The 102,648-nt window shown below is 38.9% G+C and overlaps 2 protein-coding genes across 2 annotated transcripts; both read left to right on the top strand.

Annotated features, from left to right (window-relative positions):
• Positions 1-12,904: 12,904 nt before the first annotated feature.
• ABCC8 (ATP binding cassette subfamily C member 8) lies at positions 12,905-83,897 on the top strand (the record flags this gene model as incomplete). The annotated part of the gene is made up of 37 exons (XM_083358473.1): positions 12,905-13,117; positions 19,478-19,619; positions 21,687-21,808; positions 28,399-28,565; positions 29,468-29,710; positions 30,315-30,500; positions 34,386-34,550; positions 36,548-36,703; positions 37,018-37,152; positions 38,635-38,797; positions 44,402-44,442; positions 45,485-45,630; positions 47,541-47,646; positions 48,425-48,535; positions 50,246-50,321; positions 50,580-50,685; positions 54,123-54,221; positions 55,217-55,301; positions 56,247-56,327; positions 57,868-58,005; positions 60,099-60,224; positions 61,383-61,479; positions 61,604-61,848; positions 62,406-62,572; positions 64,305-64,374; positions 66,923-67,080; positions 67,409-67,501; positions 69,631-69,733; positions 71,109-71,222; positions 71,542-71,662; positions 72,132-72,262; positions 75,096-75,174; positions 78,572-78,680; positions 79,295-79,398; positions 80,833-80,966; positions 81,120-81,182; positions 83,760-83,897. The coding sequence occupies exons 1-37, from the start codon at positions 12,970-12,972 to the stop codon at positions 83,895-83,897; spliced, it is 4,668 nt and encodes a 1,555-aa protein (XP_083214599.1). The 5' UTR covers positions 12,905-12,969.
• A 3,709-nt stretch (positions 83,898-87,606) lies between these two features.
• Positions 87,607-90,899, top strand: KCNJ11 (potassium inwardly rectifying channel subfamily J member 11). The gene has a single exon (XM_083357696.1). It carries the CDS (start codon positions 87,937-87,939, stop codon positions 89,134-89,136), a length of 1,200 nt encoding a protein of 399 aa, XP_083213822.1. The 5' UTR covers positions 87,607-87,936; the 3' UTR covers positions 89,137-90,899.
• The last annotated feature ends 11,749 nt before the right edge of the window (positions 90,900-102,648 follow it).

The following is a 102,648-nucleotide window of genomic DNA, read 5'->3' as shown; positions in this document are numbered from 1 at the left end:
AAACTTTTCTTGATATTATGGACATTCTAAAAGCAATTACCGTATATACTTGAGTATAAGCCGAATTTTTCAGCCCACTTTTTGGGCTGAAAAATTCCACTTCGGCTTATACTCCAGTCAACAAAAAAAACTTACCGAGGACTTGTGCGCGGCCGAGGCTTTGGTGCTTCCGGGATCGCCCGCACCTCTCCCAAGCCACCGCCGTCCGAGACCTGCCGAAGTTTGGGGAGGTTTGGGGAGGTGCGCGCGCACCTCCCCAAACTCCGCGCCTTGCCTGCCTGCTTCTTTCCGCAGCGGAAAGAAGCAGGCAGGCAGGGCGCGGAGGAACGGAGACTTGCCGACGTTTGGGGAGGTTTGGGCGTCTCCCCAAACCTCGGCAGGTCTCCGTTCCTCCGCGCAGACCTGCCGACGTTTGGGGAGGTTTGGGCGCCTCCCCAAACCTCCCCAAACCTCGGCAGGTCTCCGTTCCTCCTGCCGACCTTTGGGGAGGTTTGGGCGCCTCCCCAAACCTCCCCAAACCTCGGCAGGTCTCCGTTCCTCCTGCCGACCTTTGGGGAGGTTTGGGCGCCTCCCCAAACCTCCCCAAACCTCGGCAGGTCTCCGTTCCTCCTGCCGACCTTTGGGGAGGTTTGGGCGCCTCCCCAAACCTCGGCAGGTCTCCGTTCCTCCGCGTAGACCTGCCGACGTTTGGGAAGGTTTGGGCGCCTCCCCAAACCTCCCCAGGTCTCCGTTCCTGTTTGGGGAGGTTTGGGCGCCTCCCCAAACCTCCCCAAACCTCGGCAGGTCTCCGTTCCTGTTTGGGGAGGTTTGGGCGCCTCCCCAAACCTCCCCAAACCTCGGCAGGTCTCCGTTCCTCCGCGCAGACCTGCCGACGTTTGGGGAGGTTTGGGCGCCTCCCCAAACGTCCCCAAACCTCGGCAGGTCTCCGTTCCTGTTTGGGGAGGTTTGGGCGCCTCCCCAAACCTCCCCAAACCTCGGCAGGTCTCCGTTCCTCCGCGCAGACCTGCCGACGTTTGGGGAGGTTTGGGCGCCTCCCCAAACGTCCCCAAACCTCGGCAGGTCTCCGTTCCTCCGTGCAGACCTGCCGACCTTTGGGGAGGTTTGGGCGCCTCCCCAAACGTCCCCAAACCTCGGCAGGTCTCCGTTCCTGTTTGGGGAGGTTTGGGCGCCTCCCCAAACCTCCCCAAACCTCGGCAGGTCTCCGTTCCTCCGCGCAGACCTGCCGACGTTTGGGGAGGTTTGGGCGCCTCCCCAAACCTCCCCAAACCTCGGCAGGTCTCCGTTCCTGTTTGGGGAGGTTTGGGCGCCTCCCCAAACCTGCCCAAACCTCGGCAGGTCTCCGTTCCTCCGCGCAGACCTGCCGACGTTTGGGGAGGTTTGGGCGCCTCCCCAAACCTCCCCAAACCTCGGCAGGTCTCCGTTCCTGTTTGGGGAGGTTTGGGCGCCTCCCCAAACCTCCCCAAACCTCGGCAGGTCTCCGTTCCTCCGCGCAGACCTGCCGACCTTTGGGGAGGTTTGGGCGCCTCCCCAAACCTCCCCAAACCTCGGCAGGTCTCCGTTCTTCCTGCCGACCTTTGGGGAGGTTTGGGCGCCTCCCCAAACCTCCCCAAACCTCGGCAGGTCTGCGCGGAGGAACGGAGACCTGCCGAGGTTTGGGGAGGTTTGGGGAGGCGCCCAAACCTCCCCAAACAGGAACGGAGACCTGCCGAGGTTTGGGGACGTTTGGGGAGGCGCCCAAACCTCCCCAAAGGTCGGCAGGTCTGCGCGGAGGAACGGAGACCTGCCGAGGTTTGGGGAGGTTTGGGGAGGCGCCCAAACCTCCCCAAACAGGAACGGAGACCTGCCGAGGTTTGGGGAGGTTTGGGGAGGCGCCCAAACCTCCCCAAACAGGAACGGAGACCTGCCGAGGTTTGGGGACGTTTGGGGAGGCGCCCAAACCTCCCCAAAGGTCGGCAGGTCTGCACGGAGGAACGGAGACCTGCCGAGGTTTGGGGAGGTTTGGGGAGGCGCCCAAACCTCCCCAAACAGGAACGGAGACCTGCCGAGGTTTGGGGACGTTTGGGGAGGCGCCCAAACCTCCCCAAAGGTCGGCAGGTCTGCGCGGAGGAACGGAGACCTGCCGAGGTTTGGGGACATTTGGGGAGGCGCCCAAACCTCCCCAAACAGGAACGGAGACCTGCCGAGGTTTGGGGACGTTTGGGGAGGCGCCCAAACCTCCCCAAAGGTCGGCAGGTCTGCGCGGAGGAACGGAGACCTGCCGAGGTTTGGGGACGTTTGGGGAGGCGCCCAAACCTCCCCAAACAGGAACGGAGACCTGCCGAGGTTTGGGGACGTTTGGGGAGGCGCCCAAACCTCCCCAAAGGTCGGCAGGTCTGCGCGGAGGAACGGAGACCTGCCGAGGCTTGGGGAGGTTTGGGGAGGCGCCCAAACCTCCCCAAACAGGAACGGAGACCTGCCGAGGTTTGGGGAGGTTTGGGGAGGCGCCCAAACCTCCCCAAACAGGAACGGAGACCTGCCGAGGTTTGGGGACGTTTGGGGAGGCGCCCAAACCTCCCCAAAGGTCGGCAGGTCTGCACGGAGGAACGGAGACCTGCCGAGGTTTGGGGAGGTTTGGGGAGGCGCCCAAACCTCCCCAAACAGGAACGGAGACCTGCCGAGGTTTGGGGACGTTTGGGGAGGCGCCCAAACCTCCCCAAAGGTCGGCAGGTCTGCGCGGAGGAACGGAGACCTGCCGAGGTTTGGGGACATTTGGGGAGGCGCCCAAACCTCCCCAAACAGGAACGGAGACCTGCCGAGGTTTGGGGACGTTTGGGGAGGCGCCCAAACCTCCCCAAAGGTCGGCAGGTCTGCGCGGAGGAACGGAGACCTGCCGAGGTTTGGGGACGTTTGGGGAGGCGCCCAAACATCCCCAAACAGGAACGGAGACCTGCCGAGGTTTGGGGACGTTTGGGGAGGCGCCCAAACCTCCCCAAAGGTCGGCAGGTCTGCGCGGAGGAACGGAGACCTGCCGAGGCTTGGGGAGGTTTGGGGAGGCGCCCAAACCTCCCCAAACAGGAACGGAGACCTGCCGAGGTTTGGGGAGGTTTGGGGAGGCGCCCAAACCTCCCCAAACAGGAACAGAGACCTGCCGAGGTTTGGGGACGTTTGGGGAGGCGCCCAAACCTCCCCAAAGGTCGGCAGGTCTGCGCGGAGGAACGGAGACCTGCCGAGGTTTGGGGACGTTTGGGGAGGCGCCCAAACCTCCCCAAACAGGAACGGAGACCTGCCGAGGTTTGGGGACGTTTGGGGAGGCGCCCAAACCTCCCCAAAGGTCGGCAGGTCTGCGCGGAGGAACGGAGACCTGCCGAGGTTTGGGGACGTTTGGGGAGGCGCCCAAACCTCCCCAAACAGGAACGGAGACCTGCCGACGTTTGGGGACGTTTGGGGAGGCGCCCAAACCTCCCCAAAGGTCGGCAGGTCTGCGCGGAGGAACGGAGACCTGCCGAGGCTTGGGGAGGTTTGGGGAGGCGCCCAAACCTCCCCAAACAGGAACGGAGACCTGCCGAGGTTTGGGGAGGTTTGGGGAGGCGCCCAAACCTCCCCAAACAGGAACGGAGACCTGCCGAGGTTTGGGGACGTTTGGGGAGGCGCCCAAACCTCCCCAAAGGTCGGCAGGTCTGCGCGGAGGAACGGAGACCTGCCGAGGTTTGGGGACGTTTGGGGAGGCGCCCAAACCTCCCCAAACAGGAACGGAGACCTGCCGAGGTTTGGGGACGTTTGGGGAGGCGCCCAAACCTCCCCAAAGGTCGGCAGGTCTGCGCGGAGGAACGGAGACCTGCCGAGGTTTGGGGAGGTTTGGGGAGGCGCCCAAACCTCCCCAAAGGTCGGCAGGAGGAACGGAGACCTGCCGAGGTTTGGGGAGGTTTGGGGAGGCGCCCAAACCTCCCCAAAGGTCGGCAGGAGGAACGGAGACCTGCCGACGAGCCGCGGCTACACAGGGTATTCCTGTGTATTCAGGCTTGCAAAATGGCGGATCGAGCCTCTGCTGGCGGCAGAGGCTTGCAGAACGGCGGATCGGCTTATACTCGAGTCAATAACTTTTTCCAGTTTTTGGGGGTGAAATTGGGGGTCTCGGCTTATACTCGAGTCGGCTTATACTCAAGTATATACGGTACAGCATTTTACATTCACAGCATTACATTTATATAGGCTGTTCACATAAAGTAGTTAGCAAATTGCCATCATAGTCCTTGATCGTGTGCTGTTCCTTAGCTAATATAGTGGGTTTATTGATAATCCAAATCCAGAGCAGCTGCCAGTGGGTTAATAGAAACTGGAACATATAACTCATGAAGTTTAAATTGTGTTGTGCAAACCAAAATTTCAGACATCAGGTTTACATAACACAATAAACCCCACATCTGGATCTTTTTAAAAAAGCAAACTTTTTGCGTCATATAACCACTGTGCTGCTGTTCGTGTTAGATGTCAGACTAGCACAAGTTATTGCAATGTGAACTATTGTTGTGCAATCAGTCCCTGCCCTTTTTCAGAATATTCCAATTCAGCATTTGCACCTCCAAACCCTCAGAAGTTTGTTTCATGGCAATTTTGTTACTTCTACATATATTGGCCTTAGTTGTTTGATTTCTTAATTATTTTTCCCTGGAAGATTTTTTTCTGAAGTTTTTGAGATCGATTCTTTTCTATAAAAGTTGAATTCCTTATATGTTATTAACTAATTCTCTCTCTTCTGTAAACTAGTGGTATTGTTTTGGCTACGTAAAGAGATGTAGCCAAAACAGTACCACGCTTAGGGAAAAAGTTTGTTATTGGTCTATATAGGCTTATTTCCTTTGAAGCAATGTTTCAAGTTTCTCAGGATAGTTTATTTAATTTAACCTTTTATTTATTTATTTAAAAAAGCCTTGACATCTGTATTTGAGACAATAATCTAGAGAAAATTTTTCTCACAATAATTAAAAGTCAGTCATTGTCTCTTAGGAATTTCTTGGCCATGTTAGAAGCATTACACATTTTCCAAATGTCCTCACAAAACTCTGAAAGGAAATGGGAATTGCAGAAAACAGTCAAGAATTATATGTCACTGTAAATGCTAACCAACTTATTTAGACAAGAATTTGATAGACAAAAGGCTACCTTATTAGATTGAGGCAGAAATACAGAAATTGTAAACATGGACAGAGACATATTTGAGACTGAGTTTTTAAGTTTTCTGACACCATATTTGCACAGATGTAGGAAAATTTATTAAAACGATATTGAAATGTTGATTATAACACAGGGTTTAAAATACCACAGATATATCTGTAATAATAAACAATCCTAGAAATTCTGTTTGTTTTCCTGTATTATTTAGACAGCTGGACTGTACCACAGAAAAATAATGTTCACATATGTTATAAATTCTAATTATTCCCAATGAAATCATACTGTTATACAATAGAAAAGTGATATCCTTAATCACTTTAAAATATGGCTGCTTACCTGAGTAATCCCAGATGGCCTCACAACCATCAATAAAAATTATAGAATTAAAACAGATTACCTCGTTTGCCCCAGTGCCAGACTAGCCAAACTCCTAAAGTTGTATCCAAAGAGTCATCAATGGAAGGAGAATGCCTCTTGATGCTGCTTTTGCACAAGTTAACAAACTTCTCATTGTGTGAATGAGAAATATGATAAAAAATTAAGTTGTGAAAATTGGTGCAAAGCAATACACCATTGCTGTTCTACACCACTCCTGCATGAGCTGCATTGGCTTCCGGTTGCCCTCCGGGTGCTGGTAATTACCTTTAAAGCCCTACATGGCTTAGGCCCAGGGTACTTGTGAGACCACCTGCTGCCAATGTCAACCTCCCATCACCCGGTTCGCTCCCACAGAGTTGGCCTCCTCAGGGTGCCGTCGGCCAGGCAATGCTGGCTGGTGACCCCCAGGGGGAGAGCCTTCTCTGTGGGCGCGCCGACCCTCTGGAATCAGCTGCCTCCGGAGCTGCGGATGGCCCCTGACCTTCGATCCTTCCACCGCGACCTAAAGACATGGTTGTTCCAACAAGCTGGCCTGGACTGATCATGGTTTTTAAAATTTGGTTGTTATCGGCTTAAATTGTCCTTTATTTCTTTATCTATTGTTTAATTCTTTTTTAATCTTTGTATTCTATTTTTTTTAATTTTTTATTGCTGTGAGCCGCCCTGAGTCCTTAGGGAGAAGGGCGGCATATAAATATAAATTTTTATTATTATTATTATTATTATTATTATTATTATTATTATTGTTGTTGTTGTTGTTGTTGTTGTTGTTGTTGTTGTTAATAATAATAATAATGTGTGCTTATAGAGTCATTTTCCTTATGCAAAACCATTTTCATAAAATAATTTCAGTTCTCTAGCAGTTATGCAAACATGTCATGGGGAGAGGAGATGTGCTAAACCATGTTTGGATTTCAGACTTTTTTTTTAATTACTTTTCTAGTCTTGTCTCTTTTCCAGGATGCAGGTCACTGATCTCATCCTTTCTTAGCTTCAATATATTTTTGTTTACCCATTGCTTGGAGGAAACTGAAAAGTTTTTTTTCCAAGCTCAGAGAACACCAAGGACCACTCAAAGTTGTTGTTTTTTTCTATGTGAGACAGATCTGACAATTAAACTAACATGATTTGGGGTGAAACAATAAAATAATTTAAATACATAGAAAACTGAAATGTGTTGAGTTTTTATACTTATTATTATAATTATTATTATTATTATAATTATATTATAATGATTTATACTCATTATTATTATAATGACTTTCTTTCTTTCCCTCTTTGGGATTGGTTATGAGTGCTAAGAAAGTTACATAGCTGAGATAATAAGAGGGCAAAACTATCAGGCTGTTAGCCCCTATCTCTGCTCTGGCTGCATTAGAATGAAATTATTTTTAGGCCAGCAATTTTACGCAGAGAATACTTATAGGGCACACCAGTCCACCTTTTTTATTTGGACTGTGATTAAAAACTCTGGGCCTAAAAGTGTTAACTAAATTACAAAAGTCATATAAGAATTACTGGACATTTACCACTATTTGTTTCAAAGCTACCTTTAGAGGCCTTATTTAAGTATGCATATGTTTATAAGCTGGTCGTAGGAGTCAGGAATGTAAGTAAAACAAACTTACAAGAACTGCGCATTTTAAAAATAATTCAAAAATACTTTTTTACCTTTTCCAAGCAAGACATCTCTCTCAGTGCCACAACTATGCAGTACAAGCCCTGTCATAATGAAAATACAGAAGGGGTGGGGCTTTGATTACATGGTTGTGGCAACATCTTGACTTTTTTGCTCTCTCCTTGCAGACGTCCCTGATTTAGCTATTACTTATCAAAGTTGTCCCTTGTTTTTCAGTTCCACGTAAGCCTAAAAAAAGATGCCCTCCTTAAGAGCCCTGGTGGCACAGTGGTTAGAATGCAGTACTGCAGGCTAATTCTACTGACTGCCGACTGCCAGCAGTTTGGCAGTTTGAGTCTCACCAGCTCAAGGTTGACTCAGCCTTCCATCCTTCCAAGGTCGGTAAAATGAGGATCCAGTTTGTTGGGGGCCATAGGATGACTCTGTAAACCACTTAGGGAGGGCTGTAAAGTGCTTATTGCTATTGCTATTGCTATTAAAGTATGTATATATTTAATGCATTTTAAGATTGATAAGGCTTCTCAATTCATTGTGACTCTGATTTGTGTACATCATGAACACACAATAAATCTAAAACACTTTATGCATGCTCTCTTGCAGAGCAATTTTGGTGCCTCCAAATATGTATCAGAACCAAGTCAAAACAAGATTAAATATAAATTAGTGACCAAGCACACAACAAAACAACCACAAGGGAGTCCCATTCAAAGAGCCACGTTTTTAGTCAGTTCCTAAAGGTCTGTCATATATTTGGGGGGGGAGAAAAACTGCTCTAAAAACAGAGTAACCACAGAAAAGGTGCATTTCCTAAGTTCCATGACATTTAAAAGAAGGAACGTGGAGTATGTCTTCACTGTGGGAGAATGTGAAGTTGGCAGATGTTTTGGGGAGTAGATCAGATCCTATGCCATGGAGGGCTTCAAAGGTAATAAGCAGCACCTTGAATCACACCCAAAAGTTTACTGGGAGCCAGTGTAGGTCATGGAGTAGCAATATTACCCAAGTCTAAATCCTGAGTGGAAAACATCCAGATAATCTGCTTCCTTCAGGGTCCTCAGAAGCTGGAGGCCAACGACTTTCTTCACCACTTTCCCTTAAAGGGAAGAATAGACAGTGGACAAAAATAGATCTAAGAAATCTACTCTTAAGGGAGCTACATCTCCCCTTACCACCTCTTTTCTGGTTTCTGTGGACACCTGAAAAAAGTCAGTCTGCTTGAATGAGTAGTAAAGAGATGCATGTGAGGACCAAAACGGTTTCTCCTAATAATTTTTAAAACATACACAGTCCTAGAAATTGTAATCATACATCCAGAATGTATTCTGGAAGCCCATGTTTGAACCTGGAGGCAAAAAATATGCAGGAAGGAACAAAATACAAAAGAGGCAAAGAGTCTGGCTGGCAAAAAGCTCCAAGTACAGGAAAATATTTTGAAGCAACAGCAAGAGTGAAGGCATCAAGCCAGATTATTAAAAACCTGGATTTTAAGATTTTACTTGTCTTTTTTATAACCAAGCTAAATGCAAAAACACATGGTAGCAATGGGACCAAAGGAAAACAAAATAAGCTTAACTTATATTAAGAATGCTGTTGGCTCACATGCCATAAGGTAATCACACTGACATTGCTCCCATCTGGACACAATGTGATTCAGCTTATTTACACCTCCTTGAAATGACAGCAGAAATGAAAAGCAGACCAGAGTCAATATGCAAGCCAAGCTCACTCCCCAACAGACATGGCATCTTTTGTATACATATGTTTCTAAATAAGGTAGTGCAGAAAATTTCCACTGACCCTTAAGTTATCGCATTGCTATCAGAAATCCAGCTCTTTTGCAAGGTCAGTGCCTTTTAATAAGTGAAAACTCTATTCTGTCCAAGCTCTGGAACTTCCTAGAAATTTTCCGCAAGTAAAATGATTATAGTTTGTTCCAGATAATTATTTTCATGTATCCTAATTAAGACCATTAAGTATTTTGTTAGAAGAAAATTAGGCAATATTCTTGGCATGATAGGAATACCTTAAAATTACAGTATACTTGAAGAATCAGAATAATACTGAGAAAATAAAAATGGGAAAGTATTTAAGCTGTGTTCCAATATATGCTTTTTATAGCAAAAGCAATAGAACCTAAACTTATATAGTGCCCCATATAAGCAGTCTCTGGGCAATTTACTATGTCAGCATATTGCCTCCAACAATCTGGGCCCTCATTTTATTGACCTTGGAAGGATGGAAGGCTGAGTCAACCTTGAGTCCATCAGGATTGAACTCCAGGCTGTGCACAGAGTTTGCTTGCAATACTCCACTTTAACCACTGCATTACTAGGGCTCTTTATATAGGTTAATTATAATTTTTAAAATACACATACAAAATATTCAAAGCAGAAATGGTATTCTGGCTAAGAAAAATATATTTCAAAAATTTTAAACAGAAAAGGAAATTATTTTCAGAAACATTTTCATCAGCACTGAAAAGCAGTGGGGGCTGAGGGGAAATGGTTTAAAAAAAGTTTGCTTTTTTAGGAACCATCCTGCAGAATAAGGTAACATCAGCATGATGCCTCTGCGTTTACTAAATCAGATATCTCCCACTCCAGAAAAGATTGTCCTGTCTCCTGTTCAACTTGATTTATTCCCAGAGCCTTCAAATGAGGACCAAATCTGATCAGCAGTCTGATCCTTGGCATCACCTAATAAGTTCACTCTAAGACAGGTTTTTGAATTTCTTGTGCTTCAAACTAATAAGGTTTGTAAACAGTGACATTGTGACATCATGGAAGTAGTTGAAACCAAACAACTTGGATTTTATTTAGCAGACTTTCGGAGATGATGGCTATGCTTGTTATGTAGAGGGTGGGAAGATGCTTTCTTTTTTTTCTTTCAATTTTTTCTTCCTTTTTATCTTGCACCTTTTTTCCTTTCTTTTCTCATTTGTATTACCTTTCAGTACTATAATTAAAACTTTTAATAAAATTATCTTTTTAAACAGTTAGTTGGAGCAAGATTGCCATTAAAGTCAACTATGCCAAGTCTATTCATAAAATATTTTTGCTGTATTGGAAGTGATATAGCTTTATAATTTGATTTTTTCTTCTGTGAATAGCAGGCTTTCTGGAAGAAAGAGAAATGATTATGCTGCAACAATATCTGGTCTCCAAGCTCAGAAGCAGATTGTTAGAGCAAAAGGATGGAGAGATGTGATATAGTGTCATGATATAAAATCTTTTCCATTTCTTTCATATCTTCACTAGCATAAGCTATTTAATGAATATTGTTCTGCTTAAGGCAGACATGTCAAACTTGTGACGTCATGTGACATCGCGCAATGTATCAGGACAGTTTTGCCATTGCCGGCAATGGGGTGGGCGTGGCTTCCAGATGATGCATCCGGCCCGCGGGCCAGGAGTTTGACACCCCTGGCTTAAGGGAACTTAAGAATCTCATGTTTTACTCAGCAGAAATCCCACTTCCTTAAAAAAAACAATTATGATTTAGATATTTGTATTGGGTGAGAATTAAGATAATCCAAGAAATTAGAAAGTACAGTATGAAGATATTTGTAAAGAGCTGACCTTTGTGCTGAATTTTTCACCAGATATGCAATCAGATGAATTTGCTAAGATCCAAAACATTCAATCCAAACCTGTAAGGAAGTGGACTTTATTTTTTTAATTTTATTTTAATAGAATAGTATCATATTCTCATACATTCTGATTTGAAGAGGGCACTTAAAAGACTAAGAAAGTTGTAAAGCCTGTGCAATCTCAGTATCTTCATGTAACTGAAGTAGTGTTTCCCCATCTCAGCAACTTTAAGATGTGTGGACATCGATCCCCAGAACTCTCCAAAGAGAATCCAAGCTATCTGGGGAATTCTGGGAAAAGTCTATACATCTTGTTGAAGATGAGAAACACAGTTTCTCACAGTTGTTGAAGTTGAGAAACACTGAACTAAAGGAACAAGACTTCAGATATACAGCAGCTTGTTTAATTTCATCTTGCAAGCTAAGTCAATGCATACATTAGTTGTCCCTAAAAAAAACCCTTGCTGGGAAACATTTGATGACAACAGAGGTAGGAATATGCAGTGTCAGCTGTCAAGTTAAGCACTGCTAATCTTGGGAGACCAGGAACACTGAGGAGCTGCCATAACCCACTGAGGATCTTATCCATGCTTCCATGGCTTCTGAGTTTTCAGCTATCAATGACATCTCAGTTGTTAGAAAAAAAATCATTTGCAAAACAAAAACACAAGATGAAATTTTGAGAAAGGAAAATTACGTGACTTCTGTCACATTCTGCATTTTTTTCCTGGTTTTTGAAAGAGTGTACCACGTACCTATAGTCTGTATGTGTTCTCTAGCATTATTAGAATATTCAGGTGTAGCAATTTAGTGTGAATCTGGGACCTCTATCATCTTTTAACTATAACGTTATTTGTTTAATATCTTGCCTTTCATTCAGGTGCTCACGATGACAGACTGTGCCAAGTACTCCAACAATCCCTGTATAAGCTGGGCTGTGGGAAAGTGACTGACTCAAAGTAGCCCAATGAGCTTTCATGACTGAAGATGGACTAGAAGCTACTCCAACACAGAATTTTATCCATTCTGCCCGACTGGCTCTCTAAATAATCAATGTTCCAAAAGAGAACAGTTTACATTTAATATTAATAAGCTGCTTAAATCAGAAATCAGATTATTTCTGGCATTAAAATCAGCTATAGTTTCTTAAAGTAAATGTTCTTCAAACAACATTCAACCTGAGATTTAGTCCTAATTATGAGATTCCCTTTTGAAAACTTTTTTTTTTTTTGCAAAAGGCATCTATTGTTTTGGATAAAAGTACGCAGAATAATTAGTTTTTATTAGTACTTTTACGGGTAAGATAAATATCGCTACCCTCGTTCTCAAGAAAAAAAATTATCTTAAAAAACCCTGATTATGTAATAAATATGATGGCACTGGAATTTATTGTGCTGCCTCAGCTGAGGTGGTGAAAGTGCATGTGAGCGAGTGAATGAGTGAGCCGGTGAGTGGGTCTAGCTGGGCTTCAGTGACACCGGGCCAAATTCCGCCGAAATAGTAACAGTTAACACTTCACTACACTTTGCGCTGTCATTCCTATTTTACTACGCACGCCGCTTTTCCTCTCTGCAAAGCGCGATGTTTTCCCCCAGGCAACCGAGGCCAAGGGTCAAGTATTAATGCCCGCCTGCATTAAAACTATTTACAGAAAGAGGAAGCGGGCTTTCCCATGCACGGGCGCTTGACCCTAAGAAAGGAGGGGAGGCCGCTCTCGGGCCAACGTGAGGAAGCGGCTCCTTTAAGTACCGGGCTGCGCCTCCTCTTTCCCTCAGCTGCTCCCGGAGCTGCGGCGAGGCGAGACGAGAGCGCCCGGTCGGTCCATTGTTGGAGAAAGCGCAGGCGCGCGCCGCTTTTGCCATCTGGAGCCCTCGCCTCTCCCGAGCAGCGCATCTCTCCTTTTTGCAGCTCACCTGCTGGTCCCCGAAAGACAGGTCCGCGCGCGTCCCCGTAGCAAGTTACCCAGCGCGCGCGCGCGCACACACACACGTGCTCGCTCGTTCTCTCTCTCTCTCCCTCCCTCCCGAGGAAGCGCTTCTGGCCGCTTTCCGATGGCTTCCTCCACGCGCGAATGGGCCGCCGCGTCCCTCAAGTAAAGGCGCGAGAAGAGCGCCGCCAAGGCAGGAAAGCCGGAGCTCTTCAGCCGCGCCTCGGTGGCTGTCCGGTGCGGCTTCATCTTCATCCCGCCGCCGCCGCCGCCTCCTCTTCCACCATGCCCTTGGCTTTCTGTGGCAGCGGGCACAACTCGACTGCTTACAAGGTGACCGACGGGGTGCTCAACAACGGCTGTTTCGTGGACGCCCTGAACGTGGTCCCCCATGTTTTCCTGCTTTTCATCACGTTCCCCATTCTCTTTATAGGTGAGTGCAGCTCTGGGAGGGAGAGAGAGAGAGGGAGGGAGGGAGCGGGGCGGAGTGGGTGTGCGCGCAAATGCTTTCTTAGCGCTTGTCCTTCCCGCCGTTTGCAGCGCCCACCTTCCCCACTTCCACAGCAGATTCCCGGCCCTCTTGCTCTCCCCGCGGACCGTCCTCCGTGCTGGGCTGCGCTTCTGGGTCACCTTTCTTGGCGTCGCCCATCTCCAGCGGGGCTCAGGAAGCAGGAGGACCGGCTGCTTATTCGCAGAGCTCCAAGGCACGGGCGAACTGAAGTAAGCGAACTCCTGTGGGCTGAACGAAGCTGACCTGCTTTCTTGTCTCAAAAGCGAATTCTCTCTCTCTCTCTCTCTCTCTCTCTCTCTCTCTCTCTCCCTCTCTCTCTCTCTCTCTCCCTCCCTCTCCCTCTCTCCCTCTCCCTCTCTCTCTCCCTCTCCCTCTCCCTCTCTCCCTCCCTCTCCCTCCCTCCCTCCCTCCCTCCCTCCCTCCCTCCCTCCCTCCCTCTCTCTCTCTCTCTCTCTCTCTCTCTCTCTCTCTCTCTCTCTCTCTCTCTCTCTCTCTCAAAAGGCAACTGGGCTGTTTTTTCCCTGGAAGAAGAACAAAACGCTTCGTTTCTCATCCAAACGTTTTCTTCTTCCTCAAGGAAAAAAACAACAACAGCCCAGTTGCCTTTTGAGGAAGAAAAAAAGCCAACACTTTTGAGACAAGTATGACCTGGATTACTGTGAATTTCCATATCTTTCTTTTTTCACTTTTCTCCTCTTCACCAAGCAATTCTTCTTCGGCAGCCAATAGCATGGATAGGATGTGGGTTCCATATCCAGTCATTCCCTGGGTCTCCGATGGGCTTAGCGGAATCAAATGTTCTTCTTTGCAAATACTGCAAGCGTTGTCGGGTACCATAAATGGAACATTATGACTCGCAGTGTGAAATGAAATCGAGCACAAGGTTATGGTGACTTTTAAAGGAGAGTATGAATATATAAGAATATATTCCTCAGTATGTGAGAGATGGTAGGATCTTCATGTGATAATTTCTACTACTTGCCCTCCTATATTTTCCCACCTCTTCCAACTCTGTGTGTGTGTGTGTGTGTGTGTGTGTGTGTTTGTGTGTTTGTTTGTTTGTTTCTTTGTGTATTGTTGGGGGAGGAGCATATGGATAGCTTGTACAGTTTTAATTAGTAACAAGAGTTTTCTATTTGAAGACAGAGATTTTCCTTAGCATTTCTTAGTTTTAAACATTCGTACAGGTATCCGAAGTTTCTTTTGGTAGGTAGGCTGCTATATAAATTTGTTTAATAAATGCAATAAAATTAAACATCTTCACAATCAGTACAGTAATCATTTCTGCTGTGTAACAAATAATCTAGGGAAGTCCTTGAAGTGTTAGAACTTTTAATAAAATACTTTGAATTAGATCCTAAGCTAATGAATCCATAATCATTGACAAATTATTTTGACAAGAAGTATTTTTCAGTGTTTTTTCTAGACACAACAGAATCTGTATACCGGGGCTTTTCAGCCAGTAGTACGGGTACCACCTGTGGTACATTGGCACCTTGTAGGTGGTATGCAACCATCTTAGAAAAATGGTAGCAGGGGAGGGGAAGGAGCTGAACTGGCAGCACCGCACAAGCCTGAGCGAGAGATGGCTGGAGCTGCAGGGCTGTCAGGGCTCAGCAGAAGCGCCAGGATCACCACCAGGATCCAGCTGGAGCTTGGCACTGATCCTGGTGCTTCTGCTGAGCCCAAACAAGCGCCAATCAGCTGGAATGTTGCAGCATCCCCAGGGTCTTGTGATTTACATTTAGATGCTTAGCAACTGATTCATATTTATGACAGTCACAGTGTCCCAGGGTCATGTGAAGTGACCAAAACCTGCTGCAACCACCCAGCAGACAGGAATAAAAATCAGACACTCCCCATCCCACCCCACTACCAATCCTCAACAGAAATGCTCACAACAATGAAAACCTCAGACAGGAGGAAGAGCGCCACTGGGAGGGCAGGCAGATGTCTTGCTCTGCTGTGGCTTGGGAGGCACTTTTTTCAGTGCCATTGTAACTTTGAACAGTCACTAAGCGAACTGTTGTAAGTCGAGGACTACCTGTACTTCAACACTTTTTTCTTTTTCTTTCATATTTTTTTTTTGGTCATCAAGTTTTTGACACCTTGCTAGGCAACTGGTGGTACTCAGATGTTGCCATATCCTAAAAGTGGTAGAATGGGTGAAAAAGTTGAAAATCCCTGCTGTATACGAGACATATAAAAAGTACCACTGCTAACTTTTTGTGTGTTTTTCCCCCTTAGTGGTTCACAGATAGCAGTGTTTTCTTGTTTGCAAAGAAAGTGTCCTTGATAATCATGAAAATTTATCCAGAGCTTTCTGGATAAATTGCAAAACAATTAACAGTTTCAAAAGGAAATATGTATATAAAGAAACCCCTTCATGGATTACTGCCTTGTCGTGGCGAAGGGGCTTGCCTAATTCAATGAAGCTATGAGCTATGCCATGCAGGACCACCCAAGATGGAAAGGTCATAGCAGAGAGTTCTGACAAAACGTGATCTAAGGGAGAAGGAAATGGCAACCCACTCCAGTATCTTTGCCATGAAAACCCCATGGACAGTACCAAAAGGAAAAAAAGATATGACGATGGAAGATGAGCCCGTCAGGTCAGAAGGCGTCCAATATGCTATTGGGGAAGAGCAGAGGGCTAGAACTAGTAGCGCCAGAAAGGATGAAGTGACTGGGCCAAAGCCGAAAGGACGCTCAGCTGTGGATGTGTCTGGTGGTGAAAGGAAAGTCCGATGCTGTAAATATTTCTTCTCCATAGGAACCTGGAATGTAAGATCCATGAATCAAGGCAAGCTGGACATGGTCAAACAAGAGATGACAAGACTGAACATCAATATCTTAGAAATCAGAGAACTAAAATAGACAGGAATGGGTGAATTTAATTCAGAGGACCATCAGGTATACAACTGCTGGCAATAATCCCTCAGAAGAAATGGAGTAGCCTTCATAGTCAATAAAAGAGTAGGAAAAGCAATACTGGGATATAATCCTCAAAATGTCAGAATGATTTCAGTACGAATCCAAGGCAAACCATTCAGTATCACAGTAGTCCAAGTCTATGCCCCAACCACCAGTGCTGAAGAGGATGAAATTGACCGGTTCTATGAAGCCCTACAGCACCTTATAGAACTAACACCAAAAAATGATGTCCTTATCATCATGGGGGATTGGAATGCTAAATTAGGAAGCCAAAAGATAACCGGAATAACAGGCAAGTTTGGCCTTGGAGTACAAAATGAAGCAGGGCACAGGCTGATAGAATTTTGTCAGGAGAACACATTGGTCATAGCAAATACTCTTCTCCAGCAACCCAAGAGACAGCTCTACACATGGACATCACCAGACGGTCAAAACAGAAATCAGATTGACTATGTGCTCTGCAGCCAAAGATGGAGAAGCTCTATACAGTCAGTAAAAACAAGACCAGGAGCTGACTGTGGCTCAGAGCATAAATTTTCTCATTGCAAAATTTAGGCTTAAACTGAAGAAAGTAGGGAAAAGCACTAGGCCACTCAGGTATGAATTAAATCATATCCCTGTTGAATATACAGTAGAGGTGACAAATAGATATAAGGAATTAGATTTGATAGACAGAGTGCCTGAAGAACTATGGACAGAGGTTCGCAACATTGTACAAAAAGTAGCAACTAAAACCATCCCAAAGAAAAAGAAATGCAAGAAAGCAAAATGGCTGTCTGAGGAAGCTTTGCAAATAGCTGAGGACAGGAGGGAAGCAAAAGGCAAGGGAGAAAAAGAAAGATACACCCAATTGAATGCAGAATTCCAGAGAATAGCTAGAAGAGATAAGAATGCCTTTTTAAATGAACAGTGCAAAGAAATAGAAGAAAACAATAGAATAGGGTGGACTAGAGATCTCTTCAAGAAAATTGGAGAGATGAAGGGAACGTTTCATGCAAAAATGGGCATGATAAAGGATCAAAATGGCAGGGACCTAACAGAGGCAGAAGAGATTAAGAAGAAGTGGCAAAATTACACAGAAGAACTATACAAGAATGAGCTTAACGTCCCTGATAACCACGATGAGGTGGTCACTGACCTCGAGCCAGACACCCTAGAATGTGAAGTGAAATGGACCTTAGGAAAGCTGAGCAACAACAAAGCTAGCGGAGGTGACAGTATTCCAGCTGAGCTATTCAAAATGTTAAAAGATGATGCAGTAAAAGTGCTACACTCAATTTGCCAGCAAATTTGGAAAACTCAACAGTGGCCACAGGATTGGAAAAGATCAGTTTACATTCCAATTCCAAAGAAAGGCAGTGCCAAAGAATGTTCAAACTATTGCATCATTGCACTCATTTCACATGTTAGTAAAGTTATGCTTAAAATCCTACAAGCTAGACTCCAGCAATATGTGGATCGAGAACTACCAGAAGTACAGGGAGGATTTTGAAGAGGCAGAGGAACTAGAGATCAAATTGCCAACATATGCTGGATCATGGAGAAAGCTAGGGAGTTCCAAAAAAACATCTACTTCTGCTTCATTGACTATGCTAAAGCATTTGATTGTGTGCATCACAACAAACTGTGGCAAGTTCTTAAAGAGATGGGAGTACCAGATCATCTTATTTGTCTCTTGAGAAGCCTATATGCGGGTCAAGAAACAACAGTGAGAACTGGACACGGAACTACTGATTGGTTCAAAATTGGGAAAGGAGTCCAACCAAGAAATTAAAAGACGCTTGCTCCTGGGGAGGAAAGCAATGGCAAATCTAGACAGCACACTAAAAAGCAGAGACACCACCCTGCCAACAAAAGTGCGTACAGTCAAGGCTATGGTCTTCCTAGTTGCAATGTATGGCTGTGAAAGTTGGACCATAAGAAAGGTTGAGCGCCAAAGAATTGAGGCCTTTGAACTATGGTGCTGAAGAAGACTCCTGCGAGTCCCTTGGACTGCAATGCGATCAAACCGGTCAGTCCGATCAACCCTGACTGCTCTTTAGAAGGCCAGATCCTGAAGTTGAAACTCAAATACTTTGGCCACCTAATGAGGAGGAAGGACTCACTGGAGAAGAGCCTAATGCTGGGAAAGATTGAGGGCAAGAGAAGAAGGGGATGACAGAGAATGAGGTGGCTGGATGGAGTCACTGAAGCAGTAGGCGTGAGCCTAAATGGACTCCAGAAGATGGTAGAGGACAGGAAGGCCTGGAGGAATGTTGTCCATGGGGTCGCGATGGGTTGGACACGACTTCGCAACTAAGAACAACAATATAAAGAAATTCACAGTGATGCTGAACCTAGCCTTCCTGAACTTACTAGTGATTAAGGCACAAGGCTAGAAAGCAGGAGACCATGAGTTCAAATTCCACCTTATTAGCCATGAAAGCCAGCTGGGTCACTCTGGGCCAGCCACTCTCTCTCTCCACCCAACTCACCTCACAGGGTTGTTGTTGTAGAGAGTCTTGTATGTGTTCATTACCTTGAATTATTTGTAAAAATAATTTAGGGTATAAAGAAAATAAAGAAATAAAATTTAAAAATGTGCAGAAAACAGTGTAACCATTTCCCATGTATCCTTCATAGAGTTTATAATCACCACCACCTACGGTTTTATTCTCAGTTACTCTGTAAGAAATGAATATTTATTTATTTATTTTAGAACATTTATATAGCCGCCTACTCACAGCAACTCTAGATGGCTTACAGCTAAAAAGCACAAAATAGAAAAAAATAAAAGATTTTTTAAAAAACCAATGATCTCCACAACAGCACACAATTAAATAAGCCATTTGATGGGCTTCTTCACATTCTGGGTTCCCCAGGCCCACTGGAAAAACCAAGGAAGTCCAAACACTCTCACTACTATACTCACCATTGTTGCTGGTTGAATTCCTGACTATTAGGAACTTAAATATATTTTCTTTATTCTTATCAGAGAAACTAAATCCAAATGGTTAGTTTCTCAATCTATAGGATTAACTACTTTCAGAAGTTCTATGATTATTTTGAATCTCTAGCCTAACCACAGCCCAACAGAGATGGATCCTTGATTCCATCTGTGTCATACTACACTCTTAATACAATTAGGTGGGTTGTTGTTTTTTCAACAGTATCAGTGCCAAACCTTTCTTTAATAAAATATTTCTCATTTCTGTGTTTTTTTTAAATCTCTCTTAATTTGTTATCTTAAAAACTCCCAGAATTGATCAATATTTTCCTCCCCAGTTTAGGATAGTTAGGGCAGGAAATTAGATTTGTTATTTGCACAAAAATGTTAAGGTAATGGTGATTATTTGCTTTTTATATTAGGATGGGGAAGTCAAAGTTCCAAAGTTCATATCCATCATAGCACTTGGCTTCATTTTCCTGGTCATAATTTACGGTGGATTTTGACTTTTATCCTTTTGTTTGTGCTGGTCTGTGAAATAGCTGAAGGGATCGTGTCAGATGGGTAAGAATGCACAATATATATATATATATAAATACATATAAAAATATATTTATTCTAACATAACTTGCTGAACTGTTTTGTTTGTTAGGAATTGAATATTAAGTTCATGGTGATTAACTTGTGACATGTATTCAAAAAAAATAAATAATAATAACTAATATTGCATATATACATGCACAATTGTTTTTAACTAGCCAGATGATTCTATTTTGTTTGTCACATTGTTGTGAATATATTTTCTACACTATATTTTCTACACTCTATGATTCCCATACCTATAAAGGTTCAAAATATCCAAACAGGGGGGGAAATGCACTGTTCTCAAAATGTATAAATCTGAATCCAAACTATTTAAAAAAGAGTTTTTCCCCCAATAAGAATATTTAGGACCTTCAACCTACAATGCTGTTCACTTTAAAATGTATGATGAGACCACACTGTTAGAAAGGCAAAGGTTACCTACATTTTTTATTGTAATGCTGAAGAAACAGACACTTGTTTTTCTAAGAGTATATAAGTAACAGTTACTTGTTATTTTATTTAATAAATTGTGTTAATTTGCAAAGGTGCTACCAGACTCTGATTTTGGACTAACATATACTAACATGGCTCTCTTCTGGTAATTATTATTCATTGGTTAGTCTCCTAAAGAATCCTTCCCTCCATGTTGGGGGCAAGGGGATGTATTTTTACTAAATATTTCTTCCAATAGTAGTGTTTTCACACCGTATATCACACTATGCTGAAGGGATTCCACCTGAAGTGTTATCTAGCTAATTTGGTCTGGTTTGCATAAACTGATTTTATTGATTTTCTGAATTATAGTTTATCTGTTTGTAATTCTGCACTAAAACTGAATAAAACACCTTTTTATCTATTGTTGGTAAGATTATTTAATAATAGCAGAAAGATTTATTTAGAGTTACATCTGAACCCTTGTTTCCTAATTTCCCGCAATATCTAAGAGCAGTTTGGGAAAGCAGGACTTGCAGAAAAAAAAGGGGGAAGTCCCATTACATAAAAATCCATTCTTTCAACAGAATGAATGTTTAGTTAAGACTGAAGCCAAGATCTACAGTAATCCCAAATCCTTATCTTGTATTTAATACTACTTAGGAATAGTAATATGACATACATCTCAGGAGTGAAATGTAGAAAGGAGGACTATGATTTTTTTTAATAGTTCAAATATCTATCAGCCTTGAAAGATGAAGCATTTTCTCTTTGTAACTGTCTATTTGGCTATAGAAGCTTAAGACTTGTACAGCATGTGAGAAGATCGCATTCAAAAAGTGGGCAAGACCAATGGCCAATCTGGAATGAGTTTCAAAGGTTAGAAAGTGGGCTGAATTTCTTACGCTTATTGTGCTCCCAAAACTCAGAAAGGTACCCTAGCACTGATGATGTTACCTAGTTTGGGTAATAAAATATCTGCAAATAAACAAGCTCAGCGACACCAAGGACCCCTCAAACTCAGAAATATAACAAAAGAACTACATTTGGGTCTCAGTGGGAGATCTGAGGTTCACAAACAAGTCATTAATGGGCAATTTATGATCTCTAGACTAAAAATTTTTACCACCCACCCCTTCTTTTTTAAAATAGCCTTCTTGGAAGTGAGCTTAATTTCTGATGAATTAATCCCCATGGCCATGTAATTTTCTTGGTAGCAGTATGGAAATAGTACGTTCATCCACAGTTTTGAAATGTTGTTTCTTGGCAATCTTCCATTCAAATACTAATTGAGTAATCCCATTTAGCTTCTAAACCCAGATGAGGTCACCCAGATGCTCTCAGTTGCTGTATGTATTTACTATACTTCATAACAGTACAAATACAAGCACGTCATTTCCCCCTTTTTCTGTATCCTTGCCCTGAAAAATGAGTGGGCCTATATAATATTGCTTATCTTAGATTTACTATAACACTGATACACTTCCTTATGTCTGCATATGAAAATGCTCCATCTGGAGAGAGTTGGAAGTGCACATATTCTTTTACATATACATATTAATATTTCTCTTTGAAAGAATGAACCTACTTATTAATATGTTTCATTTTACTTAGGATTTCGAAATCTGGTCATTTACACCTATACATGCCACCAGGGATGGCATTTTTGGCAGCCATCACATCCATTGTTTATTATCACAACATTGAAACATCCAATTTTCCAAAATTATTAATAGGTATGTATCACCTATAAGGAATGTGGGTGGCAAGCTTGGGAGCATAATGCTTGATTACATAAGCTTTCAGATCTTCATATGTTCTTATGAAATTGCTTGTATTATAGATAAAAATGCGTAGGATTTTAGTTACTCCAAAACAGTTTTAGAGGAAATGTGACACTCCAATGCCATATTGCAAGAATTTAGAATAGTTTCCTAGTTTTCCTAGAAATGTTCTTCTCTCCCTAATTTAATCGAAAGTAAGAGTTTATTTCTACAAGACATCATTCCCTAACATGTCCAATATTTCCCATAGTTTTCCTGTAATATAGTTGTGATGTTAAAATATGAATTACTAAGTTTATGCATCTGCATTTTATGTTAATAGTGCTGTATGCTATTTATTTATTATTGCCATTTCAATGAATTCTAGGCAGTGTACGATAATTTCTAACAAAAACAATAGTTTATATATTTTCACTGTTACATAAATAGTTTATATCAGGGGTGTCCAAACTTTTTTCAAAGAGGGCCAGATTGGATGAAGTGAACATGCTGGAGGGCCGAACATTTTTCCGAACATTCTTTGAACAATTGCAATTAAATGCAAATGAATTATTTTATGCCAAGTTAATTGCAAATGGCATACTTTTCATTTTATAACATTAAGATCAACTGGCAGCTGAGTTTTCACTATGTCGGCAACCCGCGGCTCCGGAGCCACATGCGGCTCTTTGAGCCGTCTCCTGCGGCTCCCAACCGCCCGGTGCGCGCGCACCTCTTTGAACGGGCAGTGGTGCGTGCACACCTCTCCAAATGGAGAGTGGCACCACCCGTTCCGAGAGGTGCGCGCGCACCTTTCCGAAGGGCGGAGGTGCACGCGCACCTCTCCAAGCCGCCGCCGTCCGGAGACCTGCCGACGTTTGGGGAGGTTTGGGGAGGTGCGCGCCGGGGAAAAGGCCGCGAGACGAGGGGGGAGGAAGGATGGGGTGGGGGAGAAGGAGGCTTCCCGGGCTGGGGGGGGAAAGCAGAAGCGAGGGATCAGGACTCCTCCCGCTTGGCTGCTGCCGCCGCCGCCGCTCCTACGGCCGCCGCCGCCTGCTCTCTTGGCTGGTTGCTTTCCGCTTCTCTCCCCCCGCCTGCCCTCCTTCCTGCCTTCCTCCCCTCCGCCTCGCCTTCCCCGCTCCTGCGTTTTCCCTCTCCCCGCCTCGGATTCGGGGTGATTCCCCGGGAGAGGGCGATGGGATTCCGGTGAGCTTTAAAGCCTTCTCGGTGGTCTCCGGCACGGCTCAGGAAGCGTTTCTGCGCCGCCCGGTCGGAGCCTTTGCCTCCTTCCCTCCCCCAAGCAAGGCATCCTTTTTCAAGTTGCAAAACCAAGCGGGGTGAAGCGGGCTGTCGGGAAAGACATTCAGGAGGGTCCCCCTGGAGAGGAGCGGGAGAAGGAGGAGGAGGGAAAGGAGGAGGAGGAGGTGATCGACTCGCCCAACCCAGTCCGTGCCGGCCAGCCCCGTAACGTCCGAGCTCGCACCGCGGGCGGAGAGGCAGGAAGCCGAGAGGAAGAAGACTGCCAGGAAGCTGCCTCTGCAGCCGCCGCCTCCTCCTCCACAGCCGCCGCCTCTGTCGCCGCCGCTGCTAGGAAGGCTGCCGGTGCTGCGGCCGCCGCCGCCACTGCCTCCTCCGCCACTGGGGCCTGACCCGGGGTGTTGCTGCTGGATCGCGCTCGTCCCCGCCGCAAGTCTTCTTCCTCTCGGCTTCCTGCCTCTCCGCCCACGGTGCGAGTTCGGACGTTACGGGGCTGGCCGGCCCGGACTGGGTTGGGCGAGTCGATCACCTCCTCCTCCTCCTTTCCCTCCTCCTCCTCCTCCTTCTCCCGCTCCTCTCCAGGGGGACCCTCCTGAATGTCTTTCCCGACAGCCCGCTTCACCCCGCTTGGTTTTGCAACTTGAAAAAGGACGCCTTGCTTGGGGGAGGGAAGGAGGCAAAGGCTCCGGCCGGGCGGCGCAGAGACGCTTCCTGAGCCGTGCCGGAGACCGCCGAGAAGGCTTGAAAGCTCACCGGAATCCCATCGCCCTCTCCCGGGGAATCACCCTGAATCCGAGGCGGGGAGAGGGAAAACGCGGGAGCGGGGAAGGCGAGGCGGAGGGGAGGAAGGCAGGAAGGAGGGCAGGCGGGGGGGAGAGAAGCGGAAAGCAACCAGCCAAGAGAGCAGGCGGCGGCCGTAGGAGTGGTGGCGGCGGCGGCAGCAACCAAGCGGGAGGAGTCCTGATCCCTCGCTTCTGCTTTCCCCCCCCTAGCCCGGGAAGCCTCCTTCTCCCCCACCCCATCCCTCCCCCCAGCCCGGACCCCCTTCTCTCCCGGCCTTTTCCCCAGCGCGCACCTCCCCAAACCTCCCCAAACGTCGGCAGGTTTGGGGAGGTGCGCACGCACCTCTCGGAATGGGTAGCAGAGAGTCAATACGGCAGGAGGAGGAGCAGCAGCAGCAGCAGCAAGCAGCCGCAGTTGTTAGCTTTACCTCCGGGAAAGGAGGAGACGGAGGACGGCGAGAGCGCGAACTTAATGCACTTGTAGTAGGGCAGTGAGTCCCGCCAGGCCCGCCCCGCGCCTGCGCCGCTCGTCTTCCAAGTTTGGGCAGTGACGTCAGGATGCGGCCCTCTCACCGCCCTCCTGCGGCAGACAGTCTTCTGCTTGCCACCCTCAATCAGAAGGGAGGGCCGCATTTGCACAGGGCAGGGAGGGCTGTTAGAGGGCCGGATTAAACCGCCCCGCGGGCCGCAAATGGCCCGCGGGCCGGACTTTGGACATGCCTGGTTTATATATTTTTAAAAATATGTAGTTTATATATTTTCACTGTTACATAAAGCACTCTTTTCAACAGTGAGAGCATATAGTTATCTAAATTTCATGTGTTATTTGTTATATCTGGGAATAAAAAAGATAAAGATTTCATTAGCCATAAATGTATCAGGGAACCTCCTAACAACATTATGAACCTGTCAATGAAGTTCCTCAGATTATCTCAAAATCCCTGTTGTTTGTTTTAGGGCTTTTTTAAACATAAAATTATATTGCTGTTTGATTTTATCTTTTATCTTCTCAAAATGAGATTTTTTGAGACACTATTAAAACATTTTTTTAATAATGATAATATATTAAATCTACCTATATATTTAACAGAAGATTTTGATTATACAAATATGCAATATAAAATTCATTTGGATTAATAACCTGCTGTTTGTTTATTATAAATAAAATAATAAAAAAGAGTTAAGCAATACTCTGCTGTTAATTCACAGTCCAATTGTGATGAATAACACACATATTACACATGGACTATATTAAATGAAAACAAGTAAAAATGGATTATATCAAAATGTATTTGTGTAAATCTATGGTGATTCTACTTTCAGAAAACTGTACAGTTTTGTTCTGTCTCAAAAAAGATATACTATAGAAAAGGTGAAAGAGGTTACTAAATAATTAAAAAGCAGGACATACACATACACAAAAGACATACATCACATATACGGAGAAAGTAAATCCAAAAAGTAAAGTAAAGTCAGAATAAATGTCCTGTATCTTTTAATTTAGATGTACTTAGCAAAGCATATTGTAGCAGTGGATGGAATACACAAGATTTACCACTAGGTAGCTCTAAAAAGCTTTGAAAAATGCTTGACAAATTCAAAAGTGGATCGATCCCTTAAAGCTATCTCAACTATCTCACTGGCTTCTAGTCAAACTTCTGCCTCTTACAGTTTACTATTCTTTGGGAAAAGAGTTTAAAGATAGCACTATTAAGTTAAATATTCATGGAATAGAATTATTTTGGATTCAATCAAAACAGTCTGACTCAGTCTGCTGGATGTCATGGTTCCAACACATGAAATTCTTCAAAAGAACTTTGAGGCATTGCTTGCCTTAAAGAATCTTTTATTCAAGAAACAAAGTATCAGCACTACATAGTGGAAACCAAACACTAAATTCCCTTCCCCTGGATACAAAGTATCAAAGCACAATTCCCTCCTCCAATAAACAGTCATAAATCACATTCCCCAATTAGCTTGAAGCGTGGGCTTTCTCCCCCAGCTCTCCAGCCTGCCAAAACTCTTTATCAACTCTGGGCGCAATGACCTTGGATTCCCATGGCTGAGTTATTGTTATGACTAGCTGGACTCTCATCCACATTCCCCCCTCCCAGCATCAATTAACTCTAAAAGCAATAGAGAAAAATGGCTGCATTTCCATCTGTTGTCAAAGTAAGAACATCCGATGTTAGCAGTGTTGACACTAGATGTTATCAGTAATGACTATATGGTGGAACGAATTGAGAATTTGTTTACTATTTCAGTTTCTACGACTCTAGCTTACCATGATTAAAATCTACAATATAATAAATTAAAATGACAAAAGTAGTAAAGCCGTGGGAGGAACACAATTAAAGAACAAACTGTTACGTTACCAGGTCTGGAATACCTGTAGCTTCTGAGTGCCCTTTTCAAGGGAAACCCCATGTAGAATGCAATGAAGTGCTCTAACTAAGGTGTGAGTGGCTATGAGTAAGGTCTCTCACTCCAGAAAAGGACACAATTGGCAGACCAGATGATTCCGTACAAAGGCTTTTCTGACCATAACTACCACTGTGGACACTTTGAGGAGAGCTGTGAGTGCATGGGGGAAAAAATCCAGATTCTCTCTGGAGAAATATAATGTCTTATAGAGGTAAAGTTGGGATCTCCCCAGAACAGGATTATCAATGAATACACTTGCTAGAATTGAGCTTCCCTTTGTTTCTACATATCCAGCTGGAATTCAATTCCAAGTGGCTCCAAATGACTTTATCCAACAGATGCCTTGAATAGTCCTCACAGTTTTCACGGTGGTATTGTAGAGGTTCTTGAATAGCAATCAGCAAATACAATCAGAATAAAAAGTAGTTAAAAATAGGTACATTTTGTTGCTCTGGTGGAGAGGCTTGCTGTGCCTTTTTAGGATTGATCCTTCACCCTTGGTCTCACTTGGCTCTCAGCTGTCTCCAAATAGCTGTAACACATGCAGCCGTCATACCTTGGTAAACCATCTCAGCAGATGGGCCAAACCAGGGAGAATAGCCAACTTCAATTTGTCTATCCCAGTGAGCGTAGTCTGGCCTGGAAAATTGAGTAGACAAGGCTGATCAATGATCAAGATGACATGCCCAGCAGGTGTTGTAGAGCACTAGGAACACAAGAAGACACAGACATCTTGATCATCCACTGCAGCAGGAGAGATCATCAGCCCCTCCTGTTTGTCCCATTGGATTAAGGTCTCTTCTACTGAGAGAATGGGGCTGTCCCTGTACAAAGAAATTGACTTCAGAATCAGCAAGGACAGTTAGGCTATAGGGCCCCTGTGTGCTCAACCAACACAATGTCCATATTTCCACAAAGCTGAACATCTACAGAACTGTGGTTATCCATTCGCTTCTATATGGATGCGAATCCTGAACTCTGTATCAACGACACATCAAACAACTGGAGCAATTTCACATTCACACTCTCCTCTCCATCCTTCACATTCATTGGCAACACCATATCTCCAACATGAAGGTCTTGGATCATGTAAAGTCCAACAGTATTGATTCCCTGAGAGTTCAGAAGTGGTTGGTGGGACACATTATTAGAATGGATAACCACCATATGCTTTGCTAGCTGCTCTGTAGTATATTGGAGACTGGGGAAAGATCTAAAGGATGTCCATGCAAGCACAACAAAGATGCTGTGAAGGAAATGCTATGCCATTGTGACTCCAGCCAAGGAAACTAGAGCTGCAGTTGCTGAGAGAGCCCACTAGCGATCTCTGTACTAACGTGTTTCCCCAAAAGTAAGACCTACCCTGAAAATAAGCCCTAGCTTGACTTGGGGGGGGGCTAATATAAGCCTACCCCCAAAATAAGCCCTAATTTTCGGCACATGGCTAAAAATCAAGTTAGGGTAGGGGATGGGGGTTGGAGCTCACCATTACAGCCAGGCCTCCCATCAATTTACACTTGTTTTGCCAGCCCATAGCTTGTTTATCGGCTGCACAGGCCTTCTGGAAAGGCCTCTGACTGAAATGCAGGCCAGAGCTCCATTCTCAGCTGCAGAATGAAGTTGCTCCTTCGGCCACATATGCATATTTTATGCTGGTTTATAGAAGTTGAACCATGCCAAACCATGGTTGACTATGGGTTAAGCAGAAGAAAATAAAACTCATAAATATGCATTGTAATTAATCTGGTTTAATTAAACAATCTGGACTTAATTAATTTTATTTTTATTTTTTTTGCTTAATTGCTTAATTTGCTTAAAAATAATTATTTTTCTGGGCTCCTAACAAACAATAAAAATTCTGATATTCCAAACAACATATCTGAAAATTTCCAGAATAATTTGTATTCAGGTTCATTCTAAGAAAAGGGGTAGGGTTAGTTACACTTGGTTAACAATGCAGGTTTTCTAGTAACCATAGTAATCTAATTTAGTTATATTTATATCAATCTTTTTGGAGTGTAGATTCTTTTAAAAATAATATAATTGTGTTTGTCTTCAGTAATTATCAGCATCTCAAATAACATTCTTTATTTTCAACAGCCTTGTTATTCTATTGGACTTTGGCTTTTATAACCAAAACTATCAAGTTTGTCAAGTTTTGTGATAATAATATTGGACCACGCCAGCTTCGATTCTGCCTCACAGCACTCTTGGTTGTACTTTATGGAATGCTGCTAATTGTAGAAATTAACGTAATCCGAGTGAGGGTAAGATTTAATTGTATATGCATGATAACTCAGGGAAGAAGAACAGGAGAGAAAACTAAAGAGCTAGATTATTTCTACTTTGGCTCTCTGCTTGGCCAGAACTTTAGCCAGCTGAAATCATTTTAAAGCAAGATTTATAAAATTAGCTTGTTCCACAAGATGGTGCCAAACAGCCTGGCACACAAATATACATCTGGAATTAGATTAGATAATTGATTCATATTAGTGAGAATTAATGCTGTTCATCATCAGTTACTTCCAGAACAATTCCTTAGTTCAGAAGCTCTATGAATACTTTACTGAGATTTTCATATACCTATTTTCTTAAGTGGAAAAATTGAATGTCATGTAATATCCAACTATTTATAATTAAATTGTATCTTTTTATGCCTTCTGAAGATGTGTTTTGGGCTGGCAAGTTATTGTTGCAGGCTATGTAAGTCTAGCCTTAAATCAGTTTATTTATTATTCGTATTTCAGAATAGGAGGAAAAATGTTTACATTTCTGTCTTCCTCCACGTATTAATCTCACTACAATAGAAATTATAATTTAATACTCTGGAATTATTGGAATTTAAATATGTTTATCTATTAAAATTGAGCTAACTTTTGACTGCTAGGTTGAAAAGCATCTAACAGAAACATAGCACTAATCTGAGAAATATTTACTGTTTTCTAAGTTGTGAAACTATTGTAAATTAATTCTAGCTATTATGTTTTTGAAAAAGATTTTGTATTGTAAAAGTAGTTTATCTAAAGCATTCTTTTTTAATTTCATGTATGCAAACTCTAAAATTCATGATTATTTGGTCGTCTTGAGCAGGGAAATAATTACAGGATAATGGTAATTTTATCTGCCTTCATATTAATTTGCTGATTCTTTTTGACTTTACAAAACTTAGAGATATATTTTCTTCAAAAAACCCAAAGAAGTAAAACCTCCTGAGGATCTTCAGGACCTTGGAGTCAGATTCCTGCAACCTTTTGTGAATCTCCTATCCAAAGGAACATATTGGTGGATGAATACTTTTATTAAAACTGCCCACAAAAAACCCATAGATTTGAAAGCTATAGGCAAACTGCCTATTGCAATGAGAGCTGTCACCAACTACATGCACCTTAATAAGGCTTTTCAAGCACAAAAGGTATGACTGCAAAACAAACAGATTTCATATGGTATAAAGAGGATGTCCTCTTTTTAAAACTGACAAGACTTTTATACACCTGTGAATGTCATCTGAGAAAAAAAAACAGTTGGAAGATTTCTTTGTTGACAATTTAGTAGCATGTATGCCAATATTTAAAATCAAACTCCACCCACAGTCTGGAGTTCAATCCTGACGGGGCTCAAGGTTGACTTAGCCTTCCATCCTTCCAAGGTCGATAACATGAGGATCCAGATTGTTGGGGTCAATAGGCTGACACTGTAAACCACTTAGAGAGGGTTGTAAAAGCACTGTGGAGAGGTATACAAGGCTAAGTGCTATTGCTATAGTAATACAAAATAAAGTAATTATGAGTTAATTGTTAGACACAGCTAGATCTATAATTTAATGGTAACAGGGCTTGGGGATGGTAACTTTAACTTGCTCCCTTCTTCCATGGCCAAGAAATGAAAACAGTTATTATCTCTTCTAGTAAAGGTCAGGATTTATAAAACCTTATTTATGTATTATGTATTTTAGAACATAAAAATTTTAAAATGTCACCCCCTGCCTGAATTTAATAATTTGTATTATTACTGGACAGAACAAAGACACTCCATATCCACAAGGATCCAGAAGTATTTGGTGTGCCCTCTGCTATGGCTTTGGAAGACCTTTAGCTTTAAGCAGCACTTTCCGTATTCTGGCAGATTTGCTTGGATTTGCTGGTCCACTTTGCATCTCTGGGATTGTTCATGTAAGGAAAGGAAACAACACTTCGCATGTCCAGGTACTTCCTTTGAATCATTAACATAAAATGTCTGTTAACTTTTTCTTTGTTCTAAGCTTGCTAAACTCACTTTTTCTAAACTTCAAGCTGCAGAAATCATGGTCCCTGGCTTAATTATATGAGGGCATGTGGGTGTTTAAAATTCACTCTTGCTCTCTGGATGAGCCCTGTGAAAACTGATTCCTTTTCCTTTTTGTGTGCGTGAGTGAATGAGCGTGAGTGAATGAGTCACTCAGTTGTGGCCTTGACACTGTTCCAGCTGGCACCAAGCCACAAGAAATGACCAAAAGCCTGTCAAAAATAAAATACAGTATTTTCCCATTCCCAGGATTATCATCTTCCTGTAACAAAGAAGCTGCAGATCTCCCAGACAATTGTGGCGGCATTCTCTCTGTCTCTCTCTTTATACAGAAATTAAGAAAAAACAGATTTCTGTTGTGACAAAACAGTTCCATAGTCTTGAGGGCCATCGTATTGGAAAAGTCAATAAAGGGACCTGGTATTGCAAGGAAATTATATCCAAAGAAAAATATACTAAACACAAATATACCTTGCTTTTATATTCCCAGATTCCCCCCCCCCCAAAAAAAAAAGTTTTTATAAATGCAAGTCCAAACAAAAAACCTTTCAGGTTAAAAGGTGAGCAATTTTTTATCCATATTAATGAGCTTTGCTTTTTTTTAAGATTCCATAAACAGCTAATCAGTTTGACTGCAAATATGCAGTATAGTAAAAGATTGGCATTTGTATAATGGAATGGAAATAGAATAATTTCTATAATTGTAGCTTTTAAAATAATATATTTTCAAGTTTTCTCCATCAGTTCAGTATTTAGGAAGAGGAAACAATAATAGTGTTTTGGATTATAAATTATTAAAAAGAAAAAAGAAATAATATAATTTATTGTAGAAAAATGCAGCTTTAGCTCATGTAACATATTTAAAAGGTAACCACCTTAGTGATTTATAGAATGAGCCAGCAGTTCTTGTGGTAACACAAAACCTTTTAATGCTTTATCATTTATATACTTTTATTAATATACTGTGGCTAACTTCACCATTTAATAGAGGTAGCCTCTCTAAGAAAAAACAGAGAATGGCCTTATAAAGAATCACATCAAACTTTGAAAGTTAGAATGTTTTTATAAGATTATGCTTTACATTTTCAATGATATATTATTCAACCATATATTGTTTCAGTACTTATGTCATGCTAACAATACTATCTTCTTTAGTAACAGCTTTAGGAAGCATTAATCATTTATTTTTGTTCTAGTTTTAAACATATTTTGCTTCCAAAATTAGATGTAAGAATAAAATGAAGAGCAGATCTTCTAGTAAGAAATATATTAAGATATAAGTTTAAACAGCCTGATGTAGGAGATGACCAGGCGGAGCCTGAGAGCGGGGTCAAATACACCATCAATCTGGAGTCCCTATGCCACTGAAAGTGACCCAGGTCTAGCTCTCCTTGAAGTCTGTTGACTCTTGTCTGTTGCCAGTCCACATTGATAATTAGTAGATCCGATTCTTGTGTATAGGTTGCATGGAATAAACTCAGCTCTTGGTTTCTTGTGCCTGATACCCACATTTGTTTAAGTACAAGAATTCTAATTTAACTACTTTTGTATATGATAAAGACAAAATGATTTGTTTAAAGAGAAGCCCAAATTATAATAGAATAAGAGTATAATAAAATCGGAAGGGACCTTGGAGGTCTTTTAGTCCAACCCCTGCTCAAGCAGGAGACCCTATACTATTGCAGACAAATGGCCGTCAAATCTCTTCTTAAAAACTTCTAGTGATGGAGCACACACAACACTTGCAAAATATTGGAAAACAACTGAAAATATTACAAGTTAAAACATAAATTACACCATTAATGAGTTGAGTTCATTCAAACATCAGTCCAACAGAAGAGGTCACCATGAGTTTCATTTCCTAGAGCCTTCTACTTTCTCCTACTTTCTCCAGAATCTCCCTGAAGGAAATTAAAACATAATGAAATAAAGCTAGGGCGGTGAGGTTGAACAATTTATGCTTGTCATGTCAAAAATTCTTAAAATGTGTACCTTTGTTTAGTTGCTATGCCATACACAAATACCCTGGACAAGATCTTCTCTTTGGACTCTTCTCTCCTCTGGACTCTTCTCACCAGATAGTCTAGGTCAAGTGAGAAGGCCTTCCAGCTATTTTTCTATCTTGTATTTTATGCCATTGGTCATAAAATAGCCAATAAATCTTATTTGTAATAGATTTTGAACAAATATTTTCATATGTTTACGGTATTCAACTAGGAGCATGGAGGCCCAGGTTCAAGTCGGTATTTTGCTGTGAAGGCTTCCTGTGTGGTGCTGAGCTAAATGGCATCTTTCAGTCTTGTTATTTTAGGTTTCAAATGGAGAAAAAGAACAATATTAATCAGACTAGTATATACTACGCATTATGTTGGTTGAACACAATTGTATGATCCAGTCCTTGTAAACCTAGAGCCTATACATGGCAGGAATTCTATAGCACTCAACAGAATCTCCTCACCCCTCACCACAATATCATAATGTATAAATATTCAGCCTCCCTATCCACCTTTAGTGTAAGTTATTCAAAGTACCTAATTAGCCTATATCTAATAAAAAGGAGAGCTGATATTGGTAAGATAGCACAGATTCTTTAGGTTCCATTTAATGCCCCAGTTCAACATTTTACTGGCTCTTAAGAAGTACTTCCATTTCATCTTTCTTCTTCTCAAATGCATCCCTGAAGAGTCAGTTGAATGAAATTATCCTAATGCTTTTGCTTCCAAAGTTATTCTTGACCTACAATTGTAATACAAAACTAACACCAGATACATACGATCTCTTTAACCTAACCCAAGGGCGCTTGCATATTGTTGATAATATTGATGCTAAGTTTTAGTCACTGCTATTATCTCTTTGATTTTAACTTTGTTTTTTTAGTATTGAGAACAGACAAGTGATAATTTTCTATGCAAAATGAAGCACTTGAAGATACTATAATTTCTAATTGCCAGCATAATTCTGAAAATATCAAAATGGCATTTTCAGATATATGCCCAATATTACTAAAATGATAATGTAGAATATCATGCAAAATAATACATTCCATTAAAATTGTTTTCTGATCTAAATTGCCCAAATTATCCCCATCGTGTGCTAGTTGCAAAATTTACTTAGAAAAACTTCCATAAATTGATCAAGGAGGGATTTTTAATATTTCTTTGGTTATTTTCTGAATATATTTCTGCATCTGAAGAGACACATTGTATTCTCTGGATTCAAAATACATGCTTTAAAGCATAAGAATGTATATTTAAAAACTGACCTTATTTCATCACTTTGTTCTGCTTCTGATGTATAACATACCTGAATACATTCCCACATTAAAATTCTATGGACATAGATAGACAATAATGTATCAATAAAAAAATCAGTTTTCTTCCTGATGTGTTTGTTTTTTTATATATTCAATATGTCTTTGTTTTGCTTAGGGAAACTTTCAGTCCTATGAAGATTCAACAACAAAATCAGTGCTACACTTTAGAAAACAGAAATAATCCTTGCTTATTTTTTGACAGAAATAAGGCTGACTTCAATGTGAAAAATACAATGAATGTTACTTTTAACAATAAAAAATTGTTTTATTGGTGGTTACATTGGCATTCCAATGTAAATCAAAATTAGATTATATATTTGCCATCTTTGCAAGATCTTGTAAGCAATTTCAGCAATTGTTCCATGCCTTGTTGAAATATATTTCAGTATTTCTGCAGTTTTCATTGTGCATTTGTGTTCTGTTGCATTTATAGGAATTCTTTAAAACCAGAGGAGTTTTTTCATAGCCTTTTTGTTTTTGTTTTTTCCTTCAGACTGAAATAATGGGTGTTTTCTTCATCTCTTCTCAAGAATTCTTGGCTAATGTTTATGTTTTATCGGTCCTCCTTTTTTTTGCACTTCTGTTGCAAAGAACCTTTCTCCAGGCATCATACTATGTGGCCATTGAAACAGGAATTAACCTGAGAGGAGCAATACAGGTATTTCAAATATCCTCCAGATATTTCTATTTTATTGCTATTTTAATGGGGGGAAATTATTAATGAAGACCAGAATAACCCCACAGAGATGGTATGGATTTGTACAGATGGCATCAGGAAAGCTAAAACTCAGATTGAGCTAATATTAATGAGGCATCAGGAGAATGAGTAAAAAAAAAGCTTCCTTGAATATCTTCAAAATAAAAAGAACAGAATTAGAAAAGTTACTGTCAATGAAGATGACAATTGGCAGTGAAGGTGACAATATATCAAAAAAGAGGACAATATGTTGAGGAAAAGGCTATGCCCTAAATAAAACTCTTTGATTTTCATCTTAGCTTGGTACTCAAATGTGTAACGTCATTAAAATGCCTTTTACTGTGGTGGTGAGGACATTAAAAATGTGCAAGATTACAGATGCTCTTGAGTTAAGGGAAAAAGGGAAATCATTTATGCTTTCTCTTGTTTTATTGAATGTACTGTACACATTCATAGCCTAGAAGATTTTGAAAGTCATGTTTATATCCATCCATTTGCTTTCTTAAAATGCACGTCCTCTAGGCAGACCAGGCTTTCACTCAGCAGCCTCTTTCTACTGTGACAAACTTTCATGTCCTTCCTTGCCTTTTATTATATAAGCTGCAGCTGTCCTACATGGCTCCTGAAATTAATAGCTCATCTGATTTAAGCACAAATTGATCATAGCTTGGGTTTCTATATTAAGAAAGAAAAGGAAACAAGAAAAAATGAAGCAAATTGAACCTCTGATATCAGAAATAGCAGTAATTAATTATCAACAGTAACAGTTAAATTGAAAGTCAATTTGGTGTAGTCGCTAAGGCACCAGGCTAGAAACCAAGAGATTGTGAGTTCTAGTCCCACTTTAGGCACAAAGCCATCTGAGTGACCTTGGGCCAATCACTTTCTCTCAGCCCTAAGAAGAACATAATGGCAAACCACTTCCAAAAAACCTCCAGGGACTTGTCACCAGGAGTTGAAACTGATTCAAGGGCACATAAAAATTAAATTTTCTGCATCAACTTATATTCAACAACAGCCACCTCGATATGCAAACTTTCTTTGATTGCCTAATAGCACAGGACAATGGTTCCACTACCAACCTGAATATTAGAAGAGAAAAATTGTACTCTTACTGAATTATCTGATACCTTCTAATAGATGAAGAAATAATAACATTTATAATAATTCTGGCTGTGGAATTAAAGAACCAAACTCCATATAAATATATGTGTGTACCAATTAATAAAAACAGAGGATTTGTTTCTGAAACATATTCCAAAAAATTAATTTGTAGCATAAAAACAACTTTTTATACTACAGCCAACTCGAGTCTCTCAGCTTGAATTTCTAAAACATCTACTAATAATCAGAGAGCTTCTTTCCTTTTATAAAATCAAATTAGTGCAGCAGGAACTATAGAGGAGGTACGGTATATTCTGTAGTCTCCATGCTAATGTTACCGTTAAGCTATTAGTATCCACATTTTACATCCTTGCATCTAGGATATAAAACAGTAATTTGTAATCAGTAAATTTCACAATCTGTTGGAATCAGTTCTACTATTATGTAAGTCTCATAGCATGACCCAAAGATATTTTTTCAAGAGGAAACTGGACTTTTTTAGTTTTTTCTTGAAGATGTTTCACTTCTCATCCAAGAAGCTTCTTCAGAAAAACAAAGTAAGTCCAGTTGCCTCCTGAAAAAGCACCTTTGGGACAAACATGACCTGGATGACTGAGAATCTCAATAGTCATTCTCATAGCATGAGATAAGCTTAATTATATAAAAATGCTGCAATATATCTGTTTATGTTAGATATCCTGATGCTAGTATGTAATTTCAGAATTCTCAATATTCTTACAATCATAATGTTTTGGTATTGTCATGATTGGTTATCAATATGGAACAAGATATTATCAGTGTGAAAGTTTGCTTTTTCCCCCCGTTTCAAATAAAACTCAACATTTTTATTCTAGACGAAAATCTATAGTAAGATCATGAGACTATCAACCTCCAACATGTCCATGGGGGAAATGACCTCAGGTCAGATCTGTAATCTGGTTGCAATAGACACAAACCAGCTAATGTGGTTCTTCTTCCTGTGTCCTAATCTCTGGGCTATGCCTGTACAGGTAAGAAATTGAATGGATTATTAATTAAAGTTAACCCATGGGAAAAGAGGTCAATGTAAAATGTTTGCCTACTACTCTCCCATGGGATCATGAGATCTAAGTTATTTGAATCTTCATAGCTTTTATCTCTAATTTTGTAGTTATTCTGAGGTAGAGTATGCTTTCCTTTTTTGGAGGACAGACTATACCTTCTCCAAAAATAACAATTGATGACATGTCTAGAATCCTCCCATCCTGCTAAATGCCCGTACCATCCAGTTTTAGAATTGTATTGATTACGCAAATCAATGTCCCTTCTCTTTCCATCATTGCAGATTATTGTTGGAATTGTTCTGCTCTATTACCTGCTTGGAATCAGTGCCTTAATTGGAGCAGCTGTAATCATAGTGCTGGCCCCTGTGCAATACTTTGTAGCCACGAAACTTTCACAAGCTCAAAGAAGTACACTGGTAAGTTCAGTCAATATTATTATATCTACCCAATTTCTCAATTTTAGACTATTAATTTGTAATCTCATATCTATGACAGTGTCCTTGACATATTATATGCATTCTAAATATTTAGTCAACAATGGGTTCTGTTAAATATAAAAGGTAAAGGTTCCCCCGCACATGCGTGCTAGTCGTTTCCGACTCTAGGGGCCAGTGCTCATCTCCGTTTCAAAGCCGAAGAGCCAGCGCTTGTCCGAGGACGTCTCCGTGGTCATGTGGCCGGCATGACTAGATGCCAAAGGCGCACGGAACGCTGTTACCTTCCCACCGGAGTGGTCCCTATTTTTCTACTTGCATTTTTACGTGCTTTCGAACTGCTAGGTTGGCAGAAGCTGGGACGAGTAACAGGTGCTCACTCTGTTACGCGGCACTCGGGATTCGACCCGCCAAACTGCCGACCTTCTGATCGACAAGCTCAGCGTCCTAACCCACTGAGCCACCGCGTCCCTCTGTTAAATATAGTGAGACAAATTTACCAATAAGGGTAGAGGATTGTATTTTTAATAGTGTTTAATTTGCTTATAGTTTCAAAATAACTACCCACCAAATTGAAAAAAAGAGAGGAAGGGCATAGTTTTGTTTTTCATTTTTCTGACACAAAAACCTGGTACTGTTAAAGAAATAAATCTCTGTATTCCACACAAAACTTAACCAATAGAAAGCTGTGCAGATATGCCATATAAGCAGCTTAGTGACAATTGGTCTTGGATATATAATGCCCAGATTTAACATTCAGCTTCCAATTCTTTTTGGAACTGCTTTTAAAGAGTACTGTATTTGAGAATTTCAGTTGATCCCAAATGCAGTAGAACACTTTATTTTGGGCTCCCAGTATTAGGAGCACATTGCCCCCAGATTCGGCGTTAATTATTGCTTAGTTTCCATGTAAGGTGTAGGCAATGACATATAAAGCCCATTATACCTTGGCATTACACTCTCTTCAGAACTGCCTACTGCTCTCAATATCAGCCTGACCAGTTAGTTCCACCAGAGAGAAACTGCTGCAAATCCTTTATTTTCAAGAAATGCAGGCACTGTTGCTTCTTTGTAGGTATTTTAGAAGTTCTTAAAGACTGAATTGTTTTGGAGAACTTTCCCCAAATGTAAACATTGCCATCTTTATTTTATTTATTGTATCTCTAATTTATGTTGAATGGTTTTATTCTGACTGTTTTTGTTGTTTTTACTCCTGTTTTTACTCCTCCTAAAATACTGTGGGTATTTTAATATGGATTATTTTATGTAACCATCAAGAATCTCTCTTGAACACAGTGGCATAGAAATATCATAAATAAATAAATAAGAGAGAAAAAGTATTTAAATAAAAATTGAAGCATAGGGCCTTGTTGCAACCAATTTGCATTACCATGGATTGTTATCTATTACTGTATCTTATGATCTCGCTATAATCCCAAATTATTTTTTATGCCAATGTTCCAGGAATCTTCCAATGAGAGACTGAAGAAAACAAATGAAATGCTTCGAGGCATTAAACTACTCAAACTCTATGCCTGGGAACACATTTTTCACAGTAGTGTGGAAGAAACTCGGCAAAAGGAAATGACAAGTCTTAAGGCTTTTGCTCTTTATACCTCTATATCAAGTAAGAAATTCACTTCTTTTTTGTCCCCAATCTCAGTTTAAATGTTTGTATAAATTTAAATAGGTTTTCAGTTAGTTTACTGCATATTTAAAGGATTGAGTTCCATACCAAGAAAACTCCCAAGACATTAAAAAAATACTGCACTACAGTCGTTTAGAAAATTGGTTTTCAAAGGCAAGACCAATTGTGCATTTTTTTAAAAAAAAAATGTAAATGAAAACAGCCAATAGAATGAATTTCTCCTGCTTGTTCATCATCAAATAATTTGTTCCCTTCCACCTGGAATTCTCCATGAATCCTCAAAAATTCAGTCCAATGGACTGGTTGAATTTTCTTGAAGGTAAAAAGAGGTGAGAGAACAGAGCCCATCGCACAAGCATTATTTCTTCAATTATATGAAAAAAAGATTCCATAGCCTTTTGAGTTCTACTTGAGTTTATCTTTTCGATGTTAGAAATATATTTGTGCTACACCTTAATATTGAGATAAATATCAATTTTTCAATATTTTTAAAAATTGACAAAATGTGCACATCTCCTCAATGGACTTGACAATTTAAAATCCTTCTCAAGCAGTCAGATCATTATTAGTTAATGTGTTTGCATGAAGTAAAATCAAAGCAGTAATCTATATCTTCAGTAAATAGTTGGTTCACAGATCATTACTCTTTTCAGATTGATTGTTTTATATGAAAATCATGGTTTACATGATTTACACAGCATTCTTAATCCAAGTAAAGCAAACCCCAACATGGTGTAACATCATCTTATGTGTGGTCAAAGCAGAATAATCAAATGTACAATTGTAGGTATATGGATATTCTTTTGCATAACAGGGTAATGACTATCCTAAGATAAGGATAAAGTCCTGTGACATGAAATTACCAATTTCCCTTATTTTCCCATTGAGAATATTTCTAGCTTTTAGGCCAATAGCATGTTTAATCAATTTTACATCTGAATTGGGACTGTAACTGCAGAAAGCTGTTTTATACCAATAGTAGACAATATATGCAGCTCAGGATCAACAGAGTTTGCTAGTTATTTGTATACAGTAGCTTGTCCAGCCTGTGTTGTTTGGGGTATGGTTCTTTGATGGTTTCTTGATCAGGATGTTATTTTATTCCTTGACTGTTTATCTGATGCTGCTTTCTGTTTATTTGACTGTTGGTTGCTAGGATAGGAGTGCTCTGGGCTGTTTGTATCCTTTGTTAACTTTTGGTTATATATTTTGGTTGTATCAATTTTATATCATTTCAGAATTTGATACACTCATGATTTCCCCCATCTTTAAATATTATAAACAGACAAGAACTGTGTGCAGCTATAAAACATTTACAGTAGTTTTGCATTTTTAATCCACTTAACGAAGCCAAGACTGAAATAATTTTAGGTTTTTGACAAATGTGAAACATTTAATAATGCATAAAGAAGTAATTGACTTGCAATTTCCGATGACCCTCTGAGGAGAAATTTAAATGCTAGGAGCTGCCTATAACTGTATTTTTATCCCTGATATAGTAAATAATGTATTATATATGTCAGACATAAAAAATGTAGGTATACAAAGGAGACTTTTCTCCATGAGCTAATGACTGTTACTGTTTAACAGTTGTTTGGTATGAATAGTAAATTGAGTAATAGAAAAGGCAAAAGGAAGTATGTAGAAATGTTGCAGTAAAATTATAATCTTAATCTTTAATAAAGTAATAATTTCATTGTATGAAATTTATTATAAAATAACAAGTGGCTTGCTCAGGCTTGTGAGAGCCAATTGTTAAATTTTTTGGAATGTTCTGTTATATAATATCAGACTAATACTGATTTTATATGCTTATTTAGCAAGAATTAACTGACATTTTTTTGAATAGTACCTACTACTGGATATAAAATTGGGTATGTATATTAGAAATAAAATAAAAGAGTAGTTATACAACAATATCATGTAACTATACAGTTAATACCAGTGCAGCATTTCAAGTGTAAGTAAGTAGTAAGAAAGATGATTACTGTGACATCCGTAAATAAATGCAGTGGATTGAAATGGTTAAAACTGATTATAAGTGAAACATTTGATAGCAAATATGAATTCTTCACTAATTATCTCCAAAAGGATAAATAGTATGTCACCCAAATCTGTTTTTAAGCAGCTGAGAACAGTAAACGGGGGCAAGGAAAAAGGCCCTGGGAAAGTTTTCAAATTTGGCTGTACTTAAGGCATTAACTTTACCCTTTAGCACTAAAAAGCTGCTTATGTTTTCCTTAGTTCCTACGAGATCTTATTTATCATACTAAATGTTCATCATGAAAGAGGTCTCTTGAGATGGTGCTGCATTGGTCTGTGATAATAGGCAACCAAATGCACAAAACATATGGCATATTGGTAATATTTATTATCATAAGTACTTTAACTCATTTTCCTTTCTCTAGGGAATAAACAATCTTGATATTTTCCTTTAAAAATAATCTGCTTGAAGGACATTACTTCAGAACATAATTCACCCACTTGGTTCCCTCCAGATGTCTGTGAATTATCATGAATAAATTTTCTTATTTAGAGTAGGCTTTCATAAGAGATCACTATGGGAAATGAGGGAATAATATCCATCCACCCATCCTTCCATCCATAATCTCTTCTTTCTTTATCTACGATTAAACAGATGTGGAATGCAAAAGTCTCTCCAACCTCTCGGTGACAACAAAATAATACATAAGACTCTTTCCAGTGCCATCTTCTAATGATTGCCCTGATTTTTGTAGCTCAGATCTGTACATCTACTTAGTCAGACAAGTCATGATTCTTTTTCTCTAAACTGTGCTAGTTCATTCAGTTTACCTGCCAGCAGATACATCCTAAGAAATGGCTTTTGGCTAATGAGGGAAATTTGAAGAAAAGGAAGCCCATAAGTTGAGATCTTGAGACCACTATGCTAAGTCATAAGACATATAAAAAAAAATACCTAGAAACTAAACAAACCTTATGGCTTAACGTGATGTGGAAAGCCAGCCAGAAATTAAATTTGAAAATAGACTGTGATAATGAATTGTTTTAAATGTTAGAATTATAAATGCAAATAATGTTGTACTAGAAACTCCTATAATATATTTTAATGTATTCATAGAGATAATGAATTGTTGTTGATACATAGGATGTGGGACATTTAAACTTCCAGCTCTGAGCTTAATGAAAATAGCAATAGCACTTAGACTTATATACCACTTCATAGTGCATTACAGCATATTGCCCCCAACAATCTGGGTCCTCATTTTACCAGCCTCAGAAGGATAGAAAGCTGAATCAACCTTGAGCACATTAGGAATGAACTCTAGGCTGTGGGCAGAGTTTGCCTGCAATACTGCATTCTAACCACTGCACCACCAGAGTCTTTCTCTTTGCATTTATCTTAGAAAAAAGTTTACGTTGGTAAAAGTTCACGTTTTCTTACAAAAGCTAGTGAGGCACTGGAATATTCTGGCTGACATTTCATTGAAATTATTCTTATTTAATTTTCTAAGAACATTTCTGCAAGATAACTTTTTCTTTTTTCTAACTCCAAAAGTACTGTAAATCCCTCTTGGAATATATAAACTTTTTGATGCAATAAAATGATAGCATTTTATCATTTATTTTATTCAATTGATACCCTTTCAACAAATTTGTGGCATATTCGAATTGTCACTTTATACATTTAATGGTAAATATGAGTCCTTAGCAATATTCTGATTTGCAAAATTTATTAACAAATATATGCAAACATAAAAGCAAAGTGCCTGATAAAACCTGCTGCTGAACTGTACTTTGAATTGGCACTAGAAGCTAATGGGAAATTATAGATACAATTATCTGTATTATATACAGTACTGTAACATTCCAGAAAGCACCTTCTGCAATTAAAAAAAATGCTTTTCACATTTCACCATTTCCCAATGAAAAGCTGCTGAATGTATACAATATGTAAGTCTACTATGTGTTAGCATAATCACTAAATCTAGCCATTGTAGTCTTTAAATCACCTATAATGGCTTAGTGTTAACTTTTATAGTGTTGTCAACAAATAACGCTTAAACCTTAGTATGGTGCCTGAACTTAACTAAAGACATTTTTACATAGTTACCTAGCTGTAAAACTTAATCTACAAACCACAGTGGTTCAATTGGTGCAACCTATTAAGTCTCAGAGAGAGAGAGAAAAGAGACAGAGAGCTCCAAATATTAATTAAGGAACAGTGCTTTATGACTTTCCATGTATAAAGCTAGCCAATTCAGTTTATTGGGGAAAAAACATTGTTAAGCAAACCATAGTTTAGCAGAACATGTGAACTCTGCCAAAGAATATTGTACTTTTTACAGGCTTATGAAAACCCTACAAAATTACAAAGATTGGCGTCCATCACTACAGCATACATACTAAAGCTGCCTGAGATAGCACATTAATCCATGTAGTTCTGTATTGCTGATACTGGAAGCATCATTCCAGAAGTCAGGGGAGAAAGCACTCCTACGTATAGATGCCAAGAAATGAATTTTGGATTTTTGCCTTAAAACATGTATGAAATTTACAATGAAAATTCTTTGTCTTCCTTCCAAATATAGGTTTAATTGAGCCCAGAAAGCTTATCTATAGCTTATTTTATTAGATTTTTAAATATTTGAAATATTTCCTGTTTAACTGCTGCAATAAGCTTGCAGTGTGAAGCAGGAAACTGAATAGAATATAAATTTATGACCTAAATTGAACAATTTGTCAGTTATCACTTGTTCAAATTAGAAAGAAATGTTGGCAACATAAGTAATAGAATGGATAATTTATATTTTAATGGCCAGCTGCAAAGAAGACCCAGAACAATAGGGAACCCATTTCTATACCCAGCCATCTGTGATGAATAATCCCTACATTCTCCTATAATTGCCTAGACATAGAGAAGAAATCAGTACTGTACATCTAATCTACCCATAAAGTCCCCGGAAATTGCTAGTTATTATTTTATTGCTATTATTCATGGTACAGAAGCACTACCAGAACTGTGATGGAATGTAGTCTGGATTCCCAGGAGGGAGGGAATGCATTCCAGAGGAGTAAGAGAAAATTCAGTTCAGATGCTTTACATGACAGAAAGAGGGTGAAAATGGCTTCTCCATAAGAGTTTTCAGACTATATGCTTTATGGGGATGATAGTCTGCTTTAGTTAGGCAAGATATTTGTCTGTAGATGAGGATCAATAAAGAAATCTGCTTTGAACAATCGCAGTGTGTCTTTCCTTGTTTTTGAAACCTGATAAGAACAATATCGATGTATTGTAGCTATACTACCTGACTAATAAAACAAGCAATCTAAAAGAAAAAGGTGTTGTTGGAGTTGCAGATGCATATGTTGTTAAGCTAAACATCATTTATATTGGGTGGAATGTCTGTAATTATTGGCATTAATATAAATATATAAATAAAATTATTATTATTATTATTATTATTATTATTATTATTTTTCTTGTACTGCACTTTGTTATAGCAATTATTACAATTCTAAAGTAAATGAAATGTATGAGAACAAAAGAGATTTAGGTACAAAAGTGTGTAAATATAATAAGAAGAAACATTTTCCCCACAGTTTTCATGAATGCAGCAATACCAATTGCAGCTGTTCTTATAGTAAGTATAAATATTTATATTAAAATGTATTTTTTAAAAAATAGAGAAAGATACATCTTTTCAGTAATGAATTTGTTGATTGTGCTTTTGCTGATTTTAAATTACTATAAGGTGATCTGGATCCATAAAGTTCATTTATGCTATAGGAAGGAAGGCAGACACCAAATTTCAGCAATTGCTCTTCCCAATAGCTACTGGGAAAAAAGCTTTGCAGAGAGCTAGGAAACACAGGAACAGCATGAAAGTTGATACTAAGAACTGCAGGCAAACATGAAATATAAATAAAGGTCATTGTAAATCACTGGACTTTCCCATTGCGGATGCTGAACTTCAGGATTTCAAGTCGATGCTGAACTGAAACTCAGCATCATCCAAAAACAGAGTACTGTTTTGGGGCTAGGATGGATTATATTCTTGATGCATTAGCTGACAGAATGAGGAATGGGTAAAAAAAAGGAGTAGCAGCTACTTTATGTTATTTCAAAAGTTACAGAAAATCATCTCGTACAGTAAGTCTGGTTTTGTTATTCTTGAATCCTTTGACAGTAACTGATTCTGTCTGCAACATATAGGACAGAATTCAGCCCATTCCCATTGCCATCGTCCTTCAGGTAGAACTTTCATTTGGAATCAGTCCAGTAATAAAATTGGGAAATTTTATTATGAACCAGTCCAGTAATAAAAATGGGAAACTCAAGCACTTTTCAGGTCACAAGTCATGGACTTAATTCACATCCAGAGAAGCTTCTTTGATTTATTTATCTGCAAAAGGTTCTGGTCAACTAACACCGTCAAATGACAATGCACACAAAAGAATATGCAAACACACCCATAAAATAAATAAGAAAGAAAACACCTACGTACATGTTCTATTTATAGCTGTATATACTTAAGATGTTTGGTAATCATTCATAGTTCTATAAGAGTAGTAGTTCTGCTGATCTTTTGGATTTTTGAAGTTCAATAAAAATCTGACTGAAAATATGTCTTTAATATGTAAATGGTCTGAAGTAATGCGTTTTGTTTTTGTTTTTCTAATAAGACGTTTGTTGTCCATGCCCATCTCTTTGTCAATGCCGACTTTTCTCCTTCGGTGGCCTTTGCATCGCTCTCCCTCTTCCACATTCTTGTGACACCTCTGTTCCTACTGTCCAGTGTGGTTAGATCCACTGTTAAAGCTCTTGTAAGGTAAGGTTTCATGAGACTTTAAGAGACTTGGTTTAAAATATTCACCTCCATTGCTGCAGGAGTTAAAATTTGGTTTAGATTTATTTAGGATATCACTTTTGTGGGTTTTCCACCCTACCAAAGGTCCTTCATTGTTAGAAAATCATGGTCAATTTCCCTACATTATATTATTAGTTTCTCTACAGCTTCTATTGCCAATAATCACTGTAGTATGCCTTTGTGATTTTTGTGGGAAATGTATATTAGGATGTGAGAATCAGTTTGATGTTGTTATTAAGACATCAGTTAGAGACTGGGAAGCCATGAGTGGTAGTTCCACCTTAGGCACAAAGCTAGCTGGTCACTCCCTCTTGGCCTTAGGAAGCAGACAAGAGTGAACTATTTCTGAAAAACCTTGTCAAAAAACCTGCAAAGACTTGTTATCAATCTCTGAGAATCAGTCACAATCAAACAGAATATATAGATGTAGAGGTAGAGATAAAGAACATTTGTTAATTCTTTAGGGGGGGGAATAGCATTGATTCTGCTGAAATACTAAGGAAATATATCTTCTCAATCTTGCTAGTAGTATTAAACCTGGTGTCATGTGAGAATTAAATCTAAGCATAATTGCTGATGGGATTTATGATTAATCATATATTTGGGTGCTATGAAACTGTATCATCCTGTGAATATGATGATGGACTAAAAAACTATATATGGACTGAAGGAGTACAGAACTGTATACAAAACACAATAGGTTCATCCAACCCTAAAAGGGACACTACCAATTAAGAATATGCAATATTTGCTGAGTAAGGAATATAATGTTCCAAAGAACAGTGGAATGTTCCATGTCATTCTGTATTGTACCAAACCATAGCATGTCATATCCAGACCACATCATTTCAGGAAATGTTTAGCAGTTTTTGGAAGTAAGTACGGTACTCCATAATGAAAAGAATTCAAGGTTGCACTGGAGTAGTGTAACCCTGAAAAAGACTGTTTTCATCTGGAGCACTTTAAATTGCTTTTAGTTTAGAGGACTGTGTTACAGAAATCCTCAAACTAGCCTGTAATAACATGATACAGAGAGGAGCCTTGGTGGAGCAGTGGGCTAATGCGTCCTTAAGTAACACCAGCTGCCTGCAATTATTGCAGGTTCGCATCCCACCAGGCTCAAGGTTGACTCAGCCTTCCATCCTTCCGAGGTAGGTAAAATGAGGACCCAGATTGTTGGGGGCAATTAAGCTGACTTTGTAATAATGCCACTTGGGGGGTGTATGAAAGCCCTAATAAGCAGGCATATACATAGAATGAAGGCTACTGCTAAGCTTGTAAGCCGCCCTGAGTCTTCGGAGAAGGGCGGGATATAAATGGAATTAAAATAAAAAAAATTAAAAAATAATAATGTGTTATTGTTTATTGGAATATTCCTTTCCCAGATCAACACATTTTGCACATTCCTATTTTTTTTAGTGGTTGGGGTTTTTTACCTGAATTTAATGGAGCCTATTTAGGACAGAGGTGTGATATATAATGAGGAACAGCCAATGACAATGTTTTCTTCCATCCTTCCTACTATCAGAGGGCACAGTGTACTTTTCAGTACTTTTTTATTGTTATATGTAAGGTCCTTAGTGCTCTCTGAGGTTGGTGGTTGTCTTGTAGTCATTCCAATATAAATAAAGTCCTAATAGCAGGTTAGCTTAATATTCTTATTCAGATTCCTAAAAGGGCAGTATGTATTGTTAATCATTTCTGTGCACTATTATGCATCCTTACACAATCAAAATGGAATCCTTACCTGTCCAAAAGCTGAACATCAAAGTGGGATCAAGGGTTGCAGTTTGCTAAAATAATGAAAACTGCTGTTGTATGCAGCACAGATATGATTTGTTTAGCTTGCAACCATTCTTCTCTTTTCATAGTGTCCAAAAGCTAAGTGAATTTCTCTCCAGTGAAGAAATTGCAGAAGAGTATGATAAATGTCCTGAGCCAAGAAACCTAGACAACCACAGCAAATATCAACTTCTTGTAAGTGTCATTTTAATTTGATTGTGAAACTGGCAACATCTCATTCTTAAATCCTTGCTTGTTCAGTAATGCCAATAACTGTCACTTTCCTTGTAATTAATAGCTACAGTAGTAAAATTTAACATCTATTTATTGTAGATTATATTATGACTGTTCTTTGTTTAAAGCCAGCAATGGATGATGAGACAGTTTGCTGTAGGAACTGTCAGCTACTTTGTGAAACAATTGGAGGGGGTGGGGAAGATCCAATCCTTATCAGAATGGTTGGGATGCATCTCAGTCAACAGTACTATATAATGGTATGCAGTTTGCAGTACTATATAATGGTATGCAGTTTGCCCTGGAACAGGATTAAATACCCAACAGCAGTAAGAGATCCAAGGTAATCAACAACTGCACACTTACAAATTGATTTCATGCATCATGCTGCACCATAGTCTGAATTAAGCGGTGGGTTTTAGAAGCCAAAGTGTCTTGTTTCAGATATTCTGCTAAGTCATGAATCATGGTTTGCACCCAGAAAAACTTGAGATGATATTTTGCACTATGCCACCATAAACAAAACTTCATTATGGCTTACTACAGTATGTAAACCCTACCAAAACTGACAAAGTCCATGCATCTCTGCCTTTACTCAACCCAAATATTCGTGATAGAAACCACCTTTTATTCTCTTAGGGAAGGGGTGCATCTACTAGGAAACTAACTCATTGTCCATTGGTGACGTCTACATTCATGTCCCCACTCACCATGTTTCTGTCTTCCTGGTCTTGCACAGACCCTCAAAGTTGTTAACCGTAAGAGGCCTGCCAAAGAGGACTGGAACAATTACAGCTCTCCTATAAGAAGATCTGTTAGCAGCACAGAAGCAGATGATTTTTGTGTAAAGGTGATAATAAGGTCACTCTTTCTAATTATGTTGGTTCTAATAAGTATAAAAGTTCTAGTACTATAGTTCCAAGCTGAGAATACAAATCCATATTTATCTCCTGCAATAGCAGAGCACCAAGATTTTTCTCACTAACACAGAATATAGACAACAATTTTGGCAATATGATTATCAGATTGGAAAATAGGCCTCTTGAAGGAGCATGGATTAATTGCTAGGAGAGAGGAAATAGTAGTTTCCACATAGTTTTGTTAACCATAATTTGTTGTTCATGCCACAATTATCTACATTCACGTATCATACCATGCCATAAAATAGTGAGGCTCAATATGATGAGCCAAAATCAAGCAAATCACACTATAGCTTAGCATAATGTGCGAATCTAGCCATTTACTTTGTCCACTTCATCCACTCCTTAGTTTCAGGCTTAAATTATGCTAGGGCAGGTGTAGCATCTGTAGCAATCTTCATGTCAACTTTATTAAGAGTGAATAAAGGTGTCTGAGCATATTCAGTATGGATTTCTCCTCACATTAAGTATGTACTGAGAATCCCCATGTATCAGGGGCTAGAATAGAAGAAACACTTCTGTGGAAACAATGGTGTTTCCAGACATATCTCAACCAATTTTTAAAAATGAACACAAGGTTGTTCTCTATCTGGTGTGACAACTAGAAGATGGATTATAGGGCTGCATCTCCTCTACCTTTTGTATGAACCTCCACTTACTAACACCTTTGTTCCTTAGTCTGATTTTATTTTTATATGAATAAAATAAATGTGGTTAATTATAGAATTCGTTTCTCTAACAGTCTATGACATGGGTGTTGAACTCGCCATGTCATGTGACATGTTGTGACGTATCGCGGCTTTTTTTGCATTGCCGGAGCTGGGGTGGGCCTGGCCTCTGCATGATCCATCTGGCTCATGGGCCGGCAGTTTGACACCGTTGGTCTATGAGGATAATTGTCTATAGAAAGTAGAAATAGAATGTAATTTTAGATATATAATTATTTTTATTCTGTGCTCAGTATTCAATCAGTCTATATGCATTCTTATGTTTAGCATTGCTTGTAGTTATGCTGTATAATTTTATCAACTGTTAAAAATAAACAATGCTTAGTTGAGATGAATTTATCCCCAAGAGTATACAGAATTGTCTTTCAGACCTAAACACTTTACAAGGAAAAAAGCTAATCTTAGTTAATTTAACCTACTTCCCAGTAAAAATACTTAGGGACACATTATTGTTATAACATGACCATTTTGTACATGAAGAGAGGAATTGTAAAGTCTGATAGGAAGAGTTAAAGGATTTTGGTTGTGTATTACTTATGCCATAGAAGGTCCTTTTTTAAAAATTTAAAAATCAAGATGCAATGGGCTTAATCCAGAAAGAAGCAGACTGATAAAACAGAGAAATATTTATTTGATCTACTATGTTGTATCATACATTCTATCTTCAATGATGTTGCAATAGAAATTTAAAATTGCTTCTTTTAATTGAATTGGAAAAGCTTGGGAAGGCGTTCATAGAACAGATAAGGATGTTCTGTATGCCATTATCTATGAACCAGGTTTACACACACACCACATAGCTGTTGTCTATTATTAGTACTTTTTTAAAAAGACATTTTAAAAGGAAAAATATGAGTGATGTTTTGCACCAAACATAGATCATTTATGTTCTTGTTGCTGATGCGACCATAGGTCACGAATGGATTTTTCACATGGACGCCAGAAGGAGTTCCAACTTTATCCGGAATTGATATTCAAATTCCTCAAGGTATTAATGCATCTATTACAGTTATTAGGATTTGCAAATGTTCATAATCAAACACCATGCAATAATAAATGTCTGAGCACAAAACAGAAACAGGAGCACATCCATATCTATAACACAATATGTATACTGTACTGTGAATGAGGATGATCTTAGCAATGCGCATGAGAAAAAAAATGATCCATTTAGTCAGTTGCTCTGGACTGGCATGAATGTAAGTCAACATTTCAACAATACTATGTTTTTTTTCTATTACTGCAGGTCAGTTAACAATGATTGTGGGACAGGTAGGCTGTGGTAAATCATCTCTCTTATTAGGAATACTTGGAGAGATGCAGAAGATATCTGGGAATGTGATCTGGAACAGGTAACTTTGTTTATCCTTTTAGTTGCTGTGTAGCTTTTTATTTAAGGTACAGGCCTGTCATGTTTTTAATGTATCTGAATTATATTTTTTTATTTATTTTATTTATTTTAATTCCATTTATATCCCGCCCTTCTCCGAAGACTCAGGGCGGCTTACAAGCTTAGCATATTACTATAACAGGGAATCCTGAAATACATTGATACTGCATTTAATTGCTAAGTACCTTCGTGTTCCTCATTTAATTAATCCACAGATATTGTAGATTCAACGAGTGCCTGTCTGTGTCACAACCAACTACACGTTTATGTGGGTCACAACCAGCAAGACACTTTTTGTATCATTGTACTTTTAACTGAGAAGATTGATCATATTGCGTTAACTTTGTGTCTAATTGAACAATAACATTCATTTGTGTTCAAACTGGAAAATATATAAAGTTGCTTCAGTGTGTCATACAAAATAGGATAAGATCATGCTGTGGAGAAAATATTTTAATATGTTAATAATTTTTTTCCTGTTTTTGTTTTTGATATTACAGCAGCATTCCTGACAATGAGACAGGGGAAGATGTCAGGTATGATAATTCATTTGATTCTATGTCATACAACACAAAGAAATGAAAAACATCTAATATGGTGTTTCTTTTAAAAAAAAGAATCAAAATATCTTTTATTAGAAAAATTATATAGGCTATTTTGATGAGAATGTTTTGATGCTTGGGATGACCAAATATAGTGACTTGAATCTAGAATTAATTACTGTATATCACAAGTCTATGAATGTTGATCATATCCATTTACTTTTAAAATTCAGTCATTTCTAATTAGTTGCAGAAATGTGTAACAACTACTGAATTACTGTGTATCTGTTTTGCAGCTCTGATATGGAAACAATGGTTGAAATGGAGCCCAGGTACAGTATTTTTAAAACAGTGTTAAAAAGCTTGCAAAAAGTTTCTGTTGACAAAGCAGTTTCATTATTCTTTGTCAAAAGAGAGAGAGAGAAACCCCTAAATATCCATTCTCTCAAGTTTATGCAAATGTCTAGATAACTCCTACCAACTTTGTAAACTGAGAAATTCTGCTTGATAGAGAATCTGTATTTTAGCATAATTCTCTGATGTGCAAAAATCACAACAGCCCATATATTATATTACTAACTAGAGTAATACTATCTGGTGTTTCTATACTTCTTTGAAAAAATACTTTTTGTCTGCGCTGCTAAAATAAAGTAAAAGCACATTTAACACCAAGTGTCAGTCAGTTGACTGACATTTCTTTGGAGCTAGAGAGTAAAAAAAGAGAGAGAAAAAGGCAAAGAACTTATATCAAGGCAAAAATGCATTATTGACTAAATGACATTCTCAGTGGATTGAGATATGTAAAATCAGGGAAGAACTATATCATGACAGCATAATTGCTAAATTGTGCATAATTTGGATAATTGTTAAATTATGCATAATTTGAGAAAATGACATGGCTAATAAATGTTTCTGCTCATTAAGATGTCTGAACCCCTATGATTATCAATGAAAGTCATAAGTAGACATGAAGGACATAAACATTCATAATGATTCAATTTTCTTCCAGATTAGAGACAGTCTAACCACAGATGTCATTTTTCGTATTTAATATGGTGATACATACTCTAGAATGACTCACCACACAATTGTTCAGAGGAATTAATAAATTTAGTTTCTTTTACTACTGAAATGCCAAACTGGGACATTGTCCATGGAGGTATGGCAAACTCAAATCTGCTCTGCAAAAGTAGAGATGATGACTACAGCAAAGACCAAGGAAACAACAAAAAGCTAAATGAGATTTTGATCTCAGAAAGTTATGAATGGATTAAGCACCCAGATAAAATTGGAATATTGAAACTTTTATGACAATATTTTGGAATTAATTTTAAAAAACAAACAGCTTCTCATGGGAAATTGATTCTGTTTTGTTTTTTACAAGACAAAACAAAGATAAGCAATTCATAATTTAATTTAATTTAATTCATAATTTTCCTCCTAGCTGGACACTAGGAGGAACTAAAGAATTTTAGTAAAGAATTAAAACTCTGAAATGTTGCAAGGCATTATGACAATAAAAATATTGAAGGAAACTTTTGAGGAATGGAATGAGAAAATAGTAACTACAATATTAATAATGTTAGTAATAATGTCTGTTTCTATGGATAGACAGTGTCAAAAAGATGTTATTTAAGAAATGACAAATGTGGAACAAATTTTATCTGGCAAGCTAGAGATAGTATCAAAAGTGGATTTACAACTGACAGGCCAACATAATGACTCAGAAAAAGATGTTTCTTTGGATATATAAAAGAAACTAACTGAGTTTAAGATTTCAATATGAAATGCAAATGAAAACCAAGAGACTGATTTTTATTTTTATTTTTTTTACTGGATTTACAAAAAAAGGCTTATTAAAGTCTTGAAGAAATCTCAGTGATGGAACAAAGTAAAAATGAAGAGAGATTTTTCTTATGTCAATATTTGAATAAACTAAAGGTTAAGATTAAGACTGTTAAAAATAAAAGAAATATAAGTTGGTTTAATGGATCAAGGCTGTTACTTCTAGTATCTTTTTGGGCTTTCTCGTGACACCTGGTTTGAAAAGATGATGTTTCATGGATTTGTTTATAGATAAGATACGGGATATGGGATAAAGAGATAAATGTTTGCAATTTTAGAGGGGGGGTGAAAAATCACTAAATTTATTTATATTTGCTGTGATGAAGATTCAAAGTCACTGCTTTATTTCTTTTCTGTTTGTTTATTTATTCTTACTTTTTCTTCTCTTTTTTGTCTTGCACTGTTTACCCCTTCCTATTCTTTTTTCTTTACATTTAGTTTGCATAAGATTTTACTATTATAATCAAAATTATTAATAAAAAATTATATATGTAAAGAATATCAAACTGGGAGCTAAGCTGACTTCAAAGTAACCTCACTACAACCTTGCATACAGTTAAGGCAAACAAATTTACAAACAGTAATTTAACTGATAATGCACTTAGCAGTTAATGACAGTATTCCTTTTTATGAACTCTGTTTTTACGACCTTGTAATCCCTCAATTCAGAGTAGAGTCGGGGCGACTGGGTGGAGCTGAGCATTTACTGGCAGGGATGCCCTTCCTGACACCACACAGAGTTCATGGCAGGTATTTTTTCCTTGCGCCCTAGGAGAGAAACATCTGCCATTACCTAGGATTAAACTCTCAACCTTCCAAGTGGGAGACGAGCGTCTTCACCACTAGGCCACCACATCGCTCATTCTTTTTTTTTTATGAACAATAGGAAATATTAACTTGTCTTTGAAAGAAGACATAAAAGTAACATTATAGTGAATAATCCTTACAGTATCTTTGAAAGTAAATAGACACCATACATAGAAACACTTGGATGAGTTCTTTTTTTTTTCAGAAAAAGAGGGCCAGTGGCATATGCTTCTCAGAAACCATGGTTGTTAAATGCTACTGTGGAAGAAAATATCACTTTTGAAAGCCCCTTCAATAAACAAAGGTAATGTGTGTAAGAGCCATGTAAAAACTAATTATAGTCTGTCCTCATTATCATCCTGTCAGTAAACATTTTTACTGTTGTTGACAATGTTATTTTCCTAGCTACATTGTCCAAATGTTGAGTTAGTTACCTTTCAACTTCGTAAACATCGGAAGCATCAACCCATATTGATCAGGGATCTCTCTTTTCCTGAAAAGTCTCTCAAAGAATGTATGTTCCAGCCTGGAAAATTATCTATAAAATAAGTAACCAATGTGTTTGAGTACATTTCAGCACTAGGTAGTTTTTGTTGTGTGTTTTTTTAGTTATAATATGCCACATTTGCTTCTGACATCTTTCTTTAAGAAGTCATTTATTTATGTTTATATTAATAATTATGAGGCAATGCAAGTCATACTCTTCGATTCTGAAGAAATAATATGGAATCACTATCATGATTTATCCAGTGCAAGATGACTTCTCAAAGAAGTCTTAAGAATAATTAAATAGCAATTTAAACATAACACTCTCACAGTCTATTATATCACCTTCTCTTAAGTCCTTCTTTTCCCCTTGTTGATGCTTATTTTTTTAGACACTGCTATTACATTTTAGATCTTTACAATTTATTTTATGTAGTAATCTACACTTTTCAATACAAATAAATGAATGTTATGCTCTTGACCTACAGCGTTGACAAGTTTAAACTAGCAAATAATCTGATTTAAATCATTTAGATCCTGAAGCCCCTAAAGGCAGTTGTATATTATAGTCTCCAAGGAATACAGAACCAAGGCACACTTTTTTAGCTTCAAAATATTTGAAAATCAGCTATTAAAGTATAATTTATTTGCCCGAAACAGGTGGGATTCCCATTAGAAAACGTAAGTGCTTAGCAAGCATGCATTTTCCAAAGTGTGACTTTTCCATCTGATTAATCTTGCTCTTAAGTACATGAAATATGCTGGTGAGGCAGTCTCCACATGAATTGACAATTACCCTTTTTGTTTCCACAGGTATAAAGCAGTAATTGATGCTTGCTGTCTTCAGCCTGATATTGACATACTACCTCATGGAGACCAAACACAGATTGGAGAGAGGGTTAGTGACTATGTATAAAACATTAAGCACCCAAATGTTATCACATGGTCTTCAATCTATAACTGGTGTTGAGAAAATGGCTTTGTACAGCAAACTCAGTTTCAGATCCTTAGGATGAAGGATTAAAGTAAGAAGTAGAAAGGCACTTGTTAATAAACATGAAATATATTTTTTTACTGAAGACTGAAATAATGAAAGAGAAACTTATTCTGCCTTAGGTACGAATGACAATTCTCGCATAATCTAGGAGCTCAGATATTCAAACAGTTTGGGTCATCTAACAGCAATAATCTACATTTGTTATTCATTATTCATTTAGACATTTTATTCATTGCTTCAGTAGATCTAGACTTGCAGTTGATGTTCTTCATGGACATGGTAGTATGAATAGAACATATAAGCGCTAAAATGCAATATTAAAAGATAAAGAAAAATATTAGAATGCTAGAGAATGTCCAAGGAACAATAGAGGACATTGAGGCTGAGCTACACCACAGAGGTTTACCTTCGATACGTTAATTCTTTGCAACGTCCATGTTAATACACAGCATTGTCAAAGGACAACTATATGAACTATTGCATTTTAACTTGCATTGATTTATATAATTTCTAAGTCATGAATGCAATAATCCTGACTAAGCTGTTACCTCAGTCTTACTTTTCCAGCTGTGTCTTGGGAATAATTACCATTGATTAATAGGATGAATAATTGAATGATGAAGTATGTTGTATTTTAAAATAATATATACATTATTCAGATATAATTAGGATTTTTTAGAATGAGTATGAAAATTCTAATTAACTTGATTAATAACTTTTGATACTTTTGACTGGTTTACCTTTTAAGCATATCTTGAAATGTCAGGTTTTGGAAAGCATAATTTGAACAATAATGTCTCAAAATTGTATAGGTTTCTAACTGTATTATTTTATCTTTTCCCCAAGGGTATTAATTTATCTGGAGGTCAGCGCCAAAGAATCAGTGTAGCAAGAGCACTTTACCAACAGACAAATGTGGTATTTCTGGTAGGCTTACTGTTACTAATCTACCATCTAAACCAAAAAGGCTTTCCTTTCTCTATAAATGACATTCTTCAACCTAAATACCTGGCATTCCAAAATTCCTTGACTAACAACAACCAATTCTATCAAGAATTCATACTCTGGATCCACAAAATCAATAGAATATTTTCCCCAGTATGGTGCCAGTTCCCAACATCAGATACATCTAAGACCATCTGTCCATCTGAGTGGACAGATGAATTCTAGAAATAATTCTCCATTGCTGTTTGTTCCATTTATTCCATTTAATCTATGATAAACTAGACCTTAGACATCACAAATTACTACTCACAATTTGCTATATACATAAAATTATAATGCCCTCCAGGGGAACATTGCTATGATAAGAGAAGATGTACTCCTGGGTCCCAGTAGATGGCATTGTTTAAAATGAAGGAACCCAGAGCTTCTAATCTAACCCTATCAGAATGGTCACTAAACAAAACAGTTGCTAAACAAGAACTACCTGTTAACAGCACAGGGACAGTTATTTGCAAGACTGACTGCCTCCCCTTATTTCTGATGCAGTAGGCATGTTATGGATCCCTTCTATTAATTAGACAATGTCATCTAATGAGATCAAGGAAGCATTCCTTTTCTGTCATGGCACCTATCCTATGGATCCCCGTATGTCTAGAGATTTGACCCTGACCTTGCTGGCATTCCTTGAGACTTTGAAAAACTGTTTCTTCCTTGAGTATTGGGCCATCTTGTTGGTTTTGTTTTGATATTTGTTGAATGATTCAAAGCATATTGGGTAGTCTATTTTAAATTGGCTTTAAGTTTTTTCCTATTTTGTTTCTGTTTCTGTTGTTGGTTAATTGTCCAGAGTCGTGTGCTAAGTGGATGTCTATATTAATTACTGTAGTTTAAGTGCAGGCAAGGACCTAACGTAAAGCACAAAAGTGGTTATTACAAACAGTGTATACAACAAATAGTCCTTCTGCCATTTGAACCCTCTCTGTCTCAACTGGGCTTTATTAATATTCCCAGCTAGCCTAGCCTTGCAATTTGGCATTTGCAGCTCAAAATCTTAACTCACTGCTTCTGAACCCTTAGATAGCTCACTGAAGAGAGATTCCTTTCCTCAAAGGCAGTAATGGCATAGTGAAACCCATCCCATAGAGCAGGAGTAGGCAACCTCGGCTCTTTTATGACTCACGGACTTCAACTCCCAGAATTCTGGGAGTTGAAGTCCATCAGTCATAAAAGAGCCGAGGTTGCCTAGCCCTGCCACAGAGGGACAATTTGATGCCTAAGTTAGCAAACTCCTTTCCTTCAGGCTGAAAAAAGTGAGAATTTTTTTTAAAATTTTTGAATTGTCTCCTCTTTCTCTGTTACCTAGTTTTTGTTAATTGGTTGTTTCCAGTCTCTATATCCCATCCCAACCCATCTTGTCAGCAAGCACTGATTTTAACTCTCCTAAAACATTTAAAAAACAGAAAAACTATAGTACAGTAGTACTGAAATATCATTAGTTGGTAACTTCTATTTTCTTGTTTAGGATGATCCATTTTCAGCACTAGATATCCACTTGAGTGATCATCTCATGCAAGAAGGAATTCTGAATTTGCTAAGAGCAGACAAGAAAACCATTGTTTTGGTTACCCACAAACTACAGTATCTGCCCCATGCTGACTGGGTAATGAAGCTTCTTTATACTGACTTGTTAATTTTAATATTATGTTCAAAATATTGAAATGGTGTGCAGGTGTGATTCAGCAAATACTTTTAAATTGTAAAGGTACTATTAAGTTATTCTGGTAAATTGTGCCCACTGCTACATAAGTGTGCTTAACTTTGGTTTTTATGCCTCCATCTGCTTTAGTAGTGATGTTATATCACTGCAGCCCTGGTAGATACCGTATTTGTTTTGTAAACTTGAATTGTTATAGATCCTAGTAACCCTACCCCAGATGTTGCTATGACTCTCAGGGCAATTCATGCTTTATTTATTAATCTCTGTTAAATAATGCAAACAACTATAAACAACAAAATACACATCTCATTTGCATATTTGCATGTTTAAGACCATATTTATTTGCATTAAACAGGAAAATAGGATTTGGAAACTTCCCTATCTCTTCCATTACATTCAAATTATTTATAGAAATGTAGATCTATTTATGCTCTAACTTTTAGGGCATTACCCTCTTGTCATGATGATAATAAGAGAGAAAAACTATAATATAAATTAAACTAAATTCATAATTATTTACAAAGAGCCCTGGTGAAGCAGTGGTTAAAAAAGTGCAGTATTGCCGGCAAACCCTGCCCACAGGCTGGAGTTCAATTCTGCTGGCTCAAGATCAACTCAGCCTTCCCAAAGTCAGTAAAATGAGGACCCAGATTGTTGGGGGCAATATGCTGGCATTGTAAACTGCCCAGAGAGTGCTGTAAAGCAGGGGTCCCCAACCCCTCTGTGGTCTGTGGACTTGTACCGGGCTGCGGCATGCTAGCAACTGGTCTGCATAAAGAAGCAAAGCTCCATTTTCAGGATGCAGGCAGCACATAAAACCACACTCTCCGGTCAGTGGAAAAACCTTTCTCCACAGAACCGGTCCCAGGTGCCCAAAAGGTTGGGGATCTCTGCTGTAAAGCACTACGGGGGTGGTATATAAGTCTAAGTGCTATTGCTATTGCTATTTAGCTCAGCCCCAAACTTTGCAAAAGCATAATTAAAAATTAATAAATGAGAACATCATTAAATCACAATGTATTTCAGAAAAGCTCCATTAAAACTGTCAAAATAAACAGGGTCATACCTCAGTGGGGAAAAAGATACAAAGGTTAGGATGCCTCTGTGAGATCACCTTTTCTCTCTTGTTCACCAACACTCTTGCTCACTCTCACATTTGATCAGTCTCAGCCTCTGATCAGAGGTTAATACCTAGGCAATTTATTTAAATTCTTGGTCCTTCAGGTTTGTTTCTTGCTGTAAATAATAAATAAGTAAATAAGTTTTTACTACAGCAAAAGCTAACAATTTTTTTTATTTCTGAAATGTTTTTCAATCTCTCTTCTGATCATTTGTGAATTTGCCGGTAATTTAAGCAGTTTCAGTAAACAATTCATCGATTGAAAAGGAATTATACGAAAACAGTCACAAACGTTTAATTGTGAGCCATTGTAATCTCTCCTACACATATATCAAATAGGCAGCGCTTGTAATGCAAGGTGCATCATTTGCAAGACCTACAAACCCCATTGGTCTTTTTTATTTCTTTCCGTAGTTAAAGCACTTATCAAATCAAATCTTTATTACGATCATAGACCAGCATATTAAAGCACTTAAGCTTCCACTAGTAATGCATTTTGATGGCTGTACACAAATAAATTGTAAAGATTTCATACCATCATTTATGGTTCAACTCATTTGCCCTGCTAAGTACTCTAATGGAAAGGAAAAGTAAGAGGGAGGATGTTGTAAAATGCTTAGAGTTATATTAATCTGTTGCTTTCTAAAATCCAATCCATATATGTATTCCAAACTACAGGTGTTAAATATGAATCAGATGACAGGAGTTAACTTTAAAGTTATACACATAATCAAGTTCTAATTCTTCTACATGTCAAACTGGGAAAGACTGATACAGATGAACTAAGTATACAGAATGTCATCTTTCTAATCCTACTTCTTCTGGAAGAGTTTAATTTTAATTAAATTTCTATGTAACAAAAGCAACTAGTAATGGATGTTGTAAAAAAGCCCATTTTTGTGATTGATTTTTCCAGATCATTGCAATGAAAGATGGTACCATTCAGCGAGAAGGCACACTGAAGGATATCCAGAAATCTGAATCTGAGCTCTTTGAACATTGGAAAACACTAATGAATCGACAGGACCAAGAACTAGAAAAGGCCTGTTCTGTTTTGTTTTTTTAATCTCGGTAGTGACAGGCAAAAATGTTTATTGTAGAAGTTTAACATAATTAGATATTAATATTTTGCACTGCTATGATGCATTGGAGATTTTATGTGCCTATTTGTATAGTGAGATTTATTAACTCCTCTAGTTTTAAATGGTTGTTTTACCATACTCTAAGTTATATTAGGAAAATAGTGATCTGCAAAAGAACATACAACTGATGAAAAAATGCACAGGGTTTCCATTCTCATTAGACAACCACCTTGCTGGTTTAGAATTCTGAAAAGTGAAGCATAAAACATCTAGAATGTACCAGTTCAGGAAAGATATCGTATGTGAATTAAACATTTATAGCCTTAAAATACACAGCAGTATGTCACCTGAGTAGTGCAAATGTGTCTGGAGCCTTCTTGGCTGCAGGGTGTTTTTCTGCCCTGGATCCCTTCACTGCTGAAGACCGAAGCACAACTGATTCCTGCAGTCTGCAATGTCCTCTGGAAATCTGTTCATACTCCCACACCATTTGAAGGGTATTCATCCCAAAGTGCATAGCCAAATGTCCACGGAGATTCTCAGTCATCCAGACCATGGCTGTCCCTCCTGCAGCTAAGAAGACTCCACAAACATTTGCACTACTCAGGCGGCCCTGAGAACACAGATAAACCACCAAATGGCGTTAACAACTCTCTAAAATAATGCAAATGATCAGCTGTCTGCAAGGAATATAAATCCTTCTATTCCCCTGAAGAAGCTTCTTGGATGAGAAGCGAAACATCTTCAAAGAAAAACAAGGAAGTCCAGTTGCCTCCTGAAAAAACACCTTTGGGACAACCATAACCTGGATGACTGAGAATCTCCATAGACATCAAGCATAATGATACCCCAATCCAGCTTTCGAAACTCATATAATAGTTTGATTTCTTAATCCTTGTTAATGGCTGAGCCAACATTATATCTTCATTAGCCTCAAATGATAGATGAAATATATGTCCTGGGATCTCTTTAATGGAATTAAAAATTCATTGCCTCTAAATGTATTTGGCTCACTAATTTTTATTATCCAAACAATTGTGAAATATAATTATTTGACAGGAAAATAAATAAAACAATAATGGTAATACTCAAATTCTCTTGTTTTTCCTACCTTTTAGGAGACTCTAATTGAAAGAAAAACTCTACTAGATAAGAAGAATATTAAAAAGACAGTGCATTCTCAAGAAATTCTCCAAGATGAAGAAGAGGATGATGGTAAATTAGTTTTTCCAAAAGATTTATTTTCAGTAGCATCAGTTACTATTTGTCAGTATTTAGGTGATAGATAATCAGGAAAATCTTCTTGCAACTCATTAGTGCTCTTCCTGTCAATTTGTAGACGAGATACCTGAGAGTGATGATGATGATGATGACAACTTGTCTTCCGTTCTTCATCGAAAAACAGAGATGTCATGGCAAGCCTGTGGGAAGTATCTCAGCTCAGCAGGACTTCTCTTCTTGCCTCTGTTGATCTTTTCTCAATTTCTAAAACATTCGGTCATGGTGTCTATTGACTATTGGCTAGCCTTGTGGACATCTGATGCTATTTCTTCTGAGACGGGGAAAAACTGTTCTTTTTGTCAGGTATGTGTGGTTTTAAAACTCATCTTTTCATCTTTGTCCTTCCCATCATCTTTTATTTTAACTTCTCATAGCATGACTTGATCAAGTTGAATTCCCTTCCTCTGTTCCACCAATTAGATACATTTAATTTGGTACTAGTATAGCTTAGTGACCAAGCTAAACCTGGTTGGATGATGGACTATAAAAAAATAGCAAATTTAGACCAGACTAGAAAGGAAAAAATGAGGGCAATCCAAAACCACCCGGGTATACTTAACGAGAAAGCATGGATATGTCAGTATGATCATAAGGTCTTAAACTGGCTATGAAGGAAACTTTATCTTTTCCTATTGTATTAAGAATAATAAAACATATTTTTAATCCCAGGTACCATCCAATGCTTGGTGAAAATTGAGTTTCAAATATTGATTACTTTTTTTGCACAATAGTTAAAAAAAGATGAAGTTGGCCGGAAATGATTATCTGGTCTGACCAATACCATATTAAAATAAACCTGTCATAGAATAACTAATTCTATAGTTTTGGAATAGTCTTTTTTTTTCCTTCCTTTTTTTTAGGAATCCAAGTTTAGCCATTTTTCCTATTCAAAGATATTCAGCATTCTCTGTTGTGTTGGGATTATATTATGCCTTGCAACATCAATAGCAGTAGAATGGACTGGCTTAAAAGTTGCCAAAAAGCTTCACTGCAGTCTTCTGAATAAAATTATTCTGGCCCCAATGAGGTACTGTATTATATGAAACAAGAAGATAGAATGCTATGTTAATGAAGCTATGTGTAATCTTTAAATAACCTTTGGTGTTCAATTATGTCCTAAATAATTAATAATTATTTACTTACAGGTTTAATTGCATTATTTGTACATCCTGTACAATTGTATTAGGAAAGTATACATTTTCCTATTTTATTAAACAATGACATGGGGAGTCCTTATCACTAATGATCTCATAATTTTAATGGACTGTGTTTATATGTTCCCTATTTACAATTTAATCTAATCTTAATTTAATCAAGCTAACGTAAGCAGCATAATCAAATAGTCTGTAATTTTAATCCATCTCAACATGTTTTTATGAATCTTAGTCTACTCCTTTCTCTTTTAATATTTTTTCTCCATGGAATTGAATAGAAACCACTAGAGAGCCAATTGTATATATGGAGATTGAAAGCAAGTTTAATAAATAAATTTAAAAGAGAGAGGTTTTTTTATCAATATATTACTATGTGTGTGTGTGTTATACACACACATACAAGCATATACAGTACATATATTCCTTGTTACGTTCAAGAAGAAACATAAGGTGGCAATAAGGTCCGGATTACCTACGGCAACACCTGCGACCGGCGTCAACTTCCCTCCGTCCAGTGCGCTCCCACAGAGAGGGCCTCCTCAGGGTGCCGCCGATCAAAGAATGCCGATTGGTGACCCCCAGGGGGAGAGCGTTCTCTGTGGGCGCGCCAGACCTTTGGAACCGCTTACCGGTTGAGCTCCGGATGGCCCCCGACCTTCGCTCCTTCCGGCGCGATCTCAAAACATTCTTTTTCGAACAAGCTGGCCTGGTCTGACGGGATGGGGTTGGGTTTTTAAAACTAGTTTTAACTTTAATATGTATTGATTTTATGGGCATGATGTTTAATGGCTTTTTAATTTTTTGTATTCGATTTTTATTGTGTATTGCCCTGTTCACCGCCCTGAGTCCTTTGGGAGAAGAGCGGTATAGAAATCAAATTATTAAATTAAATTAAATTAAATTTAGTAGTATTTGTGAATGTTAAATTAGAAATATATTCAAATCCTATATTTTTACTGTATAATATGGTATGTCATGAAATTCCATTATTAGATAGTCTATTTATGGTGGTTATACTGTCATAATGTTAAGCACTGAAAAGAAGCACGTCATCATGTCCTTATCAAATTTATGATATCTAGAAGCTTGACTGTCCTGTTGAGGTCTGAGTAGCTATAATGTCACTGAGAACAATTCTAAACCAGCATGCCTCCTCTCCAACTTGTTAAATTGTTTCCATGTTTGATATAAGTGAGAATTTAAAGATAAAATAATCCAATCTCTAAAAATTTCAGCAATTCTGGGCTGACTCTTGGAATCGTACATTATTGTTATTTAATTGAAAGCAAGTATCATGCTAAATTTCTCTTTTATTGCTTTATTTTGTTTAATTTCCAATGTTAATTTTTATAGTTCTTTCTTAATGAAGATTATTTTACTAGTCATTTCCTTGGTCTAGCAATGATTCGTACATGTAAAATGTAATAATATTAGAATCATATAATCATTTGGAATTCTGTAAAATTTATTGAAGATGAAGTATTTTTTTTCATTAACAATTGCTAAATAAAATAATTTCAAAAGGCCTAGTCAAGAAAATCTGAAATACACAGAAATCATTTTTTAATCTTCGATATCAAATTCTCCTTTTATTGTCTATTACAGATTTTTTGAAACCACACCCCTGGGAAGTGTTTTGAACAGATTTTCAGCAGATTGTAACACTATTGATCAGGTACTTAAGAGACAGTGGATTCTGATTTCTGTACTGAGTTTCAATACAAAAAATAGGAATAATTAGAATGAATGCCACACTCAGATCTCATTATAAAATGTTACATAGATAACATTCATGTGGAGTAATATCACATATATACTATAATATCACTGTCAGAACACGGATATGTAACATTTCCATAGGGACATCTTCATTTTTTATTCTTAAAATGAAAACCAGCAGTATCGCACTACTCAGAAATCAACCCTGCTGAATGCCATGGATCTTGTTTCTAAGTAAACATGTTTAGACGTTGTTGTAAATAGTGCAGAACATTCCTAAGTGGGGTCAGGGAGGTTAATGAAATGGCAACTCCTTCACTGCTTCCAGATCTGTAGCTGGTTAAAGATAGGATAAGCACAGAGTTTGTGGTTTACTTGCCTTTGGTTACATTGCACAGTAGTTTTTATGCCATCAGCTATTCCAGGGACTAAGCAAGAGATTCTCCTTTGACTTCTATGAGAAGTGAATATGCACTGAATGCAGTGGATCAAAGGCTGCCTCTTGCCAATCTAGGCGCATCTCATTTTAGCGTTTCTAGTTCTTTGCTGTCATTGAGAACCCATTTGCCTTCCAACTCCAAAGCAGTTTCTCTGTGATTGGAGGGGGACTTTTGAATATTAACCAATAAAATTGCTTCATCCTTAGATTACCTTCTTATAGCCTGACTCTTAGGCAAAGTATACTTATTCTGCAGTAGGGTCATCCCCGTTTAAAATTTCATTCAACTATCAGGCATTACTTATGTATAAAGGTAAAGGTTCCCCTGCACATACATGCTAGTCGTTTCCAACTCTAGGGGCCAGTGCTCATCTCCGTTTCAAAGCCGAAGAGCCAGCGCTTGTCCGAGGACGTCTCCGTGGTCATGTGGCTGGCATGATTAGATGCCAAAGGCGCACGGAACACTGTTACCTTCCCACCGTAGTGGTCCCTATTTTTCTACTTGCATTTTTACGTGCTTTCGAACTGCTAGGTTGGCAGGAGCTGGGACGAGTAACAGGCGCTCACTCTGTTACACGGCACTCGGGATTCAACCCCCCAAACTGCCGACCTTCTGATCAACAAGCTCAGGGTCCTAACCCACTTAGCCACTGTGTCCCTACTTATGTATAGCTTTAATGAATAACTGGTACTGAGTTCAAGGAGCTTTTCTCCCCAAATATCTCCCAAGCAGGCTCCATCTGGCTTCCTATCCTTCAGATTTGCTACCAAATTTCTAGCCAGCATGGAAATTTCCATCCTCCTCCTAGGAAATCCACTGAGAAAAGTATCTAATCTCTACTTATGAACAGAGAACAGGATGAATCTCTTTGAATTCCGCAAGGCTTGCTCACAGTTTATACTAAACAGATGAACAATCTCCTGAAAGCTGCAGTACATAATACAGTTGTAATGATACATAATGCACAACATATACAGTACTTAAATCATTTTTTCCTACTCCTTTGGTAAAAAGCTGTTTCTGCATATAATCTCAAATAGCTGTTGTTCCCCCCCCCCCCACACACACACACTGCTTGATCCCTTCTCCTGGATTAGTCTCCAATCCACTTCTCTTTTCATCTCTTCTAGCTGTAAATCTCGCCCAGCCAATTCACTGATGACACTGCCTGCTCTCCCTCCTTCTCCCTCTCCCTCTCTCCATTGGCTGAGCTTTCTGGGGATTCTTCTGGATTCTTTGTGTCTCTCCCTGTTAGCCTTGTCTCTCCCAATAGAATCTCAGGAGGGCAAAGACTGTAGGATTTTTATTCTTGATCATTCAGTAGTCATCTTTCTTCCCTAACTTTAAATCTTTGGCTCTTAATATCTTTATATTTGAATTAATTTTAACTTTAAATTTAACTAAATTAAAAATTTTAATTTAAATTTATCTCATAGGCTGCTGCTTCCTAGCTAGCTTAACCTCTCCTTTACCCCTCTTTTTCTTTGCCATGTCTCCAAGGTTAAAGACTCCTTTCTCCCCTCTGCAGGTGTGTGTATCTCTGTTTTTCTGGATGTACCCATAGCTCCACACCTAACTTATCTAAATTTCATTTATTGCCTCTCTACTCTGTGGGATAATTCACCTCCTCCCTAGAAGTCTTAATTTTTTGATTTTTGAAGTTTTGATTTTCTTCCTAATTCTAAACTGTCCAACAACTGGCAATTTCATATTTTCCTTGCTCTCATTTCTCATCTGAATTCTTCCAGACCTTGCACAAGATCCTTATCACCCACTCTTAATTCTTTGGGTGAAATCTTGCCTTTTTGCACCAGATTCATTTATTTCCAAACTCTACTGCAACCCACCAGGTAAAAATATATCAGAGTAATCAAGCTCTAAGTGTAAGATTTCAATAGAATCCATATTTATTTTGCTGAAAGGCCTAAAGTCAAATATTCAGAATGGGTGTGATTTCATTCTGAACTAGACAAGGTCAAATAGAACTGCTGATTTCAAAGACTTAATTCAAGCACATCACAGTTAACATGTATTTTTCTTTCTTGTATGTTCCTGTCTGTTTAGCATATCCCTGCTACTCTGGAGTGCCTGAGTCGTTCTACCTTGTTATGTTTATCAGCTCTTGCAGTGATTTCATATGTAACACCTGTGTTTCTGATAGCTCTCGTACCACTTGCCGTCATATGCTATTTCACCCAGAAATATTTTAGAGTAGCATCAAGGTAAGCATTCCAAAATATATTTACTTTATGAGAAGAACTGGTCTCTTTATATGAAGCTAATAAATATGTATGTGTGAGAGAGAATCCATCTGGAAACACAAATGAAAAAAAGTCACAACTAATCCCTTTTAAGCTCTTGAATATTCTGTTGGGACCATCTATCTTGTTTTTTTTACAATTTTAACAGGTTCTCATTGTAGATTACATATCTGGATTGCTCAGTTATTTTGCTTGCATAATAGAATGCAACCCTTCTGAATTTCAAGCATTACAGGAAAAAATGGATGTTCTCACACATTTCTTATAAATTAATTAATTTTTATTGTAGGGATCTACAGCAATTGGATGACAGTACACAGCTTCCGTTACTTTCGCACTTTTCAGAGACAGTGGAAGGGCTAACAACTATACGAGCATTCAGGTATTTCGTTTAAATCTGCATTCTTCTAATATTGCAAAAATAAACTGGTTGTGTTCAGACTTTAATTTAATTCTTGTCATCATAGAACCAACTAAGTGAAGCAGTATGAGTGATTATGCAAAATTAAAATCCCTTTTGGATTTAAACTGTTAGTTTAGCGATTAACCTGAAACATCAAGTATTACTGAACAATACCATCAAATTTGCTGAGTTAAACTTTTTGAGTCCAGAAAAAATAATATTTAAATAATTGTCAGAGATAAAAACTTCCTCTTTTTTTACTAAAGTGTAATTCCATTACATTTTTCAAACAGCCAAATCTTGAATTATAAATTGGAGATAATTTAGCATGACACAACAATGCTACTAATTCAGGTAGTCCTTGCTTACCAATTGCCTTATTTAACAACTATTGAGATTTACAATGATGTTTTTTTTAAAAAAATAGCTTTGCAACCAGTCCTCTCATTTGTAACCATTGCAGCATCCCATGGTCATGTAATCACCCTTCAGAAGCCTTGCAACTGGCTTACATTTATGACCATTGCAATGTCCCACAGTCACATTATCGCCATTTGTGTTCTTCTGAAACTAGCTTGTTACAGAGTTAATCAAGAACACACAAGTAAAATTACAGGTTGCAGTAAGTGACTATGGTGATTCACTTAGTGATTAAATGGGAAGTCACATAAATCCATTGTGGTCACATGATCTTCCACTTAGCAATGGAGTTGCTACTCCCAGTTGTGGTTACCATGTGAGGACTAACTGTATGATTTTATAGATATCAAGAATAGAGTTAGGAAAAACATCAGTTGTTTCTATCAAGTTGGTAATAAGCATCTTCTTTCCAGGACTCCCTTTGTTTCATTAATCTGAGACAACATTTTTCTTGGGAAAACATTTTCTTTCTATGTGTTGATTCATTAATATGCACATTAAATTAGATAGAGGATGCTTCCTAAGTTTCTGCAATTGAATGAATTGTGAAATATAGGTTGTATATTTCAATTTAACATTTAGGAACTGGGGGGGGGGGGGAATCAGAAACAACACATTATGTCTCCAATACAAAATCCCAGTTTCCAAAAGTGTAGCATCCTACAGTATTTATGCTGATGTGCACTGAGTCATCATAGCTTGCAAACTATTTTCAGTTTTATGAACTCCCTGAGTAGCAACAACAAAATTAGTTCTATATTTATGTTTTAATTACTATAATTATGACACATTTGTTAGGCTGCTGGAAATTTTTCCTGCTAATTAGCCTTTTTTAACATTAATATGTTGACAAGCAAATTAGACCGACTGTTCCATTATGTTTTTAATTGTTGATTACTTTCTGTTTTTGATTTTAGTTTTCCCCTCATGGGAAGAAGATAAAAATGCTCTAACCAATAATGAAAATCAATATGCAGCTCTGCTGAGATCAGTCATTTCCCTCATGCTACTTCCCTTATGCTATCATTGGGTTAAAATGTCTTCTCCAGATTTCAGATTCTGCCTAAAATAATTGCTGGCAGGGCAAACTCCTCCAAACTGAATTAAAATTAGCTGATACACCTCTAACCCAAATTGAACTAGACTTTTATCAGTTCCTGTATTTCATTTACCATCAAGCGCCTGTGGGGAACTCAGCTATATTTAGATATTGTTTTCAGCTGCCTTATGTGCTGTAGAAGTGACATTTGAAGTTTGGATTCTAATCACTAAGCAAAGAACTCAGATCTTGAGTTTCTAAAATTAGCTCTGTAGTAAAAACAAGTTAAAAAGCTAGTTAGCCCTTCTTTGCTTTATTTAACTTCGTGCTAACAGTTTCAGATTGTGATAGCTGCACATTTTACAAATATAGGCTAATATTTCACCACCGCTGCATGCTATTATCGAAATCCTACCTCTTTCCTTTCCTCCTCCATATAAATGTACTCTATTAAATAAGTGCTGCATAAAGCCAGCATTTACTTATGACTAAATGAATGGTGATTAGCAGAGAAATATGACACAAATTATTATTTTACCTAGTGTGTCCTATTTTCAGAATTGAATACTTTCAACAGAAGAGTCTTAAAACACCATAAGGATTAAAATAACCACTGTGTTCATCTGTCTTTTTTTATATGTATATAAAGGTATGAATCCCGGTTTAAACAGAAGCTTCTTGAATATACGGATTCTAACAACATCGCTTCCCTTTTCCTTACAGCTGCCAATCGTTGGCTGGAAGTTCGCATGGCAAGTATCTTACTCTGGTATAAAATTATATAAATGTCCCCTGCCCCAATCTTTTCTCTCTTTTTTTACAAGATGCGTCATTCTTATGATCTTATTTAGGATTACCAACTGATTTTAAATAGAAGGCCTATATTTGTAGCAATTGCACCAAGCAGTATTCAGAAGCTAAAGGCTTTTGTAGCCAGGAAATTCTTAGCTGACTTGAATTTATTAAATTAAAGAAAGAAAAATCTGACAAGGTTAAACTCTTCCTATTAAAGGAAGCAAAAAATTAATATGTTTCTGTAAGTTCTTATTGATACATTACAATGCTGTTTTATTATATTAACAGAAGCATATCATACCAAGCGAACTAGAATCAAATAATCCTCATTCAGCATGCTATTTTTATGGTATTTATGTAGCTACTAGCCAAATGATCTTCACTGGCTGCTAAACATAATTTAAGATTTAACTGGTATTATTGCGCCTCATTTTGGATGAGCTTCTTAACACAAACATGGGGCTCTTCTGAATGATAATATACCAAGCTTCTCTTTTAGGTCATTACATAGATGCTTTGTATTCAACCCACTGTGGCTCATGAAAGTAATAGGCTAAGAGTCTGGAAAACATCATCCTGGGGAAGGTTGCACTATGAAAAACCAATCCCTACATGTATATAATGATTGTACATATCTGGAGTACAATTAATGTTCCTAGATAAAATTCTAAAATATTTTTTCCAACAAATTCTGAATGAGGAACTCATTGGAGAAATAAGTGTTTACTAATAATCGTTTTGCTTATTTAGTCAGAAAGCGGACATCCTTTTGGTTCTTTTTGCCTATTTTTGGACAATGTAATATCAATATAGAGTTTCAAAGCCTCCTCTGTTCCTAACATGTTACATTTGTTAAATAAGACTTTGAAAGAAATTGGTTTGGGCATATTTCTTTCATTGAGTCTTTAGTTCAAAGACTAAAAACCATTTAATTTTTAATCATTAAACTAAGTACCATTTTAAAAAATGATATATATATAGTATATTCTGAACATCTAAATAATTATATATTTCCTGACAGCAAGCCAAATGACACAAATAGAATATATATGGTATTCTCTGTGCAATGGGAAAATTGGTATAAAGTTCAACTGGGGAAACACCTGTTCAAATCCTTATTAAACCACAATTGTTATTGGGCTAATTCCTGCAGTTGTTCTCTAGCCTGTCTTAAAACTCAGCAGTTTTGCAAAGATAATATAAACAGGAAACGAACTGTGTTCCCTATTTAAAACTTCTTGTGGGAAGGGCTAGGTAAAAATGTAGTGAAGAATAAGAACCGTAGTACTTTCTTGGATACTGGGATTTCTCACACACTTCTTATTTCTTTAGGAATATATTGGAGCATGTGTGGTGCTTATTGCAGCAGTTACATCTATTACCAGTTCTCTAAAGGATAATATCTCTTCAGGTCTTGTAGGTTTAGGATTAACCTATGCTCTGATGGTAAGTGAATTAAAGAAAAGATCCCAAAGGGACGCAATGTGCATTTCTCCCAAATATACAGCATGTAATAAGTTGCATGCTGAATTCACTTGGATAACTTTATTTGGTCAACAATTCTGACATACATTTCCAATAATTGTATTCATATGAACAGCCTGATGTTATAGATTGGTGTGGAAGAACTACAAAATATTCAGACTCTTGCATAAGGAGACTCCTTTTCTTTTGGGAGTAGAAAATTGTGGTGGACAGTCTTCAAAGGATCTTCTATTTTACATGTAAACTGAAAATACTGATCTTACTTAGGTATTTATTTTAGGTGTCTAACTACCTAAACTGGATGGTTCGCAATCTGGCTGATATGGAGCTTCAACTGGGAGCTGTGAAAAGACTCAATGGCCTTATAAAAACGGAGGCTGAAAATTATGAAGGGCTGCTTTGTGAGTATGTTGTATGACTAATAGACGAACCTGTTTAAATTACATTTAATTTTTTTATTATTATTATTTTAATCCCATTTATATCTCGCCCTTCTCCGAAGACTCAGGGCGGCTTATGCTCTAAGCACAAATCAATGTGCTTAGCAATAGCCTTCATTCTATGTATATGCCTCCTTATTAGGGCTTTTGCCCCCCCCCAGCGGCATTATTACAAAGTCAGCTCATTGCCCCCAACAATCTGGGTCCTCATTTTACCTACCTTGGAAGGATGGAAGGCTGAGTCAACCTTGAGCCTGGTGGGACTCGAACCTGCACTAATTGCAGGCAGCTGGTGTTACTTAAGGAGGCATTAGCCCACTGCTCCACCAAGGCACTGGATTTTTTTTAGAAAGATTATGTTTGCTGCCAGTGGTTAATATATACATATAAATAAGCAAATGGACGAATGCTGTTTTCTTTTTGGATTTAGCTCCAGCGCAGATTCCTCAGAACTGGCCTGATCAGGGGGAGATTCAAATACAGAATCTGAGTGTCCGCTATGATAGCACTCTGAAGCCTGTGCTAAAACATGTCAGTGCCCATATCTCTCCAGGACAAAAGGTAATACAAATATTTATCATGTACATTAACGTATTTAACAATTAAACTCAATTTAAATAAAAACTACATCCAGCAGACAAAAACAGGCAATTGTTCCAGAAACATATTCCTTAGATTAGAGCTGCGAATATAAAAATAATGCCTTCTCACTCCATGAGTGGTCTGCATCTTCCTCAATATTACGTCCTCTGCCAGAGGCCTAGGAGTCTGAGGGTTATGGAGAGTATTTTAGCTGTTCCTTAGCACTGCACTCTTCTGGACAGAGCTCTGACGTCATTCATGGGATCTTTTCGAGCCACTCTCCCAGCTTAAGAGTCACAATCCTGAGTGATCTTACTACTACTGGGACCACTTTGGCTTTTACTCTCTAGTTCCTCCTTCAGGGCCTTATACTTTTCCAGCTCCTCCTTCATTCTGAAGTTGCTGTCACTTGGCACTGCTACAACATATAACACTACAGCTTTCTTCTACCACAATGTTTGGTTGATGGCCAGTACCTGCTGTACATCTGGATCTGGAAGTCCCAGATAGTGACACAGAGAGAGATTAGGCAGTTGTTTTAACCTCTAGGCCACAAGCTCTATCTCACTTTGTTAGCTGAGAAGCAAGGGGGATATGTGTTAAATGCTTGTTAACTATTTAGATTACCTTGCTAGGCCCCAAACATGGGACAAATCTTTATTTCCTGTTTCGGCCCAACCGAAGGCCATCCACAGGCAGTAGTCACAACAGTGACAGCTCATATTTGTGTAAATTTTAGGTTACTAACAAAGAATTAAAGGGAGACTGATATGCATTTCAAACTTATTTGTTTTCATCAGTCAGCCATACCCTATACTGTATATATTATAACACTATATAAAGGGAACACAAGATAAGACATCCTACTATTAAATACAGTACATTGTGTTGTTTAAGTGTTCCCTTTATTTTTTTGAGCAGTATATACGTGTGTATATGTGTGTGTGTGTGTGTGTGTGTGTATGTATGTGTATATATATATGTGTGTGTGTGTGTGTGTGTGTGTGTGTGTGTGTGTGTGTGCCCCAACTCTAGGGGCCGGTGCTCATCTCCGTTTCAAAGCCGAAAAGCCAGCGCTTGTCCGAGGACGTCTCCGTGGTCATGTGGCCGGCATGACTAAACGCCAAAGGCGCACGGAACGCTGTTACCTTCCCACCGTAGTGGTCCCTATTTTTCTACTTGCATTTTTACGTGCTTTTGAACTGCTAGGTTGGCAGAAGCTGGGACGAGTAACAGGCGCTCACTCTGCTACGCGGCACTTGGGATTCGACCCGCCAAACTGCCGACCTTCTGATCAACAAGCTCAGCGTCCTAACCCACTGAGCCACCGCGTATATATATATATATATATATATATATATATATATATATATATATATATATATATATATGTTTCAAGTGTTAACTATTTAGATTACCTTGCTAGGCCCCAAACATGGAGCAAATCTTTATTGCCTGTTTTCAGCCTATCTTGAAGGCCATCGAACAGGCTGTAGTCACACTGGACAGTTCATATATTTACACAAATATATATATATATATATATATATATATATATATATATATATATATATATATATATATATATATATATATATATATATATATATATATATGTTTTCTGAGGTTTTCGCGGGTGTTTGTATGTGGATCTTTGGTCATTCGGGTTTTTTCCCGCGTAGAATTGAAGGTGTAGGAGCAACGTTTCGACGGAATCCCATCCGTCATCCTCAGGCTGGTGGCTTCAGCTTCCTTCAGCTTGCTTCTCCCAGAAGAAGGAACCTGAAGCCACCAGCCTGAGGATGACGGATGGGATTCTGTCGAAACGTTGCTCCTACACCTTCAATTCTACGCGGGGAAAAACCCGAATGACCAAAGATCCATATATATATATATATATATATATATATATATATATATATATATATATATATATGTGTGTGTGTGTGTGTGTGTGTGTGTGTGTGTGTGTGTGTGTGTGTGTGTGTGTGTGACAATGTATAGTTATCTGAAAGTAATAAAGTACACTGAACTCAATGGAAATAACTGCTGAATCTTACATAGGATAGCCCTCCTATTGAAAAATTATTCTGAGACGATATTGTTCTGATGAAAGTATTTTCTGTTGTGTATCTTTGGTATTCTTACTCAGATATGTAACCCTTAGTAAATTCAGATGAACAATTACTTTCAGGTAAACATGCATAGATTTATAGTCTTACAAGATATAGCACTCAAGAGTACATATACTGTTTTAAGAAAAACCTTTGTTTTTCATTTAAGATTTTTCATTCAAGTTTTTATTTTTCCAATACATCAGTTAAAAACCAATCTCTCCCTTTTTAAAAAACCTTTCAAATCATCCATTAACATTTTTTTTTAAAAAAATCACATGATGTGCCATTTATTTTGTTCCTAAATTTTCAGTACATTCTGATCACATTTTGGGATGATATCTCATGCAATAGGTTTTTCTCTTCCTCTCCTGGACCAACTCTCCAAATTTGCATTAGAACAGGACTGGGTGTTTCTAGTCATGGACAGATAAAGTTGGATATAACCTCCCAATTTTTGTCTCAGGAAATTGTGAAATTAAAAGAGAAATACTGAAGTGATTAATCATTAATTAATTAATGTTGCATAGGTGCACTTTTTACATAGTAGTAGTATTCCTAAGTGCAAAGTCACTTTTAATAACTTCTTATCTTCACGGGAATCTAACCTGCCACTGACAATCTGTTTCTACTGTGTACTTTTAATACTAATCCCTGTACCATTCCTAGCTCAAATATTATTTTTTTCTGATTTGCAGATTGGAATATGTGGCAGAACAGGCAGTGGGAAGTCATCCTTTTCTCTAGCCTTTTTTAGAATGGTTGATGCCTTTGAAGGTAAATTTGTACTGAAAAAGTAAACATCTCCCATTTTTGTTTTATGTATTTTAACATTGTTGGTTTTCTTTTATAATAAAGGGACCATCTGTCTTTTGTCCATTCTTCTCCTCTCCCCCCCCCCGCCACCCTGATATCTCAAGAAAACATAAAATATCTTTTGCTCTATTTGCTTCTCTCAATCCCACAAAATTAGCAAGGGGTTTCCATCTAATTTTGATTTCTAAAGTTAATTAATATATAGCATACATATATGGCTAAAAGTGGCCACATAACATTCCTGCCCATTCCAATGGAATAATGGAGTGGAAGAGATCACCCAATGCAATTGGATAAATTTTGCCCAACCTCTTTTTAAGGTCATCCAGTAAAGAAGAAGTGACCTACTTTCCTAACATTCAGTAGGATTTTTCCTACCAGAATGTAAGACCCAATACCCTTGATGTGCATGCAGGGATGATAAAAGAATAGTCTCACTCTACTTCTTTGTCATGCTCTTCAGGTTCTTGAAAAGAACTATCATATCTTCCCCGTCATCTTTTTTCAGGGTTTAACAAGTATCCCTCAGCCTCTGTTCATAAGACAAAGTTCTCTCCTCAGCCTCTTTATCCTGCTCTACATCTGATTCAGATTTTAGTATTTCAAGGACTTGGTAACTTGAGGTGGGGGGCTTGACCAATACTGAACACATTGGAAAGAAATCTTCCTGCAGTTTGGAAGCTACTTCTATTCATGCAGAATAAAAATGCATTTTTCTTTGTAACTGGTATGTTACATTACTCACATTACATTATTATACTCAGCGTATGATCAATTACAATTCTAAGTCCTTTTTTAAGTATTAGTACCAAGCCAAATATCCCCTGTTCTATACTATGCACTAGAGTTACTTTCCCAAAGTGAAGAAATCTTCATTTATCTCCACTAAATCTCAAATTATTTTCATATACATCTTTAATTTACTAATATTATAAGAGAGAATTCTGTTTCTATTTTATAGAACAGAGGTCCCAACCCCTGGTCCATGGACCAGCACCGGTCTGCAACATGCCAGCAACCAGTCTACGCAAACAAGCAAAGCCCCATCCATGGGATGCAGGCAGCACACAAAACCACACCACCTGCGGTCCACAGAAAATTCTTTCTCCATGAAACCAGCCCCTGGTGCCCAAAAGGTTGGGGGCTGCTGATACAGAATAATGTATATTATTAGCTACCCCACCTGCAAATCTGGCAGCATTCAAAAAAAATATTTTATTGTTTTATTTCATAAATTATTAATAAAAATGCCGATGAGTACAAGGGGTGAGCCTCATGTCACCCCACCTAATAGCACTATTTGATAGCAAATCATTGGTCACCACTCTGAGTTTGTTTTCTAGGCAGCTAGGGATCTAACCTGTACGTATGTCAAACATCTACTATCTAACTAGTTTGCTAATTAGAATGTCATTGGGTTAGGTATTTACAGTTGAGTCACTTTACAATCTGCTCTAGAATTTAGAATCTCCCAGTTTTGGGTGTCATACTTCCCTGACATTTGGTCCCCCCCCCTTTATTGAAGATAGGGCTGGTATGTACTTTCCTCTAGTCATCTGGTATTTCAACCCCAGGACTTCTCAAAAATGATAGTTTGGACAAAATCCTTAGCAAGTTTCTTTACTATCCTACCACCCTAAGATGTAATCCTTCTAACCTTGGACATTTGTACTCATTTGAGGTCAGTAGGCATTATCTGACTATATTAAGTTCAAGTTGGAATGCTGATCCTACAACAGCTATTCACAAATGCATGCAGGAGTACATAGTCTCTTCTAGAGAAGGTTGAGCTAAATAGGACTTGGGTAAGACTGCCTCTTTTTTGTTATTTTCAATGAAAGCTTGATATACTAGTCCTTTATCTTGAATATATCTGAAGAAGCCCTTTTTGATTTTATTTGGACCCTTTGTACCATTCTGAACACATGTGAACTGTAGTTTTCTGAATAAACCCTAGCACTCCAGACCAACCAAATGTACTCCATAGTGCCCTATGCCTCTTCCTACATCTTATGTGACTTTTTCATGCTCACAGTTTAATTAAGCTTTCTGTGCAACCATGTTGATTTCTTATGACATCTTTCCATTTTCCTCCTTTTGAAGTTATCTATAATTTTACTTATGACATGTCCCTTTTTAAGAACTCCTGCCTCTTTTTTCCATTAGCTTGTCCTGCTATGGAATCCCATTAATCATAGTTGATTCAAATTTACTTTTTAAAATTCCAAAATATCTGTCCACACTTGACTTCACTTTCCCTTGATATTCTGAATTTCAAGATCATGTGGTCAGTTTCTCCCTATTTTCCTTCCACTTTGTCTACTAAGCCTTACCTGTTAGTTGAAAACAAATCAAGATTAGCTGATTTCCATCCTTTAACTGCTGGTGGAAAAAAGTGCCAGGAATTTTCTTGTAGGATCATACTTGAGCAGTCACTAATTAGACCAATCACTAATACTTCATGTTTTTTTTTAAAAAAGGTATGCAATTCATCTGCAACTTTTTTTGGGTTGTATAGGACATTTAAAATAAGTTATTTACAGCAGATAGTCTCATGGTCTTTGATATTTGATCTTTATTTTTTCCTCAAATCAAAGCAACCACATTATTCCTATTTGTGCAGCTGTTTCAAAAATTGGTCTTAGCTCTTTTCCTGTGTGGGTGGATGCACAGTCACTTGGTTCCACATCTTTGCTAATGGGCAGGATTACCAATACTGTAGTGCTGCTTTTACTACTTAATCCACTTACTTTAGCGTTGTGACATTCATTCATCTTTGGATCCATCTTTGACATTTCATGCACATATTCCTATCCTCAAAATCTTGGTTTTCATTTTTTTTTAAAAAAAGTGATTTGTTTCATCTTTTAGATCCTTATACATAAATAATGTGAGCATCAGTATTTTCAGGATTAAAAAAACAATAGCAACAATCTTGAATCACCATCCATTTTGAATGATATTTTCCTAGTCACACTGATCCAAATCAGAATTTTCTGTTTCTGAGACTTAACAAGCTTTTAAAAACATTTAATTTGGCTGGATCATGCAATACTTTATACTAGGTAACCTACAGCACTCTTGGTTAAATCTATGTCATGCTTCCGTTACATTTCTCTAATTTCTTTTTATTATTAATAGGACACAAACATACTCTAATTTTCCAGTCTTGTATATCAAATTATTTTCAGTGACATATAGAGTAATCAAAATAATTATAGCTATAAGAGCATTCCACATTAACTGAATGAATTATTGTTCTGTAGTATGTATTAATTTACCATCACTGTAATCTCACATCATTAGAAAATCTGATTAACAATATTAATTTTTTCTGTGTTTTTTAAAAAAACAATAGGAAGGATCATTATAGATGGCATAGATATTGCCAAGCTTCCTTTACAAACTCTGAGATCCAGATTGTCAATTATTCTCCAAGACCCCATTTTGTTCAGTGGCACAATCAGGTGAGTGTTCCAATGATCAAGTTTAGTCATCCAATTGTCCCAGTTAGGATAAAGAATAGTATGCAAAAATATAGTTAAATGCTGATGGAAGTTGCTCTTCCATTAATACCAATAGATAAAGAAGAGCATGAAGGAAACGGGAGATTTTAATGCTATGATGCATTTTTGGTTGAGATTGTGATTTATCATCCCTGTGTCCACAGTTCACAAGTTGCTCAAAAAAAAGTGTTTTTAACTTTTCTATATGTGCCCTTTTTGAAATTTGTTTTAAATGATGTTCTGCTGAATTTTACTATAAGAATATGAGTCTAATTGTTTCTTACACTTATCCAAGGAAGCAGTTTCTACAGCCCGTAAAATAAACACAGTGCACAGTATGTGTTTATTTTTGTACATTTTTATAAATGTATTCCTTCATTTAAAATGGGGATTATATCTATATGGTAGTCATGTAGCTACATTTTAAAAAAGTTTCATTTGCTAGGCCCGTACCTTGCATTTTAAATTTTAAAATGAGACATATCAGTAGTAGTAATACATTGTGCTCACTACAGATTAAAAAAAATGGAGACAAGCTTGAGTCTCTTTAGTCATTTTTATTTTTATTTTTGCAGATTTAACTTGGATCCAGAAAAGAAATGCACTGACAGCACCTTATGGGAAGCATTGGAAATAGCACAACTGAAGCCTGTGGTGAAAGCATTACCTGGGGGGCTAGGTAATAATTCCTTTAACTGTGGAGAGATCGGCACTTAAAACATTTCTACTTGATTTAGCTGTTTTAGAGAGACACCAATGCAAAGTGTGTTCATAATTTGCTCATTTTCTTTAGAAATATCTTCCTCCAGAAAATGGTTGGCACTAGATAAAATTGCAAAGTAATGCAGTCAAGCGATCAGGCTTTATTCTCAAAGTCTGGCTACATTACCATTTTTCAGTTTTGTCTGTAGGTTTACTTTTGGGCCCCCCGCTATGTTTCCTAAAGGAAGAAACTTCAAAGAGCTGCCATTAAGAAGTCCCTGTCTCAAGTTTATTATCTTATAGGCCATTCCCCTTCTTAAATTAAAGGTAAAGGTTCCCCCACACATGCGTGCTAGTCATTTCCGTTTCAAAGCCGAAGAGCCAACGCTTCTCCGAGGACATTTTCGTGGTCATGTGGCCAGCATGACTAGACGCCAAAGGTGCACAGAACGCTGTTACCTTCCCACTGTAGTGGTCCCTATTTTTCTACTTGCATTTTTATGTGCTTTCGAACTGCTAGGTTGGCAGAAGCTGGGACGAGTAACAGGCGCGCACTATGTTACGCGGCACTCAGGGTTCGACCTTCTGGTCAACAAGCTCAGCGTCCTAACCCACTGAGCCACCATGTCCCTCCTTCTTAAATACTGAGACTCAAAAGCATTTAGGGTGTAATACCTAAGGATCTATGCATTCAGTTGCACCTTGTAGCTCATTGGCAATTATCATGAATTGGATCTGGGAGCTTGTAGGTAGACAAGTCTGAAGATCCAGGCCCCAGTTCTCCTTTGCTTCCCCTTAGAATCCTAGCAATTATGTCTGCAATGGCTTTCAGATTGCCTTGAAGCTTAGATCTATGTAGAATGAATAGCAGCCATTACATTAAAATGTTACTGAGGCATAAACTCTTCTATCCATTGCACTTGTCATGATGCAGTGGGACTACGGTATCATCAATGGGTGCAAGAAGCAGTGAGATAAAATGTCATTCCATGCCTATCTTGTCAGCTGAAGTTATCAGAATTTTGGAGTTCATTTCTCCCTCCATAAGATAGTAATGAGAAAAATACTTGCAGAGATGGGGGTGGGGGGAAGGAGACAAAACTGATCAATATAATCTCAGTCCCTGGTCATGTGTCTGTTAGGTGTGGTTTTGTATGCTGGTCAAAGGGATCTGTAATTGCACAAATAGTGCAATTGTGTGTGTGCATATATATATAAGGGACAGAGGAACATAATACATGAACTTGGAAATTAAATAGAAATGACATATTCAGGAATACAGGATACAGGATGCATAATATAAGTAATGCTGGTGTATGAGAAAGTGAGACTTAGAATAATGAATTGGTAAAAGGAAGAAATCCATGAGTTTCCATATGACCTCCCTTCTCTAAATATTTGTTTTAATCAGATGCAATAGTCACAGAAGGTGGAGAAAATTTCAGCCAAGGGCAAAGACAGCTGTTCTGCTTAGCCAGAGCATTTGTACGGAAAACAAGTATCTTAATCATGGATGAAGCCACAGCGTCTATTGACATGGCAACTGTAAGTTCAGGGACTGAAACGTTCCTGATAAATTACATAATAGTTCAATAAGGAGGCAAAATTCTTTAGTAATTATTGAAATGCTGTTCAGTGTTTCCATGTATATAAGTGAGTTCATTAATTAATATAAACGTTCATTGTCTGCTTATGTAGGAAAACATTCTTCAGAAGGTTGTAATGACTGCCTTTGCTGATCGTACAGTAGTGACAATTGCAGTAAGTATATTATATTTTACTGCTGAGATGTTATTGATTTGTAACTCTAAGCATGTTATTTCCTGTTTCAAAAGCATTATCCCTTTTATTTCAATTTATATAGACATATTTTGTCAAAAAACAGATCATGCCAGACAAATATTATTGTATTCTTTGCCCAGGTGACAAAATTAGTGGACCAGAGGAATGCTGTGGATATAATTTACTTGGACTTCAGTAAGACATTTGATGAAGTAGACCACAACCTACTACTTGAAAAGATAGAAAAATGTGGGCTAGACAGCATCACCACCAGGTGGATTCGTAGCTGGCTGCCCGGCTGTACTCAGCGTGTGGTCCTCAATGGAACTGCACCTACATGGAGGGAAGTGTGTAGTGGGGTGCCCCAGGGCTCTGTTCTAGGCCCAATGCTCTTCAACATCTTCATCAATGATTTGGATAGGGGATAGATAGGGAAGTCATCAAATTTGCAAATGACATCAAGCTGGCAGGAATAGCCAACACTCCAGAAGATTGGCTTAAGATACAAGAGGATCTTGACAGAATTGAACAAAATCTATCTAACAAAATGAAACTCAGTGGTGAAAAAAGTAAAGTTCTACGTTTAGGCAAGAAAAACCAAATACACAAGGTACAGTATAGGTGGTACCTTGCTCAATAGTAGTAACTGTGAGAAGGATCTCGGAGTCCTAGTGGACAATCACTTAAATATGAGCCAGCGGTGTGCTGCAGCTGCCAAAAAAGCCAACACAGTGCTAGGCTGCTTTAACAGAGGGATAGAATCAAGATCTTTTGAAGTCTTAATACTACTTTATAACACCTTGGTAAGGCCACACTTGGAATACTGCATCCAGTTTTGGTCACCACGATGTAAAAAAAAAGTTGAGACTCTAGAAAGACTCCAGAGAAGAGCAACAAAGATGATCAGGGGACTGGAGGCTAAAATATATAAGGAACAGTTGCTGGAATTGGGTATGTCTAGTTTAATGAAGAGAAGGACAAGGGGTGACATGATAGCAGTGTTCCAATATCTCAGGGGCTGACACAAGGAAGAGGGGGTCAATCTACCGTATTTTCCAGTGTATAAGACTACTTTTTAACCCATGAAAATCTTCTCAAAAGTCAGGGGTCGTCTTATATGCCGGGTGCTGAAAATTTAGGGACAGGGCTGGCTGGAAAACCTGGAGCGGATCTCCCATTTAGTCTGTGCAGGGAAAGCGGGACCAATTGGAGAAGAAGCTGCAGTCTGTGATTTTTTACAGGCTGGGGTCTGGGCGTCTTTCCTTCTAAAGTTGAAGAGCAGCTGTAGTATATCCCAACTTGAAAGGCAGGTGGGGAAGGCAGCAGCCAGAGCAGCGACTTAGCTCTAAGGACACATTTGACTCAGGAACTGGGCGGGCTGGCTGGAAAACCTGGAGCGGATCTCCCATTTGGTCTTTTTTTTTAAAATCCCATTTATATCCTGCCCTTCTCCGAAGACTCAGGGTGACTTACAATTTAAAGCACAAATCAATGTGCTTAGCAATAGCCTTCATTCTGTGTATATGCCTGTTTATTAGGGCTTTCACCCCACCCCCCCAAGCAGCATTATTACAAAGTCAGCTTATTGCCCCCAACAATCTGGGTCCTCATTTTACCTACCTTGGAAGGATGGAAAGCTGAGTCAACGTTGAGCCTAGTGGGATGCGAACCTGCACTAATTGCAGGCAGCTGGTGTTACTTAAGGCTCTGCGCAGGGAAAGCTTTAGAGTGAATTATTCATCATCATCGCATGGTCAGCCAGATGTTCAGAATGGATTTGGCATTTTTGTCTAACCTATCAAGTCCTTACCAAGGACCTGGGATAGGCAGATGTGGATGTTTGATGGTATTACAGATATTGTTGCAGGATGGAAGCAGTTCCTAGTAAGGCTGCCTTTTGCAATTGACTAATGGCAAATTTGTCAATGCCAATGGTATTCAAGTGGTGTTCCAGTTGCTTTGGGATTGCACCCAAAGTGATTATTATTATTATTATTATTATTATTATTATTATTATTATTATTATTATTATTATTATTATTATTATTGCAAATCAATAGGGAACCAGGTTGTCCATAATACTCTGCAAATGGATGCAGCAATAGAACATGGCGTATTTATTTTATATATCTCTTTCCATCAATGCAACCAATAAAATCAACAAGCAAATTAATAATATGAAATCAGAATTAACATAACACAATAGAGATTATCTTGTTTCTTAACAATTCATCTATGGAAGTGACATGCTCAACCTTCAATGCATTGGGAAAATGAGTTCACATGGGACAAATCAAGGCTGCCTTTTTAATTTCAAAAACAAAGCTAGTATAAGAGGAAAATGAAGTGATAACAACTTATATGCCAGCAGGTAAAATATTTTCAGCCAGAATGGTATATTTTTTTCTTAAATATGTATTTTAACGTAGAACAGAACAATGAACATTGTATTTGGGGGTTATGGGGCCTGCAGATATTTGATTGGAGACTTTGTTTCTTTCAGAAATAGTTATATGTTGCAATTAAAAATTTTTATCATGCCTGTTTGTCTTACAGCACCGGGTGCACACCATTCTGAATGCTGATATGATTATTGTCATGAAGAGAGGAGTTATTTTAGAATACGACAAACCAGAAGTTCTGCTGGAAAAAGAAGACAGCGTGTTTGCTTCTTTTGTTCAAGCAGACAAGTAGCTATAGTATAAATTATTAAACTATTCAAAAGAACAGTTTTTATTATCAATTTTCTAATTATGTAAAATAACTGTAAATAAAAAATATTTAATAATAAAAAGCTTAGTCTATAAGTTCTTAAGAAATAAAGCACAATTCATTTACCTCTTAAGTGTGAGTATCTTACTTTTCCAGCAGGACCTATTGAGATTTTTTTTTCTTTTCCACTGGTTTATCTCCAAGTTTCATAATGAATCAACTTGAAATTTTAAAAAGAAATAAAAGCAAGTTTGCATGATGAGATATTTAAATTAGGGCTCTGCCAGATGTCAAAAATTGACACCTTAGGTAAGAACCTTACATTAGCCATGCCTATTTATCAAAGGCAAAGGCTACACCAGCAAAAGAATTCCGTGACTGCACCTGTAATTAAGTACATTATGTACATTGAATATCACATGGATAAGGAATATATCTTGGCAGGATGATAGAGAATTGTAAAACTATTTACCAAATTATGGAGACTTCGGTGGCAATTTCAAGCCCATAGCAATTTTACTGCTCAAAACGAGTTAAATGAAAATATAACGCAAAGCCCGATACACAGAAGCAGGCATGATATAACGAAATCTGAACAATTAGCTCTTATTAACAATACAGCTCATACAATAAAACAATACAGGTTATAATTACCAAATATGAATTCTACAGCTTACTAAATGTTTTACATAAATGACTATTGGTAAATCTGTGGCAGATTAAAGATCATTTTTCATACAAGTTATGATTTTAAAATCTCTTATTTCAATTTCTTTCTTACAAATTGAAACCTTTCAAAATATGTAGAAATGTGTCATTAGTATGGACAGAAGATTCACTCATTTCTTTAAAAGTAATTTTTATTAAAGGTTTTATGCATTGTAAAAATAAACATAAAAGAAAAAGAGCAAAATAAAGAGAATAGAGCCCAATGAACAGATTAAAAAGAGAGAAAAGAAGAAAAAAAAGAAAATATAATTTCCAATCTTCTTTACAACAGTTCAAATAAATTTACCTATTCTTCCCCTTTAAGGTTATATTATGGTTCCCTTCAAGGCTCACTCATTTTTTAAGTAGACCTATGAGCCATTCATCCTGGATGAGGTTTTCTAACCACACATATCTAGGCTACTCCTTAAATACACACTTTTCTCAACCAGCACAGTACACTATGTCCTAAATGTCACACAAAGATTTTCATTGTATTTGCACCCCATATTAACCTTGATTAAGGAGCATGAACGTGTTGGAGGAGATTCTGCAGTGTCTTTGAGTTTTTCCAGGACAGAACCCACCGGCTACTTAGCACAGAGAAATATAAAAGTAGGATTTCTGTCAAGCCGTACAAAGGCCAGGAGGAAAATGTGCTGATTTTAAAACCCAAGAACTGTAAGAGAGGGATAGCAGTATTAACTGTCAGAAGGTAATCAAGGGTAAAGAATAAACATCCTGTATTATCTCAGAATCGCTGTTTCTAGGATTCTTGAGTCTGGTGTATATATTTATTTACTACAGAAATATAGCATCACATGTAGAATTTTAACCAGAATCTCATACTTTCCATATCCTCCAAATGCACAGCAACCACTGTATGAGATTTATGGAAACCAGAATTCCAATACCTATAACCTTAAGTAGATATGTTGGTCTTGAACGGAGGAGACTCAATTCTAGTTCCACTGTCAGACAGTGAAGCTCACTGGATGATTTTGAGTGAGTTACTATCTCTCATCCCAACCCACCTTAGAGGGTGATGGTTGCCGAGAAAAAGGATAGGAGGGAATAGGATGGACCCCATCTTGAGCTCCTGAAGGAAAGGCAGACTCTAACTCTAAATAGGTAATCTTCATGGCAGTTTAATGCTTAGGTTATGCGTGATTGAGACCAGTTTGGTGCAGTGGCTAAGATGCTGGACTGGAACACAGGATACTAGGAGTTCTAGTCCTCTCTTAGGAATAAAAGCCAGCTGAGTGGTTTTGGGCCAGTCACTTATCCCAACCCACTTGACAGGGTTATTGTTGTGGGCAAAACAGGAAGAGCATTACATATGTGTGCTGCCTTGAGTTGCCCAAAATAGTGTGTGAGGGGGAATCTAATAATTACAGTGTAGCACTATGTAGGCTCCTTTACTTGGCTTAGTTTATGTAAATATGCAGTCTGAAGACGATGGTGTTCGTTGCACTGCTGTGTTTTCAGATCCTTTTCTAAAATCTCTCATACCAAATTTACTTTTTCCACAGATCCTGCAAACTGAGTTATCCAGGTTTATTAAGAAAGGGAAACGGAATAACAGAGGAGCTTTGGAATGTCAGGGTTATTTGGACTACAGTAGGTAAAACATAACTTTATAGGTCAGCCGTTTTATACTAAAGTATGCTGGAATTAGCAGTTAGTTTGAAATGCAGCTTTACAAAGAGTATAATACAGATGTGTCCAATCTGCAGCCCATGGGCCACGTTATTTATATGCATTAACTATATTGTGTATAGGCAATCCTCGACTTATGATCACAACTGAACCCAAAATTTCTGTTGTTAGATGAGAATTTGTTAAGTAAGTTTTGCCCCATTTTTCGACTTTTCTTGCCACAGTTGTTAAGTGAATCACTGCTGCTGATGAGTTATTAACCTGGTTGTCAAGTGAATCTGGCTTCCCGTTGGCTTTGCTCATCAGAAAGTTGCGAAAGATGATCACATGACCCCGGGACGCTGCAATGGCCATAACTAAGAACCAGCTGCCAAGTATCTGAATTTTGATCACATGACCATGGGGTTACTGCAAAGGTGGCAACTATGAAAAGGGGTCATAAGTCACTTTTTTTCAGGGCCATTGTAATTTTGAGCGGCGACTAAATGAACCGTTGTAAGTCGAGGACTACCTGTATTTTATACACGGCAGAAGATAATTCCTCTTCACTCAGTGCGACCCAGGCAAGCCGAAAGGTTGGACAACGATGGTATAATACAGTAGGAAGCTGGATTTTATTTCCTTAAGTCAGATGAATTGCAGATCTGCAGTCTTGCCTCTTTTTCTCATTCCAACCGTAAATTCATACTTAAATGATTATGTTTCATATCTGAATAGATCAGCTGTAATGGAAATATTGTATTTACCTGTTAAATCAACTTCACCAGGCAGAGATTATAATTCCCACCACCACCACCCTCATTTTTTTTTAGGAGAAAAATAATTATAAAGAAAATCTCAGCTCTACCTTCTAACGCAGGGGTAGGCAACCTCGGCTCTTTTATGACTCATGGACTTCAACTCCCAGAATTCCTGAGCCAGCCAAGCTGGCTCAGGAATTCTGGGAGTTGAAGTCCATGAGTCATAAAAGAGCCGAGGTTGCCTACCCCTGTTCTAACGGAAGGTGAGAAGCAGGCAGCGTCCTAGTTATTTATCCACCTGTATTCTTTAATAGAGCATACATCTATTGTTGGCTGGAGAGGTTGATTTTGAAGGGAAGAACGGAAACCTCCTCCAACCCACCCAAGTCTCGGTGGCGGCGGGCGCCGCTCTACACGATCCGGGAGTTCTGTTCGTGCCGATCCCGGAGGGAAAAAACAAAAAAACACAAAACCTTCGCGTCGGGATTCCCCGGCGCGAGAGCGCCCCCTGCCGATCCTATTTGTCGCTGGATGATTAGGGAACGGGCGGTCGCGCGAGGTGGCCGCCACCTGGCGACTCCTCCGTTGGGGGGGGGGGTTCCTCCAAAGCCGGACGACCCTTAGTTGGCTTTGTCGTCTTGCCGCTGTCAGGAGCAAGTCACGAAACGCCGCCGCCTTGCCAAAGTCGACCCGAGCTGTGATTGGCGTGCGCAGCTGGCGGCGGCGGGGGGCTGGAAGAGCGCACGGCGCTCGCCGGGACTGGCGGAGCGGAGCAGTGGAGTCGGCCAGGGCGGCGGGAACGCCGGGGAAGAGGCCTAAGGGCTCCGCTGGCTGGCGTCCCCGCAGCGGTGGCGGGCACGTGGCCGTAGCCCGGGCAGGGTCGTTGGCGGCGGGGAGCCCAGCCCACGCCAACCATGCTGTCCAGGAAGGGGATCATCCCGGAGGAGTACGTGCTGACCCGGCTGGCCGAAGATGTCCCCGATCACGCGCGCCACCGGACCCGGGAGCGGCGGGCCAGGTTCGTGGGCAAAAACGGCTCGTGCAACGTGGCGCACAAGAACATCCGGGAGCAGGGCCGCTTCCTGCAGGACGTCTTCACCACCCTGGTGGACCTGAAGTGGCCCCACACGCTCATCATCTTCACCATGACCTTCCTGTGCAGCTGGCTGCTCTTCGCCATGATCTGGTGGCTGATCGCCTTCGCCCACGGGGACTTGGACCACAGCACCCGCCAGCTGCGCCTTCAAGGCGAGGGTCGGGAGGCGGCGGAGCCCTTCGTGCCCTGCGTAACCGACATCCATTCCTTCACCTCCGCCTTCCTCTTCTCCATCGAGGTGCAGGTGACCATCGGCTTCGGGGGCCGCATGGTGACCGAAGAATGCCCCGTCGCCATCCTCGTCCTCATCGTGCAGAACATCGTGGGGCTGTTGATCAACGCCATCATGCTGGGCTGCATTTTCATGAAGACCTCGCAGGCGCACCACCGCGCCGAGACGCTCATCTTCAGCAAGCACGCCGTGATCGCGCTCCGCGGGGGGAAGCTCTGCTTCATGCTGCGCGTCGGCGACCTGCGCAAGAGCATGATCATCTGCGCTACCATCCGCATGCAGGTGGTGAAGAAGACCACCAGCCAGGAGGGCGAAGTGATGCCCCTCCAGCAGATCGAGATCCAGATGGAGAACCCGGTGGGAGGCAATAGCATCTTCCTGGTCTCCCCGCTCATCATTTACCACGTGATAGACAAGAATAGCCCCCTGTACGACGTGGCCCCAACCAGCCTCGTTCACCACGAGGACCTGGAGGTGATCGTCATCCTTGAAGGGGTGGTGGAAACCACTGGCATCACCACCCAAGCCAGGACCTCCTACCTAGCTGATGAAATACTCTGGGGCCAAAGGTTTGTGCCTATTGTGAATGAGGAGGATGGACAATACTCCGTAGACTATTCCAAGTTTGGCAACACTGTGAAGGTGCCCACTCCAAACTGCACAGCCAAGCAACTGGAAGAGGACCGGAGTATCATGGACACGATTTCCTTGTCACCCAAAGGCACTATCCGGAAAAGGTCTGTTAGGTTAAAGCCCAAATTTACCATAGCTGAGGAGACCTTATGACAGCTCTGTGGACTTGCCTGTTACGGCAGGTGTAAGAGACTTGGAGGCAGCCTCTGTTTCACTTGGAGGCAGCCTCTGATTTCAGGTTGGTTCCTTCGGTGTATGGGCTACATGGAATGTTTGTGGTGCAAGACAAAATGTGTGACTCAGGGTTATGTACGGAAAACTGAGCATGCATAAAGCTTTCTTCAGCCTTCTTATCTACTGTATTTGCACTTGAGATAGGTAAACCTCTCAAAGACATAGACATCTCTTTTTTTTCTTGAGAAATTATTTTCTATGTTTTGGATTGAATTATTTCTTTTTCCACAATGAAAAGGCACTAATACTGTAATCAGGTATTTATACTTAACGAAAAGGCAGTATAGGCATAAGAGTGCCCATTTATGTGGCGATGTTTCATGTACTGAATGAATAAATGTATTAATTCAATTCATAAATGATAACTGCATGCTTTCTTTTATTGCCAGTGAATTAGGAGATATACTGGCTTATGGTATGCATGGATGATATAATAAAGTTAATTTCATATGTCGTGTTAGGACATATGGAAAAATATTTTTAAAACTTAGATAATTAATTTTGCAGTTGTGGTCTGCAAAAGAAAAAAATGAATTTCTGAGTAGTACAATCCTATTCAAATCTACTCAAAAGTAAGTTCTGAGTTCAGGAGGGCTTATTTCTAAATCGGTGAATATTGGATTTTAACTTCGGTGTCATAGTCACCCTTTGCTGCTACCCCAATTTTTTTTACTGTAAAATTAAACGCGGTATATTATTTATATGAATAATATTGAATTAATGTGGGGCACTTTTATGTAACTTAACCACAGGAGTAGATCCTTCTGTTCGAATGTTATAACTGAAAATTGATTTTTCCAGCCTTTTGGAAAAAAAAGAATAACATTTGAAAAAATATGGACACTTTTAAGGAAAGAAACTGCTTTCATCTTCCTAGTTGCCTTGACTTTCATCTCCGATAATATTAACTGAAAAATAGAAGCAGTAGGGCTGACAATTTACGGGTGACATTGTAATCCTAGCTGACATGTGAATTCCCATCTCTATCAAATGGCATAATTTAATAAGCTTGGGTCAAATTATATTTATTTTAATTGACAGGTTTTTTTTTAAAAAAGCCTGCACTGTCTAATTGTTGCAGTGTTGACTTGGATGAGGGAGAACCAAGATTCAAAGTCTATTCAACCATGAATCTCCCTGCTAACCCTGGGCCAGTGACTTTTGCTGTAGCTATACCTACCTCACTAAGTTATATCTCTATGCTGCCTTGTCTCTTCGGAGTGAAAGCATGCTAGAAATAAAATAAATATATGTTGTATTAATTGGTACAGAATGAGGATGTATTGGGGTGGGGGGGGCAATTAACCAGAGTAGGTCAGGAACTTAATCTAATAGATGTACAAAAGTTAAGAGACATTAAATTCCATAATTTATTGCAAGCATAGTTAAGGATTAGGCATGGTGATGTTATTAAAAAAAGGTGTTACCTTATTTACCAAACAACATATTATATGCACTGAACTCCAAAGATAAAGTCTTAATGTATTTAAAATTAACATGTATATATTTAACTATAATTGCATGCCTTAGTTTTTACTTGTAATAAGGCAATGTTTTTTATGTCATCAGTAAATCAGAAATGTCTGTAACATGGAATAAAGTGGCATAACCATGTTAATTTTATAGACCAATAATCACAAAATAAAAAAGTGCATTTATTTAAAAAAAATAAATAACCAGGCACCTGCCATTAAGACTGTGCTTCCTTCACAAATCTTTTCTCTGTCATTCCGGGAGTCAGAAGGATGAAGTTTCAATGTAACTATAGATGGTCCTCAGAAATAATATCCAAGGAAGAGTTTCAAAGGTTTAAAAACAAAAAGACAAAAGTAACTTTAGGAGCTGTTCAGAGATTTCATGACAATTGTCCAGTTCCAAAACCTCAGGGAACCTTTACAGCAGCCTCTGATGAAGTGTGAAGAGTAGCAGTCCAGAAATGAAACTGAACAGAATGGCTGTCTGTGGAAAACCATTTCAGTGTTGGGCCCAGGGCTTTTTTTCTCATAGAAAGCTCAGAATGGAATTCCGGCACCTTTTTTGGATGGAACCTTGTAGGGTAGGCAAGGCGGGTTGTATGAGTTCCGGCACCTTTTTCTTTTACAAAAAAAGCACTGGTTGGGCCTATAGGTGTTCTCTATTGCTTTCTAATCTTTCCACCCAGAATATATCAAAGTCATCCCCACCTTATACAGCCCTGTGTTACTCCCTGTGCAGCTAGAGGATTTGTTTTGTCTTGTTTTGTTTTGCAGCTATGTAGTTGGGAACCATGAAAATCATTCAGAATCAGCCTCCTAGACTTTCTAGCATCTAACAGCTGGAACGTGAAAATCTATGGAGGTTTCATTTTAGACAGATAAACTGAAGCACTTCTGTGTTCATCATTTTTGAGGTGTCTCTGAAGTCTTGATTCCAGGCTTGCTTGTGTTTCAAAGTACGGCTCCATCCCTCCCCTGAACAATAACTAACAACCAGAAATGTCACTCAAACTCTGTTAACCTACTGCTGCTGCTGCATCATCAGATGGTATCTTCAAATAACACAGCAGCTGCTTTCCTTTCCTTCACCCCTCATTAACTGTCATTTAAGTCATAGGAACTGTCACACTCAACATCTGTTGCATGCTTTCATGTGGCAAATTTCTTATGCAAAATTTCTACCATGAAAGACTGAAGAAGCTTACTTGGATAAGCAGTGAAATGTTTCAAACCAAAAAGAAAAGTTCAGTTACCATGACTCAACTTCCAACTTTCAACTCTACCTGGATGACTGAGAACCTTCATCGACATGTTCTACCATGAAACTATTTAAGGGGATCTTCTATAGTTAAGATTGTGATTGCATTTGTACACTTAGCGTATATTTTTGTTGCCATCATTCAAATCATGATTTGGTCACTTACAAGTTTAGGATGCGCATCCATACTTCCAGTTCTATGTAAGATGGTCACTTTATTCCTATCTGCTCTTCCAGTCTTAATCTTCCACTTTTAATCAGAATAAGAACAAAACCTACAATCATCAAGTGGACAAGGCTTGGAGGATTTGTATCCCAACCAGGGGATAGGACATTCAGTGCTTCCCAACAAATGATTGCTCAGATTTTTTTTGGAACTCCCAATCTGTCTTTGTGACTCCATTATTAATTGTATTCATCATCATCACAAAGTTTCTCCTAATTTTCAACTTCTCCTACTATAAGGAAAACCCAATCCATCTAGTCCCAATCATTTGGCACCCTCTCCCTGTTGACAATTCTGTGGATAATAAAGGAATGGTATCACTCACTCTATTAAAACTGGTTTCGTTGACATAGGATCAAACTTAGTTCAAAATTCACAACAGACTTATACTGTTATCAATGTGATAAGTTTATAAGTATATCTGGTCTGCTAGCAATCCTAATAACTTTTAGCCTTTAATTCCAAAGTCAGAACTCTTCAATAAACAGAGTAGAAATAAGGATTGAGAAATATTTATACACATTGGTTCATCCTTGTGGTGTCTTGAATCTAAAATTTAAATCTAATCTAAACTTAGTTTTTTAAAATATAATTTTGTTTTTATTGTTTATGGGTTTTTGCTATTTTTATGGTATAAACTTTTGGGAATCACTTCTGGAGCCCAAAGATATGAAAACATATTACATAAATACTAACCCCATTGCACAGAATGTAAATGACATATGTGTGTGAGAGAGAATGGGGATCAATCTGATCAATCCACTTCAAGATTAAGGTCTCTGAACATTATTAATCTAATCTAACAGGTTGAGAGAGAATGACTTGCTGAAAGTTACCCAGCCAACTTCTGTGTCTTAGGATGGAGCAGAACTTGTATATTCAAACATACATCTACCAAACAACTAATCTACATTTTTCCTCAGCTGAGGGATGCAAGAGATTCACAGCTCCTTCAGACTCCAAGCCAACTTCTATAAATTTCCAGAGGTTGGAATTTCCTGAATTCAGGAACCACCTGCCATATGGAAAAGTGAGAAGATGAATGCAGTGAAATATTGCTTCCTCCTATGCAATAGATCTCAGAGGGAAGGGAGGAACTGTTTTTTACCTTAATGAATTGTTAACCAATTGGAAAATCAATAGCACATGCTATAAATTGTACTGTTGGCTGGCCAAGGACATTATAAACATGGCTAAGATTCAAATAAATTTAAATAGGTGCCATTAACATAAGGGCCTAATGCCAAATGCATTCCTTCAAGGTATTGGGTGGGAAATAAAAATGGCAACAAAAAGAGAAATATGAGCTATTTGTTGAATTTTGGATAAAATGAAATTGTATTCATTTCAGTTTCAAAGAAAAGTCTTTTAAAATAAGGTAATGCTCTTCGGAACAATAGTTTGGTATACTAAACAGTCCACAGATATCACTGGACTTTGGAATGAATTTTTCCAGAAATAGGACTCATTTTTTTTCTTTTGGTGTGAAGGGAAAATTAAACCAATAACACCATTACCTTCAACAAGGAGAGTCACGTACCTGTATGCAAATGAAGCAATAACTCTTAGGTGAACTGATGTCTGTCTTACCTTTTGAAGCCAATCAACGCAACTCTGTGTCCCCTATTGATTTTGAGCCAGACACTTTCAACCCTAGGAAGGAGGCAATGACAAGCCATTTCTGAAAACCTGCCAAGAAAACTGCAGTGACTTGTCCAGGCAATGGAGCCAATACACAGACATGCACAGATTTCTCTTGAACATCAGGAGGGGGGATAATAATTTAATATTTAACAGTACAAAAGCTGTTTAGCAATGGAGGTGATAAGACTCTGTTTAATTGGAGACTGGATGTTCAAAGGTCTGGGATGCTATAATAATGCATTTCTGGTTTAGCCAGATAATGGGCATTTTTCAACCTCTACATTTTATGATTCTTTGAATAAAATGGGGGTTATTAACAAGGTCAGTAAGGAAACACAATATAAGCAAACATAGTTTTCTAAAATAATTTTCAACTGATTAAAACAAAATGAGGATTTGAATCCTAAAAATGAAAATAAATCCTTAGGAGGTAATCATGCTGCACCCATCCATTTCCTTGAAAGTAATTCACATAAGGATGCTGGCTACTGTATTCAGACCTCACTCCAAGTCTGTCTTTCAATGCAAAAAGTTATAACAGTGTTGTTATTTTTTAAAAAAAATAATCTAACACCTAAGACAGTGCCAAGGAGATGATCAGCTGTATCCACTTGGACAGCACTAATCTATTTGGAGTGTAGGGGACTGTGACCAGACTAGCCTTCTTTCTTGGTGACAGCACCATCCACTGATTCAGTTTTCCCTGGAGAAAGATCATTACATCTGGCACAGTATGCCCATTAATCAGCCTTCTCTAACCTGGAATCCTTCAATAAAGAATTCTGTTTTATTCTATTGGATTACATCTCCCATCATTCCATACCAATCTGAGCACACTGAATTCTGAAAGCTTCAGAACGGAGAAGGATGCATGATTGAAACTTCCTCCTGGGCTGAATAAGGTAGAGTCTGAAACATGTAGTACCTGGTTTGCCATGCAGGAATTCAGAAACCATCCCATATCTGGAAGTTCAGCAAAGCTGATGTCCCATAATAGGGAGGCCTGACAAGCTGTAAGACAACAACTTGGAACTGGATACAAAGGAGGGAGGGATCTCGCACAATAGCATCTCTGTTGTTCTCACTTGTTAGTTATTGTGTGAGCTTCTGGCTGAGCTCAGAGGCAGAGAATTGCAGTGGGCACTCTTGTCTTCTAATGCAAGTTTGGGGGAGATCTTCGTGAAGGAGGTGTTCTTTCACCAGGACCAATCTGTTCATTGGACAACTCTTGAAAAAGCTGCAGGGATATGTAAACAATAAGGGCAAACAAACACGGTGCCTCCTTTATTAGGAAGAACATTGAGAGCATCACAACACAATCCATCAGCCTTCTGCATCAAGTTAGATGACACAATAACAGCTACGTGAGAAAGAGCTGACAATTCAGTCTAGGGAGGAGGAATTGACTGAAATGTTAACGCAAATAATAGAAGGTGAGATGCCCAATTTATTTGCCTGAGCCAAGGTAAGTTTTCTTGCTTATATTTTTGTTCTGTTAAACTCAGCATACACTAGGCAACAGTCTAGACAACCTGACCAGTCCCTTGTCACTTCATGGGTTGAAAATGCAAAAAATCCAGAGTTGGTGTAATAAGAGCAGAGTTGCTCAAGGCAGTAGAGTGAGTAAACACTTTGGTATGTCCTAAAGACATGGCCTCCGTCCCAGAGGAGCCCTCACCACATAGGAGGCATTCCAGCAGCTGTTCTTGATGGGCTTCTGAGTCACCTCACGACTAAGGCGGAATAAACAAGCCCATGGGAATGAATAAGGAGGCTGAGGAAAACAATCCTAAACTCCCGCCTCCTTCATTAAACCTTTAAATTTAAACTTGATTAAACTCCTTCATTCAACATTCAACTGTTGCTGGCTCATTTTTGATAGCAAAGCAAAAAATAATTGCTCTTCAGAAATCACATGGATAGTTTATATAATTGGATTCCCAGTCTTGTCACCTTCCATTGTGGGTTCTTTTTCTCAGTATGAAATATTGCAGAGCAGCAATACTTCACATCACCTGCAGCTCACCCTGATCTGCTGGAAAACTCAACTGCTTTCCTTCAGCCTTGAAAGAGAGAACGATCAGAGAAACAAAGAAGGTAAGAAAGAGACTGGGTGGCCCAACCTACTTCAGACTCCACTCCAGTCCCTGATGGCTTCACCTCTACTCAGAACATGGAAGTCAGCACAGACTACCTATCCCATTACTGCAACCTTGTGTAGCTTGGCACCTTCTTGACCTGTTCAACTGCTACTCCCATTATGCCTGATCAAAATATATTCTCAAGGATAAACTCTATGTTATTAAATGCAATGTCGCGTGGTCGCACAGAGAGATGGACACTTGAGCTGGGTATTACATCTTTATTTGGATCGTGAATGAAGCTGGGGCAAAGGGGGTTTACCTGGCGTCTCTTATACCTGCCCAGGTGAATGGTGACCAATAGATTTGAACCTGGGCTTCCCGCCAGTGCAGGTGGCCAATGGATTTAAACCCTGGCTTCCCACCAGAGCTGACCATGCCCTGGGGCTGTCAACGACTCGCTCTATTCAGGCTTTCCCGCCAAAGCGGTTATAACCTGGAGCTGTCCAGCCCCCTGCTGCGCTGACATTTCCGTGTGTGCTTAACAGCATACACTACATTAAAAGAAAAAGAAAAAACAGCTTAAATCAGCTAGAACGTTTTTAGAGGCATGCAGCCCAGAGACATATTGTTTTGAGTTGGACATCCTTATAGCTCTTAAAAATAAATGAGTAAATAAGCAAACAAGTAGGCAAACAAATACGGCAGTCCTAAACTGGCTGAAGCTTATAATTCAAGAAAACTTCTCTAGAAAAGAGCAAGTCAAAAGAACCAGGTTTTTTTTTTGTGGTGGCTGAATTCACACATTGCTCTAAATCAGGGGTCCCGAACTCCTGATCCATGAACCAGCACCGGTCCGTGGCATGCCAAAAACTGAGCTGCATAAACAAGCTAAGCCGCCTCAGTGGGATGCAGGCAGTACATGAAAACATGCCTCCTTCGGTCCGCGGAAAAAAGTCTCTCCATGGAACTAGTCCCTGATGCCCAAAAGATTGGGGGATGCTGCCCTAACCAGTGGGTTCTTTTAACCATGGTTACTTGTACAAGCTATAATGGCTAGATTTACAGAACACACTACACTATAAAATTTGAGTTAGCAACCACAATATCTGGATTCACATGGGGTGTTAAACTATAAGGGGATTTGCTTGGCTTCATCTTGGTGACTTCAGCTTGTGAGACAAGCGGTACTGCTCAGACTTCTTCATCTTTACACACTTGAAAAATTTGATTTTCTTTGCAATGTGTTGCTTGTGCTTTTTTGTAGCCCCGCTGCCTCCTTTGTTTCAAACCTGGAGGGCGGAAGGGAAGCTAGGAAGATGACCTGAGCTTGGGCAGAACACGGGGACATCCTGAAGAGGGACTGAATTAACACCGCTTTGTTTAAATTAAATCCATGATTAAATATATCCCAGTTCTGAAGCTGTCTTTGCATTTTCATTAATGAGAAGACAACTCTGCAAATTTGAAGTGTGCTTAGACATTTCAATTACTGTGCAGCAAATGATCCTATGTACTGTTTTTGACTGTGTGGCAAGAAGGGTTATGTAACACAAAATGGCATGTCCTGTCCTAGACTGAGGCTAATAAAAGACAACATCAAGTTCAATTTGTGGTTCTTCAGCTTAATGAAGAATAACTTCAGGAGCGTAGTTTTCTTAGGTGTGTAAACACTTCCTAGCAGGGTGTTCTTTCTATTTGTGTTTTTAAAGTAACTATGGCCCTAGCAGGGTGATTGGACTGGAACAGTTCTGATAGGCAATGCTGGCATGGATGGTTGATTCAAAGCATCTGTTACTCCTATTCTAATCAGATATGCAGAATTTTGATTAGTTTTATGTAGAATTGCCATTAAAGAGTAATTTTGGGCAGCCATATAGATTTGATACATAAATAAAACAAATGGTAAATTAAAAAGTTCATTTTTTCCACATTTCAGATTCCTTCCTTCCTTCCTTCCTTCCTTCCTTCCTTCCTTCCTTCCTTCCTTCCTTCCTTCCTTCCTTCCTTCCTTCCTTCCTCCTTCCCTGGTTTTTGAAGCACCAAATGGACCCTAACAGTTTAGGTACTATAATCTACTTAAATTCCTTCTTCAGGATTTTTTTTTGTGGGGTGTCCCTGAAATATGGGACATAGAAATGAAAGAGAACCTGCTGGGCTTCAGATAACTTAATTTGTAATGGGGATGCGACATTATTTTGCACTCTTCCTCTGAAATAACTTCTAGTAAAAAAAACAGCGTGGAGCTATTACAATAGTTTAACTTTTTTTAAAATACACTTCTCTTTTGATTATTACTGTATCTTAAATTATATACTACTAATAATATGTCAAAAAGGTGGCTCAGTGGGTTAGGACGCTGACCTTGTCGATCTGAAGGTCGGCAGTTTGGTGTGTCAAATCCCGAGTGCCGCGTAACAGAGTGAGCGCCTGTTATTCGTCCCAGCTTCTGCCAACCTAGAAGTTCAAAAGCACGTAAAAATGCAAGTAGAAAAATAGGGACCACTACAGTGGGAAGGTAACAGCGTTCCGTGCGCCTTTGGCATCTAGTCATGCCAGCCACATGACCACGGAGACGTCTTCGGACAAGCGCTGGCTCTTCGGCTTTGAAACGGAGATGAGCACCAGCCCCTAGAGTTGGAAACGACTAGCACGCATGTGCGGGGGAACCTTTACCTTTACCTAATAATATGTCACTGGATAGGGTATATATTACAAAATGAGTATATCCAGAGGTGTGATAAGGGATAGATAATTGAATTAGAGAAGTCTAGCCCCCTAATCATTTGTCTGTAAGATGAATTTTAACACATTTTCCTTAACTTTTATAAATAATTCAATTTTATAATGAGAGGGTCATCTTAGATTTGCCAAAGATATAATAATAAAGATAGAGCTATTTTTATGGGTTTCAATATTTGATTGCTATTTCCCATTTAAAATCTTGGATTGCATTACAGGAGTTTACAATTGTAATTAAATAAACTGTAGTTAAAACAAGTATAAAACCACTCATTAAAATAATCATGGAGGACAAAAGTAGTAATACTACATATATACAAAAAAAGTCAATTTAAAATTTAAAAAAAACTTAAAAGGAACTACTTCAAAAAATGTCTCTAGTTTTACTAGAATGCAAACATAATATTATGTTTGTATTCTAATAAAATAATATAGAGGGCATAAAGAATGGGTGAGTTATGTTTTATTTTAGCTTCCATTTTTGTAGTAAATGGCAGCTGATAGCTGCCCAACCCCACACCCTATCAAACTGGGGTTAAGAGTAAAAGGAATGTAAACTATGATTGTCCAATGCTGCTGGATCCAGCAAAGTTTTCCTGAGGAGGGGATGGACTGCCACCTCCTTAAAATGTTTATTATTTTTAAAATAATAAAAGCATTTATTGTTGCTTGGGTCTGATTATATATCTTCTCCTCTAAGACAATATCCAACCAGGTAAACATGGATCTAAGATACAGTTGGCTGCACTCGCAGCACCGAAGACCTTATCCACTTCTTTAGATCCAACAGGTTCAAATTCTTCGCACATAACTACACTAGCCCCAGCCATCTCCAAGGCACTTGCATAGCTGAAGTCTAACTCGGAGTGAATTCAGTTTTATCTAACTGATGGCTAGAATAGTCTTCACAACAGGCCTCATAGATGTTTTGTAGAGGTTCTTCCTTCTCCAGGGGAGGTTGGATTATTCTGACCATGGTGGCTGGACAGCGCTCTGCAATAGCAGTTGGAAAATAATTATGTTTTGCTCTTCTTCTCACCATGAAATAATACTTCAAAAAATTCCTATCTTGGCTCAACCACACAGCTGATCTCTGAGGTCTCTGAACGCTATTAGGGTCTTTCCAGCAACTATAGCCATTCCACTGCTTCTGCTCTGGGGTGGAAAGCCCAGGTGGCACCTTTCCAGAAGATGAATTCTCTGTGCCAAACCAGGTCTTGATTATACATGTTGTGTGAGCCCTCTCATCCATTATTAAATCATGAGTAAGGGGAGCTTCAGCAAAGGTGCCCCTGATGCAAAGAATAACAGTGCTGACAGTGATACCAAGATCAGTTCTCCATGCATCAATCTGCTAGGAAAAATCAACCAGATACTTTCTTGTTCTGCCTACACAAACTATCTTCCCCTTCCCTCCTTTCTGGATCATATTTTTTTTTGTTACTGTCAACTATAAATCTGAGTCCCAAATTGACACACATTATCACCACTAGGATAATCTATGCACATATCTGCATTTTACTTGCATTCAACCTTTCATCAGTTTGCGAGGACTTTGCAGACGTTTTTGATTCAGCCCTAGGAACATACACAGGCCTATCTCATTCAAGCTAGATCCCAACGTAGTTCCCATTAGGGTTAAGCCTCAAACGGTCCCCTTTGCCCTCAAACATAAAATTGACTCAGAAATAGATAAGCTTGTAGAACGGGGCATTTTACAACCAGTTGATGGTGGGGAGTGGGAAACTCCTATAGTCACTCCACTTAAGGTCAACGGAGAAATTAGAATATCTGCAGACTATAAATGTACAATTAACAAAGCCCTTAAACAACACGCTTACCCTGTCCCAGTGGTGAACCACATTTTAGCTTCTTTACAAGGGGGCACCATTTTCGCTAAATTAGATTTAGCACAGGCCTATCAGCAACTGCCAGTTGATGAAGCCACAGCCACGGCTCAGACAATCATGACTCACAGGGGGGCTTTCAAAGTAAAGCGTTTACAATTTGGAGTTAGTGTTGCTCCAGGCATTTTCCAGGGAATCATGGAACGCACACTTAAAAGCATTCAGGGTGTTTGCCCTTATTTTGATGATGTGCTTATTGCTGGGGAATCTACAGAAGTGTTAGCTAGCAGGCTCAGAGCTGACTTACAGAGGCTTAGAGAAGCAGGCCTCAAATTAAAAAAGAATAAATGTAGTATTGGGGTCCCTTCAACGGAATTTCTGGGATTTCGAATTGATGTTAATGGTATTCACCCTGCTGAATCCAAAGTGAAGGCCATTAAATTGGCTCCTAGTCCCAAATCCAAAGGAGAGCTTCAAGCATTTTTGGGCGTCCTCAACTTTTACCATGCGTTTCTGCCAACAAGGTTGCATTGGCGGAGCCCCTTCACAGGTTCTTAGATAAAAAAGCTCCATGGAAATGGACCAGCATTCATGAAAAAAGCTTCCAGGACTTAAAGGCACTTTTGTCAGTTAAATCCACTGTAACTCATTTTAGGGAGTCTAAACCATGTGATTCATCTCCTTATGGGGTGGGGGCTGTCTTGAGTCATTTAGAAAAGAATGGAACACAAGTCCCTACTGCATTTTATTCAATGACACTGTCCTCTGCTGAGTGTAACTACGCTCAAATTGACAAAGAGGCCCTAGCCATTGTAGCTGGAATAAAAAAAATTCCATGACTATTTATATGGCAGAGACTTCACAGTCTTTACAGACCACAAACCACTGTTGGGTCTTTTCACAAAAGACAAACCCCCCACATACTTTCCCCAAGAATGTTGAGATGGTCTATTTTCTTATCTGCATACACATTTAAATTGGTTCACAAACCTGGTATAGAAATGGGCCATGCTGATGGCCTCAGCAGACTCCCACTGTCACTAACGGAACCAGACCCAGCCCCTGCGGCCAGAATTCTGTCCATTCAGGATTTACCAGAATTTCCCCTCCATGCTGGGGACATAGCTGCAGAAACAGCTACAGATGGAACACTTAGTAGAGTGTTTTCATGGGTACACACATGGTGGTTGGATAAAAGCCCAGGCTCTGAGTTTCAGAGTTACTTTGTCAGAAGACATGAGCTATCAGCCCACAAGGGGTGCATCCTTTGGGGAAACAGAGTCATAATTCCTTTGACTCAAGTGCATCAAGGGACAATGGTCTACCTGGCCCGATGGGTAAGCTGATAGACCAGAAAGTGACTGGAACCCCAAGGCATTCCACAAGAGCACGCAATCCTCCTTCTTATCTAGCTGATTATGTTCTAAAATAAAGGAACTATAAGTTGTCTCCCCTTCATGGATTACTGCCTTGTCGTGGCGAAGGGGCTTGCGTAATTCAATGAAGCTATGAGCTATGCCGTGCAGGGCCACCCAAGACGGACAGGTCATAGCAGAGAGTTCTGACAAAACGTGATCCACTGGAGAAGGAAATGGCAACCCACTCCAGTATCTTTGCCATGAAAACCCTATGGACAGTACCAAAAGGCAAAACGATATGACGCTGGAAGATGAGCCCCTCAGGTCGGAAGGCGTCCAATATGCTACTGGGGAAGAGCAGAGGGCTAGTACTAGTAGCGCCAGAAAGAATGAAGTGACTGGGCCAAAGCCGAAAGGACGCTCAGCTGTGGATGTGTCTGGTGGTGAAAGGAAAGTCCGATGCTGTAAAGATTTTTTCTCCATAGGAACCTGGAATGTAAGATCCATGAATCAAGGAAAACTGGACGTGGTCAAACAAGAGATGACAAGACTGAACATTGACATCTTAGGTATCAGCGAACTAAAATGGACAGGAATGGGTGAATTTAATTCAGATGACCATCAGGTATACTACTGTGGGCAAGAATCCTTCAGAAGAAATGGAGTAGCCTTCATAGTCAATAAAAGAGTAGGAAAAGCAATACTGGGATACAATCCTCAAAATGACAGAATGATCTCAGTTCGAATCCAAGGCAAACCATTCAATATCACAGTAGTCCAAGTCTATGCCCCAACCACCA

This window comes from Vipera ursinii, assembly GCF_947247035.1.
Source record: "Vipera ursinii genome assembly, chromosome: 1".
Lineage (NCBI taxonomy): Eukaryota > Metazoa > Chordata > Lepidosauria > Squamata > Viperidae > Vipera > Vipera ursinii.
This window is presented reverse-complemented; position numbering and strand designations above follow the sequence as displayed.

Bases quoted from the DNA above. Each gene is read 5' to 3' on its own strand.
- KCNJ11 (XM_083357696.1), top strand. From the start codon at position 87,937: ATGCTGTCCAGGAAGGGGATCATCCCGGAGGAGTACGTGCTGACCCGG.